At 42.8% G+C, this 126,847-nt stretch overlaps 9 protein-coding genes across 19 annotated transcripts; 1 reads left to right on the top strand and 8 right to left on the bottom strand.

The window, feature by feature from the left end:
• Positions 1–9,179: 9,179 nt before the first annotated feature.
• Positions 9,180–75,315, top strand: LOC107221130 (paired box protein Pax-6). 3 transcript variants are annotated; one of them, XM_015660026.2, is made up of 11 exons: positions 9,180–9,649; positions 10,118–10,600; positions 15,662–15,786; positions 33,617–33,782; positions 34,691–34,871; positions 49,151–49,338; positions 49,912–50,021; positions 70,053–70,312; positions 70,495–70,724; positions 71,362–71,663; positions 72,622–75,315. In XM_015660026.2, the coding sequence occupies exons 3-11, from the start codon at positions 15,774–15,776 to the stop codon at positions 72,714–72,716; spliced, it is 1,545 nt and encodes a 514-aa protein (XP_015515512.1). In that variant the 5' UTR covers positions 9,180–9,649; positions 10,118–10,600; positions 15,662–15,773; the 3' UTR covers positions 72,717–75,315. The 3 variants fall into 3 exon arrangements, 2 of the variants coding, with proteins under 2 accessions (XP_015515512.1, XP_046600051.1); XR_006905074.1 differs by lacking the exon at positions 9,180–9,649 and having other exon boundaries at positions 9,978–10,600; positions 71,362–71,767; positions 72,622–72,754; XM_046744095.1 differs by lacking the exons at positions 9,180–9,649; positions 10,118–10,600 and adding an exon at positions 15,303–15,585.
• On the bottom strand, positions 57,826–59,959 carry LOC107221131 (alpha-protein kinase 1). The gene is made up of 3 exons (XM_015660027.2): positions 59,871–59,959; positions 59,123–59,722; positions 57,826–58,934 (listed from the first exon to the last, which is right to left on the bottom strand). Exons 1-3 carry the CDS (start codon positions 59,874–59,876, stop codon positions 58,449–58,451), a joined length of 1,092 nt encoding a protein of 363 aa, XP_015515513.2. The 5' UTR covers positions 59,877–59,959; the 3' UTR covers positions 57,826–58,448.
• Positions 75,316–75,583: 268 nt separating the features above from the next.
• Positions 75,584–89,509, bottom strand: LOC107221125. 3 transcript variants are annotated; one of them, XM_046744094.1, is made up of 6 exons: positions 89,386–89,509; positions 88,975–89,074; positions 88,266–88,385; positions 87,954–88,131; positions 87,158–87,298; positions 75,584–77,643 (listed from the first exon to the last, which is right to left on the bottom strand). In XM_046744094.1, the coding sequence occupies exons 2-6, from the start codon at positions 89,032–89,034 to the stop codon at positions 76,637–76,639; spliced, it is 1,506 nt and encodes a 501-aa protein (XP_046600050.1). In that variant the 5' UTR covers positions 89,035–89,074; positions 89,386–89,509; the 3' UTR covers positions 75,584–76,636. The 3 variants fall into 3 exon arrangements, with proteins under 3 accessions (XP_046600050.1, XP_046600048.1, XP_015515503.2); XM_046744092.1 differs by having other exon boundaries at positions 88,975–89,034; positions 89,386–89,493; XM_015660017.2 differs by lacking the exon at positions 89,386–89,509 and adding an exon at positions 89,195–89,325.
• A 2,531-nt stretch (positions 89,510–92,040) lies between these two features.
• Positions 92,041–103,034, bottom strand: LOC107221128 (UHRF1-binding protein 1-like). 5 transcript variants are annotated; one of them, XM_046744091.1, is made up of 19 exons: positions 102,859–103,034; positions 101,988–102,189; positions 101,673–101,864; positions 101,363–101,588; positions 101,087–101,253; positions 100,871–101,030; positions 100,516–100,773; positions 100,130–100,372; positions 99,985–100,011; positions 99,216–99,308; positions 98,949–99,136; positions 98,593–98,830; positions 97,111–98,327; positions 96,810–96,944; positions 96,301–96,312; positions 94,976–95,341; positions 94,766–94,913; positions 94,344–94,357; positions 93,663–93,812 (listed from the first exon to the last, which is right to left on the bottom strand). In XM_046744091.1, the coding sequence occupies exons 1-19, from the start codon at positions 102,900–102,902 to the stop codon at positions 93,801–93,803; spliced, it is 3,942 nt and encodes a 1,313-aa protein (XP_046600047.1). In that variant the 5' UTR covers positions 102,903–103,034; the 3' UTR covers positions 93,663–93,800. The 5 variants fall into 5 exon arrangements, with proteins under 5 accessions (XP_046600044.1, XP_046600046.1, XP_046600045.1 ...); XM_046744088.1 differs by lacking the exon at positions 94,344–94,357 and having other exon boundaries at positions 92,041–93,812; positions 102,859–103,032; XM_046744090.1 differs by lacking the exons at positions 94,344–94,357; positions 101,988–102,189 and having other exon boundaries at positions 92,041–93,812; positions 102,859–103,032.
• A 1,047-nt stretch (positions 103,035–104,081) lies between these two features.
• LOC107221123 lies at positions 104,082–106,678 on the bottom strand. Its single transcript, XM_015660015.2, has 2 exons — positions 106,345–106,678; positions 104,082–106,104 (listed from the first exon to the last, which is right to left on the bottom strand). The coding sequence occupies exons 1-2, from the start codon at positions 106,380–106,382 to the stop codon at positions 104,841–104,843; spliced, it is 1,302 nt and encodes a 433-aa protein (XP_015515501.1). The 5' UTR covers positions 106,383–106,678; the 3' UTR covers positions 104,082–104,840.
• A 2,829-nt stretch (positions 106,679–109,507) lies between these two features.
• Positions 109,508–112,840, bottom strand: LOC107221148. The gene has a single exon (XM_015660045.2). The coding sequence runs from the start codon at positions 111,223–111,225 to the stop codon at positions 109,981–109,983; it is 1,245 nt and encodes a 414-aa protein (XP_015515531.2). The 5' UTR covers positions 111,226–112,840; the 3' UTR covers positions 109,508–109,980.
• A 226-nt stretch (positions 112,841–113,066) lies between these two features.
• LOC107221143 lies at positions 113,067–115,393 on the bottom strand. Its single transcript, XM_015660040.2, has one exon. It carries the CDS (start codon positions 114,958–114,960, stop codon positions 113,713–113,715), a length of 1,248 nt encoding a protein of 415 aa, XP_015515526.1. The 5' UTR covers positions 114,961–115,393; the 3' UTR covers positions 113,067–113,712.
• A 982-nt stretch (positions 115,394–116,375) lies between these two features.
• LOC107221094 lies at positions 116,376–118,546 on the bottom strand. The gene has a single exon (XM_015659972.2). The coding sequence runs from the start codon at positions 118,119–118,121 to the stop codon at positions 116,874–116,876; it is 1,248 nt and encodes a 415-aa protein (XP_015515458.2). The 5' UTR covers positions 118,122–118,546; the 3' UTR covers positions 116,376–116,873.
• A 630-nt stretch (positions 118,547–119,176) lies between these two features.
• Positions 119,177–122,371, bottom strand: LOC107221137 (glucosamine-6-phosphate isomerase). 3 transcript variants are annotated; one of them, XM_015660032.2, is made up of 8 exons: positions 122,331–122,371; positions 122,010–122,248; positions 121,390–121,455; positions 121,128–121,262; positions 120,718–121,002; positions 120,188–120,546; positions 119,869–119,950; positions 119,177–119,580 (listed from the first exon to the last, which is right to left on the bottom strand). In XM_015660032.2, exons 4-7 carry the CDS (start codon positions 121,249–121,251, stop codon positions 119,873–119,875), a joined length of 846 nt encoding a protein of 281 aa, XP_015515518.1. In that variant the 5' UTR covers positions 121,252–121,262; positions 121,390–121,455; positions 122,010–122,248; positions 122,331–122,371; the 3' UTR covers positions 119,177–119,580; positions 119,869–119,872. The 3 variants fall into 3 exon arrangements, with proteins under 3 accessions (XP_015515518.1, XP_046598921.1, XP_046598922.1); XM_046742965.1 differs by lacking the exons at positions 122,010–122,248; positions 122,331–122,371 and adding an exon at positions 121,675–121,920; XM_046742966.1 differs by lacking the exons at positions 119,869–119,950; positions 122,331–122,371 and having other exon boundaries at positions 122,010–122,321.
• Positions 122,372–126,847: the final 4,476 nt, after the last annotated feature.

Raw genomic sequence — 126,847 nt, forward strand, 5'->3', positions numbered from 1 at the left:
ATAAATCTGACAACGAACGACAAAAGTTTGGGCCCTATGCAGGGTGGGGGAGGGCGTGACCGTGTCCAACCCTGTTCCAGGCCGTTTCGCCAAAGCGATGAAGACGTCGCTACGCCGGCCATTCGTCGCGGCCCGATGACAACCGTTTCGGGGTATTTCGAAACGTTCGCTAAGTCACGAGTGCGAGGGCGAAACTGTCTGTTTGTTCAAAAACAAGCGCGTGCTCCCTCGAAGGGTTGAAACAAATTCGGGGTCCGCTCGCACTCCGCAGACCCAATCAACAACTCACCGACACTTATATATGGGTCTGCGCGTGTAAACCATTCGCCACCGCAGCCATGCACACCTATGAAAGGACGCGTGCCAATTACACGTTCTCTTGCTGCGGATCAGGAGTAGGTGGTATAAGTGGGTGTAGGTACGTGTGTTCTTTGGAAGGGTCTACAAACGCTGACTCATGGGTCACAGCTGACCATCGATCACCTGGTGATCATGCCGATCACTCGCTCCTATAATAACCCACCCCGAACTCAAACGAACCACGAAAAATTCCACGTCAACAGCTTCTGCGCTTTTTCTGATCGCTACGGATCAGTCACCTACGATCCTTCTTTGGTTCCGTTTGACGGCGAAGTTGTACAGATTCGTGCGGAAGAAGAATTAGTTCGACTTATCCGATGGTCGATCCTACCGTTCCAGTTTCAAATACGCATGATGAAGTATTCCGACTGCGATTGATTTGGGTGAAATGGAATGTCGAGTCTCGACGGTTTCTCGAGTATTCCATTTTATACAATCTTCGCTCGATCGCTTAAAACTTATCTCTAAAGTGGAAACTTTCACCATTGGATATCGGAAACCTCCGTAGGTTGTTTCAGACATGACCAACCTCGTTCCAACGGCAATTGATCCGATTTATAAAGTTAAAGAGAGCATTTGGTGAAAGCTACCTTGACCCGATGAATCGATGTCGATTGCGCTAGCGAATACCGCGATCGTCTCAACGGTTCCGAATAGTTGTCACCACCCAAGTGTAGCGTAACTCTAGCCGAGTATTCGACGTCCCGGAAAGCGAATGGAAGGATGTGTAGGTGTACGACGGGTAAAAATGTAACTTGGTACACAGTGTCCTAGGCTCGCCCCGAGCACCTGTCCGTCGCTCGTGGTATACTTTTTCAAATTCTCACACATATACCGAACGGCGAACTAGAGAGAGTTCGTGATACGGATACGAGTCAGACGGCAGTCAGTGTAACATGTAAGCATATACCTGACCCACGGTACTCCGTGTGTGGAACCTGTCCCCTTGTACAAGGCGTGTAATAAACCAGTCAAGGATAGAATGACCGCTTATTCGCAGGACATCGGAGCGTCGTTTTACCCAGTCCATGACAGCTGACGTACAGCTGGGAAATGGACCACCCTGAAGTCCCGGAGTGTCTTCGAGACGCGCTTAGTTCGGCGCAGCGTCATGGGAATTGATTGGGAATCCGGGTGCCAGGAGTTTTCGAGAAAAAAAAAAATTCATCGTTATCTTGAAACTCTGCACATGTGGCGTACGCGGCTGTTGGTCATGTACTTTTTCCACAGTAAGTACAGGCCACGAGAGATTATACTCGCGAAGGATAAGTACAAGGAATTTCGTTCAAGGGAAGTACGAGTCGAGTATTTGAATGAATCGCGGATCCTTTCGCGGTGAGATTATATTCCTAATCCTAAATTGAGAGTTTCACAACAATGACAATAAGAAAAAAAATCATTCCTCTTCCATCGCACGAAAAAAGCCGGATAACATTTCAATGGAAGAGTCGGTTGAGCCTCGAGTGTAAATACCAACGCAAGGGTCTCTCTCTCACTCTCTCTTGGTTTTCACCCCCGCACGTAAGACGGGGAAATCCTTGTATCCCTTCGCAATGGGATCGTATGGGGGTAGAAAAAAAAAAAAAGAAAGAAAAAATGGAGTGGCCGTGCACGTGAGATCCCAAGGATTATAAACTCGTCCGGAGGATGAGTGCACGGTGCAGGTTAGGACGGATCGAGGTCCTTGCGGTCGTGTGACTGCATCCCGCGGTCTTGCTCGTGGTCTTGATCGTGAGGCGTAAGCCGCAGCGTTATTATAGACACGTTCGACCGCTGTGCCTTTGAAGCTCTTTCAGCCGTGACAGCGGAGGGACAGCAACGGCGGGGAATCCGTCAAGCGAGAATGCGAGCGAGCGAGCGAGTGGACGGATGGATGGATGGATGCGAGTCTTTGAATGCGTACGATCCACCTCCGCACAAAATCGCGTTACTGAATTGGGTCCTTACACTTTCCTGCCCCTCGACTCCCTTCTGCCAGTGGTTTTTCCCCGTGTGAACGGATTAAGTATCCTACCAACCAGCATCCGATTCACATTCGTTATACAGCTTCGCGGTATCTCTTCTCCAGGTGAACACTCCCTGGGTGAACGGAGGAAAACTCGTGACGAGAATCGATGACTGAGGTGTCGAGCCACAGGTGAGGCGACACTTCAAAGCACTCGATGATATGCGTCGATGCGCTCAGTCCACGCAACCGCGTATAATACAGCCGCAACAATCCTGCCAATAAACAACGATCACAACCACGATGACAATCGGATCGGCTCATTTCTCTCCCGGAATAAAACCTAGATCTCAAGTGCTGGACTCTTCGCGCTTGTCCCCGTAGCTCGTTTCCCTGTGATTCTACGATCGAGGATTTTTACGGATCCAGCAAGCCGGCGTCCGTGTAACGAAATTTGTACAACGGTCGGTTCATTGACGAAGCGACTGATCACCGGAGCGGATCACACAGGGTGCCATTAATCACGCGTTTGACCCCCGAAGCAGGAATTTAGCGTGCCAGAGATGCATCGTCGCCTGGCACTGCGAGTTCTTTAGCGGCACATATGGCGAATATCCGATCACCAAAGAGACGAGCTTGCATATTTTCATCGGACGATTAGTGGGCCACACTTGACCCGGCTGACCCCGATGTTCCTGTCGAAGCATCCCCTGCGCGAAAGGTCGCAAGGCTTTGTGCATTGGACGCGTGGACTGCGACTCGACTGTTCGGCGCGTAGAACTAGCTTTATTACACTTTTTCACCCCCGGTCGAGGCTGAAAGGACACGCGGAACTTGTGAAAGGAAAGGGACGCCGGTGAACATGCAAAATTTCAATGGGATGCAACCAATGCTCGAATGTCCATGTGCGTGGTTTTGATTCTCTGTGTTCTCTCTTACAATTCCGTTTCCATTTGTTTCTTTTTGTTTTTATGCTTTTTCTCCCTCACCAATGGCTGCAACGCACACAATCTCAGCATTTGCAGATTATTCTCGAACGAGAAACTCCGCTCGGCCAGCTCGCGTGTAAATCCGTTTAATTACGGATAAATTAATTGCCGAATCCGTAGATAGACGTCAACGCGGCTCGGCGTCCGCTAACGGCCATCGCCGGACTTCTATGGCAGCACTCTTGCCCGCCCCATAAACACCATCAGAGTCACTCGTATCTAATGGCACGAAATTTTCAACGCCTACACCGCGATAGTGTATAGCTGATGCTGGACGCGGTAATAATTTACGACCTTATACTACATGGCGCGTCAGCGCTTCCTACGTCAGCACGCCTTCCACCCCCGCCCTCCTCGCACCCCTCTGTTAACTAGTAGTATGCATCAACGCTGCCTACCGACGACGCCTGTATATATATGTATATATATATATATATATACACATATATATATATATATATATGCATCCTACGTTATACGACAATCTACGAACAGGGCAGCATTTTCACTGGTTGAGAGGTAAATTATAAAGATTTGTTACAGTCACGTTGCTGGTATTATTTGCGGAGAAATTGCAGAGATTTTTTTTTTCCCCCCGGAATCACGATCAAGATCAGCAGATTTTTGGCCGCAACGGAAAGATCCAGAGATCACTGACTCTTAAGATCGTAGCCGATCGTCTCGTATAACGCCCTGTACATTGCTTACAACAAATTTTGATTACAATTTTTTTTTACAGATTTATCGATTGGTGAAGCAGAATCCCCACCCCCGTTAAAAAGGTCCGAGTCGATGAGATCCGGTGACTTTAGCATTAATCTTCTGCCTAAGTTGTAACGATCGAAGTCAGGAAAGGCTGCATCAATTTGTGCGAAAATTGCGATGAATTGTATAATCGTGAAAAAGTAGAATCCCGCTCTTCCGAGTCTCGTACGCGCGGCAATGTTGTCGGGCAGAGACCCGAAACGCTGTAGGGTTGAACCGGGCGACGAACAGGTAGGTTATATTCGTATCCTCGAGCGCGTATCCTCTCTCACGGTCCATTACTGCCAACTTTGATCACCGGGTCCGGTGGACGGCGAACTGTTATAACCAGTAACCACCACCGCCACGTCATCAAAGCATGAATTTCCCTCTATCTGCGGGGAGTTCTGCCTCCGGGATTTCCTCTCCGCAGTCTCTGTTTCGACATGACTACTTCGCCACAGGTCATCCCAAAATATATACCGTTATATATACGTCAACGGTTCATTCGCAGGCCGGCATCGGATATCATTCGGCCAAAATTCGAGTAACTCGATCATTCGAAATCACTCGCACACATCTCGCGTGATGTTGCTGCCAAAAGTTTAAAAGAATCTGTTTGACAATCGCCATCGAAATATCTGTAGTTTGCACAGTTCGATAGATCATGGATCCTTGATCATTCGTAGCACGCGATCGGAACTGGAGAAAGATTTCTGTACGTTCAGTTGTCCAGTTAGAAAAACCCCGGACCGGTTGCATTCCATCGAAAAAATAGTTGGCGCGAAGTATATAATTCCTCGAGGGAGACGCCTGTTGCATGCCGGGTGATCGGTGGTGGTTTTCTCGTGACGTCACCCCTTCACCAAAGGTACAATGCCGGAGCCGTGGGTGGGGGTTAAATAGGGGAAACGGAGGGGGGCGAATGGGTGTGCCGGGGTTAGGCGTGGCCTCCGAGTCGCCGCCCAGCATGGTTCACGTGGCGCAAAAAGCTCTGCATGACATTTAACGTGGTATAGGTGGTACGTACGTACAACGTACCTACGTGCATATGCCTGCCACATACAATACCATGTACGACACGTACCAAAAACGGTATCGAGAAGCCACGACCACGTGTCAAACAAACTTGGAATATTCGAGCTGTTCTTTCGGTGGATTATCGGTATTCTCAGAGTCGATGTTAAGTTTATCGTTACCTGCATAAGACTGGCCGAAACTACCAGACAGATAATTTTCATTCGCGTCAAGTGTCGCGTACTCAGCTGCTCGCTTGAGGAAAAGTCAAATTGGCGATCGCGTGAGAGGCGGCGACTATTCCGGCGGCGGTGGTGGTGGGGAGACTCGAAGAGATATGGAGGGGAAATGGGTGACGGGGAGGGGGGTAATCGACGTAAAAATTACACCACGCGCTAACGGGCTAACGGGCAGAGAGGAAATGGATTGTATACATACGACGCGGTTTTGTACCTTCAACTACGGGATGGCAAGGTGGTCGCGCCGATTACCATGCTCATCCGTGTTCCTCCGCGTCCCCCTCCCCCCTTTTTTCATGAAGTTGATGGTGATACTGGTTACACCGTCATCCCATGCATCAGATACGTTTTATCCCTCCGTGACATGCTCTTCGTCTACGTTCTTTGGTCACATTTTTATTTAACCATTTTTATTTAACCTTCGTCAGCCTCAAGTGCCTCAAGTACGTACAGTAGAACATCGAACATGTGATATTCTTATTTGAAAATTTTATTAGGCAAGATCTAGGGTTCAGAGTCTGTGGACTGAATTGATCCCAATGAGATACTGATGTTCGCAACGTCCGACTACGCCAATATTTTTACACGTAAATAATTATATGTACGCTTGGTAAAATTTTCCACTCAACAAATTCCGCCGATTCTCCACACGTGAGTATTAACGCGCAGGTGTTTTTCACCGTCTTGACAAAGTGTTCCCCTTACACGAACGCGGAGGCATAAGGAATAGGCATGTAATACAGTGTGCTGAGAAGTACGTGAAAACGGTAGAATTCGGTCTATATTTGGACGATACATCGTTACAAAATTTCTGACAATATTTGCTCCCGATAAGCCGCATTGACTATTGAGTATATGTACTCGTATGTAGTTTTATATATTCGGTAACATTGTCAGGACAACTGTAAAAATAAAAACAATAAAGACTCCAGTGGCGCCCAATCGTCTAATTATACGATTTCACCTGACTTCCGTTCCCGAACATTTCGCGTGCTAACCCAGCTTAATTTGCTTACTTTGTGTCGCAAAAATATATTTCGAGATGAGAAAAAATTGAATGAAAAAATTAATCTCTAATTTTCTCCAACTCTTGTACGTTACAATTCAAGTAAAACCTGAAAACAGAAATCAGCCGTCGAATATTACGAGAGGCGACACGATAGTTGTCGTCGACTTGTCAAGGAGTTGTCATTCCTGACCGAGCTGAATCCACAAAAGCATGTGCGTCAAACCTTTATAGGTGTACCTTTATAGGTGTAACGTTGGTATTTGACCGGAGTTTAACACGGTCTTGTGTGAACACGTTGTGTGCTCAAGTGGCCACCTTCAAGGTATCCGTGCACGAAATGTTTTATCATACTAAACGTTCGACGCGCGTTAAAGGTATGTAAGGAGAGTTATTTGTTATGTACAAGCGAAGCGTACTGCAAAATATTACAACGGTTTACATTTACAGTCAACGACTCCGTGAAAATGAAAAAAATAACAACCCTGGAGGTTATATTATTTGCACCTATCAGGCATGAATAATTATTAATAAGATAAGAAAAATTTGGATACACTGATATTGACTAGGCATCAAATCCACGTATCAGACGTAAGTTATATACAAATGTCAGCGAGGATTATTAGGTAGAAAAGTTGGTAGCTAACATTTACGCGAGATCAGGGGTGGGTGAGGTGTTCGTGTATTACAAGTTAGTGAAACGTGGAATAAGAAGACGCAGCGACGATGGGTATTCTTCAGGTACATCGAACCCTGGGCGTTTATCTATCTTCAAAGATTATATATATATATATAGTGATACAAGACGAGGGGAGGAGAACAACTTGACCTTGGCTGATTCACGCGTAGCTGAGCTAACGCAAAATCGAATCGCGTTACTTCCACCCCCTGGATTTCCTAAAGCCGGGTTTACACGGTTTATACTTCAGCCGCTGCAGTACATTACGTACCGAGTATAGGATACATGTAAAATAGTTTGCGACGCGTACGAAGAGATCATTGGCCAAATCCCACCCGGCGCTACGTCGCGTGTTAAATATAGCCCTTTTAAGCGCGATTATACATCGCGGGGTGGATAACGATTAGACACGTGAACAAGTGTGACCGTGCAGGAGTAATTTACCAAAATTTCCAAGCGAAACCTATACCTACGTGTGAATACCACGCTCGACGGGTTACAGCGATGTGTACAATGTAAATCCAAGTGAACAAGCTTGACTTAACGTCGATTGTGTAAACCAAAGTTACACACAGAGCCAACTTGAGCCGATGAAAAAAACACACGGACGAGAGAAAAAGAGAACAAGAGTAAGAATTAAGTGGGAAGAGGAGAAGAAAAATGATAAATAAAAAACTTTACCGACGAACGCGCAAGGTGTTGGGCAAACATCTGGGTGTCAATTGCGCGATATAATCATAGACATACGCTCGCATCTATGACATGTATACCGTCATTTCCGCAGACGTTGTTGATTTTTAAAATCGATCAAATATGCCCGTTTCGTTGTATTCCTGGTAAGTATATCTTGCCCCTGTACAATACCATCACCGTCGGAACAACTCGACGGTGTCGAACCGGCTCGACGCGGTACCTCCGAAGCGAAGCGTAAGGGATGAGTGCAGGGATACACGGGGATACGTAGAAAGGGAGGATAGAAGAGAGGAGCCGAGGCAAAAACGGAGAAAGGGCGACGAGCTCGAAGCGAGGGGTTGCAGGCGAGCAGCGCCGAGCTCGAGCCACCCTCCGAAGCTCCGCGTCGAACGAGCCGCGAGCGAGTGACTCACCCCCAGCGCACTCTAGCGTTCATAACGCGAACTGCCAGCCACCCCTCGTCGACTCGACTCCCGGCACCCCCTCCCCCGAAACACATTTTGCACTCGCGGGAGGCGCGGCGACCTCCTGGGGGGGAAAATGCCAATTATATTTTAATATATCTTCTAGTCCGGCGTAAGAAACCCGTGCACAGCTTCTGCTCGTCCCCGTTTCTGCGGGAAACTTCGAAAACTCCTCGTATAATATAACTGCGGACGATTCGCATCCCCCTGAACTCGTTGGGTATATTTTTTATTATGTCAAAAATTTGAATTGCGTCTAGTTTTCGATAACAATACGGATGTAACGTTACGACGCGTGTTGTCATTATACTTACACGTTGAAATGATCTGGTAACGTTAGGTACTGTTTTACGCAAAGCAAATGATGATCCGTGAGTTTCAACGATCGATGTAAATGTATATCGATTCTTTACACATCGCGTTTCAGTAACCGTACGATAATAATCTACACAATCATACACATGTTCAGATACGTTAAACATCGGGCAATTCGACGATGCTTGCGAGGAATAATTTCTTACGCGTTGTAATACATAAACGAGCGCATGCGCCTTGCACCCCTGATCGAGCTGCACCATATATACGTTTACGTACGCACACAGGCACGCGTGCGCGCAGTCATATTCGTACGTATATATACGCATACATGAACGTACACACATATACGCGTAAGTACGGACAAAGTTGGGGAGCGTCGGTGCCCCCTCCGCAGCCGGTGGGTATTCCGCATCGCTGAGCATTTCCACCATTCAGAATCGATGATGTCACGTGAGAGGGGTTAGGCATCCCTGCAAGGGATCCTCGCGATCGGTGGCAGGGGTTGAAGCCGGCGCTGCGATTGGTCGAGGGAGCGTCGCCCCATCCCTTCGTTCCGAAAGAGGGTGGCCCGCAGCCCCTTTCCGCGCCCCGCAGGACGTCGAGTCAGTCTGAGCGCGCGGCTGTACGTTTCGAAGGACAAGGAGCCGAGCGCTTGCTGCGCTCTGCGCTCGCAGATAGAGCGGCGGAGGCCTCGGAGGTGCGAGCGACGCCGACTCCCCCCAACGCCCTCTCCCCTCCTCCCCACCCTTCGCCGCCCCGACGACCGCCGACGTCCCACCTCCTCGACGAAAGCGAGCCCCAGCCCCAGCCCCCCGGCACCGGCGTAAAACTCGAAAGCTTTCGCGAGCTCTCAAACCCCAAAGAACATCGCGCGCGCCCAAAGACCGAGCACCTACCTATAACGTGGAAAGAGCGGCGAGCCGGACTAGAACATTGCGAACCGCGTCACATCCACTCACGCCGCGAGCGCACGCGGTACGTTGCGTTTAAATCGCTCCGTCTCGGCCGCCAGTTTTTTAATCCCCGCTAAAAAGTATAAAAACAAAAGTCACCGTTTCAGTTTTATTATAAATTAATTAACCGATTCGTTACGTTGCGTTCGTTGTGCGGTATTTACTGTTTCTGTATGTAATTCCCTGTGTGCATGTATTACACGTATGCAGGCTGCGGTTGAAAAGTATTATACGTCGATACCGTATGTGTATTATTTGTATATCGTGCAGCGCATGGTTCACAAAATGTGCACGTGTAGGTTATGTTATGTATGTACGCATTTGACGATTTGATTATACCGAACGTGCCTCGATGATTTCCGAAACTACCGTATGAATCGCACACTTTATTATATATTATACACGTATGCGTAAATTTGCTCACAAAGTATACGTAAAAAAATCAACCTAGACGAGTGTCGGTATTTGTTATAAAATATATATATATATATATATATATATATACATATATTTATATATATGTAACATATTATACATACAAGCGCGGTGTAAATTTTTTTTTTTTTTTTTTATAATTCAAATTCTATAACGAACATGAGAAATTGTTGTAACTCGCCGACTACAGCTGATGTGATTTAGTCATACCTTACGTACAGTGATCGTAATGAAAAAATTTTTGCTCTATCGTCAAATGTTTTTCTTCGCGTCAGTGAAAAGTAAATAGATAAATAAGAAGAAGAATAAGAAGAAGAAAAAACAGACTTATTCTTTAGATTATTCAAGTTCGTTTTTGTACCAACACAGTGAACCTGCGCGACATGTAAACGCATACATGTACGCAAGTTTCCCTGCAGTGACAATAATCATTTATCTCTCAAAAGTGAATCTCGTCTTTCGCGTTAAACTGGTAAACGAACCATGGACTTATGCACCGAATTGTACACATAATATCTATCATATTCACGGGATGAAAAATTGTTCATCAAAATAAGTGTAAAAGGAAAAGAAATCAAGAAGAAAAAAAAAAAAAAAAAATTACAACTAAATTACGAGCAAAAGAAATTAAATTTCACGCAGCACGAAGTCGTCGTACAAGCCCTTCGTAACTAATATTACACACGTACATAACCGCAGTGGTGTTCGAAAGCAGTGGAACAAGGAGTTAATCGCCGTCCGACGGGAGAAGTAAATTGGTACGTACCTATTACGGGTTAATTAAAAATTACGCCTCAAAGTATGTGCCCAGACTAAAATTGGTCAGTCCGTCGCTTAACTCATTCTCAATGCACCCCCGAAATACGAGAAAATATATCCACGTGACGGAGTTTAGAATCGATTATACATACGCATTACTAATTCTGCACCTGTCACAAATAGACACCTATTATATTACATCCGTTAATTTTTCCACAATCAATTTTTAATCCAACACGGCTCCGTTAAATATGTTTTTGCAGTATGGGTAAAAAAAGAAAAATCACCCCTAAAGTAGTGAAAACGAATTACGCAACTTGGCGTGAACTCGCGACGCGAAGCGGAGTGAATCAGCTAACGTGGCAAGGAGAGTCAGACGGTATGTGATCAGACGGCGAGGCCCATCGAGTGTGCGAGTGAAGAAGCGCGCGAGGGTCCAAGCACGCGTCTGTTTATCTCTGCAAGTCTGTAGCCGAAACGAGCTTTTTCATTTTTACTCGCGAATACAGAGATAAATCGGCTCGCTGAGTACGTGAGAGGATCGGTAGGGGGGTTCGGAATCAGGGAGAAGAGGCCAATCGAGCCGTAAACAGATTTGACGCGCGTACAATCAGCCGACGCATGGGACGTGATTCCGAGTTTCGGGGTGAAGGGTGGTGCCGCAGAGATATCTATTGTGGGCGAGAAACGATTTGCAACACAAAAGGAGGCGACCTTCTCCGCCTCCGTTGAGAGAGAGAGAGAGAGTGAGAGAGAAGGGAAAGAGAGAAAAGAGGCAAAGGAAAGGGAAAGAGATATCGGAGACACGCGGAGAGAAAGGAAAGAGAGCTGGGAGCGTATCGAATCAACGAGCGACGCTAACGGGGAAGAATCGGAAAAAATATCAACGAGGGTTCATCGCCGTAAGTTAATAACGCGTAAAAGTCCGCACGTTAATATACAATCCGCCGATTATTCCGAATCCCCGCAATCAGCTCATTGTGCCGTCGGGTACATTATACATATTTCGTTTTCAGCAAAGTCTAGTCAATAACGTCAACAATACGCGGCACTAACGACTCCGGGACAGCCGAATACGTCCGTACGAACATTGTTGAGGGTATAAAAGCTGCGTGTATTCGCTTATTTATAAATGCGTGATCGCGTGAGTTATTTCGGCAGACACCTGCAGCGTCGTCGAGGCAAAAGGTGCCGCGTGAAATCGGCCTGAATGATCGTCAAGAGAGTCTGAATGTGCATTCCCGCCGCTGACGAACAATGGCGACAAGGTCCTTGAGCTAAGTGTACAATATGCGAGGCGCGAGCCGAAAATTATATTCTAGATTTTGTTCACGGTTCTTGATCCGTTCTGAGGACCTGTTTTTTATTTCTTTATTTTATTTTTTTTTCATTTTTATTCTTTTCGACGTGCAAAAATTATTATTTTCCTGCTTATTCTTATTCTGTGTTTCGGAATGAACAAACGAACAAACGAACAAACAAACAAACAAACAAACAAGCGAGCGAGCGAGCGAGCGAACGAACAGAAGTGAGCATCGAACGTCGACGAGACCGTGATATACAAAGCTTTTCTATAATTGCGCTTAACGGCTTAACGCCTCCGGAGGCAGCCGAGCTTTTTGTACTTCGAATTATCCTTAAGACCGGATTGCAGTGTGCGAAGGGAATAATGGGGGAGGGGGAGGCGGACGGACGCGGACTTTTTGCGAAGAGCCCGAGATCTCGAGAGCTTTTATTTAATCAGGACCGTGACGACGAGATTTAAATCTACCGAATGACTCACCGTTACTTGGCGTGGAATATACGTATAAGCATACATACACGCGTCCTGAAAAGTAACGAACGAGCTGCGAAGAATTACCCCTACAGCGTTTATTCCCGCCTGCATTATATAGAAACGAATATCGAGATAGAGGAAATTAAATTGTGTACGTATATGTATATACATACACATATATATGCCTAAACGTGTCGTATCGTCATACATGTTAAACGCGTTAACGTACAAATAACACGGTATAAGGTATTACACGTATAATGAGTTTTATTCCAAGCCCTGCGTCACAACGTAATTCACACTGCTTATAAAAATAAAAAAAACCGACGACACGCGGTACAAGTTGTCAGATACGCGAACGGTATTATGCAAGTTTTTCCGCCAACGCTCCACCCTACGGTAAAAAGGCAGAACGACGCCAGCTTTTTACATTCTTCGTATAAGCCCGCGTACGTACAAGCTGATACAATATTAATTGACAGTAAACTACGCAAGAACTCTCGTCGGGTTTGGTTCATACTCTCAAGGATAGAGGATACAATTAGCATGTATAATCATTAGCATTGGTAGGGGAGGTTGTCATTGAAGCACGCAACGCGCTTACAGCCTCAGGTGTCATTCAGTTATATTCTTATCTTTTTTTTTTTTTTGTTAATTAGGTTTTTTTTTCTCATACAATTTTGCGCTTCTATGACGTTAATTATGATCTTTGTTACTTGTTGTCAGTCGCGTTTATCCTTATATATCTATTTATTCCCCCCCCCCCGCAATGTTTTAAAATCCGCTTATATGCAGACACGTTTCGCAACAAGATAAATTTGCGCGCTTAATACCCCGACTGTGTAAACTGTAATTATACTTGCAGGCATGAGGAGAAATCTAATTATTTTACAAGCTTCAAATGTTCACATTCATAAGTATTCGTTCAAGCGTTGAATCAATATATCGTAAATTCGATGCAAAATACACGCGTAATTATGCACTTGTTATTCCTACGTAAATTGTTAATTTTCTTTTAAATACGGAGGTAATAATAATAACAATAACAATAATAATATATTATTTACATAGAATTAAATAAAATAACGTTAGATTTGACATAAAAATCTCCAATTAAAATATACCCATGCTCCGAACTGTTACTGAAAAAATATCTACCCATGTCATGCAAAAAATATGCGTGTATTGCAGTTGAAAATAAGATTCACCTTCTAGATTCGTCCATGTCTTGTGCAGCAGCTTATTAATTCCAGCAATCACCCACGTATCGTACGGAAATCCGTGGCTCTCGAGTACTCGGTGTATACACAAGCTGATGATGCCCGTAAACGGACCGGAAATAGTGCGGGAAACGAGTCTTGCAGGGCATCCGATAATCCGTCCGTCGTGCCCGGCCCGATCGAGTGCAGTCGTCCAGATTCGTCGTCGAAAGGGTTGTAAGACGAAGAGTAGCTGCAGGTATCGAGCCGTACGCTTCAGGGCTTCTTCGTCGCAGCAACCGATCCGCGGACAGCGGCATTACACGTGTCACAATTTTCCTCCCTGAATAATCAATCATCGCATACATAATTACGCTCAATCTCGCTAAATTATTATACACCCAAAAACTGCAGGATCGTTAGATTTGTACAGAGAATTTGAACGTTTAATACGAAAAAAATTAACGGAGCCTACAGCCGTCGCTGAGAGACCAATTTCCATCGGGTTCAATTCCATGTTTCGAGTACCTGCAAACGTTGGTATAAGGGTAGGTATGTATGACTGGTAGAAAGGTGTACCTTGCAACCCGCAACATGTACGTACGTATAATACGTATATCGAGAAAGTCGAGTGTTGCAATTATCGCTCTCCGCGTTGCAGCGGTGCACTCCCAGTGCAGAAGATGCAGTGGTGAGCTATAGCTATGCACCGCATGAATGTGAGTGTGTGTGTGTGTGTTTGTGCACAGAGGTGCAGAGTAAAGCTCGGGAAATCTATAAACGTCCCGATGGTGCTGCTACAGCCTGCTTCACGCACGGCACGACGACTCGACGTCCTCGTGCACGTATGCAGCCTCTCAAAGTGCCGTTGGCAAAGTGCGATAATTAGTGCCCCGATGACGGTGGCAGGTATACAGTCCTCCCATCCTCCCTCGCCCGTGATCCTGCATCACCGACGAACTCGGAGTAAACTAAATGCGGAAGCCCGGTATCCGTGTAACACCTGCAAGCACGTCTCGAAAAAGTAGTAATATCGAAGGAAAGTAGAATGTCGATAAGAGGGTGAGAGTGATTCACCTCGTTCTCTCCAAGCTTACTGACGATTGCATTTTTTGCTATTCGGTATTGAAAAGCGAAATCGATCTCGATCAACTGTGAGAAGTTGAAACGATATTTCGATTACTGTTGTCTAAGCTCGCTACTTTTCGTAAAATCATTTGACGATTCTTTACTCTGATCCCGACGAGTTCACCGAAGCATTAAAATAGCGAGTAAACGTATCTGGTATAAGCGTAGTCGTCGATAGAGTGTTAAGGTCCACCAGCTGGGCCAACTGTGACAATTGTGACGCGTTTAGGTATCAAGGATATATGTATCTGTATATATATATACACGCGCGTACAGTTTCGGATCGTCGATCGTGTGTCGGTGAGTAATGGAAACGCGAAGGCGTTGCGGGATGAACGCACACATGATACACCTCGTTACCCAATTGTACAATTGTACAATTGCACAATCAGGCGGAGTTGGGTAAACAGGACCGAACACACACACAGACACACACACATATACGCACGCGAATGCTTTACTAATTAAAATAGCGGTCGGATGTTGCACCTCGCGAACGCGTGTATAATAACGACAACGATATACCTGCATCTCGACAGCTGGAACAAGCTCACCGCGTACCGAGTTCGAACGTTTGTATCGAGCTAACAAGTAGAACAGCCAGAGTACGACGACTGGTCGACTGATTTGTTTGTACATACGTACTCGTAAATTGAAGCAAAACGTCTTCATGCTTCCTACACACATGCGTTTCGAAAGTTCAAATTTCTTGTAATCCTGAACGAGCAGAAATCACAGTGCAAAACGATGAGCAAAATTATTCCCGTCGAAAAAGAAATTTTCAATCCGTTCAGGTGAATTTTAATCGAATCGAGAGTACGATAAGACAGAAGGATACAAAAAGGGCAGAGTAAATTGTACTCGGAACGTTCAAGCCGAGGTAATTCAATACCGTCGTCTGCGTCTCCCTTGTTTCTTGCCACTTGACTCAAGATCGGTTTAATTTCTGTTGACAGAGACCCGGAGGCTTCGAAAGGCCCGAAGATTCTGCCTTCCCAGCAGCTGGGGGCTGCGGTCGCTCCATGGCCGGGCGCCACCGGCCTCCTAGCCTCGGTGACAGCTGACGACATGGCTCACAAAGGTAAGAAGAATTGCGTTTCGACGGACCTCAAACGTATTCTGAATTTTTCTTTCCCTCTCATGAAAAATAACGCGTCAAATCGAGAGTGACGCAGAGGAAAAACGAAACGTCAGAGATAGCAAGAGCGATTTTTGCCAGTCGGCTGATGATAATTTATCGGCAATAACCGTACAAACACCGTCAAGATTAGCGTTTCGGTTTTACGACGAAAGTAAGTCGCGGACAGATGTTTTAGTCGCGGCGCATGTACCTCGTATTATATACCGTTGACAGTTTGTCCTGCACCCTGTCCATACGGGTTTTATCATAATCGGCGTGAGTTGTATATGTGGATGAAGGGGGAACGGTCGAACCATCGTCGTAATCGAACGTCAGATTGGAAAATGATATACGACATCGTACGATATACCGTACCATCTATATATAAGGTATCTGCAGAGGGACGAAGAAGCCGACCTGCAAAGGAACGCCGTCGGATCGAATAAGAAGATTGCGCGGAGGACCGAGGGAGAGAAAAAGTATAACTCGAGCGGTTATTTGTTTTCCTAGGGATTGCCGTCGGCCGGTTCGACCGCCCCTTCCCACCAAAGGGAATATAAATCTACGCCAGCAGCCTTTCGGCCCATCGAGTGGAAGTCCAGTCGCCGTTTAGGTCCGCTGCAATGCGTTACACAATTAACGGAAAGAACGTTAACTCGAAGGGTTCCGTCGTTCCTCGAATCCGCGTTACAAAAGTCGAATATCCTCAGCGGGCAAAACGCGATTCAAAGTATCGAAGCGGCACGCTGCGGAGCGAACGGGGCGTTTAACCCCATTAGCCCTGAATGGAGAGGAGAGGAGAGTCGTCTCTTCCTCTTAGCGGCGACTTCCAGGGTGACTCGAGACTCGGGGGTGTTTCGGGGACGCCCCGTGTACCATCGGAGGGTGACTCTCCGCGTCTGGCAGCTCTCCTCTAAAACGTCCCCCCATCCACCCCTCCGCCGTTTCATCCTTCCTTCCTTCCTTCCTTCCTTCCTCTCGGCTCCTCCGCACCGCCACGTTAAGAAGACGACCGGCAGCCCGCCCGCACCCCCGGTCAACTTGGTATTGATTTCCGCGTTTCTCTCACACGGTGACGGAGAGAGTCTTCGAGGAACTCGTCGTCGAGACGGGACCACGGGTACCGGGTTCAGACATCCTGGAGGACCTTGCTAAGAAAGCCTCCGAGACCCCCGAGTTCACCGCTCATGGTTCGCCAGTCCTGAAATCATCCGCAAAGGTTATTGTTGACGTTTACTGAACCCTAAAAATTTACCTGACAATACTCGACTCTCGACCATTTGATCAATCACTCGGACAAGCGACCCTCTCTGTCTCGACGTTCTTCGTGCTGAGGTCCTTGGTCACCGCCTTTTCTAGATACCACGGAATTCCATGAATTCGAACATGGTCGTAAAGTAGACTCACTGCGATCCGGTCGTACACGTCAAGCTCGAGATCTATATGAATGTCCTGCGTGTGTTTAAATTGAGGAAAAAGTTTCGAGTCGTAGAAAAGCATCGAGCAGCCCAGGAACAATAATATCACAAAAAATACGATACCTACAGTGGTTGTCGAACAATTACCAAAGCTGGAGAACTTTTCGATGTTCGAAGCATCCTCGGTGCGTGCACTCGAGTACCCGAAAGCCGTGACGGGCTCAACCTGTTGGCGTTTGGAACTCTCCTCCACGGTGGAGAATGAAGAAGAGAAGAGAAGAGAAGAGAAGAGAAGAAGCGGGCGAGCCAATCAGAGGGCAACGAATGCCTAATGGCTCGGTCTCGGTGTTTGCGCTCGAGTTAACGCCGCCACGAATCCTTCGAGTTGGCGCTCAGCCGGCCCGCCAAGAGCCAACCGGGGAGCTCGAGCCCAACCACCGGATCGAGTTTCACACCTCGCCGAGTCCCGGGACAAAGCCGATGACAAGGAGGCACCCACACCGCGGGTATCCTATCTGCAGCCCTCGTCGCATCTTTACTCATCTTGACGGCGGTCAACCACAGCTTGCACAGAGAACCAGAGACACCCGGGTTCGGGGATATGCCGTCAACGAAGGCTTTGCTAACGGCTCCGAGGAGTTTTCCAGATCTGCTGAAATCGAGAAACAGATACCTATAAATAAAAGCAGGTTGGAAGCGATACATACGCTCAGGCATCGTCATTGTTACCGGATCTCGTAATACCGAGGAAGAAGTCGCGCATATCGGTCGATTAAGGACGATGGTGACAAAGTGCCGGTACCGCAAAACTATGGATGGATGAATAATTTATTCCAAAGCGTTAAATGACGCTCGTCAGAAGAGTGACGTCGGCTGTCAGCTAAGCCATCAGAGACGCGAAGAAGAGCGACGCGGAGGATGAGAATGTGGTGGAATAAGGAAGGGTAAGGAAGGAGCCCCCGAGCATTGATCGCTTTTCTGAATTCCAAGTGGATATGCGAGGCGCTTGTACAAGTACGAGTATAATACACAGAGAGGGTCGAAATTCTCTGTCTCGTATATTCGCGAAAAGTGTGCCGGCAAAGCGTCGAGTCGCGTACCGCGCCTGTTTTCTCACAGTAGAGGGAAAAACCGACCGACGATATCTATCCTGCAGGCATCGTGCATGTCTTACTTGTAGGTGTACGCGTAGGTAAAAGTATTTGTATAACCAACAGGCACACATTCGCAGGCCTATCACGCTCCGCTGCAAAAACATATCTTCTTCCGCCCCTCCGTTCCATGCAAAAGAGCAGAAGAACGAGAAAAGGTAAAAGCTCGAGAGCAAGAGGCGAGCCAACCTCTTTTGATCTCTACAGCCTACCTCGCGAGATTCTCCAACCCATCCATCTCTCCTCCGGACGCGCTACATTCAATTAATTTATGCCGGTTCTCTGGAAGGTGAAAATATATTATTCGCATCGTTGTACGCCCTCCAGTTTCTTTTCCTTTGTCTGTCGCGGTAAAAAAAATATCCGACTCCTAATTTTTTAGGAAAAATAAATTAGAGCTAGTGTACAATAACGTGACAAAAGTTTTCACGTTTTTTACTTTTTCAACTTTCGGCTTCTCGATCACTCGATCAAAACAATTTCAAATTGACAAATCTCGGTATTCGCAAAAACTCTACGAATATGACGATGAGCGTGGTAGTTTAAAAAACACGAAATATTTGTGATCCGCACTTAGCGATCGCGTAAGCCGAAACGGTTTTGCCAACTTTTGTAAGCTTAAAATTCATAACAATGAATTATTCAGTTTGATAATTTCTGAACAACGTCTTCGTGTTTCAGAAGCAAAAGATTCGCCGAATCGAACAGAGACGAACATGTTAATCCGACAGTGTTACGCTTACCATCGATATTGCGTACATGTACATATAACGGGTGTTTTTATCGCGCCCAGTTTTATAGCCAACTTTATCCAAACAACCGAAATCTTTCGCGTGCCCGTATAATTGTTAATTAAATAGGCATCCACCGAGAGGACCGTCGTCGAAACGGTGTTGAAGCGCAGGTAAACGAAGCGTGTGTCTGTCCGTGATGGCGAATTTATCACGCGGCAGCTAGCAGCTACCCGCAGCAAGAAGAGCAGACTGAGTGCCGTGGCGAAGTCTTCAAAGGAGCGTGAGAGAGAGTGTCTGATCCACCTGCACGCGTGCCAAGAACCCTGAAGCACTGACAATGAGCTGTTTACCCCGGTAGCTCAAGCCGGAGGAGCTTTCTCTCAGAGCTCTGACTCCCTCTCGGTTCTCCAATTAAACTTTTACCCGGCACGCTCGAGGAGCCCGCAAGGCCGGAGGGCGGAGGACGTGAGGGAGCTTTTTCACCCCCGCCCGCCATCTTCTTTCGAGCTCGGTTAGCTCGGCGCTCTTCCCTGCTCTCTGACATGTTTAACGAAGCTCTCCTCGCCTTCGACCACCGCACGGCACGCGCCCACCCCCGGATCTCCTTTTCTCCCTTTTTCTTTCTTTCTTTCTCTTTTACTCGCGTTCTCCAGCCAAGTGTCCGAGGACGTGTCCTGCCTCGGTAAAAGACGGTCTCGGGACACGGAGATGCGGGGGACTCCGTAACTCGCATCCGCGTCAATTCGACTGTAAAATTTAGCTCTTCAAACAGAATCGGCACCCCGCTGGCGAGTTGGATCCCTCGGGACTACGCCTACGTATATAGAAGGCCGTCGATTTCCTTCCGAGGGACAACTCGGACCCTACAAGCAAGAATACCGAACCCTTCACCGTGTTGTAGAGAAATTTTTACTCCGCGAAAAGATGAGGTAACGCAAAAACTGATTTAGCTGACGCTTATTCGTTTGTTTTTTTTTTATTTTTTTTTCTCTCTGGTTTCCAAGTTGTATCAAACGTTGAAAAAATCAACAACATTCGGTCGTAATTACGTTACATACATCCAAAAAAAAATTGTTAAAAAAAAATTCCCTGAACGTTCCTTCAAGTTTTTGATTTCACAAATCTCCTCGTAATTTACAAACTTTCGTTATAATTTACACATCGTGTCGATCCGTTGGTTGATCCTTTACTTTACCCGTAAATATTACAAGAGCCAAAATTCACGTGTAATTTCTGCAGTCTGCGCAGTATCTGTACGATGTTGCAAAGACCATTTATCTGAGCGGTCGTTGTTCGGAAACAGCAGGAGGGGGGGGGAAGAGGGGAGGATGCTGCCCGCAATGTGGAACCTGGCTGTTTCCGGTCGGTATACAAGACGAAACAGGCGCGAAAAGAGAGATACGACCGGTGGAGGGTTTATTGCGAATGAGAGAAAGGAGCCGCAAGGGTGTGAAAGCGTATACCTATAACACGCGGCAACTGATTAGCACAAGAAGACAAGTGGACGTCGTAATAGCGTCGCGGAAATAATGCCGAGTGGCAATTTAATGCATTTTAACGGGCTCGAGCGTCACGCAGGCGAATCGGAAAGGACCTTTCGTCGGGCCTTTCGCCACCGCTGATTTAAGGCCCCCCCCCGGTTGCGACGTAAAAAGAGGAATTAGATTGCGGCCACGACGCAGCACGGCTATCCCGTCTCGTACGGGATTTTGTCGCCGTTGATTATAGGGCGAAATACAACCTTCGGGAGTTCGCGTCCTGCTCGAGTGATCGCGTAAAAATTTGACGAAACATTCCGCGTATACGCGAGAAGATCTATTATTACGATAATAATAATAGCAACAAGAAGGTGTCGGCGAACATTGAACAGTCAGTCATTTGTTTGATGTACGCAAGAAAGGCGGGGGTGCAGCCATCTTTCATTCGGGTATATATAGTACTTATATAAGGGCGGGCCGCGAGGGTGGAACGAGATGTGCAAAAAACCGTTACGAAGTCGTGGCAAGAAGTTTACTCGAGAGGCGTCTTTGCAGCGACGTGACGGCAAAAAGCTAGACGCCATCTTTCCCCTTTGTCTCCCGGAATACGAAATGATAATAACTTATTGTGGCGAACAGTTGTTACTTCATTACTCGAATACTCGCCCTGCAAGCTCAGACTTATTATTCGTCGGCATGAATGTAGCCAATATTATGTATTATTCTATTTATAAGGCTGAGTACGTAAAAAAAATTTTATACAGAGCTTGCACGGCGAAAGATGACGATAAGAATATATCATACGACTTCCGTATCGTTGCCATTAAATTATTTCTTGCAATCTAAAAACTTGTCCATCGATCGATGTTTAAGCAAGTAAAAACACGAGCACTCATTTTCGCGTATAGAATAACGATGAAAAACATGCTGCAGGTATTTTTGTGAAATGATCAGGCACGGTTTAAACAAATGCAATTTTTCCTTCACTAGTCTGTAAATTTACATGTTATTGTTTCTGCCGAGCAGCATAAATTCGCTGGAGTCAATTAAAAATTATTCTGCAAATTCGTCTTACTTTACGTACCTATTACAGTTGTTGGTAAGACAAAAAAAAAAAAGAAAGAAAGAAAAAATTCTATGATGTGAAATTTATCACGTTTCGAGTCATTTTCCCGCGCAAATATTTCTCTAGCACCGCAGTCGAGCCGCGCGCGTGCGAATGAAATAGGAAAAAAGGTATGGAAAAATGAGAAAAGGGAGGGAAAAAAACATGTCATCTGGGCTAAATAAATATTTTGACAAAGTAAGGGAGAGCCTTGGCCTGCTTTCACAGCCTCCGTTTTGCCCAACGTATCCGTACGTTGTATAATAATAATAAAGCGCACACATGTAGCCTGTGTACAACAGGGTACATATATTCTTACTTAGTTTAGATCCGGGCCCTACAGTGGTCCCAGAGTCTCTAGGTTTAGGGCTATAGCTATGCGCTGTGGGTACGCAGCAACTGTCGGCCTAATTCCCCCTAAATGTTTCCGGAGATTACATCAGTTGTTCATTGTACACTCTCCGCTTATACACATGTTCGAAGGGCGAGGAGAGGAGAGGAGAGGAGAGGAGAATACAAACGTGTCGTTTTCTCTCTCTATTTGCGCGCATGCTTCCTCGCAATCGCGATAGGTTCACTCAAACTCCGATGTCTACTGATATAAAGCACCTAGTGTACCTAATACGAGTTATTTTTACCTAGAAAAATGCGTGAGACACACCAGTTGGTTGCATAGAAATAGAACGCGTAAATGATTTTGTTCCATTATCCTAAATAGTAGCGTTTACTTATTTTTCAAATTGCCATTTTGTTTTGGAGAGAGAATACACAGCCAAATATTGAATTATTGTTTTCTTTTCCTGCGTACAAAGCTTAGATTTGACTGTGGGTTTATAGAAATTTGATGATTTGAAGCGAAATATTTGTGACTTACGTATTCAAAGTGCGATTGGGTCAAAGAAACCGTATCCAAATTAAAACGAGGCTCTATTTAACCGTGTTTAATTTTCTGGAAAAAATTAGTAGCCTCGAGAATCTTGAACGAGAGATTTTGCGAAATGATAACGTGACCTGACGTAAAAATATTCAGTTCGATATAAGTGAGTAATTGCGAGAAAGTGTTATTTTTGAAATATTGATTCAATTTAGAAAAATATGCATCTGCTTTTACAATTGCTCAAACCCAGAGCTGAAATCGAACGTGAAGTTACAAAGTCAAACACCGAAAAAAATCACACGAAAAAACTCCAGTATAGACACATATTATACATGTGAGATTGCGGGAAAGAAATTTACACAATTTAGTCTAGGATCTAACTAAAGCGAGCTCATCGTACGTGTATTGCGTTCTCTTATAACAATCTCTGACAAACAAAACCGTGCACCCTCTCCGATTTTTTTTTTTTTTTTTTTTCATAGTTCCCACTGCTTTATCTTCATCTTCATTTCTACAGGTTTGTTTTTCATTTTATTTTCTACCATAAGATTCTTTCCACCTCTTTCTCTCTCTCTCTCTGTCTTTACTCTCTCACCAGGACATTACCACCGTGCGGAGATGGAATATACCATACTCTCGCAGAGAGACGTTATACACAGACACACACACACACTCGGTCCAAGATTTACCCGGACTATATCTTGAAAAGCCCTCTCAAGAGGCACTTGAACGAACGACCGCCCCCGCACAATGGTTGTGCGCGAGCGCACACCTGCCGCCTCTTCTCGTAGGCTGCGGGATCCATGGGTCGCTATGGGAAGAGAGAAAGAGAAAAGGAGAAAAAGATTTAGAGAGAGATAGAGAGAGAGAGAAAGAGAGAGGTAGCGGATATTCGTAGCCGTCCCCATAAAGCTGACCCATATTCTCATCTTCGTAACAAGGCCAAATAAGCTGTGACACTTCTGATGGGATTACGGTCCTCCGTCCGGAAAAAGTGGGAAGAGGGCCAATTACCTTGTCGAAAGTCACAACTCCGCCTGCCTGCCAGACTGCCGCTGTGCAGCGAACGCTCTGAAGAACCGTTTATGTATACACCTACCTACCTACCTAACTACCTATACCTATAGACACACCCTTGCCGCAGGCCTTCGGCCTCACCTCAACTTGCCATCCAGGATTTTTCCCTCTTTTCCTAACTCGCCCCACTTTTCACTTCACTTTTCATGCGGTTTGTTATATTTTCCTGAGGAATTTGCCATTTGTATAAAGGAGATGAACGTTTGATCTGCAACGCGATCGATTGAGCGGAGCTACGATTGAACAGTTTCGAAAGACAATATTTTCCGACGATCTGACTTGACGCGTGCAATCAAGTCGTACCTATTGCCGAACGCTGTCTCATCGACGCGATAATTTTTATAAACCTACGAATTTACATGCAGGAAAATTGCGAGAATCAGTAGTGCGCGGATATAAGTTAGGAGAATCCCAAAATCGTACCGTATACGTAAAGTTTTAAAAAATTATTACTCTACTCAGTTCGTAAATGTCTTCTCTACGAATAGCCAAAGATGAATAAAACATTTTTCAGCTCATCTGCTGATCGCAAAAACGTATTACGCAAAATCAATTAAAAAAAACTCGGGCTTTATTTACAAAAAAAGCGAAAAAATTCAGTCTCATTGTCAACGTATTTGCACGAATTTTATTTAGAAAGCAAATAATCAGGATCAATAATGTAATTTTTCTGAAACGATAAAAGAACAGAATGTTCTTAACATAAATCTGCGGCTTTTAATTAAATTATCTGGTTTCTTCCGATATCAAGGATAGATTTTTACGTCGCAAATCTAGCCCATTCAACCGGAGTTATATTTTTCAAACGAACGCGTTATAACCAACTTTTCCATGCCGCATAATTCGTCGTAAAGGGCAGAGAGGCTTCTCAACCCGCGCTTAACAATATTCCCACATGTTGATCTCGTTCCGATATGATCCTAATTACGAGCTGGTTTTCCGGGTTCCCCGGTCTCCCGGGGATCGGTTCCCATGGGACAATCCGAGGCACGGCGACGTGGTCGGCGAACCACAATAGCCATACCTATGTTATGCGCGTGAAGCTGGTGCGGATATTCGTGGAGGCTGCATTGTGCTCGCACAGCGCACGTCGATCGCGAGTGATTGTGATCCTTATTAAGAGCGAACGGGGCAGCCTGGACCGCCTGCAGGGGTTGCAGGAGCGACGCGGAAGCCGAAATTCCCCTGCGAGGCGGACGATCGGCGGGGTGGGGTGGGAGGGGGGAGCTTCTCGGATTCCTGCGTTTTACAAAAATATCGGAAAACCCACCGTGCGCAGGGTGTCTCGACCCCGAGCCGGCTTAAGGATGAACCGGGCGCGTCGTCTGAACCAAAAGTTAGGAAAAGAGAAAAGTTATTGCACGCGGCGTATCTGTAGTCGGGATGTTGTTTCGTTCCCGGTTTTTCGAATATATTTTCTCACTTCTCGTAAGGTAAGTTTACCAGTTATTGACGCGTTTAGAACAAATTATGAACCATTTTAGTTTTCCAAAATTATAAATCGATATCGCAAATTGTGAAACTCTCGATGATTGAATGACTAAAACTAATTGCCGGACGGTTGGACGCTACAAATTTATTTTTTCATAATTTAAGAACTGAGCATCGTATAGATACAAACAAAAAAGGTCGATAACTGGTACACTTACATTAACTCTTGATTCAGGCTGTTCGGCCGATTCGTCTTTAATCTCCCGTACACGCAAGCTGCACCTTGCATTTCCGTTCAGCACAGTAGCAGCGTCGAGACTAGAAGGCCAGTTTTTATACGGCTCGCTTTGACGAGTAAAATAAGGGAGGGGGGCAAGAACCCCACGTCACACTCACAAAAGTAAAATAAACAATACAAAAAAAAAAATATCGCTACTCACCCTCGAGGATCGCATCTCGAAAGTCCGTTCGTGAAAATCACAGGCACAGACACTGCACTTTTAAGACTATATTTGAATTTACGTAACAGTTAAAACGCCGAGTGGTTATATGCGAATTAAACGCAGGATTTATTATCCTGCGAAGCGCGGATTGATTCTGAACGATGTTGACGACGCGACGTCGCAGCGCTGACTGATTACGTCTTAATTTTGACCTCGCACAATCGACGTTCGCATCATGTCAACACGGACGCTCGCTCTGTTTACATCCGACGGTTATCACGGACCGCTTAGAAGGAACTGGCCGAGCTTTTCGGAACCTCAATTCCTGTCGGTTTCGTTGATATTATCCGAATCTTGGTCGCATGCAACCTCCTTGGATGCGGCAATAACTGCGATGCGCTTCGTTCATCCCGTTACTGCAACTCGAGTGCATTCCGAGGAATTCCATGAGCGGTTTTACTTGTGCTGTAAAATATCTTAGTATACATTACATCAATATTCTGTGCGTCTGTTAGTTGTGGTACAATTTTTCAACAACTTGACCGATCGAGGTCATATTCGTACGATATATTTTTATTGTCGAGAAGATGTTTCACAGCTATGCGGAGATTAATTTTTTTCAACCGGGGGATTAGATCAGGTTCGGTTATAGATTATATCGTTAAATTTCGACGCAGGCGAATCCACGATGATCAGCTGTTATATTGTACAAATTCATGACGCAATTTTGGGACGAAGGATCTGCTCTGGTCGCATTTTTTACCGCCCGACGAAATCAACTTGGCAGACATGGCCCACTCAAAATCGCTCATCTCTCTAGTCCGTCAGGGAGTTTCCTTATCGAAAATCGCGCCGCACGCGGACTCGGAGAGTTTTCGGAGGCACCTCGTGGCCGGGATACCTGGTAGCGGATCCTTTCGTCGTAGAATCGGCTCTGACATGTCCGTTGGCGTGGAATAACGCGTTTACGAGAGGTCTTTGTCCGTACGGCGCTCCGAACTCGTTTCGGAGGCTCGAGGAGCGCCTCTTGCTCGGAAGATCATACCGGCCGACGGACAAACGAGACGAGGAGAATTTCCCGGGTGTTTCTTAAGCGGCGGCGTAACAAGCGGTAGCCGGTAGTAATTGGATAATCGTCCGTCTTCGAGGCCCCCGGTTAGCTGTAATAAGGGATGATTTTTAAGGTAAGGTATTACAGATGCCTGCACATTGCACCCGACCCCCGAAAAATACTTCCCGTCTACCGATCGCACGCTCAATTTACCCGGTTCCTGAAAATTAGCGCCGCTACATTCGACTTGGATGCGCTTTTCAAAGCTCGATATTACAAACGCGTGCAGTGTGGTAACGCGGATCGAAAAGTAGAAAAATCCTGTGCATGTCCTACAAGTTATAACCGCGGGCGATACGGGGCGGGAATTTCTCGCTATGCGGGGATGAGAATTTAACATTGGGGCAAGCGAACCGAGAGGAGACGGAAAATTGTGCAGGAAAAACGTCGACGGTCTGAAGTGCAGCGTCTCTGCAGCCGCGATTCAACCGCCCGTCGTAAGTTCGCTGCTACGTTATGCACCGCATCCCCAACCCTTCACCCCCTCCCGCCACCCTTCTTCACCCACTTCCCGTATTTGTTACCGCCGTATGCCCTCGCCGCTCGTTTCACAATGTTCTCAACCATTAGCCGAATTGCAAACCTGCAACTTCTCGTCGCACGTCGCCTCCGGCACGAGACAGTTTATCGAGTGATTGTCGCAGGGATGTATGTAGGTTCATACACATATATACATATATATATACATATATACACACACACGTATACATATACCTGCCTATAAAGGCCGCGTTCAGAAAAGTCAGGATAAAAAAATGTGAACCGGCGCGCGACTTTGTACGGGCGGTTTTGAGCCGTGTTTTTTTAAGAGGCATTCGACGATCGGATCTCGCTCTCTCTCTCTCTCTCGGTCTGTAGTATTTTCAGAAAATGCTGAAATCAAGGAAGCAGCTAACGGAGCGGAGATACCTACGGATTTTTCAGACGGGTAGGGGGGGGGTTAAATCGAATGAAAAGTCCTTCTCTTATACGCGGTACGTGGCAAAGTGGCTAGGATCGAGAGTTCGAAAAAAGCAGGGAGTGAAAAAAAATATGTATTGCGAGTATGGGGGGGAAAAAAAAAAAAAAAAAACGGTGAAAAGGTTGCCATTAATAACTTTAATAACCGTCGAATATTTTGAAGAACTTGAAATACATTGGGTGTTGCGAGAAGAAAAAAAGAAAAGAAATATTGGCGTGTAAGGTATTATATGTATTGAGAATCGGGCGCCGGGTCAAAGCGGCTTCTTTTCCCTGTGTTGTACCCGTGCACGGATGATGGGGTGTCTATAGAAGTAAAGGCGGAGGGGAGGGGGAATAACAAAACGCAACAAATATTTCGGCAAATAGTAGAAATAGAGGATATTTCTCTGCGCGTTCGTCGGCATTGTCAGCAGCCCGCTGTCAGAATATCTCCGGACTACGAGGTCGGCACTGCGGAGGATCGCAGGAGGAAAGTTAGGGAGGCCTCGGATTTTCGAAAACATGTCCGCAACAATGAGGGTATGATTATTATACAAATTTTTTTCTTCCCCATTCTTCCCCTCTCTTCCTATATATCCCATCTCGCCGCCCTTCCATAACGCCGGTTTATATACCTGCGGACGGTCAGCGAGACCGGACCCTCGTCACGTCGTCCACAGGAGCATCTCAATATAGGACGCGAGACATAGACTCGAGTCTCTCCAGGTCGAGTCCTCGTCTCTACTGACCCTTCGTTCACGAGGTGAAGTCTCCCCCGTTTCACGGATATATTTTTTCCCTCAAACGCCGCACCGACAGCTCCTCCTACTTCTGATCCAGGATTCCCGGATACGAATCCAACACCTGGTCACCCCGTAACGATCCCGCAGCTATTTAACGCTCCTTTTTCTCGCAATTTTCACTCTCCCGAGATACTTCGGCCTCTTGTTCCATCTTTCGAGCGAACGTTTCGAAATTGAGAGGATAAGTGTATCCGTATAATTTCGGAAGCTTATTATAATACCATGAGATTTATAGAGTTTCTCCTTGTCACGTAGACCTAACTCAAGTTCACCGCAAGTATTCTCGGTCCTGTCGTAAAAATCGATCCAACGTCAGCGCAGGCTAGATTCGTTCGATAAAAAAAAGCTCCTACTATTATACTCGATAAGAATACGAGATCGTGATCTGATTAATGCGGACGTGAAAAACACAAAGGTATGTGTATAATGTATATATATATATATATATATATATCGGGAGAATAAATAGTCTGAAGAGAGAGAGAGAGAGAGAAAGGAAATAAAGGGATCCGAACGGAGCAATTTTCCTTTTCATCGTTTGAAATTTGTCAAACAGCAGAAGCGGAGCGTTATGGTCTCGGGCATATCGAAGAGGGTCGACGCGTTACGGGAGGGCGCAAAGTTGTCAGGGGCGAGGCGGAGGGAAGGCGTTGAGGCGTCTCAGGTCGGGTACCAATTTTCAAACGCGGCACGTCGCGAACGCGTTATTGAAGGCCGCCGAGCGGGTATTGAGCGCTGAGTATCCGAATGATCGGTGTGTTCCTGGGAGAATAGGGTGTATGGGGTGGGACTCTCGGCAGGGTACGCGGTAAATGGCTCCTCCGGAATTCATTCATCGGCCGGAAACTCCACTTCTGAAGGGTATGCATAGGTATGTACGTGTGTACGCACCTACCGATCGAGACGAGACGCTAACCACCTACAACACAAGCACACGACGACTCCGATGCGGAGTGCTTACGATATCTATGTGGGTATACATATAGCGCAAGTTCTGCGGAGGTGAAAGCTCACAATCGGACAACCGCCCGGGATGTCGTTTCAATCGATGCAACTGTGTTTACCGTACTTAGAAACTCGCCGGGTTTCCTACTTTATATATTATATACTGGGACTTTTGCCCCGCTTTTTACTCCACCGCTTACACGTATGGGTGCGACAAAGGAACGCGGTGTGCATTCTGCGACCTGCGACGACACGGCTAATTTTGTCAGGCTGAAGAGCCTCTCTTGTGACGATGATGCCTCCTGATATTTCCGACTTCTTCGGGATCTCTCAATTCCCTTTCAGTACAACTCGAGCTATGCCTGCGTTTCTTGAATACCATTGTTGAACGCACAATGTATATATACATACATATACTCTCACAGCAAATGTAGATAATATTGCACTCGTTCATATGTGGTGTATTAGGTTTGCAATGGTTTTTTGACCATCCAGAAGAAAGAAGTCATTGACAGGTTTAAACCCAGTTATTGATCCTTTTATTTTCCAACATTATAAATTGATGGCATTGATTGCAAATTTATCGATGACTAAAACCAATTGCTAGAGGGTTAGAAACGACGAATTTATTTTTTTCGTAATTATAGAATTAAAGATCAAACAAATACAACCAAAAAATTCGATAATTCGGACAGGGTCAATAACTGGTACACTTACCTTAACGAATAAGCGAATAGGAAGACTATATTATATTTCAATACATATTCGATTACACGATAGACATTCGAATCGTGCATAACGAAAAATTATCCACTCCACTGCGTATCTCGAAATTTGTATAACATCATCGCACGATTCCTAATATATAAAAATTGAGCTCTTTAGCTGGTGGATGATACGTTATAACAGAAAGGAGAGGAGAGACGAGAAGATAACAAGAGCAAAATGGGGAGGAATGGTTTACGCGTATGCGTTATCCACGGGAGAAACGGTGACAAGTAAAAGTGAAGAACTCGGAACGCGACGGGACGCGATATGTCCGGGGGGTAGGGGTGGATAAAAATGTGTGCGCGAGGGTGAGAAAAAAAAAAAAAGAAGAGAAAGACGAAGTAAAAGAAAAAAAAGAAAAAGTGGAATACATAAAGAAAGAGAGACTGGGGAAAAAAATATACAAAAAGGGAAGAAAAAGATTCTTTCGTCAAGGGGTGAAAAGGGGATGATGGATGTGCTGCGTCAGTCGCTACGTCAGCGAACCTCTGTCGCGTGTCTGTAAAGCACCGTATGTATCCACCTCCGGCTTCTTCTTATTCTTCTTTCCGTCTTCACCCTCCCCCTCCCCCTCCCGCCCTTCTTCCGCATATCGCATATAATACATATCATCGCGCCTTTCAGCGGCGTCAAAACTCCCCGAACCATTTTCCAAAACGCTTCTGGATCGATCGAACGGTTTCCATATTTTTATCCCCCCAATTTTTTCTTCCAAAATAGGAGAAGTTTCCAAAAAAAAACAGAAAAACAGGCAAACATAATTACCGAGCTTCGCTACTGCTTGCCTGAGGATGCAAAAAGGTTTAATCAGTCTTTTCCTGTAAATTCGGCTAAACTAAGGCGTAAAAATTTTGAGATAAAAAAAAAAGCAAGGTTCCCCTCTCGCGTGATCCGCTCCTGCAGAAGGCGGAAGAGCCGAGGGACGGACGCAGCAGCATTTGCGAGGCTAATGAAGTCGTAATGGTCGTTCATGACGGGCGCATACATACACGCGTATTATACACACGGAGTACGGGTGTAAACCCGAGTGAAAAAGGGCTCTGGGTGGTGAATTAGGGCTGCGGAATAGCCAGTCAGTCTCCTGCACACATTTTCACAGCGTACGTATAAGGTACTTGTGTAAGGTAGGGTCGCGGGGCTGATATTAAATGCAAACGTTACAATATCAAAACAACTCTAACGCACGTAACGCGCGCGTCAGAATGCCCACTTGAAGACACCCCTCGGATGCAGCAGAGCACCGAGCGCTAAATAGCCTGGTATATACCGTATACATAGGTATATGTTTCTCTCGCTTCGATTCGTTCCTTCTCATTTCAACCTAGAGCCGAGCCTCCTAGGGCGGCCGATCCCCCCTTTCGAAAGCGTTAGCTTTTCTACCGCGTGCGTTATACGTGATAGACACAATGGAACCGACATACCGATCGGAAAACACGATTCGTATTCGTAGGTATACCGTATCTGCGAGTTTTTCCTCTACCCCACGATTCACCCCGACATTTTCTCTACGTGTTTACGCGTCGTAATAACAATAATTAATTACATTATCCCGCATTCACACTTGCAGGTGATGGTGGTAACGTACAGTAATGGCTGTCTTCTTTGACTCCTCGTCTCGCGATTTTACGGTACAATTTTCGTACGCGTGAAATCGAATACACGGATTTCAACGAATTCCTTAATCAACGTACCGAAATACCGATCTTAATTATTCAGCACGTGCTACAAAGGACGTAAGTAAGGACGGACAAGAAAATGTCGACGTTCAGTTAGATGAATATTTTTGTATCAGGGTGTGTATGTGTAAGGTGTAAAGTATAACGCAGTGCGAGGTCGTTTTTTACACGCTCAACTTATCGCGTATGCGAATAGACTATACATGTATATATACAGTATATGTATAAGCTGTTGACGCAGGATAATTCCAGTAAGTACGAAAAGCGACAGATTTCCCAAGAGTTAATGGAGCGTGTATCGGGCATTTATTGCGACGCGAGTGATTACCATAATTTTTCCATATTTCCGTGCAAAGTTTATTGCGTGACACACACAGAGCATCGAAGCCGTGATTATTCGTCTGTCGCGGGACGTCAGACGTCCTCTCCCATCTGCTCGGCAGCACCCCCCCGACGCCTCAAGGATGACTAGGCAATTTGCGAAAAGCTCATTGCGAGACCACCAGGATCACTCGAGTATCGGCGCGAAGGTCGCGACCTGGCGAAGATGCAGAGGAAGAAAAAGATCGAGCGCAAGTTCATATCGTGCGACTGTTTTCCGAACAATGATACGAAGCCTGGTGGGAAGAGTGCGTTTGAGAAATCGAGGTGCCGGTGCTCCACCCCCAAGCTTCGAGGAACGGCGTCCCGACGCACACAGAGACGGCAGCGCCCTTACACCGAGTGGTAAAACCGGGAAAAGAACGACTCGGAGTGACACCGGCAGAATAGGCGTGGCCGCTCAGCCGCGATCTTATACACCGAATAAAAGAGACTCCCTTTTGAATAATATAAGGACTGCGAAGTCGTCGAGGACGACGGCCACGAAGCCTGATACAGCCGCCTTGAATGAACCGCCCGGCAAGGAGCCGCTCGAATCTCTCTCGAATGGCTTGTGCGCCTCGCCGCCGTGGCTGGCTTGTCAAGGACACAATGAACCGAGGTTATCTATTACAGGGACCACGCTGCTCGCTCCCTGTCCCCCCGCCTCCGAGCCTCTCGCTCTCCTCGCCTCTCCTGCCGCTGCGCAGAAACTGATTTAGCGATTTTTTGCCAACTTTTCTTTCAATCGAAAAGGAACTTATCACTTTTCTTTTCATGGAGTACGAGATCGCCATTCTTCATTCCTCGTTTTTGCCGGCCGCAAGCTTCACTCGAGCAAAGCATCGGCGAAGGCGAGATTTAGCCGTCCGTATTATTCGGTCCTCGATTCGAAGCTCGAACACCTTTCCCGACGAGAAACGAACGTTGTCGAACGAGAACAACGATGCCACGATGATATTTTTTTTAAGGATCCGTTAATCCCAGATAGCGTTGAATCAAACGCCGAATAGGATTGATCGATACAACGGAGCTAAGTGATTTGACTTTGAGCAATGGTGAAACGAAGATTTCGTAGTTATACTAGAAACCACTGATCGGAAACAGCGGTAAGAATAACAAGACAAGCTTACAGTTTTTACGGCAAAATCACTGATCAAACGGCCAAAATAAAAACGAAAATAATTCATCGTTAACAATCGTGGCTGTAACTTCGGTCGAAATACACTCAACGATCAGCCATGTGCCGGCATGGTTTGATGATGGAGGATAAGCGTCCTTGTAATGGACGATTCGATCAGCGAATATTTTGTACACAGTCTGTTCGTCCCTCGACTTGCTCTCTTCGAGTCTCTCCATCTAATTCTAAGTTTGCTTTCTCCGTATACTTCCTAATTTGTACTTACGGATGACCACCCTCGTGTAACGAAACATGGTTCCATCTATCTATCTATCCCAATGTCTTGTTACAGGACACAGCGGGGTCAACCAGCTAGGAGGAGTCTTTGTCGGAGGTCGACCTCTACCGGACTCAACGAGGCAAAAGATTGTCGAATTGGCGCATTCGGGTGCGAGGCCGTGTGACATCTCGCGAATACTTCAAGTGAGCAACGGATGCGTCTCAAAGATCCTTGGCAGGTTGGTTGAAATACTGCACACACGCACGCACGCACACACACACACACACAATCGAATAACCACGCGCTGCGCTAAAAATCGACATAATTATAATTTAGAAAAAGGCTTCTGATTTTTCACTCTCTCTTCTTCTTCTTCTTCTTCTTCTTTTTCTTTTCTTTTTTTTTTTCCTCCTTTACTAATCAACGGAGCATAGGCAATGGAATGTACGCATCTTTAACCGCGATATTTTTCGTCAAAGAAACTCCCCTCTTTTTACCCGTCAGTTTTGCGGGTTCGCCGATGCGACTGTAATTAGGTTTTCCGCTTGACCTTGTCGATGCGGAGACAAGCTGCTCTCGCCTTTTCCAACTTGTGTAGGTACCAGCTCGAGTATTTTTTTCCACGAAGCTGTGAGAGTTCGAGGTGAAAAATAGAGAGGAAAAACCGTTCCGACTGTAACGATATGAGAAAAAAAAAAAAAAAAAAAACACCAAAATAGCAGAAAAAATGAAAATCTTCGGCGTACACGCGAAAATCTTGATACCTTCATCGTTCGCTTCGTCCTCGTTAACTCCGACCTCGAAACCGTTGGCCACAACCTGGCTCAGCACTGCCACGAAGTCACGGCCCGGGTTAATCCACCGGTATCAAGTAGATTAGCTCTGTTCGTAGTCGGACAAACGATTCCGCCCGTGGTTCCGAGATTCGGGGAGTTCGGAGGTCGGAGGCTGGTTATATCCGCGAGGTCGAAGAGGAGATAATCCTGTGCCGTGGAAAATCAGTAGACAAAGTAAATTAAAAGGAGGGGAAAAAGACGAAGAGAAAGTTACGGGGAATTCGGGAGCAACGCGCGTTATACGCGCGCACTAGATTCACAGACTCTATCTCCGTCTACTAAATTGTACCGAAAATTCTTATTGTTGCAGGTACTATGAGACGGGCTCGATAAGACCGCGTGCAATCGGCGGTAGTAAACCGCGAGTGGCCACCGCTGAAGTTGTCAGCAAGATTTCCCTCTACAAGCGGGAGTGTCCCTCGATTTTCGCGTGGGAAATCAGGGACCGTTTGCTCCAGGAAGGCGTCTGTACCAACGACAATATACCCAGCGTGAGTACGATTGCGTTGTTCGAACAATACCGCGCGTCGGCGTCGAGGAAACGCCGATAAGGGGGTGAAATTTTTTCGTCGGCGAACCTTGACGCCTTGGCGAATCCGCGTTTCGTTGAAGTTATTCACGTGTGAGACAACCTCTCCGACGTGACGTCCCGCTCGAAGGGGGAAGGTAAAAATTGATCCTGCCTCCGGTCGCGTCTCAAGGTCTGTCGTAGGCTCGGAACGTTAACGGCGAGGCGGCGGCTGCCGGCGGGTGATGAGAAAGGCGAAGAGAGAGCGGATCCGGACGGAGGAGAGACCAAGAGAGAATGAAGGCAGAGGAGGGCTGCGAGAAGAATAAAAGTGTCCGTGACTCGCGAACCGGCCGTTGCCATGGTTATTTGCATGCGTCCAATAAACGGTGGCTAAGGGGCTCTCGCCCGCTCCCTTCCGCCATGATGGCGTGGGTGGCGATGGGGTGAAGGACGGGCGAACGGGGCGAAGAAAGAGGGTCGCTAAACTCCCCCTGCAGCCGCCCTCCCGTAATGGCTTCGAAGGAGCTCCGAGGAGCGAGGAGTTAAAAAACGGAGGAAGCGCGGCGCGGGGTGTTCCAGAGGGAGGGATGGTCGCGAGGTTTCTATCCGTTGGAATCTAGATTACGGGAATACGAGGTTGTACCTACGAGAGATGCGAGACGAAGGGGGGGGATCAAGTAGCAAAAAAACTCACGCTGTGCACCGGTTACAATTAACGACGAAGTATAAATTCCTTTTGACGTAGTTTCGAAACCGTTGTTACGAGCACGGTTCTGGCTCAGGTCTGGAAGTTCGACCCGAATGTCACAGGCGATTTCGCAAAATACATCTTATTTTCGATTAATATACCGATATCGGGTTTCCTCGCGATCGTTGGCCTCCAGGCTGTAATGATCCGCTAAGTATACGCGAGCCGGCCTCTTGAGTTGCCTAAGAAGCCGCTAGATTACACGATATACAATTCTTTGTCCAAAGCTGAAATTCACCTTAACGTCAATATTGTTGAGAAATAATATCGTTACGTAGAAGAGTTACGTACGTCGGGCTTTCTAGTTCGCGGTAACGAGACCGATCCTTCAATTCATTCGGATTCTTATTTTTTTTGGCCTTTTTTTTTTATAATTATTCGAAAATTCTCCCCCTATCTTTCTCTCTCTCCGTCACTTTATACACAGTCGATTTTTTTCCTGATGGAAAAAACCACGAAGGAAGTGGCTGATTGGAGATAATCGTGAATTCGGTCTGATAGCGAATCTGCACACGTGAATAGGTACGGGGTTCAAGTCGAGGGGTTCCTGCGGGATGCGATATTAAATATAAAATTTTATAAGAGGCTGCGGTGGGCGGAGGGGGGAAAAACGGGGGGTGACAAGGTGGTAAAAACAGCGAAAAATCAGGGGAGAGAATCTGGGTAACTCGGGGTAGGTATAAGGTATACAGGAGGACCGGCACCTGCAGCGTTGCTGCTGCTGCTGCTGCTGCTGCTGCTGCGAAGCGTATCCAATTTGATGGCATTACAATAACGGGGGTAATGTCTGAGAATAATGAAATTTCCCCCAATCACGAGGACTCGCTCGGAATACGTTTCCCGAGCGCTCACCTCATCCTTCTCCTTTCCTTTCTTCCTCTCTCCCTTTCTCCCTTCGTCTCTCCCCCCTCCCTCCCTCCCTCTCACTCTCTCTCTCTCTCTCTCTCTCTCTCTCTCTGGCTTCCGGCACTATTCCCGAAGCCTCCATTGTCTACGCGACATGATCGCAGAGTGTGTACAGATCGCTTTGGAATTATCTCGATTAGCCGATCTATTTCTAAATCGAGTTTTAGTCCTCCATATACACGGAAAAAAATGTAATGCAGATTTTACATCACCTAAATGTACACGAATTATGGTATATCCACGTATAAGCATAACGTAACTCTTACCGTTGGTTCCTTGACTCTTATTATCGGATTTGTAACTCTTGCCACAAATTGCTGCAACACCAAAAAATGTAAAATCTACAATATATTTCTTTCCCTGTAACTTCTGACGTATTTCATCTCGCGCATATCTTACCGCCTTTCTCAATTTTTACGTTCCAACGACTGCAGCATATACAGCTGGAAACAGGCATGCGTACAGTGTTTTCCAATCAGTTCTGAGACTCACCCCGAAATTCGTTTATTTCTCCGCACCCTTCAACCTCTCGATCGTGCCTTTTCTTCTCGTCGTACTTCTCGCCCCGCATAAGCTGCGCGCTCCTTCCACTGTATCATCACGCAATTTTCTAGCGAAAATTTGAATCCAGTGACGCGGGCAGATCGCTCGCGCCGGGTGTTGCCGCCGGCATCGGGAAAGCGGGGCGGCACGGCGGGGTTACGTTCGTCCAGCTCGGCGTTCTGGTACCCGGATTTGAATCTGGCACCAGGCGGTGGAGCCGAACCGTTATTGGTTTAACCGCGTCACTGATTCTGGCTTAAATCCAGCGGCTCTCATTCCTTTTTCCGTGCCCAAACTCCCGTCGACACTTCGCCAGGCAAATCCCGCGGTATTATTATATAATATCCAGATGTTTGAAGGCGGACTGCTGCATTTGAAGAAAAAAGAAACAGGCGGAGATAAATTTAGCAGCGCCAAGTGTGTCCGTAATTCGATATACCTGTACATTCCTCTTATATATACTTCTGTATTACTGTATTTAGAAAATATGGTCACGGTATAAATATATTAAATATTTAAAAGAAAACTTATTTCATTCGACTCTAACGTCGTACCTATAATAGGTATAACACTTTACACACAGCTATGTAATTATTTTCGCAGAGATGCGTTATCGGCGAAAAAAAGACGTTTAATATTACCCGCTTGTCATTTTCTACGAGAATATTATCGATTTAGAAGAGCGAAGCAAAAAAAAAAAAAAAAAAAAGGTTTCAAAATTGAAATACGAGTATAACGACGCTTTTCCAACGGTGTAAGTTTGATCGACGATTTCCGAACGTTTAAACCGCGTTCCGGTACAAATTCCAGGGAGCACCGCTGTTCGGGAAGATTACAGTTGTCCAAGCGAACCTCGGCGTGCAGGCGTGATGTTTCATGTCAATAATGTCCCGGGACACCGGCGAGGGGAAGCTGGGGGGGAGGGGGAGCGGAACGCGGGTTCCGCGTGGGCGGCATTTCGACGCGGCGTGGACACTGCGTAAATTAATCGTCTCCCGACACCCCCGGCAAACCCGTCCCCGTCCTCTTCCTCTTCCTCTTCCTCTTCCTCGCGAATTGTTTAACTGAGTGGGATCCGTGCGTGCCGCGGGACTGCGTTACGAGGTCCTCGGCCGGGCCGCGTTCCGCACCCTCGAACAACTGCGGAGGCATGTAACGCACGCCCTCGGCTCGTGTTCTACACGTTCGAGATTGTCGCCAGTGTCCGGTACCCGGGTAAGCGATGGGTGAAGGGGTGAAGGGACGAAGGACGGCAAAAACGATTTAAACGGTTTGACGCGCCCCGCGCGATTCGACCGCAACTCCGATTCCTCCGACAGTGCTGCCTACGTTTTACGCCGCGCTCCTCCGTGATGTATTAGCAATAGGGATGAAACTCGCCGGACCGTCCGAATCGAAAGTTCGGAGAGGAGAGAAAAGTGGTTGAAAAATGTTTAGATCTGCGATAATGACGGTGAAAGCGAATCGAAACACATCGACTGTTACGTGTAGGTAATAGATATGGATTCGAACAAATGCGAATGACACGAGCTGCAATAATAAGGTTAAACGCGTAACTTGAGAAACGATTTTTTGTAATTAGAACGTTCGGAGTGATTGAATTCTCGTGTTTTTCAGCCGATTCTAACGATTTTAGACACAGATCTCCAGAGATTGCTTGAAATTTTTTTTTATACAAATCTGTAAGTTGTCACCAGACTGGATAAGAAATATATATTTGTACAAGTACGGTACAACAGATTTTTGTCAATATATTGTTTTACATATTTCCGCCTTACGTGTGTTCCTGCAACGTTATGCAGACAATTTGTGAGGACATTGTCGGCAAGCGAAATAAGTCAAAAAACATCAAAATCGGATCAAAGACACGGAAGTTGAATAATTTTGGACGTTCTAATTATAAAACCTCTCGACAAATTGTCGATATCTAAGCTTGCGTTTTGGGAATCCTCTCAGATTAATTTCTCTAGCGTAAAACAGAGATGTTGTTTCCATAGTTCGTATTACGATTCGCTGTATCATTCGTGCAGCTGATACCATAGTATATTTTCCGAACAGTTTTTCCTCTCTTCCCAACTTTTGATTCGGACGGTCCCCGGCCGATTCATCCTTAACTACACTACACGTACATTCGCATCGCGGTTTATCTCGACACCGTCCGAACCCCGAGTTGTTTGTCCCGCGCTATACGTTCAATTACGTATTCCGTCCGCGTGCTCCAGGGGCGTCAAACACACTCGCAGTATAATCGTGGGATTAGATTCAATTCTTGTCAAACGATAGAACGATTAAACCTCTTTTATCATTCGTTTCTTTTTTCCGCTCTCGAAAGAAACACTTGCATTTGTAACGTTTCTCTCCCTCGCAGACGCCCGCAACGGAACAGTTGCACACTTTAACAATCGTCGTTTCCACGCAGGTGTGGAGAACTATCGAAGGTGAAAGTCGGCGTTTGCAACGGCGAAGTGGGAAAATAATAAAGCGCAAGTCTCGAGCGTATTTCTTGACCGCAAAAGTGGGACGAGACGCGTCGTTCGAGTATCATAAATCAGGGGAAAGGGGCGTATAGCCCCCTATATACGCTATACCTGGTCTACTACGACTCGTTGCCTTAGAGACAAAGAGAGATTTTCTCGCTCGCGGATATATCTGAGCAACCGAATATATTTAGCGGGGCTCGATTTGTGAGGGTGAGTTTCGGGGTGACAAAGCTCGGCCGGGAAAAAATACATAATGCAGAAGCCGGACGTCTACGCGCGACACCCTCTGACTCGGACCAAGTCACCGAGAAGCGCAGAGAGAGAGAGAGAGAGAGAGAGAGAGAGAGAAAGAGAGTCAACGCGGAAGGCAGAGCCGAGAGAAGAGAAGAGTTGATACTCTCTCCCTCTCTCCCCCTCGAAACCCGCGAAGCTCCCTCGTCGATCGTTCTTCGTATCGTAACGGGGGTGCATTGATTTACGCAGGGTGAAACCGTTCGCTGTTTTGCCATAAGAAAAAATCCTACCACCTTCCCCTCATACGGCACAGAGGACGATTCACTCTACTCGCGTGGAGAGTTTGCGCCGTTTTCAACCGTACGTTTGAACCGGATATCCGACATTTTTTAAATTATCATTTTTTTTATTTTTTTTTTAGACACCAACTTCAGACTTTTTATCGTAAGATTCGCATCTCCGAGAGCTTTGTCACAGTGAATAATTACCAGATCTGAGAACGGACGTAAAATGCAGGAAGGAACGAATGAACCGTATAATCCAATGGAATTAGTTAGAGCGTAAAATTTTCGAACCCTTAGTCCGCAGGGATTTCCAAATCGAGAATAATCGCCGCAGGTTCTCTCTTAACATTTATCTGGCACCTTGGGGCCGTTCTTAAACGTTTCTGTGATGTAAAAATTTTTTTTACCATCTTGAAATTAAAAATTATTGTTGCTGTTTTTTCTACCTTGTAAAAGAGACTTGAGTGAATACCCAAAAAAAAAAATAAAAAATAAAAATCAAGTCAGAATATAAAATTGCTTCGGTGCATGACCCCAAGGTGCCAGCTAAAGGTTAAGAAACCAAACCACTTCGACAATACCGATGCCAAAAAAGCTCGTTTTTTCACCGATCGAAAGTTTCGCGCAATATCGGTGTATACGATAATAATATGAAATAATTACAGGATAAACAAATGAAGAAGCAAGGTAAAATTCCAGGATCCGATCGCCACATAAAAGAAGAACGCTCGAGCGATTAAACGGTCGAATATGTAAGAAACGGTGATAGACGAAGGGAGACAGGCGGTACATCGTACAAAAACGGGCGGGTGGCTCGCCGTCCGAGAATCGAAACCTGCGGAGGACTCGAGGGCCGAAAGATCTCCCGGAACGATAAACCGCGTTGTTATCCACACGCGGAGGCAAGATGGCGAGCTGCTGTCCGAGCGGGTAACGTCAAAGTCGCTCGAAAGCACTTCGAGCGGGCTGCAACCCTACACCGGTCATCGGGTTCACGGTGCGTGTATGGTTACGCACACGCGGAGCCGACGCGACGGGGCCCGACGGGGCCCGACGTCAGAAAAATGGGTCCGGGGCCCGGTGCGGACTCTCCGAGTTGGACGGCTCATTGTCAGCGGCTCGTTTAACGCGATTTCACCGAGCCGAAGGGACACCCGCGATCCACTTTACCTCTCTTATTATTATTGTTATTATTTTTGTCGTTGTTGTCGTTGTTGTTGTTATTATTTTTTTAACCAACTATCGGACGTATCGACTTACGCCCCACGTCGCTGCAGCCTTTTCTGACCCACGCAACGCCGCTAAAGTTTCTCTCCGTGATCAAGCCCGAGCTGCTTTGCCCCTCCTCTCTTATCTAGTAGCTACCATCTCAATTCGTTTCTGAGAACTCCGGTTCACGCAGACCGATTCCTCGAAGTTTCACGAGACATCGCATTATTTTCTCACCTCCTGATGTTGATCGTTTTACCGATTATGTAAGCAATATATGTACTCTTCATCTTTAATTTCTCAAAAATGATCCGATGAAAATCGTTCGGGTTTAAATCAAGTTACGCGGATCGTCAGAATTATACCGTGATGCGAATTCGCGTGTGTGCAATCTCGAAGGGTTGACAGTTTGTTCTGCAATTAAAAAAAAAAAAAAACATCGTACCGCCCCAGCGTCGCGTCCGTATCGTCCATATCACAGCAACTCAGCTTTCGAAAGCTCGAGCCCCCGTCAAGTATCGGTTTTGCCGACCTATAGCTGGTAGATAAAGAAGCGGACGGTGCAGAAAAGCGTAAGTGCGAGTGAGCGTGTCGGATGAGTTGAGTGTACCAGTTATTGACCCTGTCCCAATTGCTGACCTTTTTTCATTGTACCTGTTCGATCGTTGGTTACAAAATTACCAAAAAATAAATTCGTAGTGTCTAACCTTCCAGGAATTGGCATTGTTCGTCGAGAAATTCACAGTTTTCGCCGTCAATTTATAATTTTGGAAAATAAAAGGGTCAATAATTGGCACGCTTACCTTACGGAATCGGAGGAAGACCTTTGTTACGAAATATTTTTCGCTTTTCTATCAATCCACGCCGCGAACCCGACGTAGGTGGACTTGAATTGTGCAGCGGCAGCCATTCAGCCAGCGAGGCAATATCGCGCGACGCGTGGCGCGTTTCCCCCGCTTTTTACTTCCCCGGCTTGACCCCCTGGGGTGCTTTCGTTAAATACTCTTAGCGATGTTCCCCCGTCTATGCAAGTGTGCGTTCGGAGGGTACGTAGCCGTAGGATAACCGAGAGTGAGAGAGCCAGCTGGCAACGGATTTAAATCCGCGATTATACACCCCCGGCATCGTATCTCCTCGCCCTTTCACCGCTCTCTATCTCCCTCGCTCTGTGTTTAAATTGCGAATACCGCGCGTTCCTCGCGTTCTATTTAAATCTAATTTGTATCCCGTGAAGTTCGGTTCAACCAGTGGTGAACGACTCTTTACCAGCAGCTATGCCGGCACGAGGTTTACGTTTCGCGGTCACTGCGGAACCGGCATCGCGATGATCTTGAAACACTTTTCATTTTTTTGTTTCTAGTATTTCACCCGTGCCCTCTCGATTTTTTTTTTATACTCACTTTTGGCCGCTACCAAAGCGGCTGCGTTTCTCCGTCGCGACGAAACAGGAACTTCGTTATTACGACGCCTTACTTTATACATATAATAAAACGATATCTCTCCCGGGTGCAATTTACACATGAAGTGGCGGCGAGGGTGAATTAAGAGCCTATAATGTAACTGCTGGGGTGACAAAGTTCAGGTTATAATGAACACGAAGACAATAAAGTACAGTTATATAGATAAATGGAAGTTGAAAATATGATTACATCGAAATGAGAGTAATCGAATATATGTTGAAACTCCTTGAATTACAGAAAAAATAAAGTGAACAAAATAAAGAATAAACGAATATCGAAACAGTCTGAAAAAACACCACCACAAGTTAATATTGCAGGGGGAGAATAGAATAGGACGAAACTCACGTCGTATCGTTCGCTACAATCCTACACGCGGATCGTGGCGGGAAGAGAAATGGCGGGGTGAGATTGAGTCGTCGTCGTCGTCCGGGTCGCGGTCTGCAGCCGATGCCCGAATTTTTAACCCGGATGGATTTCCCACGCCGAGGCCAAGTCCTGGCGATACTTCACTCGAGCGTCACGAGCCGGGGTGACACGCGGGTCGGTTGCAGGAGCGGCGGCGAGAGGGAAGCTTTGCAAGTCGCGTGCCGCGTGCTTCGGATCCGCGTAACGAGTGTAATTGCCGGTGATTACCGGAAAATTGCCATTTTGCCCTCTCCCTCCCCTCTAATTCATCGACTTTTTTCCCGCAAATTTGTGCACGTCGTTGAGGTCCTCCGTCCAACGCAAGTTTCAATTTGATGATCGGAATTGGAAAAAACGAACCTGCGGGAATTAAGGTGGATTGGATTTGAGAAAAATTACGAAGGTTCTTGGACCGAAATTGATAATTTTACACAGTTTTATCTCACAAACTGTTGCGTTCTTGAGCTACGAAAATGTCTTGAGGGATTTAGAAATAGAAAATAATGGAATGGTAGAGAAAAGTTTGGATATCGATGATTTGCTTTGCGTCGCTTCGAAATTTAAAAAAATTCAGTACGATCGTTTGATCACTGAAGCAGAATTTATTCTTTTTTACCAGCATTCGATTCGATACTGCTATTAATTTATTGATCGTAATTATCAACAACATCGGCGAAATGTAGAATCTACTATTTTACGATACAAGAATGATATAATAAGATAAGCGAATTACAGTGAATTTGTAGGAAAAAGTCTTCCGAATAAAACGAGTCGTGATATCGAACGAATCTATCAGACTTTCAACAAACGAATCCTCGATATCTACAGTACTACTCTACGACTTAAATATCTTCAACCATTTTCCATTATCCCTAGAAATTTTCGTAGCTTACGAGGAACTGCGCCAAGTGTAGGACTATCTCAATTGACGTCCAACCCGCCTCCTGTATAAAAGAACAATTACCTGCGCACAGAAAGCCCGATTCAATAAACTCAAAAGCGGCCAACCCACCGCTTGATCCGGCGACTGAAATTGGCCGCAGAAAATTACAGTTTACATGGTAAAGGTTTTGCGAGGTGAGCAATATACAGCGGTGGCTAAAAATTCGGGGGGTTTTTGATTATTTGGTTAGGCGATGGGGTGCCGATCACCTAGCCTGCAATTTCCTCGGGCGCTTACCGCGGGTAGTCGAAATCGTTGTCGAGGTCGGGATCGGGGGCTGGCTAATGACAGGTTGCAGACCCGAAACCCGGGATCCCGGTGCCTGCAAGCCTGCGAGTCGAGGGCGAGACACGTGCTCCTGCTATCATTCGCACCCCCATTGCGATCTGATTCCGATCGAGAACGATTCCGTCCCGTTCCCGTTCTCCCGCACGCCGCGTCGTTCGTCAAGGGCTTTATAAGCCGTGACCGTGATCGTAATTCGCGATTCGTTATGCCACCTCACCCTCCGTTCAAATCCTCTCTCGTTCTCTCTCGATTTCTTTCCCGCACGATTCCTCCCATCCCTGGATTATGTCATATTTAAACGCGTGCCGCGTGTTATCCACGCCTCCGCGAGTTGAATAAATTTCAAGAAACACGTCCGAGTCTCTCGCGAAGTTTCGAAGTTGCGATCGTATTTCTTGTACAGCGCGCATCGTCTGAATAGTTTATCATTTTTATCGCGCGAACAACGACGACGAAGGACACGGATTTTAGCCTATAGTCCAGAGACCAAGAAAAACGAGAAAAAGCAAGTAACGACACGGCTGAAAAGTTGACGAAAAAAAAAAAAAAGAAAAAAAACATCGTAGCAATTACTCCCGAAGCGCGCGTCATCGTCGTGACTGCAGAAACAGCGTGGATCAACGGAGAATTGCACGGAGTGTACGAGTCGGAACTCGGCTGAGATTACACGCAATACGTGTGAGGAATGGAATGGGGCTGCAGATACACCGCGGCTGGGGGATGCTGCTGCTTATCCGATCCCCGCGCGGCAACCGGAAGTCGGTGAATGGCGAGCCCTTACGCCGTGCATGCGCCCCGTCACAGCGCGTGTTTCCGCCCGCCTCTTCCTCCGGGCTTTCTGCTATTACCCCGGCAGAGCGGGGAGAGAGAGACAATATTATGACGTCTCTATCCGGCTCTCCGGCTCTCCGACGCCCCTATCGCTGCTTTTCCTTTTGCCACTTCGCACTTACCACTTCACGCTTCATGCTAATTTTATTGATCGAGCCTACGAGGCCCTGGAGACACCGGGGTGCGGGTACCGCGACTTATTATTCGCAGCCAAAACGCGGGGCGACGAGGAGGCTGATACGCTTTTCATTTGCTGCAGCGCGACTGAACGCAGCGCTGATATTCGAGGACGGACGTTTCGGAGAAACTTGCGGAAATCGGTAAACGCGTGCAGCTTCGGAATTCACTTTTTCTCTGTAACGTTGAAGCTTAACTTTGTAACAAAGTTGAACGGCTACGTGTATGTGGAAGAAAGATCTCCTGGAAAGCTTGGCGAAAGCTCGAGGTTCGCAAGCGTGTTATCTTTGCGTATCACCGCGATTCCGGCGAGTTTAAACTTCGCTTTACGCCCTCTGAACCCAGAGTTCAGGATTCGAGATTTGGCTTGACGTGAAATGTAAACAGTCAACGGTAAAGGCTCGCTAACTGTCCTCACGAGTTAACCCTTCGAGTTACACGTTATTGTGTGATGTGTATAATAAGATTCTTTTGTTTTTTGGAGTCGCTGATTACGAATATGAAATCAGGTTGAAAAAAAATCAAGACGGTGGATCCAATATTGTGGACGAAAATTTCAAACGTGATCGAATACGGTCAAAAAACTCTATGCAAAGGTCTTCGGAGTCGCTGATCGGATTCGCCCTACTGAATTTTCAAAATCTGATTTCAGATTCGTAATCGACGACTCCGAAAACTTATAATTTATGTAAAACATGTATAAGTGTGAAGGGGTAACTTTCTCGAAAATGAATTATTCCTTCAATTTTCACGATATTTTCAATCAATTTGTTTCTAACAATAATAATTTACGTTATAACGCAACAATTACTCTCGAGAATTGAAAACCTATTAGTATGCTATCGCAAATGTTGAAAATAGAAACAAAAATGTTTTCACAGTTCTCTAAACATGCAAAAAATGGATGTAAAATAGGTGGTAAGAATACTTACCACTCTGACTCGAAGGGTTGAGGAGCGTCGCCGCAGCACGAGTTCCGGCCCAGCTTGACATGTAATTCCACGCACAGCTGAGGGATCCTTGCGGCTAGCGGTGTTTACAATTTCCTCATCATTCACGGGCATTGAGGTGATCCAATTGCGCGACAAAGCGTCGGATCCGGCGGCACAGGGGCGGCAATAAAGCGGCAATGAATCGCGACGATCGCTTCGATTCAATTCGTGAATCCCAAGTGCCGGGGCAGCGCAAACACACGAAAGACTCTAGAGTCCGGAGTCTAGGGTCTGAGCCAAGGCAGCCGGATCGGCGCGCTAGAGCGACCTAATGGGATGAAAAAAGGCGGAAAGGAGAAAAAAAGGAACGAACTGACGTGGATCTCGACTCGGCGAGTGACGTCGAGTGCCGCGCGTGCATTCGTTCGTTCTTTCGTTTGTCACCCGGTGATTGACGGCAGTGACAAATAAGCCCTTTGTACAGGGACTCTGGCTGCCGCTCCCTTCGTCCCTGTTCCTGCCATTCTCGCACACATACCTGCACTTTCGGTTCCTGCGCGTGGTCCAGCTTTCCCTAATTGTCCGCATGCCCGTATTTATATCGACGCGTAGAGAGGGACGCGGTTCGGTTCGTTGAACAGCTACGCAAAGTATAGTGTCAAAACACTCGAAGACTCCCCGGATCGTCTCAAGTGATTTCGAGTTGTGGTAAAAGTCTCTTCGATTCCTGTAACCGATAATACACGTGGTTTCAATGATTATTCTATTCGAAATTGGATAGGTTGAAATTACCGTAAGTGCAGTGGGCATCCGTTATTTGGTGGCGTGACGCAAAATACATGAACATATCAAATAAATTAAAAGAAAAAAAAAAAAAATGAAATTTGACAATTCTATATTTTTGCTTCTTTGCTTCGACCCAATTTCCACGATTCGACTATTCAACGTTTATACATATTTCTATGAAATGGACATTCGCGTTTTTCGAAATCCGGTATTGCGACCCTTCTGTTCTCTAATCCTTATACACTATTAGCTACGCCCATGAATTTACTCCCATCGAGTTTTATAATTCTGACAAAAGGTGCGTTGTACAGAAACATCGAGGCGCGAGTAGCGGCATAAAAAATATCTAGAACCTAGGAATAATTCGAATTCGATTTTCCGTACCGCACTCACAGCACGAGCCGGATGTTGCGGATACCGAGAGGGTGAAAACGTGGCCGGGGTTCAGGGCTGTCGAGTCGCATCAACGCCGTGGGCCGGTGACACCGCGACGCCTCGGCGTCGGGTCGTCGGGGCGCCGGGACGCCAGGACAGCGTCGTCAAGGAGCCCTCGAGAGCCGCGACGCAGGCGGAGCCGAAGGATAACGCGGCTTGCCGTCTCTCCTGACCAATTTTAGATGTAATCCAGAGCTTGTCTGACTCCCGGACACCTGGGGGGTCAATCACGTGACGCTGCAGAATCCTGACCGCGGAGACTGCGCCTAGGAAAAATAAGGAAAAAGGATTAGAAGGAAATAATAGGACGAGTAGAGGACGGATCGGGGAAGATGAAACTTTTCAAACTATCAGACGCGGAAATAAGGAGCCGAAGGAACGCGGAAGCGCTTAGCTCTCGAGCTTTTAGAATTATTTCCTACGTAGAACCGCGTCTCGCGATTCGTGTGAATTACCGATCAGAGACGCGGCTGTGCACGAGCAGCAGCTTCACGCGGTGAATGCTCACCTAACGAAAAGTACTTTGGAAGTGGAAAGATTTGATCCCTTAATGCCGGAGTGACAATTTCTCTTCGATTTTTTTTCTTCAATTTTTCATCAGATCTTGATCAAATCTGTGCACAGAAAAGAAACATTCGCAGATTGGAAAGATTGTCTCTCTTTTTTTCTCTCGTCTCGAAAATCTAAAACCCTGTAGCAATTAGTCGGTTATGATTCTTTTGGAAGAAGAAAAAAATATATTTTTGCAATCGTTCGAATATTGTATAAAAATACTGTAAAATTTAAGTCTACAAAACGTAAAATTTTATACTCTGGCATGCAGTTTGCCTCACTCGTATTTTACACGTCAGTTCCAATTCCGTAATAACAAATAAAGTTAAGAATAAACTCACCGACCGAAAACAAATTTTTCTCCGAAAACCGCGATATTGTCGAAACGCGTAGTATCTGTACATATAACAGGTATACTAAGTAAATTGCCTCGAAACCGGGAAAACTCTTTTTCACCGATATTAAAACGTACCAACACACGACGGCACCTGGCGAAGGGTTTTATTACCTTGGTACATACGCAATTTGCAATATACACGGAGTGACGCGAGAAGATTTGAGCCGCAGGCCGTCGCAGTCTGCCGTGGAGTGTGAGATGTACGCTGTGAGAATATGCATTGGCTTGAAAATCCCCGCAAGTCCCCGACGTACTGCGACAGGAAATGCAGTGTATCCGTAAAAGTCCCCTGGTGCGGTTCGACGGCTGCAATATGTGCCTGCGAATAAAGCGAAAGAGTCACCGAATCCCCCCCAGCAAAGCGAGAATAACGTGTTTCTTTTTAATTACCATACGCGTTGCGTTTCATCCACGCGTGCTAATGCCCGTAATAAACCCCAGGAGGCGTTTATCAATCGGCAAACATCGTCCCAAGGTTGGCGTCTCAGCGAATAAGGCTGAGTGCCTGCGGGGCATGTAACGATTTCAACTTCCCACTAATTTTTTTAAAAATTTTTTATTTACTCAACAATAATAAAATAATAATAAAATTATGTATAATGAAATTAGATCTAATCCTCATTTTTTCTCCTCTCCCGCTCCGCTACAGGTATCGTCTATCAACAGAGTGCTGAGGAACCTCGCTGCCCAGAAGGAACAGACCCAGCAACACCAGCAGCAGCAGCAGAGCGTCGGCGTCGGCGTTGGCGTGGGAGCCGGAAGTCCCGCCGAAAGCGTCTACGACAAGCTCAGGCTACTAAACGGCCAGGCGACCGGCTGGCCGAGACCTAATCCTTGGTAAGTAGTCACGGTACCGGTAGCGTCAGACGGGCGAAACAGCTTTCAACGGTTCGCACAGTTCCACGTTGATTGATTCGATTTTCAAAATTGTTCAAATTCCATCGCAAAGTTCCTCCGTCTACCTAAAAAAAAAAAGGGCACTTGATTACTCGGGACGAAATGACTGCGGTAAAAGTACCTCCGTCAATTATTGCTTCGGGCATTGTTATTTCGCAGAAATATTTCTCGAATTTCATCATCAGTACATCCAATACATCCCCCTGCACTGCATCGAATCGTAAAAATCACGCATTTAATCGTCAATTTCGTACATTTTCATTTAATTCAATGAAATTAATTTTTCAAAACCGCGATACTTTATCATTGGCATATGCAATTATAGCAACTATTTAAAGATTATCAAATCGTTTCCGATTTGTCGTTCAAACTTTACGAAGTAATTATTTTCCAAGGTCTTTTTTTCTCCACAGTGCAAATGTCCAGTAATTGTTTCCGAAGTAATCGAATGCGCTGAAAAAAAAAAAAAAAAAAATATTTAGACCTCGCGATCTTCAAGTCCATCGATTTCAGGTACCCTTCCGGTCCCGGGAGTCCGTTTCCGTCCTTGCAGCCGAGCCTGAGTCCAAGTCACTGTTCAGCGCTGCCGCCAGACACGGCGGACATTCTGCACGCGAAAAAGGGTGAGTGCGGATTATACAAATCATTTTGCGGATAGAACGGATTGATTTCAATTGAACAATGACCGAAGGTGCAAGGGGTATAACGTGCTGCACGATTCGTCGGGTGAAAAGTGTGGAATAATTTCTACTACGCGTGGGTGTGCGTGCCGTGTAGTCGGGCGCGTGCACATGGCGGAGCTTTTGGAATATAATTGTAATTTGGTGGGCACGGCGACCGCGTTTCCCCAGTTTCCCGTTCCCTTTGCCGGTGCTGGGGCACATCAAACGCGGAACTCCTTTGGGGGGAATTTTTTTTCCCCCTCCTCCTTTCTCTCTCTCTCTCTCTCCTTCTCTCTCTATCCCGCAGCAACGAACCGGGGGAGGGGGGGTCTGTCACGGACAGTGGCGGTGGTTATTAACGCGCGGTTAGCCACCGCGCTTCATCCCCACGCGTTCAGAACCAGAGAGGCCGAACGCAATCCCGAAAATCGTGGTCAAAATTAATACTGGAATCGAGGTGATAACGCGCGATAAATTCGTGCCCCCGTATAAACGGTGGCGATTTGACCCGAAGAATTTTTTTTTTTTTTGTTTTTGTGTTATCGCGAATTCTAGTGCAAATGTTCAGAGCTTTATGTTCGAAACGACGTTAGGTAAATAATACAGAGTTTAGCGATGCGGAGAAAAGCCCTGCGCGTAGATTCGAATGAAACTTCCGCCCGTCTGCATCCGACGAGGGAATATCGCCTGGAGGTTGAGGGGGCGAGTAAAGTGGTATGGGGGCAATCAAATATGGCAACAGTTTCGACCGCTCAGAAGCACGTGAGCCCTCGGGGGGGGATTTATCAGCGGTGTTTGAGATCGGGTGCGGCGGCGCGGTGAGCGGGATCGTTTTATAGGATAACCAGAAGCCGGTGTTCCGCAGCTTTGCCGTAGGAGTTTGCGAATTCGGGGTGGGTGGCGTACCCGCTGCACACTCGGAAAGCTCGAGTGCCCGGGGCGTCGAGTCGTCGTCGCCGTCGTCGTCGTTGTTGTTTCGGGGTCAAAGAAACCCCGGCGAAACAGATTATCCCGCAATCATAGCCGCGGCTATACCGATAACTTTGAACGTTTGTTTGCCCTTTGACGTTGGCGAACTGCATCGCAACGCTGCATCGCAGTTGGGAAACGCACGGATCGCAATCTTCGCTTCTATTTTATTAATCCCAGCTGGTATCGCACGCGCGTAGACGCAACGTGCCTCGGTGGATCGCAATCAAGATTGCCGTTACCCTCTGGCATTGCGATGCATCGCGTCGAGACGGAAGGCACCGGCCTTAACCGGAGTGCAGGAACTGGACCGAGAAGACGAAACAGAAGAAGAAGAATAATATGGCTGACAATGGAGGCGCGTTGTCGGAGGGTGCAGCGGGAACAGCGAAATTTTTCTCGGCCTGCGGAGGAGAAAGGGGAAAGTTTCCGTTGTGCGATCATAACGGCGAACGCGAGGCGTACTTTTTCGTACCTACATCAACGAGATGTGCTCAACTATTGTTTTCCACCTTCGAGACTCCGGCGGAATGTCTGTGCTGCAACGACGAAAAATAAAACAAAAAGAAACTTATTCCTAGGTCGCGGAAGCCGGAGTCTCGATGACGCGGTGGACGCATCCGGTCGACTTCTCATCATTCCCGCGAACATTCGTCTGTCGATACGAACATGCGGCTTCAGCCTCGGATAAGAATGGAAACAAAAGACTGACGCCCTTGTTCGTAAACACCGACACGTCCTGCCTGTTCCGACTGCTGTTTTAATTATTTCTGATGAAAATGCGACGGGAGATCTCGCGAAAGGGTCGTCGATGACGGTCTCAGTCTACGTGCAACGATACGCGACGATGGATTTTTTCAACGGTTTCACTCGACTCTCGATCGATGATACCTATATACCTACTGGTTTTTCGATGTTAATCTCAATGGAGAATCGAAATTTCCGAGACATTCGATGAAAGCGATGGACAGCTACGGAATTCGAACCTCTGCAATAAGTGCGAAGCCAAAGAACGCCAGCGAAACTTGTACGTATAAGCCGGGGAATAAATTATCGAGTCGATTGTTCGACGCATACCGGATCTATGAATTAGCCGCGCTTCAAGAACGCGTTGACAAACCAGACAGACGTGTGCGGAGGTGAAGGTGGGCGCGGAGATCTTATCGGTATACATACTCGATAGAGTCCGGTTGTGGACACAGACGCTGTGATAAAAACGTATAACCTCATAGACAAAGAGAAGGCGAAGCGAATCGACGGAGCGAGGGCCCGACTGGCCCAACTGGCCGGAGGTAGAACGGACCCCCGACTAGCGGTGGGTAACCCGAGACGTGGCGGTAGGTCGGAAGATTGAGGCCCGAGATAAATGTTAACGCGCGACGATCGCCGAGTGACGGGGTGACCGACGATGACGACGACGACGAGTGACGCGAACCGACGGCCCACCGACCCGCGAATCAGGGGAGAAACGGAGAACATCGAACGGGGACCGGGGAAAAAATTGAAGAAAAAATAAAAGGAACCAAGAAAAAGATATCGAAGAACGGCGAGCCGAGAGGAACAAGATCCACTCGATCGATGCGTCGTGGGAGCCGGCCGAGCGTCCGATAAACTGGAACTGCTCGCCGAGGGTTTTGCGGGTATTATTTTACACCTCTGCGTCGTCGGCGAAAGAATTAACCTCCTGTGACGATCGGAGAGTCGTATAAGGATCAAGCCGCGTGAGAGACGAAGATCCGAGTGATATCGTTGGTGTAAACAGTTCCTTTACGCGTTACACGGTAACTTCGCACTGCGTAACTCGCAGGATCGATGAATCAGTCGTGCGATTAGATTGTCGAGGAGGGGACTCGAGCAAGCCTCTCGGCATCTTTTATGACGTTTGCAAGGCAGGCGCGGTGTGGATCGAAGATTCGATCGGCGAATATGGCAGCGAATATGCATCCTCGCGTGTGGAACGAGCGGATAGGCAAAGAATAATGGCGGAAAAAGCGTCGAGTCATTGTCAATGAAACCTTGAACCTTCGTTCGGATGTCCAAAGCGTTACGCGTACAGTAAAGGTACGCGTGACTAGCTACTCTCGAAGCTGATTGTGAGTTACGGTGTTTGACAGGCTTACATACTATTAGAAGTAATTCCGTGGGTGTGATGCGTATCGATTGGCATTACCAAGCGAATAAGCAGCCCGTTCACCCTTCGCCCTGCAGCGGTAAATCGCAGGGTGACGGGGACGGGGATAAGTATGAGAAAAGACACCGCACCCTAAACCTGCGGCGAAACTCTTTGTCGCGTATCGCCCCATAGCGTCGCAAAACAGCTATCCGTTATAGGTAAGCGGAATGATCCGTGATAGGTGGCACGTCGAAGCGGAAGCAAAACGCCTCGAGGACGCGAGGCGTCGTATTTTTATACATATATACACGCATACATAATATTCATACGCGAACGGATCAGCAAAGCGGAACGAATTTGCAAAAAAAAAAGAAATAACATCATTGCTTTTGCCACTCGGTGAATTTAATTGAAACTACAAAGGTGGAAGGCTGCGAAACGGGCCGCGCCGAATGCGGTCGCATTCTTGGCCGCACATTGAACACAACGTGATGGTTTTAAAGAGCCGGATTATTCCGACCCGCCCCCGACATCCACCCATTCCCGTGAATCCCTCCGCCGGGAGTGCCGAATGCCAAATCCCTCATTGGCGGTTTTCCCGAATTTCAGCCTCAAATAAACGCCCGCGGTGCCAGACTCTGATGCTGACCGCAAAGCGCGAACGCCGAGCTTTGAAGTTTGCGTTGCGCGTTTTGTTTCCACGGATTTCCCGAATTCGTTGAAATTTCTCCACCACGCACGCCCTGCAGGAATTCGACTTGTGTACGTTCCGATTGTACGCACGGCCTATCGCGGCGGTTTTCAACTCCGTTCGAGAAAATTAACCGATCGAGATTTCTCCTGCTGTCGGAGAAAACTTTTCACTTGTTTGACAAGAATAGTGGGCATTTTTTTTTTTTACAAAGTTACCTAACGCCGCAGAATGATATACAAAATGTAACTGACTTATTTTGACGCGTCGATAATCCTATCTCTAGTGAAATAATGAGTTGTAGTAAAATCAGCGCGACCAAATCATTGGTACAGGTAAAAACTTGATACCGAGGTTTTTCATAACACCTCGAAATTTTTGTAAAAATCAAATAACACTAGCCTCAGTTTTTTGACGAGTCTGCTACGTAGATCTGATTTTGCAATTGCAACGAAATCCTTCGACTCGTGTTAATACCAAACTTTTTCGTAGAAACTACTAAAATACTTCTGTTTCAGGCGTAAAATAATTCAGGTAATTATTATATCGATCTCTTAAACTCACTCATGACGGCGTTGCTTTGTCCGTCAAAACCGAACACTTTAGTGAACTAACAACGAGTAAGAACATTTGAAAAAAATACTGATTTTCGGAACGCTCTGTGAGGACTGTAAAAGTTTAGTACACTGTCCGGAATTGCGAATACCGTAACTTTCGTCAAATCCCTCTCAAGTTTCCTCCTCGGGCTTTTGACTGCAACAACCCCGCACCGCATCAACGCAAGTATATTTCTCACGCGACGTAATTCCCGAAGAGACCCTTGCACACCTACCAAAGTCGTAGGTATGCGTGTAGATGTATAAAAAGGACTCCCACGATCGGACCGTTGATTAAGACGGTACGAGCGGAGCTCTGTTGGCCTGCGAAACTCATTGTTCGACTTTGGCGAGCGTATATTGTATTCTCCGTACACACGGATGCGACTGCGTATAGTTGCACGCGTATGATATCGACGAGTTATTTGCGCGTACGACGTGTAGGTAGGCATGCGATTGTGCTCCGCGTATAACAGGCGGCACACAGAGTCGTCCGTTCGCCCCGTGGATGCGAATAAGGCCCGATGGCTTCTGCCTTCGCTCGACGGGCTACAACAGAGCTTGAGCAAGGAAGGGGTAAAGAGGGCAAATTGAGAACAAAAGGCTACCGTGAAAGCAGGTGCCTCGCCAAAGGCAGAGTTCGACGTATGCGTCAGCGGGAGGCCCCCAATCACACCGACAACAGCAAAGACTCGCTAGCGAGGGCATCGAGCAGCTTCCGGAATTCGATCCTCTTCCGATCCTTCCTCTCCCGGTCTCCTTGAACTTGAACACTCGCGAACAAGTTGGGAAAACCTGCACTGGATCAGACGAATAATACGTGTAATTGTGAAAACTTGAGCCTGATACGGGAAAGAAGTTCCTTGAAAAAGCGCGAAGACTTGACTTGAACCAGAAACCACTCGAACCCTTCGCTGGAAGCTTCGAAAGCCCTTGCCGAGGTGTGTGAGTGCGTTATACCTGTAAACGGAGTTTGAAACGGCGGTGACTTTGGCCGCGGGATAACTTCTCGGCTCTCTGTGTGCGTCGACGCTTTTCCCACACACCGCGGGGACTCCCGCTATTTTCTTAATCTCAGAGCCAGCCCCTTTCGGAGAGGAGACAAACGAGGCAAACAACCGAAAACAACAGGAGATCGCGTCCCCGTTCCTGCTCCAGGGGTCCTCCAGCCTGCAGGATTGACTCCTGCCGCACCGACTCTCAACGCTCCTGACGCCGAGCCGCGGCGACAGATGTCGAATCGAGGGAAAGATCGTTGCACTGTTCGTTTTTTCTCTTTTATTTATTTTTCTCGTCGCTGCGAAAGAGCTCCGGTATTACCGCATTTGCGTATTGCTGGGGTACAGAGAATGGGGAATTACTTTTCCGCCTGAACGTTTTCAATTTCTTATAATTACACACGGATTGAAATCTGAAAAATTAATCGATTCACTTCGGAGCGTATCATGTAAATTTTCATACTTTACCTCCTGTGCGGTGTGATATTCGTTCAAGTTCGAAAAATACTCATACGCGACGTATAAATTTCAATTTACGAATCGACCGCTCGAATCGTTATCGCGTTTATTCCCGATACTTACTATGCACGTTAAAAACTCCGTCGTAGCCAATTATAGTATAAAAACCATCGAAGGGCGGTATTTTCAATACGACGAGAAAACAGAAGAGTGAAAAAACGTTGTGTTTACGGATTATGCACAGTCGAGAGGATAAAAATGAAATTTGATTTCGTTTAATACGATATTATGTATAGGCGCAGAAAGAAGGATCGATATACCCGTATTATACCTACGGACAGATTATACTCTTTATCCAGGATAGATATAAGTGATGCGAAGTAAGTGGGGTGGGAGATATTTTGTTGAAATTATTAATTAAATTGATGCGAAAAAATATAGTCGCTATCTGCTGCCCTCTGCGGAAGCTAACTTCCGGAAAAAATTAATATCCTCAGGGATATGGTGCGGCAGGAGTTTCAGTCGCGAGAGTGATGGAGAGAGAAGGAGAGAAAATGGGAGAGGTGATTGTAAAAGTCTGCTTCTGGCTTTGCATCTAGAGCTCAGGGTATGAATTTTGAAATTTAACTATCTGTTACAGCAGCTAGAAATTTGTTATACATTTCCTTCGAGTGCACTGAAATAATCAACTTTGAGATTTTTACCGCAAAACAAGACAAAAAAACAACAAAAAACACCTATTTTACTTCGATATTTTTTTATCAACGGATTACAGAGTCGAGATGACCGAATCCGAAAGTATTGAAAACAAGCAGAAAAAAACAACTTTTTCGCGATACTCTTCATCACCGTGAAAAAGAAAGAGTTTGTCGGTCTGTCCGACAAAATCGACATGAATTGGCAGCCAAATGAAAAAGTTTTGAGAGAAAAATTGGAAAAGAAAAATAATTATATCTGAACTGGGAAAAATATAATTGTTTATTAAAAAAAAAAATAATAAGGAAGAAAAATATATGTTCGTCGATAAAACGTTGAATATAGATTTATTTCCGGTAAAATCAGAAGTTCAAATTAAACGGGACATGGCAATTTTTCACGCCCATCATTTGATTGTAAAATCCTGTAAGTTTCAAATTTTCTCATCGAGCCGTTTCCGAGATAATCGCGAGAGTTTGCCGGACAGACCGAAGTTGTATTAAAAATCAATTTTTCGGATTCTAGAGGTTCGAAAATGTCGAAATTCGTATAAATTAGAAAAAGTGATTCTCGACCGAAACCGATACCCTTCCCCGTACCACCAACGGTGACGAAAAGTAGAAAATGAATTACAGCCACGTGACTGTAATAAATAAATACTTGTTCAGGTTTAGATCGAAGAAAAGAAATGTAAAAATTTGGCAAATTATCGTTCGACGAAATCGCTGTATCGAATAAATTGCGGGGATACAGGTTCCTTTTTTTCTTTTGTGAGCTCGAGCATCTCGCTGTTACTGATTTAAACGGGGATGTAAGGGGGTATAAGGATGAGGCCGGGAGGGAGGAAGGTTAGGAGGCAACTTATGAAACGCCTGCGAATCCTCGCTGCCTTCGCGCCGGATGAGCGCGATATTAAATTTCTGGAATTTTGCGGTGCGGTAGCCGCGCGCGCGCGTCTACGTGCCAGCGGGTCCCCCTTTCGACCCCCGAAGGAACCCTGCGGGTTCCCTATATGTCTACACGTACCCGGGCACATATATTTCTACATATGTATAAGCCTGCGCCATGCGTCCGTACCTTGAGAGCATGTAAAAGGACGCCATCGCTCCGTTGTTCCGCACGCGACTCTACCAAGCTGCCGAGGAAAAATTTGTCAAAACTCGGCCTATGGGCGAAGCTTTCGGGAGTTTGGATACCGGGAATTTATATACGAGGGTCTGTTGCGATTTAAAAAACCGTTACATTGTTTTTTACATTTATTGTACCCTTTCATTTTGCTTCTTATTTCTCATAAGTTAGACGAAGTTATAGACATATATTTATATATACACGTGTGTATATATGTATATTGGGGATATTTTGTAAGATTTTCATTTAAGTAAGACATATATTCGAGATTACGGATACACGGATAAGAGGATATAATATAAGAGAGAAGAGCGCGGCGAGTTAACGGAGTGAACGCTTGCTTTTTTTAAACAATTTTTAAACTGTCGAGTCGCTGATAAGTTCGTGAAGTGTATAGTGCAGGTTTTAAGGCCGAGCGTCGGAAGACAGCGAGCGGTATGAAAACCGGTAATTTTTACCGTATTCACGGGGATTCTGCGTCGATAGATTCAAGTCGCTGCTCAAAGAGAAACAGAAACTGAAGAAATCGAGACTGACAAAATTCAAGTTACTTTCAGGGTGCGTTATAGCGTTCAAGATCATTGCAAAGTGAAATCTTAAGTACTAAAAATCGAACCAAGACATAAAGCTGTACCACAGAAAATTAAAAATTTCTTCGCATCGAAACTCGCGTAAATTGTAAAAAATCATCCCCTTGAGCATCGAAAAATGTGAGGAGGATGGGATTCAATTACCGTATTAGAAGCTGAGAAGATACCGAGTCTCGGGGTTCGGGGCTTTGTAGTTTGCGGAATATCTGGAGTCTCGGGAGAGTGGAACAACGGGCGAGGGTACGCCGTAAGAGTACCGAAGAAGGGTGGCGGCGAGTGGAGGCGACGGTGCCGCCTCTTCCTGGAGCTCGATCTTCGCCGGTGCCGACGCCGAATCCGCCGCGGGTGAAACGGGGGTGTAGCGGAGGCTTGCGGGGGCGATTTGCAGCTCCTGGAGCGGCGAGTAGGAGTAGATCGGTCCCCGCAGGGGCTCGACGTTCTCGGCCTGAATCCTGGCGAAGTATTTCATCGCCTCGAGGTCCTGGCGGCTGACGTACTGGATGCGCTGCAGACGACCGTCGGGCAGAGCCACGTAGTACTGACCCTTCTGGCGATCCTGCTGCTGCGCCTCGACCTGCTGCTCGTCCAAGTCACCCTCCTCGTCCAGCTCGTTGACGGAGTTGACGGGCTCGACCTGACGGAAATCAGAAAAAAAAAACTTGATCTAAGACGCCGTTCTTCCTCCCGGTTTCACGGGTGATCATCGCTCATTTCGTGTTCTCAATCTTACATAATACGCGGTCGGTACTTCTCCGGTAACAACCGATGAAAAGAAAAAGACCGAGTCAGGCACCTGAAGCAAAATCGAGAAAAATAACTCACCTCGGAGTCTGTCTGCGGTGCTGAGGTCGTCGTGGCGTCTTCGATTTCGGTTGTGGTCGACGGTTCCTCCGTGGTCGTCGTCCATGGGGCACCGTATTCCTGGTCGGGACGCGGGGGCTGGAATTGTTCCTGGGGTTCGGGAGGGCCGTACTGAGTGTTGCGAGGTTGGGACACCGGGGCCAGGTATTGACGTTGCTGGTCCTGGTTCTGGGCGGCCGCGAATTGCTGCTGCTGTTGCTGCTGTTGTTGCTCTTGACGACTCTGGAACCGCGGCGAGTTTACCGGGAATCTCTGTTGCTGCTGATTTCCCTGCACCCTCGAACCCTGAGTGTCGTACTGCTGCTGCTGATCGGTGGAAATAGGACTTCCAAACGACTTCGGGGGCCCGTAAGAGTCCTCGAGCTGCCTCTGGGGTAGCTCGAAGGATGGACCAGCCGGCTTCCATCCCGAGGGTGGATACGGCGCGTCCGCCTCCGCTTGAGCCGGAGTTTCCACCTCTTGGCGGGCGAAGTAGTACCTCCTCTGCTGCTGATTCTGACCACGATAAGCCGGGGGCTCGGCCACGGCCAGAGCCACCAAAACGCTCAGAACTACGAAAACCTGGAAGAAGATTTGGGGTGGATAGAGTGAGTGGTCGTGGAAAAACTACGGTGCTCTTCGATTCGAACGAGAGGGTAACTCCGGCGTGGATTTGGAAGGAAAACGGGAAGAGGGAATTGATCGAGAATGTAGACGCTTGGTATACTACCTTCATGGTGCGCTGTGTCGGAAACTGGTACGAGGTGCCTTGTAGTGTTCGGGCAGAAGACTGATTTGTACGGCATCGCGTGTCGTTTTATACCCAACCGAGAGGCGCGCGATCTGCATCGTTAAACGGGCCGAGACGTACGCAGCGAGTCCTCCTTCGGGATGCCGGGCTCTCAACGATGACCAACCACACGCTGTCCGGTGACATTGGCCTCCTAAAGAGGCACGATATGCGACGACGATGAATCCCCAACGTTGGCCAACGCCGCGGCTAGTCGTCATCCTCCGTTCTCGATCTCATCTTTATTCATCGCATAAAGAGGGGAAAAAAAAGAATCATCGGTGCCAACAATAAACGATTGTGAATAATCATCGGGCGAAGGAGAAGCACCGATACAAACATTTGTGCAAAAGGGGGAGGAATGGTACTGTTAGCGTCTTCGAGTTTCCTTTTCGTGTGTTCTAAATACAGAAATGAGATAAGTTCGCCTTCGTAGTTCGCCTAACGAGGATGGAAACGTTACACGTAGAACGAGTGCCGATTTTATCGGCGCACTGCACGCGATTCAAATCCGATCCAACAGACTCGGTCTTCGGATTCGACTCACGTCCATCCTTGGCGCGTGACGCTTTGCACAAGTGAATATAATTCTGCTGGACTCAATCCACGCGGACAGCATCCAATGAAAGTGATCAAGGCGCACCGCGACATGACTATAGAAAAAACTCGGCCCTCGGGTTAACGAAATTTATTTGCGGGTCCGAAGATCAGCAATAGCGATTGCTGATCAGGGCCGAATGACAGCCCTCAAAATTCAAGCAGATTCCTTTTGCCAATTGGGTATGTGCGATGATATAGCTTTCTTGATCACGTCGCATCGTTGTCGCGTTTATTGCAATAACTCGCCACTCACATACAGAGTATCTTCTTCTTTCGATATACTCATTTTGTTACGCACAGTTATTTTTTCTCTAGTCATAATTGGGATGAACACTGGATCTGGGATGAAAATTATCGAATCAACCTTCTTACAGTTTCCTACAAAACAGTCGTCTCAGAGGATTACGCGATTGATTCGAATTCCCATTGCGTACAACCTCTGCTTGTATACATACAGTGTACTACGGTGGAACAGTTATCCATCCATGTTCCGGTTACAAGTAGAATTTTCAAAATTAGCCTGTGTGGTTTGAAAAAATATCCTCTCGAGGAAAAATGCACGTGAAAAGTGAACAACGTGACTTAAGACCTGCAAAAAGAAAGAAAATTTTCAACTCCTAATTATTCGGTACGACAAATTTTCGAGCAATATTCTATCGCTTGAATATAATAAATCCGTGGTAAAATTTTCGCAAAATACCTGCAAGACCGTGATATTGTACATTTAAGTTGGCTTTGTCTGCCGCACGTACATATCGACATAATATACGCACATAATACGTTAGTAGGAATTGTGGCGAAACCTGGGGATCGAGTCGAGAGTGAGAGAGTGAGAGAGTGAGAGAGAGAAAGAGAGGGTGAAGGAAGGGGAGAAGGGGGGCGAGATACCGCGCGTACAAGCGCTGCAAAGCAAATTACTCACAGTTAAACGACTCCATTTCAATATCGGGTCCTGCCAGGGACAAAAGAAGGGTGAGATGCCTCTCCCTTCTGTCGCAGGCATCGCCGAGCCCGAGTAGCTGCTGGCTGCTGGCTGCTGGTTGCTCGAACCCACGGGATACGGCCCTGCAGTTCGCACCGCGTTGCCTGCACGCACGTATACAGGATACCCACCAATCTCGATTCCGACAACAATCCCTCTGCAGAGCGCGTGTGCGCGTCAACACCCTACAAAGTCATCCGACGGGACCGGGTTCCAACTTCGGCAAAACATCGCGTAGATACTGCGAGTCATTCGCAGAACACCGACGATCGCTTTATTCAAGGGAACCGTCGTCGTGAGTTCACTTTGACGAAACGGAAAAATCATCGAGACTTTACGATCCTAGGAACTTCTAACGGTGACAGTCATTTTCCTGCCTAACTGTAATTTACTGATTTTTGTCGTGCCGATGCCAAACCGAGTGTGACAATGCTTGGACCTTGATTCCGATACCTGATTTCTTACTTCTCGTGATTCGAGGGATTGTAACGTTGCACCAAACAAATATTACGACAAGGATTACCGAACCTGCATTTCCTAAATTATGAAACGTCGTTCTACGCCGATCCAACTCCGTATAACGGGAGATGGTAGAAACGGTATTTGTTCACAAAAATTCCAGATCACGCTGAAGGATAACTGCAGTTTCGAAGCGTTCAAATTTCATAGATCAGCATCGTCGCCGGCATATAACAGGTATGCATGCGCGGGCGCGTGGAGTTGGAAAGAGACAAGAACGCAGAGAGTCGAGCCTGTCTTGGTATAATTGAATACCCAGAGGTATGTTTTGCGCCCGGGGGGCTCTTGTGCGGGTTCTCCGCTCCGGGCTTCGCACCCCATGCCTGCCTAGTGGCGTCTACAAACCGGATTAATTGTCTATGAAGGGGGAAGGAGGGGGGGGGGGGGGGGGGCAAGCGGGCGGTTGGGGGCAGCTTGGACAACAGAAAGGACAATGAACTACATTCCTCGATTCGCTTGGCGATTAACCCTGAAACGTGTAACGTACCGCGCGCGGGTAGCTTGCATATAAATGTGGAAAAAACCGAGCCTATGCGACAGAGCAACAGTTACGTAATTTACGAGGTGAGGAAGAGACGATCGGCATTCAGCAGCCACTCGCTGGTACATGAATAATCGACAATTACAGTCCTCGTGCAGAGCCTTGCGCAAGTGAATTTATACGTATTATATGGTCGATTCGTCGAGTGGAAAACATCGGGTGTAACGACTACCATTGAGCAACGACGCTCGAGACTATCGCTGGTATTGTTTTCCAATTTCTTTTCCAAGGCCCTTCGCTCCGCCGGGGGGAAAAGGGCGCGGACTTGAAGACATGTTTGAAACGTTGAACGTAGCCCAGAAACTACAACGCGCGTGACAAAACTGCAAAGAAATCGGTCAGAAACGTATAAACGTTAAAGATCGAAAGCGTTGTACGCACATACTTATAAGTATAGAGAGTGCACGCTCACGCCGTAATGTAGCCGCAATGAAATTATCATCCCGTTTCGCCCAAGGACCACCCCTGGCAGCTCGGCTTTCCCGCGGGATAAACGGGGCCAACAAACTGTTTAACAACTAGTTGCTCCTGCGGACTCCCCGAGGACTTGTTCAGCGCTATATCTACCTCGCCGCGAGTTCAACAGCGGCAAACTAGCCGAGCTCTCCCACCCCTGCACGTATAAACCGCATGTACGAATGTCTGCCGCGATATAGAGAGTCCGGCCTAATAGCTGCGGGAACGGAGTCTGCGTGCACGGAGTACCAACTCCCTAAGGACTTTACGTCGGGGAGAGTCTGGCGCGTGGGAAATACCGCGTAAGAGGGTGCAAATTTGTGTACGAGTAAAAGACAACATGGCGCTGAGCGGACCCGTCTCGCATATTTGCAGGTGAATTTAGGCTGCGAGAAGGAATACGCGGTTGAATTTAACGATCCAACGTATTCCTCTCGTGTGAACAAACGGTGTGGGTACAGGGTACGTGTGTAAGGGTTGAGGGATGACGATGCAGGAGAAAAGTTAGCTTGGGTATTTCCCACCCCCGCGCAGGCAGTCAATGTTTGCCAGTTTAACCAACCGTGAGCGTGGCTGCCAAGTTTGCTCGGGATATTAGCGCGCGTTGGCAGTCAGGTTCGACTTGAAACTTCTACTCCGGAGGAACTTTTCGAAACCTCTTTTCCCGCGCTTAATCACTCTTCAGAATAAAGTTCTCCCCTTTTCCCCTCTCGAAGAACCTGCACCAGCCTGCGGTCGCGGAACTTCCGTAAAGTTGCTAAAATTTTCTCGCCGACTGTTCTTTTTCCGTTTAAACACGGATAAAACCGCGGCAAAGCCTCGATTAAAACGCCCGATGTACCCGCGTAACGCAACTTTCTTCTTCCGTTATGGATTCCTATCACAATATATCAGTTTTCAGACCTGCTTACGGCTTATATAATGTGCTCGTGCATATAGACGCTTGGATTATTCCGGGCACTTGACGCGCCGCCGGGTCGAAGGGAGCGACGGTATTCGGAGTATCAATAAACCATATTTTCCCTCCCCCGGAGCTTTCCCTCTCGTCTAACCTTCGCCGCAGCTATTACCGAAGATCGCTAATCGGGTTAGCGGAATAGGATGCTGCAGGAGCGAGAGAGACGGAGTTTAGTTTGACGAGTGGGAAGAGGAGGAGCAGCGGCTACGCGATACCCGGGATGGAAAAGGGAAAAGGGAGCCGACGCGGCCTGCGTATTGGAAACTCTATTAGAATCGCGGCGGCGAATACAGACGAGGAGCCGCTCCTGCTGGCTGTGCCGACATTGTACATGCACCTCTTTCGTACACGCGTGTATTCGCGTACGGAAAAGGTATATAGTATATAACATATACATATATACCGAAAAGGGGGTTATTACGTGATTCGTTTGTAACTCCCTTCGCCCCCGTTTTCCCAACGTGCGCGTTCCCCGGCTCCTCATCGCAAGGACTCCCAATCCTCTTTGCCAACAAACGCTCGAGCGAGTTTCGCGCTGCAAATCTACTTAGTCTCGAAACTCGATCAAATTTAGCCGTTACTATATCGGGACTCCTACCCCGCCGCTCCCCCGCCCCTTTCAGCGACGATTCTTAATGTGCCCGATTCAATTTTCACGAGGACAAGAAGAAGGATTGATAAATATCTATCGCGGGAACGGCGAGACGACGATGACGATGAGAAGCGCCGACGGAACACGGAGGCGACAAGTCGGAAAGTGCAGAGCGGTTTTATAGCCGGCGTGTAGACTTAATTTCGCCTGCCTCTCGCCTCGACTTAACCGTTATATTAATAATGCGGTTGCAGCAAAGGGCGCGGGGCGATGTTTCTCCGTCAGCTTTGCTGCATACATCCGCTAAGTAACAAGACCTGCACACTTTACCTTTCTCGCCGATTCTACCAATTATTCACGGCTTCTCGAGCATCCGCGCACGCGATGTACTTTTCAACCGAACATTATTATTCAACAGCAGAATCCAACAACTTGTAGCGCGAAGTTATGACGCGCAAGGTGCAGGGATCCCGTTCCTCCTTTCAACTTCCACAATAGATGAGGATTGAGGACTGTGTGTAAAATGTACATTACAAAGCGGGGAGAGCCGGCGATCTAGATTTCGAGTGGTCTGAACGGACAATGCGCGGCGGAACACGCACAATGAAATCTAGAGACTCGAGCACCTATCTGTCGGATATTACGCATTATCAGATGAGATCGACGCTGCGGGAAAATCGAGCTCCGGGAACGGGATGACGGACACATCGCGATCAGTGCCTCGGTGAATTATCTACGTAGAATTTACTTACGCGTCAGTCTGTGTATATGTGTATATATTACATATATACGTAATATTACACATGCTGTATACATTTTACGTTACATTCAACCAGCATGTGTGTATAACAGAACTCGCGGCTTAATCCTGTTCAGCCCGACGCCTAATCCCTGGGGATAAATTTATATCAGATCTCCCCACCCTCGAATTTAAGATTACGAACAGCCCTCAGATGTATAGCGTAGACAGGTTCAGCTGTGGATTGTGCGATGCTCGCTCCTGACGCTATAATACATGCAAATTCGTGATTGTAATTGGTACGTCAGCCAGTCGTTGTTCAAACAATTAGACGCGATTACACATACCTAGTATTATAGAATTCATAGCGATTGTAGGAATTTCATGCTCATATAACAAGCAGTAGCACGTTGAATTTATTTAAATAACGTACTTGGTATTATTTCCCACAATATCAATATATATCCGTGAATAAAAATGACAACGACGATACATAAATACCTCCAGATCCGGCGATATTTGGCCCCCCTAAGACGAGCCGACGGTGGGAGGGGGATGGGATGTCGCCTCGAATGAATGGCCGTTACTAACAGCTTGAATGGCCGCTCGGTGTCATCCGGGGTGTCTTCTGGTTGAGCTGGGAATTATAATTCGCCAGAGGGGCTTGCAGCGGCGCGGCGGCGCGCTCATTGTGCCACGGCTAATATCAATGGCCAAGGGTGTTGCAGCGGAACGTTGTCCTCGGCGACGGGCGCCTATCCCGTCTCCCGGATTCACGGATGCAGTCAGTTCTGGTCTCCCTCTCCGGGTGTAAAAAGCCAGGGAAAAATCCGCCGCATCCCCTAATGGCCGCCACCCCATTTAGCGGCGTGCAGCGCGAGGTAGACAGGCTATGTAGGTAGAGATGCGGGTAAGAACCCGTGTTACGGGCACACCTTGCGTCACGTGCATTATATCGCGCGCAACTCGCAATACAAACGCTCCAGCGTTATGCCGTATGCGGCGTGAAACTGGGAGACCCCCGGCTGACATCTGTATAATCATCGTTGCCCTTGCCCGAGCAGGACCGTTTTAGGGACGTTTTAGGGGCGTCGATTGTCGAAGAAAGCCCATCAGTCGCGGTGCGCGGGGTTCAATGTCGAGTGGTTCCGCTCCTCTGCCGATCACAAAAAGAGTCCTCGAACTGTTTATTAGTTTGCTGCGCTGACACTTGGAGTCCCCGAATTGCTGAAACTATTTTTTTACTCGTTTGATTTTTTTTTTTTTTTATTCCAATTTTTCCCCGCAAACAGTGCTCGAAAATAAAAAACATTTTGCACAGTTTAGTATCTACTTCAGACGCACGATGCGGTTTATAATTTGCCACGAATCGTTAGGGTTCGTTAAAAACGATTCCATTCCGTTGTCGGGCGTTCTTTTTGGAGCCCTGTAAGTGATCGTTGGATCATTTTATTTTTGAATATCGGTAGATTTAAATTTTCAAAACCCCGTTCAACGATGAGTTGACGTTTCAAACCTTGTGCCTAGTTTGGTTACAAGTTTGGGCTTCTGAAAAAGTTTGTCTGAAGTCAGGCATACCAGATCCAATAGAGGATGAATCCCATCTGTGCACACATGTGTAATTTAAACGCGTTGACGTACCAACTGTAGGTAATATTCAACTTGGCGCGAGCGCTTAGAAACGGGAGAGCTGGGAATGGCGCACGAGAGGCACTCGATCTTATGCCGCACGACGTATTATGTCGGTTTACATAACGCATTGTGAACTTGATTGTGTTATATTATATTATAAAATCATCGAGGTATAAGAGTCGAGTGTCGGCGGCCACCTGCTAGGCCACGTATACGAGTGCCGTACGTCGTTGCAACGGAGTAAAAAGCTCCGAGGCACGCGTCCGCCGTACAACTGATACTCTTCCGGCGTGACATTATAGCTGAACACCGAAGTACGTATAGGCACGACAATTGAAACAGGGTTTCTTTGACGCGTCGCTGCCTCCGCACACACGTGCTCCGTGCGCATGAGAAGACTATAGGAAATCGTTCGAGCCGCAACAATGCGTAAAAATGGCATTATTCCCGTTCCGTTGTGCAATTGTTTCCTGGGCTACAATTGAAACAATGAAAATTCAAGTTTTAACGTTTAGTCAAGTCCCATTTCGCTTCGAACACAAATGCGATAGCTCAGCTTGTACAGCCTTTCGAGCTATTGGACCGATTATACCAAGCGCGACGCTCACGAGACGCGAACTTTTCAATGCGCGGCTTCGATCATCTCGACGAGTTCGAGTTGCAAAGCTCCGACCAAACGGCCCTCGATACCAGCCGCGTGTGTCGCGCAATTGTCCTCGTCGCATTCGCGTGTAATCTGTAAAGAATAATCGCGTGTCGCGCGAACACGGAATTCGACTCCATTCGGTGCGTCTGCGCTTTCTATAAATACAATTGTTCAGGGCTCTTCGGTATAAATGCTAACTTTGAAACGGTCTCTTCAAACGCTCGCTTTTCGCTCCGCCATCGCGACTCGCGGTCGAAGATCATGGACCGAAATCCAGCCTCTCTATTCCCACTCCAGCCGGTATCTCTCGCGCCGTTGGTCTCCGGAGGCATGACGGAAAACCTGATTCAGGCTCGACGGAATCTCTTCGCGTGCGCAAAATGGCCACTCGTATCTCCGAATCTGGCTACGCGTTTGTAAAATCTGGCATCTCGAATCGTAAGAGTTGAATTTTCCTCGTGGAATTATCGCGGCGAGTCAGTAGAAAACGACTCTCTCAAGTAACCGGATTCAAGATGTGTCCGAAACACGGCGAGAGACGACGAAAATTGCACCGAGTATGATCTTTCACCGTGTCGTAATAGACAGCGGTTCAATTGGTTCTTGAGACGTGCAGCCATCAACTCGTTAACCCGACTTCCGGCGGTGTTGCTCTCGAGAACCGGAAACGCGGTTGCAGCGTACCTCATTACAGAACTCCATACAACGTACGGTCGTAAAGTGAGAGTTGCGTTCAAACGTGGATATGTCGGATATGTGTTGAACGATTGTCGTCGTCCCCACAGACGCATGCACGAAGACTCGACGGAAACAGCCAGGCGTCGTGGTACAAAGCGACAAGGCGCGGGAGCAAAGTTAACCGCAAAGTTCTCGTAAACCGAGTTTATCAAGTTTATTGCCGACTTCGCGGGGGTTTCGAGCCGCGAAAGCGTGATTCCGACTCTGCTTGTAGGTACCCATATACCTCCCTACCTACCCTACGTTCGCATATGTACAAACGTACCTGCTTGTAACTTCGAACGTTGCCTCGAGTCTCCCCAAAACTCACCTCAAACTCGATTGTGTTTACAACGCCTACACGCACTTCTCTGTCTACCTCGATGTATTATAACACAGCCCGTAGTCAAACTCGGTGAAACTGCTGCACCCTCTGCCTAGAAACCCGTAATCTCGAAACAACAGACGCGGAATTAAGAAATCGAGGTGTAACTGCGTGAACATCGTCATGTGTGTGATCCGAATATGTTTCAATCGAGCGAATGAATGCGGCGCGTGTAATATTGGAAGAATTTAATATCCCACAGCCTTTGCTCCGTCGAAATCTGAGAAAGTGGATCGAGCCCCCTCTCGTTTTTGACTGCTCGAGGTGTAACGGCAAAGGGGTGGCTGCTGCCTCGCCTCCCGCCATGCCGAAGGTAGATAGATACTGACTCTTGGCAGGGGTTGGCATATATTGGATCGCCCGACGACGATAGAACGCCTCTCCCTCACTGTGCCAGGGGGGGTTGTTATCAGGTTTCCATTAGCGCAAAGGGATGAACACCGAACACTGCAGGCATTGCGCGCAGGGCTATCCTTGTCGGAGGGTGAGAGAGGGACAGCCAGTGGCGTCGGGACGTTCGGCGTCTTATCGCACCTCCTATACCCTGGTCCCCTACCTTCCTTCCCCAACAACGACGCCTCGACGCCGCGACGCGCTCACCCAGAAACCAACGATAAGACTCGCCCGGCGACGCCTGCCTGCCTGCTTGCAGCCTAAGTGCCTACGCCTTTCTGCCGGCCTACTGTTACTGTATGCGATTTCGCATAACCGTCTAGATACGAGTCTCAATCGCTGCGAGAAAATTTGCAAATTGTACACTCGCGAAACGCGCCTAGAGAGCAAAAATTTATCGAAACAAGTAGACAGGTCGTAGTGTTCTTTGGCGAAGCGCTATATTTTATAAACGAAAGTGATCAAAAATCGTTTTGAATTATGTATTCTATTTGGTATCGCAGACTAGGCGCCAAACAAAGTCTCGCGATATTTTTGTAGAATTACCTTTCAGCTTTAATCGCGGGGTGCCGATTCGTTGTTAACACGTCATTAAGTTCTCGGTCACTTGGCCGGGTGGCCGAGTGGAAGAAAAATCCTGCGTCACGGGACTTGGAAATTATTATACCGTAATATTTATTATTCAAAGGTATAATCGTAACCTCGCGTATCTCGTTCTCACAATCCGTGAAACTTAGTAAGCTCAGCGTTTTGTCATCGCGTAACAAGGAATACCGATGCACAGCGTGGACGTGCTACGTAACATAGTCCACAGTGACACACGTGGGTGTAACTTTCAATCACGGTGCTGTAATAGCCAAGGCTCGTAGTAGCGTTACGTCCTCGTGGCACATTGACACGTCCTCTGGGAGTACCCTTCGGCACATTCGGTGACGCCCCGGGTATCCCGGTCTTAATTACAGTGGCGGAATTGGAGGGCGGTGCTCACTCGGACGAGACAAACAGCGGCGGAGACAACAGCAACGCCGGTAGCATCTCGGGGGGTGGAGAGGACGACCAGGCCCGTCTTCGGCTGAAGAGGAAGCTCCAGAGGAATCGGACGAGCTTCAGCAACGAGCAGATCGACGCCCTCGAGAAGGAATTCGAGCGAACTCACTACCCGGACGTCTTCGCCAGGGAACGACTCGCGGCGAAAATCGGCCTGCCCGAGGCTCGCATCCAGGTGAGTCCCATCAAATCGTTCGCAAAATCCACGCCGAGTCCGTCTGCTTGATGGATGAAAATCGGGAGGGGTGGAGAACGACGCGTGAAAGATGGCGAACTCTCCACCTCAGTCTCTGCGTGCGGCGTTTCGTGCTCGTATAGCAATTGATCTCTGTCAATCTGTCTGGTCCACTAACTCAGGTGTGGTTTTCCAATCGACGGGCAAAGTGGAGGCGCGAGGAGAAGCTGCGCACTCAGCGGAGGGACAACCCGCAGCAATCCCACACCGGAGGCGTCGGTCTGGTCAGTGGTCACCCGACGCCCCCGCCGCCCCCGCCACCTCACGCACCCCCCTCGCCGCCCAGGATCCATCACGGATTCGCACCGACCGGCGTATATCCGGGGATTCCCAGCATGCCGGATTCCTACAGGTAAATATCGCCGTGCCAGAAATTATTGGTATCAGTTATGTGATACGAGGGGTAGAGGTAAGGTGAAGTATCTCGTTCGGAGTTACAAGTGAAAAAGTGGTTGAACGAGTCATCGGAATGGTGCTCATAAACAACAGAAGGGTCACAATCCGATCGGCGCTTAGCAATCAGAGTTCAATCGGGTTCATCGTGATTGGCGCTTTGTGGAACTTTTACTGCAGCAACGCCACCTTGATTTTCCCTCTAATTTACGAACACTTTTTACACACGGAGATTTTCCTTCTTACCTCTACCCTCCCCAGCAGGGATGGGCATATTTGCACTTTTCAAATTGAAAGTACAGATAAGTAAACAATTACTTAGTATGGTTCAAATTATCAATTACCCGGTACAGATGGATTCCGTATTGAACAATGCAATAAGTACTAAGTACTGATGTAATTACTCAGGGTAATTTAAGAACAAACGTACCTAAAGGCTGTCCATCCCTGCTCCATATTACACATATAATTATAAGTTCTTCGCGTCTCAAAGTCGAAGTTCACGGTCATTATAAAAAAAAATATTGCCGTTTATCGAACTTGTCGAGCCGATGTTCAAAAGATCAAATTCTGAGCCACCCCCTTCACTCTTCCAGCCCCATGACGTCGATGCCGAGTTTCGCGATGTCCTCGCCGAGTCAGCAGAGCCAGCACACGGGCCCCGGGATGACCGGCGGCGGCGGAATGGGCCCGATGGGCATGAGCGTCGGGATGACGGTGGGCCCGAGTCCCGGGGCCTGTCTTCAGCAACGGGACAACGGTTACTCCTGCGGCGTTGCACGTCCGCCAAGCTACGAGCCCCTTCACCTGGGCTACGGGGCGAGGCCGACCTGCAGCCCTACGCAGCCCTATCACACCGCGGGCCTGAATCAGTACAACCAGAATACCAGCTCGACCGGTGAGTGTCTACCACACTCGCTGCACTCCCTTCATTCGCTGCTCGCTCTCTAGCCACAGGAGAGCTGGATCTACCACGGATCCGTCGGGACGTACTATTGAGCGGTAATGATTTGACTGATTGATTCATTCGTTAAGGTCCCCTTATCCTGCGAGCGGAATTCATGTGTATAATTATGACGTCACACTTTGCTACACAAACATTGCGGCTCGACTATAGCAGCATATGAACACCGCGCTGATGTCGTGACGCTCGCCTGTAATCTGTCTTTGAGGTATACGACATCAGGTGAAGCACGTTTCTGCTAGATTGTTAAAGTCGAGCCGATCGAGTGGTTATACGAGTTTCAATTGTCCGATAACAAACGTTACCCTCAGGCTCGGCCAGTCAGGCCTGTTATAAGGCAATTTCTGAATTTCCATGATCTTTGCAAAGTCTTCGACTCAGCGCGTAGGTATAGGTACACCGTGATACCATCTCTAGACTCGCTTAGTCTTACTTTCAGCATAGCCGAGCGAGTCCGTAATAATCATACCGATTCAAGATACCCTGATACAAAGAAACTCTTCCAACTATATAAGATTAACTTCCAAATCCACGGTGTATCATACTCATTTCTACATACTCATACACAAGTATACATATTGTTATTAACGAATTTTTCTTATATCACGAGACGATTTGCGTAAGATTGCATTATATCAGCACGATAAATTGCACCAAATAAGTAATACAAACAATAAGCATCAAACTCACGGAAATTCCATAATTAATCGTACCTCCAAAGATCGTCAAACTCTCACCTACATTGCAGTATCAGATTACGCATCAACAAGAAACGTCCACTCTTTGAATATCACACCACCGATGCACCGGCTGCAACAAGAAAATCTTATATTACAACAACCCGACGCGACAATCGGTCGTCTAACGATCTTGGCGTATTCTCACCTTCCAGGTCTGATCTCGCCTGGAGTTAGCGTGCCGATCGCGGTACCGGGTCAGCCGGCACCGGATATGACCGCCCAGTACTGGTCTCCGAGACTTCAGTGACCGTGGTGGGCTTCGACGTCGACTTCCGGCCCTTAGGCGAGACGAGGCCCCGCCCCAATGCCACGCTGCCATTCCTACCTCCACAGCCCCATCCCACCTACGGATCAGATCGTCGAGGGACGAGAAGAAGCTCTGCTGAAGTAATCTCGCGGTGATCTCGAGTTCCGACACCTTCGGAAAGAAGAAGAGAAGATCGGGGAAAATCGGGAACTAGAAGATGCAATCATAATATCACCACGCTCAACTCTCCAGTCACGCTCGACTCGCTCAAATTCTACTCTTCCACGCTCTCTCCTCCCTCTCTCTCTCTCTCTCTCTCTCTATTTCTTTCTATTTTCATGTCTATTTTTCTATTATCTCACTCTGTAACTCCCGTCACTTTCACTTTCACTCTCCGCTTAGGGATATATGAAATATGTATATATATACATTAAACCATAGTTATATTATAATTAAACACATACCTCTGTAAGACAGAGCTCAAACTTCTCGGTATGTCTTATTATTATTATTATTATTATTATTATTATTATTATCATCGTCATTATTATTACTCGGACACAATACCCAGAAAGTATACATACATTTACGAACATTTTCATGCCAAGTGGCTGACATTGTTCAACGTCAAGCTTTTGTGATTTCCTTTTAACTTTTCATACATGTTTTTTGTGGTCCGCTAAGTACGGAGGCGTATTTCGACGTAACTTTAGCTTCAGTTTAATGATACGCAGTGATATGGACGACTTAATTATTGAAGAAAATTGTGAAATACTCTGCGCAAGGATTTATAAATTTTTGAACACCATTCTCACTATCAACCGCATAACTTATTTTCATGGAAAAAATTGTAATTGTAATCCATGGGGAAAATGGAAAAAAGGAAGATGACTGCGCACGATAATCGTTACAATTTTTATCGAAACTCGAGTTGTTTGTATCATGATTACTTTGACAATATCGAACGGGGGACGAAATTATCGAATTTCACAGAAAATGGTATGGGAAGTTTACACGGATTCGAAAGCCACTCGGTCGAAAAGCCCTGCTTGTACGTATAGCACAGTACTTAAGTAGATAGAATGGTATTTTTGGCCCCAGCGGCACACGTTGGTACAAATCCTGATGTTATTATTATTTTCATTATTAACATTATTATACGACTATTATAATTAATCTCTGTATCGCCACGCATTATTACCGCAAATCTCAACTATACGTTTATTAGCGTAATAATCGGTTTATTATTGTAGCGAGCACTCCCGTTATTATATTTTTACTGTCATTGCACGATGACGTGCCGACGCACGATCGTTAAATTGCCATGATATATATATATATATTGACTATATACGTGAAAAACGTGTCTTCTTTCATCAATACCGAAACCGAAATTGATTTTAACATTGAATTTTAAACTTTACCGATTATTATTATATACACGATCCGTTAATTCTATATTTAGTCATGAAAGAAGGCGAACAGGTTTAAAGAGAAAAAAAAATCATTCAGCTGAGTACACAAAATAATCGGGTAAAGTGTGAAATTTAACACAACTAAACATCATTATTATTATAATAATAATATTCTACGACCGACGACCGGTTATACCGGTGATTTACAGCTTGATCGGTAAACATAATACAGAGCTTGCAATAAATTGTTAGCATCGCGCTGTTCGTATGCCATTCGCCTGATTAATTACGTCGTACATTTTAACATCCGCACATGTAACAATTGCCAAAAAAAAAAAAACAAAAAAACATATACCGTTGAACATGTACAATGGCATTCGTCTTCTCCCCCACATAAATAGATAATTATTATTTCATAAAGTTATTTATACAGCCAATACGAAATACGGGAGTCCCTGAAAAGGATATTCACGCGTTGCGTGTAAAGCAACTACACATACAAATATACACAAGTGCGCATCGCAGTCAGCATTCCGATTAGCGACATCTTTGTATCATATTTATATAGAGAAAAGAAAAAAATAAGCGGAAAGAAACTAATCAAATGTGGAATTTAAAAAAAAAAAAAAATTTTTTCAACATCGGCGCAATTATTGGGAAGGAGGGAAAGAAGTAGGGGAGAAATTGGGAATTTTCAATCCGTAAGTTATCGGTATCAAAATACCTAGCCGCGTATACATATATAAATATATATTATTGATAAGGAAGATATTATTATTATTATTATTATTGTTTATAAACTTACCTAAATAAAAGTCGGGCTATACAGCTATAACTGCAGCTGCGGGAGTTTCTTGCGGGCAGTGCAGTATCAAGTTACACAACAAATATTATATACATAAGTGAAATGATTAATTACCATGATTATGATTCTTATTATTGCTATTATTATGGTTATATATTATTATTATTATTATTATTATTATGGTTATTATTACGATTATTAAGTGTACTTACCAAGTAACCGGTAATTTATATTCGATGCAAGAAAACCCGAATGTGATTTCTCTTTATAGGCCAGGTATGTCAAACGTATGAATTAAAAAGCAAGCAAAAAAAAAAAAAGTATTTAAAAACAAAATAGTATATTAAAATAAAATAGTGTGTGCATTTAATTAACATTATATAAATCTGTCGTCTTTGCATTCTATTAATTCCTTAACCCTATCTATTTTTATATCACATTTCTTCAAATTTCTTTTACTCCTTGCGGTGAAAATTGAACATTTTTCCTGCTGAAAACAAGATTTTGTAATAAGCGTTAATGTTTGTTAAAACGAAAACAAAACTTACTTACCTGTGATAAATTTCAATCGTACACCCCTAGTTAACGGTATAAACAATTGAGTAAAATGAAAAGATTTGGAAATTCAAGAAACGTGACAATTGATATGGTTTTTAGTAAATATAATAATCTTATATTTTCTCGTATAATATATGCGATGTATATATATATGTATATACGTACGTACTAAATACAGTATATATATATATGGCAATACGTTACTATATCCAAGCAACGTAAAGGACTCATTTTTTATCTTATGATTTTTAATAAAACGTTATGAATTTAATGAATTTTGCGTGTGTGTGAGAGTGTTAGATAAATCGCGTGAGAGTTTGTAAATTCTATCAAAGTTTCGCGTTTTTAAATATCATGCATTTATCCGTACGTGTACTTGATGAATAATATCGAACGATTCAATTTAATTGAATTGTCAACTTATACTTTACTCTTCTTTTTTTGCCTAATTTCCGAACTATCCGATAAATATAGGTATGGTATACGTATATTATTAGCAAATAGAGAAGAAGAAAAAAGAAGAAATAATAATTGAAACAAGAGCGCGATGGCTCCGAATATAGCAACGTTTCCAACAGATTGTCGAGTCTTACTTTTTCTTTCTCTTTGCATTGGGTAAATTGGTGAGTGAGCCGTACACTACATTTACAAATGTATAATATAATAACAAAACTTACAGGTTTAATATTACGCGTCACATGTGTAACGATATTGTATCACGATATCATACACGGACAAATGAGTCAAATGAAACAACACAAAGTCTCGACGCACATGTGAGTTTGAACGACAAGTAAAGAACAGAAGGCAGCAATAAGAGAAAAAAAAAAAATAATACAAAAATAGACGAATATGATTACACCATTATTCTTCAACGATAAAAAAAAAAAAAGAAAACAACAAACAAAAAGAAAACAACAAACAAAAAGAAAAAAAAAAAACAAACAACCAAAGTATTGGTTTCGACAACGGACTTGAGAGACGAAATTTTCCCCAATCTCTCTTCTTTCTTCTCTCTCAGTTTCTCATGACCTTATCAGATTTCCGATTTGTGTAAGTCAAGAGGGATATTTGTACAATACACCGGTACCTAGGCAGGGACACAGATTACTCTCGTCCAACATTTTCTAAACGATGGGAAGTCAATCGTTGAGCAGCTCGTCTATGTCTTGTAAAATATCCTCAGCCCCGGCAGCTGATACGGATTGATCGACGGCGGAGTTAACGTCCATCATCAAATAATCGTCCTCCGAAATACTGCGTAAAACCGAATTCCTCGGTGCTGAATTTCCGTTAAAAAGTCCCTCCTCCGGGACAGAAATGCCATTTTGGTCCCCCAGCCGGGTCGCGGCGGCGTGATCCTCCACCTCCTCTTCCTCCTCCTCCTCATCCTCCTCCTCGTCCTCGTTCATTTTGATCTGATTCCTTTCGTTCCTCGCCGAAAGGGAAGGCCTGGACGCGACGAGGGTAAGTCGATCAGGAACGACGGCAGCATCCTGGCTGCTGTCGCTGCTCGTCATTTCCGGTTGCTCCTGGATAATTTCACCGGAATTATATCGGGTTACTTTTCTCCTAGACGACGACGTTTCCATCGGCGTCGTCCGGTTCGCCCGACGAAGTCTGACCGGCGGCGCCGTCGCCGTCACGGCTGTCCTCGGCCCCCGGTTTGCAGGGTCGGATTTCTCAGTCTCCGAATCGCTGCAGCAGTTACGATCGTTCGTTTTCCCCGCTGTTCGAGACTCGGCGGAGGACGAGGCGTCGTCCGCGAGGCGAGGAACCTTCGTTCCCGACGGGATATCCGCCGGCGACGAGGGCGCCATCCTCCGCCTCCGTTTCCGTATCTCGTCGAGAGACAGGACCTGGAAGTCCAAGTTCGTCTTGAGGCTCGAAGATCTGGCGGTCAGGCGGTTAGCCAACCTGTTGCGAAGGTTCCGTTCGAGGGTTGACGAGCCGACTCCTCCGCCTCCGCCTCCGGCCCCGATCTCGACCATCGGGACGTTGCAATCACCGGCGGTTTCTTCGGTTGTGTAATTGTAGTAAGCCGCACTCTCCGCCTGGATTCTTTCAAGTTTGATCTCTTCGAGGGTCTTAACGTGTAGCATTCGCAATTGCGGCTTTGTTGGCGACGGTACGCTTTCATTGTCTGACTCTGCAAGAACACACCAAGAAAACGGGGGCTGAATTATTATGCGTCGTGCTGATGATTGTTATTTTTTTTTCTTTTTTTTTTATATATACATCATCGTCTTTAAAAAAAAATATGTATATACATACAAATGTGTCTTTCGATTATAACACCACAAGGAGACCCGGCGACTGTTTGTTACATTTTTTTTTTTTTTCTCTCTTGCTTTTCCGTCCCGTTTTGTACGCGTTTGAAGTATTTTCTATTCACATTATACTCGAATGCCGATCGATTAGGTGCGATCGATTTAACGATAAGAATTGAAAATTCTTATCGAAATGGATCTGGCATTGAATTTAAATTGTATTATAGAAAAGCCGAGAGACAGGCAAATTGCGTATTCCAGAATTCCATTTCATATTACTTCGTCAATGTATTCTCCGTTGCCTCATGCTTGTACAATGAATATACTTTATATATCCGATGTATATAAATGTTTTTACAATTGATCAACTGTTTGGATGATCTGATTTAGTACGGTTTTATAGCGTCTCTCTGTCATATATACATATATCTGTGTCATACCCGGTAGGAACAGCTATTATTTTCTTTTGTGCATTCTTGCAGTTTCTTGGCAAATGACTCGTTTTATTCTTATATCCTTTTCACTTCCTTCTTTCTATTCCCCTTTTCTTTCTCCTCGCTCTCTATCTCTCTTTCTCTCTCTTTCTCTCTTTCTTTCTCTCTCTCTCGCTCTCTCGCTCTCTCGCTCTCTCGCTCTCTGGCTCTCACTCTCACTCGCTCGCTCTCTTTCTCTCTGGCTTTCTTTCACGGCTCCTCTATTCGTTTCACCGTCTCTTTCCATCCCGGAAATCTCCACAGTACAAGATATATGGTAAATTCAAATTTTCTTCAATAACATCACACGTTCCAACAAACATTATTCGTTCAAAGATGAAATCAACTTGAAACGATATTTCGGAGAACGCAAAAAATAAAAAGTTTGGAAAAAAAAGGGAAGATGGAAAGAATGAAACAGTAATAATCCAACACTTCACAAAGAACCGAGGTGCATTATCGATACTTGTACTTATTTTATCCATTGATCACTGATAATCGTTCACCAATCACTAAACCACTGACCACTAACCACTGACCACGAAGAAAAAGCGATGAACCACGACAAGAGAAGGTCCCAAGGTCTTCTTGGGCACCGTCCAAAGCCACGGGGAATCCCCGTTTCTTCCGGCAGAGCGTGAATTTTCTTTCGTGGGCAACGTAAAATGTCTTTCGGAGATATCAAGAAGTTGTTAAGAGTTTCTGGCTGATAGCTGTGAGAAAAGCGATGCGGTTTTTTTTTTGTTGTTTTTTTTTTTTTATAGGCATTGCATTTACCTTGACTTCCAAATTGTTTTACTTTTCTTTTCAATTTTTTATTTTTTGGTTCTTGCTTTCATTGCGTGTATCCAAAGAATGTGCGACTCCCATAGATGCATGAACGTTGACTAGAGAATCAGGGTTGTTAAACCCTGATCTGAAACACAACTCGTTACTTGTATGATATTTATAACATACATAATACATCTATATCTGTATTTAAGATATATATGCGTATAGTATATAATAATTATAATTACGTACGCACGCAATTATATGCGTATAAAGTATATCTTATACTGTGAGACGCATATATATGTACGTGAAAGAAACTGAATACACTTGCGGCATGTCGTATAAATGTGATACACAAGTATAATAGTAATAATATGACGAGAATATATGAGTAAACGATAAAATAAAAAAAAAATAAAAAAATAATTAAATAAATAAACGATTACTAAGTAGAAAGAAAAAAAAAACATAAACAAATATTAATATTCTCCGAGGTATCAAGTTTTATTGAAATCCAAATATAGTTTTTCAATTAAAAGTATCAATTTCATTGCTTACATCAATCATATATTATATAATAATAATGTTTCGTGTTACTTTATTATCTCTTAGCAGAAGTAGTAAGTTGAAATCGATCTAATAGCAACTGCATTCGCCAATATTACAATATTTATGATCGTTTCTCACTTATAGTTTATATTCATTATTATTAATTAATCAATTAATTTTTTACTCCGTGTTGTTTTTTTTTTTTTTCTTTTAATTCAATGATGTATTCTTAATTACTGACTCGCCTCGACTTCTGTAAACGTATCTTTTTTTTGTTTTATCAGTTGCTTCTAACTTTCCGAAGCTACTTTTCCAACTCTGTTTCTTCTCTCATGCTCGCGGTCATTCTTCGTTTTCTCTCCCGCTCCCTCCCCCCCCTCCCGCCCTCCCTCCCACCCTTCCTCTCTCTCTCTCTCTCTCTCTCTCTCTCTCTCTCTCTCTCTCTCTCTCTCTCTCTCTCTCTCTCTCTCTCTCTCTCTCTCTCTCTCTCTCTCTCTCTCTCTCTCTCTCTCTCTCTCTCTCTCTCTCTCTCTCTCTCTCTCTCTCTCTCTCTCTCTCTCTCTCTCTCTCTCTCTTTCTCTCTCTTTCTCTCTCTCTCTGACTCTCTTGCTATCTTGCTATCGGTTCTTTGTCTCTCTTCTTGTTCTTTTACATAGGTGTAACTGTCATTGTTGATATTAATCAATTAATCAATCAATTATTACCAAAAACACAAAAACGCTAATTATATAGAAAATGATAGCTTTCTCACCGGGTAAAAAGCAAATACAATTGATAATACCAGAGTTGTACAATGCTTTTGATGTACACTTGTATAACATCGCTAACAGTCACATAGATAGTGAATTAAAAAATTTATAAACCAACACTAGATCATATAGAATGAAACAAAAAATTAAATAAATAAAATTAAATGGGAAGAAAGAAATATCGAAAACCATTATATCAGGAAGAAAATCATTACAACGTGTCGTCGAACCCAAAATGACGACACTGTAGAATGAGCAAGAAAATAAAAATTTTTAGGGAAAAACAAATGAGAATGACGCTACACGTATTTAGAGAATCGAAAGAAGAAAAAAAAAAAATAAATAATGACAAGTAATATGGAATAGATACAAATAGTACAAACAATAACAACAAATGCCAACGATTTTGAAAGCAGAAAATAAACTGGAACAAAAAAAGTCTTTATATTATCTAACTACAGGCCTAGATTTGTCATGGTAGCATTAATAACCCTTTCGTTCGTCGCAGTCATCAAAAGGCAGAACAAAAAACGAAAAAAGAAAAACAAAAAAAAAAAGAAACAAATTGATAGCTGAATTTACATACTCTAAATTTTTGTTTTTCAAGTCATCGTTAACTGAAATCAAACTATTGGATTGACATTGCCTAGACATAGAATCGGGTTAATGCTACTGGCAGCCATATTTTTATCTCTCTTGTTTCTTTTTGAATCTTTTTTTTTTTCTCTCTATTTTTATATGCGATAAATTGCGTTTGAAATATACAAGATCTTTTTGCAATACGATAAGATTACTAACTACAGTTTGCAAACTACGTATTGCATTTTGCGAGCTACCTGGGATGTTACGTGTTAAAATTCTAGCAGATTATAAAGCATGTCTAATTATTCTTTATCGGAGTATTTACACTCTCAGCTGAGTGAAATCAAATAATGTGGAAGATAAATTGTTTGTTGTTTTTGTTTTTTAACAGGTCCAGATCGTCACGATGTTTACCAAAACGTTTGCTGACAAAAATAATAGAAAAATTACAAAATGAAAAAACTTCAATTCATACAAATGTTTCAAGAGATCGTCGAATAGCATCGAGTCATTGAAAATATGACAGTAAGTTACAACTTGTAAATTCTTCGAATATGTTTGGCGCTTCCAAAGAAAAAGAGAAGAAAAAAAAAAAGAAAAATACGCTATAACCTTTCAACACGTAATCATTCCTGCGTGCCTCGCAATGAACCAACCAAGCAATCTGATAAGCCGCAAAATGCTTCGATAATCGTATAGTTATACAATATATGTTATATTTATGTACAGAAATTCGACCAACTATGATTCCTTTTTTTTTTTTTTTATATCATCTCCATCACTTCTCTTCGATTGGTTAATGTTTTAAATACCTATTATGGTTACTCGTTATTATATTCAATAATATGTATAATACAAGCTTCTGTTTACGTACGTAGATTTATCTGAAACACGCAAGTGACAGACACGTGCGTATTAATAAATCATTATGTATCGTACATACACACATACTTATGATAACTACGTACGTATGCATAGGTATGTATTCTACAGTTATGCTGATAGGGCATTATTAAATACAACACCTGCATCATCACACGATTCGCTTCACTACCTACTACCATCTTTTTCATTTCCAATATGAATTATTTCAAAAGATAGAATCGCACGATTCGAATACAACGAATAAGTTCAATTTCTTCAATCAAATCTGGTCATTTAACTGCAGGTAGCTCGATATTATTTGATTCAATTCGATTCGATGCGACTCTATCTACTGTCTGAATTTTTCTCAGATTCATTCCAGGATATTCACAATGCGTTTTTCACAACAACACAACGCGTAATCACGTTACGAAAATGAAATGTTAAAGTTTAAAGATTGAATAATTATGATAAGAGACTATGGATAATAATAAATGTGTTGTTAATGTTTCTCAGTGATTATCCTGGTTGCATCGCTTTAGTAATAATCAATATTGATTTATTCGTATTTTGTTTCTTCTTTGTTATATAAATATTATTAATAATTAAATATAATATTTCGTTATGCTTAATACGCCTCGCATTTAAGATGATTACTTTACCTATGTGGTGTTGTAAGATTGTGTCTGCGAAAATGTCTTTGTATGAATGTATCTCCGTTGCGTATGGTTTTCTTAAATTCTATGCGTGTGCATACATGTGTTTGAGTGTGTACGCTATCTGTATATGCATATAAACACATAATGTATGTATATACATATGCATAGTAGTTGGCCATTTCCTTTCAGGCTAATCTAGTTCTGTCATTACTTTATTTCTTTTTTTTTTTTTTTTTTTAATATACTTATGGTTTTTTTCCGTTTTTTCTGTTAGTTTTCCTTTTCTTTCAAATTTTCTTTTCATTACTTATTTCGTATTATAGGTGTTCTGACCTGAGGTGCTGACTCCGAATTAAAAATTTCGAATTCATATTCACCTGAGCTTGTTTACTATGTAACGTTACAAGCGTTATACTCTCATTGGAGGCATAACAATACTAATGTTATTGTATAACGATGATGAATACAAAGCTCAAGAATCAACAACGCTGGTATTGATTTACCAGTATACCGCAGAACGCTATTTTTGTATCGTAAGAGAAAAGAAAAACTTTTCTTTTTTGTTAATTTTCTTCGCTATAATCTATACTTCATTCCGCAACTACTGAATATAATCAATATTTATTTCTCATTTACGCAACAGAAAGCAATGAGGAAAAAGTTAATTGAAATGGGCAAAGATCGTTTTTTTCTTTCTTTTAACCAACTAAATGAAATGCAATTAAACGCAATTTTATAAAAAATGAAAATGCTTAACGCGATTCACGCCCAAAACCTGATTATTGATTGTTGCATAGCCTAAAACATTTCTGATCTTCAATTGCTTACAGCGTAAATAAAATTTTCCAAATATATACTGTGAACAATAATAATAATAATAATAATAATAATAATAATGTCCATAATATTATTAATAATAATAATATATAACAGAAATATTCGAATAAATATAAACATAAATCGGCGTTCGAATTTACAGATTCTTATATAATTACCTATCTCGACTATTTCCAATTTTCCACTAACACATGTCTGTATGCATATATATATATATATATATATATATCGCGATGCCGCATGCCTTTTTCCGGTATCTACCTGCCTGTCAAACTCGCAAAACGTATTGCATCAGAAATTTCATATTAAAAGTTCAATAATTTCAAATTAATATTTATAGTTGACTATTTTCTTTTCATTCTTGCTTTCTTTTCTTTTTGTTTATCATTCATTTATTATCTACTAAAGCCTAAAAACGTTGTAAATTCTACTTCTCACCGAGTTTTAACGACTACACATTTATAGAATCGTTTATGCTCGTACCTTTTTCAATTACAATTCTATAATTACAATTTGGTTTTTGTTCACTTGTTTTGTTTTTTTTTTAAATTTTTTTTTTTTTTTGTTATTTTTTTTCCATCATTTTATATCATCATATACGGGAGATATATGATATATCTACGAATACATAGAGAAAAACTTTCGCAATGCCGCACACAAAAATTTAGCTCGTATCGATCCCAAGCCGGAGTATAGAATTTGTCAAAAGCCAAAACATATGAAGGCATTTATTTGTATATAAATATACACACACAAGCGCGTATACGCAGCTATATATGTGTATGCGTATACATATGATACTGTGCATATAAAGACACACATATATCGACGCATAGAGATATGTATATGTGTATATATATATACATATATGAAAGAGGCTGGGGTCTAGTAAATATTTGTTCTCAAACAACTTGAAACATGGTTGGACAGTTCGCCGTTGTTCAACATGCTTAGAAGAAACGACATTGCGACCTAAATAATTAGAGTGATATTGACAGGTGTGATGTTCTGATCGCACGCATGTGCAGGCTTGAAACTCGACCAATCAGAGTGATAAAACCAGAATGGTTCTTGAATAGATATTTTTTTTTGACGAAGAATTAATTAAAAATGACCAGTTTTATTATGCTTTGTAGCAAAGACGGTGAGCGATTAGAAATCGATCGAGTCTCAAGCATTCTAAAAAATTTAAATAAACGTTTGTTTAATGCCTTCTTCTTCTTTCCTTTAGTGCATTACTTAAACTATGACGACAACGGTTGTCGGCTACACATCAAGCGGTCTATATTATATCTATACTTGTCCATAGAACATCTAGTTTTTGTTTTCATTCGTTCTTTACCCCCTGAATATGAAATGATTTTTGCATTGCTTTGGTAGAAACAAAAATCTGACTAACTGGGAAGAATGATTTTCGACATTTTATCCCACGTACCATGTTCCTATGATAATGCAGCCGCAATATTTGCGCGTGATGTTTAATTAATCTATCCCATCGATCTTGCAAATACGAAGAATGAATAGTAAGCTTGATAATCTACTTTAATTGATAAAGACCTAATTTAGTTTGCCCTTGGTGGTTATCAACCACTGAACGAGAGTACGGCTTTAACTTCGATATAGATGCATGCAAGAAGAGGGTACGACAAGTTTTGACCGTCAAATTCCAACATTTAGGTAGTTTGGAAACAATATAGGACAAAGTTTCGCCTTAAGCAAAGATGATGAAAAAATTCCAAAAGAGCATGCAGCTTCACAATTTTAGCTGTGAAATGAAGGATCTAGACGAAGTTGCAAGTTAAAGAGTCTCTCTCTTTGACCCCTTATTTTCCTTTTACAATTAATTAAACTTATCGTAATAACAGAATAAAGTTCTAAAAACAATCGAACTAATATAACATAATTCAAAGAAAATCAGCTACCGAATATTTCGTAGGTTTCTTCATAATGTTTGAAACACAGAACGAATACAATAAAATGGAGAAAAAAAAAATTTCGAACTCAAGATCAAGTTGGTTATCAAGAACGGAACTATTTCCAACAGATCTTATAAAATATGAAAATGGAAGAAACGAGATATGAAAAAAAACACAAAAAAAAAAATGTATAAATATTGCCAATAGACGGAGCCATGGAAAATAGAAGATAAAAAAACTCTCGATTTATGGATTTTAGGAGAAAAAAAAATATGTATCGAACGTTTTTCGTATTAAACGTATAAGCCAAATTTACACGTCTAAGTACCGGACATCGAGTAAATTTCACATATAATGGCTCTCCAAAAAATGCTACACGATTTCAGAGTTCAATTATTCTTCCTGACAACACAGACTCGAACCGACGTGCATGTAATAATTAGTTACCACCGCATGTGTGTAACAATTTTAATGATTGTTCTTTTTCTCTTATTTTGCTTTTGCCAAATCATTCATCTTCATTCTTTAATAAATTTCTATCTTCACCCTATGTAACATCTGTGTCATGCATGGTACACATCGCTCTGACCACAGACTTTCTACGTGAATACTTTCAGTTATTACTCATAAAGCTAATAAAACCGATTTAGCTGCGGAAAGCTGCGTGTGACAGTTGATACGATTGAATAATTATGTACCATAATATTTTAATGCGCATTCTAGTTCTGCAATGTTTGGTTATTAGTTGCCAGTAATATGAATGTGAATATGAATAACAATATTAATAATAATAATAATTAACGTTATATACATCTTCTTAATAATGAAACTGAACGTACGGTTTAAAACAATTGAAACGCAGGACACTAAAAAAGGAAAAGAAAAAATTGATTCGTATCTATAGAATTCTTAAAATTTACCACTATGTCCACTCCACTAATACAACATCCAACGCCATTTTTCTTCCTATTACTTTATGCTATCAGCATCTTTTCATCAAGTAATCAACGAATTAAAAAGATACGAACATTTCGCCCCTTACTTTCGACTTGGTTGTTATTTAAATTGATATTCAAATCATATTCTTTTGAAAGTAGAAACAGGAAACTACAGGCTACAGGTAATTGTTTTCTCAATAATTTTTACCATTTAGAGATCACGTTACATTTCCAACAAATAAGGATAACAATTAGGAACGCTGTCTCAACTCTAAAAAGAGTATTTGCCTGCAGAGGTGGAAAGACAAAATTGAAAAAAAATAAGTAAATTTAGTGCAACGGTGCTCTCATAGATATCTACCGCTGCTTTATCTGCGCAACCAAGTACCAGTAACATCGTTTTTAACGAGTAACCATTACCTCAAACTCCGCCCTCAAAAGACAATATGATATTTGCAGTTCAATGTGAATAATTTCCAACCGCTCAGCTCGTGAATTATATAGTAACATTTAAAACCTTCCATATGACGCAAAGCCTAGGAAGGGAAACGGAAACCTTGGTGTTTGCGTTTGTGTTTGTGTCTGTGTTGGTGTTTGAATTTGCGTTGGTGCTTGCGTCTGATGCTGCTGCGACTGTTGCAGGCGAAGAGACGAAGTATACGGAGGCCGCTGGAGTAGCGACGACGTGGTGGCGTTTTGCAAGGATGCAAATGACTGTCCTTGATTATACGAACGCAGATTTGAGCGACGAGCAAAAGACAAAACACGAGGAGGACATCCTCCCTGTGCCTGAGCGGCAGAACCTCGCGGGATGTTAAAATTTCCCCCAACGTTGGTCGAGCTGTTTTGAATATTCAGCACATTGGCAGGTAGTCCTGGGATCCCAGGGATCCCAAGGGAGTTTGAAAGGCTTGGTAGAGTTGGTAAATTCGACAGGGTTGACAGATTTGACAGATTTATATTAGCTTGTAGATTATGCGGTAGGGAGAGGGCGCGTGGCGCGAGGTAGTGTACGTCGAAAGATGGGCGGGGGGGCTAGTAAAGCCGCATACCTTCCTCGAAGTTGACGACAAGAGGGTCGACAGCCGGACTGCCAATGAAGCTTCCAGCTTCGCTGCCTCCGCGGCCTTGATCAGATTCAGTGCTGCTTCCATCGAGCGTAGTGCGTGGATCCGAATCGTACTTGCCATCATCTGTTGGATACAGAAAGTATTAATAACAGTGGAAAAATGAGTTTTGTGTACACATTTCTTTTACCAACTACTTAAGTTTTGACCTGTCGTAGCTGTTACAAATACCCACTTCATTTTTAATAAAAATAATACTATTACATTTCACAAAGCTGCAAATTCTGATTTGCATCAATAGAGTGTTGTTTAATGTCACACCTCACGCACATTCAGATTACCAATTAGTTGTGAACGAACTGTTAACATGTTTATGACAGCCTCACAGTGTCCAGTTGGATCGAGACTAATAATTCCACGACAGTTACACAGAAATTTCAGATTGACAGGTAAAAATAACAAACTACTTCTTTAGATCATGTTCAACAGCACAAGAAAAAAAATGCACTATACGGTCGGATGCATAAGTTAAAGTTTATTTATCACAAAGTTGAAGGTAACTTTTTCAAATTCTATGATGGACATATAAATTGAGGCTCACGTTACAATAAAACTGAGACACGGGAATCAAATTTCCTGATATTGCCAGGTATTTTTATTTATTTTTGAGGAATCTCCATAATAATTCGAGAATTCGAGAATTTCCATTATGACTGGACACAGTGAGTATATTACTCAGATAAATTAATTGGAAATCGATTTGGGCTGATAATTTGTATACCCTGACGGTTGGACCATTCTTGATTAACAGGCTTTGCAGTCAGCTCATTGTTTCTGCCAGGATTAATTGGCTCGGCTGTTGCTGGGCCGCGAGCATTCTTGTGCATGAAACAGCAATGAGGTTTTCTACATCCACCCGGTTGCGTCTCCCAGTAGCATGCAATCGATTTGCGATTTTTCTGGAACAAAATTTCGCTTTTGATTAAGCTTACAGGCTTGATAATTGTGCAAAGTCCTTGATACTACAAGGCATCAAGAAATTAGGCAAAAAAATACTGAAAACCTATTATAAAATTTGTGCGATCATTGATACCTTAAGTTCCATGTGTCTGAAGTTGCAATGCTCGTTGAGACAGTTCCCCGATTGCCAGTACGAGCACATCGTCTCACAACCCAAGGCAGAGGGCTCATGTCTAAATGCACAAGCATCACCCTGAGGGAGTAGAAACAGGTACCATTTTGAACAAATATTTATGTAAAATTGGCAAGTATGTGACTTCATAATTTGGATTGCTGTAAACTAGCTATTAATTATAACTGATGGTAGTGACTAGAAGTAAAAAGCGAAAGAACTGACCGAGGCTCAGTCAAAGTGGAGTTGGATTGAAGAAAATCTAAATTTAGCTTGAGTGTCTGAATAAAAATCAGAACAAGAGTGCAAAACGGGAAAATCTCGTCAATATCTTTAATAAAATAGAGGAGAATAATATTTCCGGATGGAAAAAATTAAGGACAAGTGTAAATGGCGGAGGAATTTAAAAGCAAAAATTTAAACATCAGATAATACCAATTTCAACAAATATTTCGTACGCGACGAAAGTATTCCGGCGTTTACTCTCTCGTTACAAGTGAAAGGGGATCAAGAGCGAAACATACGACATGGCTACAACATGGCCGACCTAACCTTACAATTCGTTTGGCTCACGCAATATGGAATCGCGCGTGTCAAAAACGTCAGGGTACGATAGCTCGTAGAATGATAAAGGAGATAATAATTGTTGCCGTTATTAATTAAATATTACCTTTAAACATGTCGAATAGTAGAAAAAGTAGCAGTCGGTATTTTTTTGACTGTGCTCCATCTGCAAGAATTGGTAAAAAGATGAGTGGTCGTGTTCCTTGCTGTAAAAGAGAAGAAAAATGATAAAATATGCGGAAACTTTTGTGGCTTTCCACCCCGGTATTATCCTGCGAACTGCCGAACGTTACGTTTGGTATTGATATATGTGATGAAAAAGTTACCATTTCGTCCTAAACATGATCGTGATTTTCAACTCTCCGTGCTTCGCTTCGGAACGGTCAAATTTATACTGGAAATTCGTACCGAATTTCGTGGGGTAAACGAACGAAAAACTCATTGCAAACGATAGGGGATAGTTTGAGGACAATTTTTTATTACCAATATTATGAATATGTCATATTTATCTACTTACGTCCAGTCGTGATGCGTCGGGTGATGTCTTCTTTTTTTGCTTCTCTCTGCCCTCTCGCCTTGCCTGAGAATATCCGTCTGGCGTCTGCGTTCACGAAGATACACGAACTCGGACGGCGAAGAACCGAATTGACGTTCGCGAAGTTTCGCCAAGCCGAGGCCGCGTTGTTGGGAAGACTGAAAGAATTTCGACGCGGGAACTTTTGAAACGAGTGTAAGCTGCGTAACTTGTCGCCTGGCTCCCATATGAATTTTTATCATGCGTATAATAGGTATGTACATGTGTATTATTAATGTATTTTGAATACAATTAACGCAATGCGACAGGTTCGATTTCACCCCTCAAAAATAAAATGGTCATAAATGCGTGAGCAATTATGCGTGAGGTATTGAATTACCGATATTTCCTGTCGACTTGATCAATTAATCAAACATGCACGATTATTAATAATTGCCTGATATACTGTAATGAACCGGTAAAAGAGATTGTTCGTTGTACACCTACAATGAGACGTGAAAATGTATTTTTTTTTTAAAATGCAGTCAACAGATTTTACTCACAACTTTATTCAGTATGTTATAACGCTCATATATCTTCGCACAATTGATATGCTTACGAAAAACAAACAAAAAGTTATCACAATATGGACAAGAAGAAGAATAAATAGTCCACAGCCTATAAAACATGGCGTATAGGTAGTTATCATGTATATATTATATAAAAAAAATAACGTACAGAATTTCTATGTAATTAGTCTTATAAATAAAACATAGATACAAATTTTCTCATCTAAGAAGTGCTGCGTAATAAGGAATCAATTGTGTAAAATTAAATGCGCTTGATAACAACCGTTTCGCTTTTCCAAATGATAAATTGTCTACAAAGCGTATGTTTCAAATTTTAACAATTTGTACAATTATCGATAATAATAAAATACTAATTGTCAACTGTGATGCTTTAAATAATAATCACTGCTTTAGCAGCATCGCTTAGCTGCGCTTTATCTCTTTACCACCCCATCTCAAATTCTCTTCTACTTTCAACAATCATGGTAAAACGACTTATTGCGGCAAATGGAAAAAAAGTAGAATACAAATGAACCGTACAGAGAGTATCTGGGTTGGATTTTAATGTGCTCAAATCATTTTATCCTAAAAAATTCTTATATATAAATATTTGGTTGCTCGTGAAACTAATAAAGGGAAGGTACCTCATACAGGAAAGCCGAATAATTTTCCTTAGCATTTGAAACTGAAAAGTATTTAGAATGATTTATAAAACACACAAAAGATCAAAAGAGTTCACAATAGGAAGTAATACTATAGTACTGTATGTACAAGACAAATAAAGCGATAGTCTTTTCAAGATAATTAAAAACTTTGTGTTATCTGATATTAACTCTTTTTTAATTGATATCTTCAATCTCTCTCCACTGCCTTCAACACAACCATAACTGAAAGTAATTGCAGGCCTAAAAATATTATAATCACAAAATTCCAATGTCTTTGGCAAAACAAGAATATCAGTACGAATACAGTACAAATTTGTTACGTAAGAAAATATTACACTTATACATACCTATAAAACCATTTTATTAGATTGAATATAAAAATCCAAGTACGGGTAACGAATTTAGAAAAGGGCCTTTAAGTTGTACGATGTAAAAAAAAAAGTGATCATTTGTAAGAAGATATGTGATATCGGCCTAGATTTAGGATACGAAATATGAATATTTAAGCATATTTTATGATATAGATAATATTTGAAGAAAAATCGTACTAGAGTTTAATCGGAAGTATTCTCTTAACTAATGGTTATTAATTTTTTTTTTTTATAACAATTTTTTCTCCCTGATAAATCTACGCCCCGTTGTGCCTACTCAGTCGATGTAGAAGTAAACTTCTAAAAAATGAGTTTAGAAAACCGATTACCTAAATAGGTTTTAAAACATTTTTAAAAACAACCCGACAAATACCTTGCATTCACATACATATTATTCCCGTATTCAAAAATAACACACTGTGTCAGTTAAGTATTCAGTTTTTAGTTTATGATATGAAGGAAAAGTCCCTAAAATATTCATTATAAAAAAGAATTCACCGCCACTGCAATTCGACAGAAGATCTATAGTCCTTGCACGATACTCGTTATCCACTATCAGTTCGTCGTAAAACTTACCGCGTGCATATTCTAGCAACACAAATGTAAAACTGTAACTGCAATGGTTTGCTAAAATATTAAAAAATGTTAAAATAGCCAGGACATAATGATCTGATGTAGAAGTTAACTTTTAACAATGAAATGTCTCAACTTATAAGCCACGTCACTGATCATGGCCGAACAATACGTTGTTATATGTAATGAAATTTAAATGCAATAAGACAAAGCAAGTAAATATGTCACATCACTTCTCTGTAATGGCAGTAGCCCACTTGTTCAAGTTACAAACAAGATGATGTCACCAAAGGCATGTTTGAAGTTACCTCTAATGTTTCACAAATATACTGGAGTTTTTAGAGGTAAAATGGTGAACATGTTTAATTTCTATTATTCTTAAAGTTTTTCATATGATGATCTACGCTCATACAGGTATAATCTATTCTTAAATCATTCTTTTATATACAGTTAGTGGATTCAATTCACGCTTTACAACAGCCCAATTCCAATAGCTAATAGTTAAGGAAATAAAGTCAACACGAGTAACCCCAAAATGATTACACATATTTTTTTGTTTTTTTTTTCCTGTCTACGCTCTGGATGCAACTCAAATTTCTCAATAAATGTTAGCTAAATATATCCTATTTTTTTTCTTTTAAATATATTTTTTATACACTATATCCTTTGAATATATTCTGTAAAAAAGGAGTAGATCCAATGTATGTACGAAAATGTTATATCTCAACACACATCTCTGGAATTCTTATATCCAACATGCACAATCTGCAAATGAAATTTTCATATATTGTTCAACTAGTACGTCTTGGCTTGTTATTCTCAATTTCTCCACGAAGTTATTCAACAAGTAAATATATTGATAGAAATCACTATTGCGCTTAATTGCCGCTTTTCAGTTTCCTATAACACAGAATTCAACAACAATTATATATTATTTAGCAATGCACAACCCAAACACGCTGTTAACATTAAAAGGTGAAAGATCTACCTTGTAGTCACTAACTTAGTAATTATAGCATGTAGAAGATAGATACTAACTAATTCTGATTGTATTTAAGAAAGATTCAGTTTTCAGATCCTGAAAATACCAATGGCTGAAGTGCAATACCGATTTTGGCATGTCTCAAAAGCAAAAAGATCAATTATTGGTAGTAAGAACTTCTAAATTGAATTTGAGACTAGCAGGATTATCATCTTTGCTCGAAAATAAATAATAGCACCCTTAGACAAGGTGTGTAATGCAACAGATGCTTTTTTACATTGATCACCTAATGGGAAAAAGTCAATTGCAAAATAGGAACGGGACGGCTGAGAAATTATAGGATAGAATTATCGAAGTCGATTGATTATTTGCTGTTGCGCCTTAATTTTGATTGCTTATCGTTACACTTACTTATAAAACTACGTACATGTATGTTTATATTTACACGAAAAATTCAATTGTAATATCATCAACAAATGTTGCAAGCATTATGTACGCAATATTGAAAAATAATATTCTACCTGTTATTTTTTTTCTTCTTTGCTAATATCATCTAAATACAGGGACCACATGGTCACTCGTCATTGCAATGTCAATTATTGGTTTAAAAAGTAACGAGAGGACCATCTTTCGTTTGTACTTTTCATTTTTCCTTGATTCAAATGTACACCCATTCAATATTAATGAACTCTTTTATTTTATTTTAAAGCCGGATGATATTCTCAATATCGGAAAAGCACATGGTATTTTAGGATACGCGGAGTTGAATCTTTTTTAATCTACAGTTACCAAACGTCAGTGGTCAGCTGCATATTGTGCGACTTGGCAAATGATGAACTATCTAATCGTTACGATTTATCAGCACTGCAGCACTTGGAACAGTCAAAGCAGCCGGTGTGCTATCTTTTGATGGACCAGGATGTTCTGTTACTGTTTCCAGCTGTTCCTTGGTCGAGTTGACTTTGGAGATCCCTCACTGTTTCTTGAAGACGTCTTTTTTCTTCCAGCAAAACGCTGACGTCTTCTTGGGCAGCATTCAGACATGAACGCAAAACTTCTGATTCTTCTTTGGTACGACGCAATTTGGAATTTTCTGCGGATAAGCGCTCGAACGTAGCCAGTCTACGCTTCAATTCTTCATTATCAGACTTAAGTTGTTGGGTGAATTGCCGCAAACTGGTCAACTCCGATTCGGTTTCTATCTCTTTGGCGCTTTGAATATTCCCATTCGATATCGTAGCTGCCGAGCTGCTTTCCACTAGAGTACCAACTGTTGGATGGAATGTCCGGTTTATAACGAAAAGCAACTAATAGCTACAAAAAACACACTGACCCAGCACAGCTATTATACTAAAGTCTCGTATGCCATGCTTGCTCTATCACTGCTTTTTAAAACAATTTCGTGCTAGAGAATATTTTTCAGTGAATTTCTTCAAGTCCTGTGCAATAATAGTTAAATTCTCCTTCGATTTAGAAAATAAGTTTGAAATTTTGACAGCTATCCAAAAGCTGATGAAAGTCCTCGGCAAATAGCTAGAGTATCGCGATTTTAACTGTTGTATTATCGTTCAATCTGCACTAATTTTTTGCTGCCATTCGATCCCAGATGACCGAAAAACAAGGACTTTATTATTATTGCTAAATTTCGCAAAAGGTGATGACATAAAACAACATGCACTAGAATATTCAGATAGCAGCAAAAGTTTGAATACGACCCAACAATGCTGCTGAATTTGTGCCGAAGAAAGCTCTACATCTAAATAGCTATAAATTGCTAAATGTGTGTTTTTCCAATGCTCACATTCGAGAGGCCTTCTGAGTGCACAGGACAATAATGCAACATTTATTACCAATAACTGCAAATGAAAATGCCACTTGATATGGCGAATATGGCAGAGAAGATCACTATTTGTCATAGTTCGCATGGTTACAATAATATATACATATCAGTTTCAGAGGTTCCAAAATTAACTTACTTTTACACTATTACATGTAATACATAAACAATGTGAAAACACGTATAAATACTGTTTCAACATAAAACCACGACGTAAATGAGAGCTAAGATTTAGAATTGAATTGAAATTAAGAGTGAATGCTACCTTCACACCTTGTTTAAGAAAAGTTTTAGTAATTACTGGACCGTCATTACCACTATATGCTCAAGGGCTTTCACGACAAGTAGACACTAATGAAAATTCAAAGTCTTTTCTCTCAACTTACCAATAGGTTCAATATGGAAGACTCCACTGATGTCCCGCGAGATTCTCAGTCTAGAGATATCCAAATCTATTGGAATCGGTCCAGGTGATGTTATGTTATTTGGTGGACGATCTTCGTTTAGATGCAACGAGATATTTTCCAAGTATATCTGAGTAACGTAAAAAGGAAATCCTTAGTATTTGGCAAGCTAAAACCAAGTGGTCAATTTACCTGCATGGATATTGGCTTTGGTATAACTTCGTCCTCTGCCAAATCAGTCAGGCCAGTAACTGAGCTCATGGATAACGTCAGTGGAACATCCGCCACTTTAACTTCTAATCTATCTTCGAACAATGCCATCACGTTTGCTTTGTCCTGCATATCTATATTGTCACTAGATACTTGAGGTTCCAAAGGTGCATTTCGATCCTTTGAGGATCGCCTGCTGCTTCCGCTGGTACTTTGACCGGCTCGTGAAAGTCTGCGATAGTCTTCTTTATTTTTCAAACCGTGTTCCAATCGAACTTTTATACGTGATCTACAGTCAGAGTCACAGGGTAATTCAATCCATCCCCGAGACCGAGAGCTGAACTTGGTCTGTTTGATAAAATACATTAATAGCAGAACTACCGGAATATCCTTTGAAGTAGGTAAAATTACGCTACCAAGTCCTAGTTTCTTAAAAACCTCAAAAACCTTATCGTATCGCGCGTATAATTCAAATAATTCTTTATCAGAGCTGATTATAGCAGTCCTTGACAAGATTTCAAAATACTTCAGTAATTGATGATTTTAAAAAATTTACAAACAAGCATATTATTTATCTTACGACAATTACATACAAGGTACAATACACTAAATGGGGGGAGATTAAACAAACGATGTTTCCTTTGTATGTATGTACATTGTAGGTAAATCAATCTCTGCAAATTCGTATTCAACAACTTGAGACAAATTTAAAAAGTAAGGGAAACCCATGCAAATTATTATTCGCCTCTGCAATGTTATTTGCTCAGCCAGGGAACTGACATGCAATTATTATACAAGCTATATAGCCCATATGTGGTGTGAGTTTGCGGAATAAGCTTGTGCCTCTTGTTGTAATGAGCACTACTATGGTTACATGCCAATCCATGAAGCATGCCGACCTAACGATTACTATGGGCCATTTTTAACAATAATTGTGATAATTTTGATTCTCTACTAATTATCAGTGTCAACTGAAATATTTAAATATGATACGGATAACAATGAACTTCCGAAAAGTCGTTAATGAACCTTTGAAATTAAATAGATTTTCTAACACTGTAAAGCACTTCTTCGATGCCTAAGACGTATAACTGAGGCTTTCTTTTGCGTTATAATTATAGCAAAAGTATGAGATAAGTGAATAGTGATTATTAGATCAGTGAGTCGTTATCAGTTTGCGGTGGACTACCATGTACAATAGACTCCTGATTCTAATTAAGATATATTAATCTGTAAAACCGTTCTACCACATGCAATATTGCTTATATGCTTAAGGTAGGTAAAAATATAAAATGATTTGCCAATACCTTTCTCTTGGCCTGCCACAAGTGCCACACAAAAACATTCACAAGAGAGGGAGAGACGCGGGAGAAGGCATGCAAAAAAGTCAAGAGACAAAAATTTGTATAAATATATATGTATGGTCTTATAAATTAGTATTAGTTTGATTTGACGCAAACATTACCACATAACTACTTTGAAAATTATTTCAAAATGCAACGGTATATCATGTAGGAACGGATACACCAATGCATGCACTCGACTAAACGAATCTTCCAATTCAGACTCATTTTTCGGAATTATCACACAATTTGTAGTCAAAGCAGTTATGTAGTTCCGAAGTAGATGTAGAATGAATGTTATTTGAACAAGCTCGAGTATAAAAAGTTGTTTGGCTAGTGACATGTACCTTCCCATTGCGTTAGTTTGTAAAGCTCTTAGTATAAGAGAATTTATTTTTGTAAATAACTGGAAAAAAACTGTACCTGTTTTATAACGGTTTAATTGCAATTATAATTACAAGAAATAGTCTCACCTGAAATTCATCCCATGGTATCGACGGGCATTCCTCGCTACCTACATTCAACACTTGAACTTTGATTGCCGACGCGAAACCAGATGACTGCTGGATAAATTCTACTTTTGAAAGTTTGAACGTGGCAATGGAGACCTGTGTAAATCACAATTATATCTTTGTGAGAATGTGTAATTTTTTATAAAAAGCAATAAGTACCGAAGCTCAAAGAGACATCTATGCAATATCGAACACAGTGCAGGAAATTGGGTGAAAAACATAACTCTGATACAATGTAGCACGAATAGAAAATGTAATTTACCAGATCTCTTCTTCTGCATACACTATCCATGGAACGTTCACTCTGCGTATCCGGAGTTTCCTCTACGACTTCACTTGCTTCTTCAACGGTAGTGATTCGAATTGTATTGTCCACGGCAAACGCCGCGTCGAGCCTTTCCTGTTCCTCTAAGCTAACAACAACATAGTTTTCACTATCCGAACTGACATCACTTCGCATTGAAACTGTGTCGCTACTTCCATCTTCTGGTGAAGGTTTCAGGGCAGAATCAATTGAAGTCATTAAATTGCTGAATCCTTTTTTCATCGATGAGAATCCAGCATTAAAATTATTTGGCATAAATGGTGGGGTAGAAGCGATTAGTATGGGTTTAGGCAGTGGCTGTTCGGTCTGCGCCTCGGTTTTCCGACGATCGTGAACTCGGAAACTCGTAGCTATTGGTTGGGCTTCAATTGATATAAGTTGTTGTTCAATGGGTACGGAATGAGGCTTGATAGATTCAGTACCATTTTGTTTAAAGGTAACTACAGGTTGCGTGACAATATCAGTTCGTGGAAAGTCCATGGATAAAGATGAGGAGACTTCGCTTTGCGGAGTTTCCACATCATTCGACGTGTTCATTCGTTTAGCGCTAAAATCCACTCTATGATTCACAGCGCTATTCTGCCACGGACCAGATCCGCCGAGATCATCCGCTATACTGGATGAGTCGGGAACAACGGATTCCAAATCTCCCCCAGAGTTTTCTTTTCCAGGTGTTTGTGACGGCATTACGAAAGTAACCTCTAGTTGCGGTATCAGCGCGCCAATAACTAACGATCCTCCCGACTCTACTTTTAATATCTTATTTGAATCGACTGCTAAAAACGTTGCCATTTCGGACACAATCTCAGCCAGTCTCAACAGGAACAGGTATTGATAATGATTAATTTGTACGCTAACTAAATTGCTGATATAAGCAAGTCCATGAATATCTGCAGTGGGAGGAGCTTCAACATCAGGTGACGATTTCACTTTCATGTGTAACCAAAGCGTAAGAGGAAACGCATCCAGGAATGGAACTGCCCGATTCTGACCAACGGCTCTAGCACCAAGAAAATCACCCCAAACTGGCTCCAAGTGACAACACCAAACGTCTTTAGCTTCGATCCAGAGGAGCTCTCTGCTGAGCTGACGAACCATTTCATTAATGGAATTACTACTGAAATTCTGAGGTGGATTCCTGATGCCATCCGTACCTAAACCAAATAATGGAGGATCTTAGCTCTGATATGAAATAGCATTGATAATATAAACACGAATGCACAATATTCTGTCTAAGGAATATTGTTTGAAAGATTACGGCCCATTTCAGATTGTCGTTTTCTTCCAATTCTTTTTGCACTCGACTTAGCAGACCATCCAGACAATTTTTAAGACAGATAAATGAGAATTTAAATTTTCTAAGACACCCAAGCAAAAATTTACAATCATCATATTCCCAATTTGAATAACTGATAGTACCTGCACAGTGACGAAGGAATTTGTCGGTAACTACATGGTAGTCTCCGGGTTGACTAGGAAATTCAGCACCAAAAAACATTTGACCCATTTGAAAAGCATTCAGGCACTGGGCCAAATCTGCTCTGGAAGAACGCTCAGTCGATCTTACGTTCGTAATAGATGCTCTGGATGTTTGGATATGAAGAGACTTAGGACGATCTCTTTGATTTGGGTGGTCTTGTTGACTTTCAAATATAACCTATTCATATGTTTATTCACATTTTAATTGCATACTTGTGTGCAAACGAATTATTCTATGTGAATTGTCACATTGTGAATTGTCACATTATGAATTCATTTCACTTTCAAATACTCACCCTGGGAAGGATTGCTTCTATTTTAACGTCAAAGTACATCAAGTTGGGTGAAGCAGGAGGAGCTTCTTCGCTTCTGTTTATCAGAGAATGATGTAGATTTAAAGCAAACGAGTTGAACCACAAACAGGAAGAAGTATCAAAGTTAATTTGAACAGGATTAAGTTGTACGTAAAATTTCGGTGGTGGCACTGGAAAAAATGCAAATTAAAGTATATCATTCCATTGTTTGTGCAAACTGTAAATTCAAAATTGCACATGATGACCTACGTGGAAATGGTATGTCTCCTGGATAGTAGTAGTAGGTGAATTCCGCATGTAGAATAGTCACGTCCTCCGGAAAGCAAAATCGGTCTCGATCCCCTAATATAAAATAAAACTATAAGGAGATCAGTGTTCACAAAATTTCTACAAGTCCCAATGACATGCTACTGAGAAATACTTTATAATGATGATTTTCAGTTGAATTCGTTCAATCAACACACGTTCGTATACGTACACATATAGAAAATGTCCTGAAAATTCTTTATTCGATTTATGTTGCTGTGTTCAACGACAGACGCCTGGAAGTTCACACAAACTATTGTAGACCTAAAACAATGACTACTGCTCTAAATTCTCAGATATTTATCATCAAGACAAGAATTTCTATCCATTGTATGATTTATACATCACACTTGCGTTGAAGAGCAACTGAAAACAGGACATCTACATAGACAATGTTTTTTGAGTTTCAGAAAAAGTTATTTCATTATCTTTCAACGGGCAATACTGATGAATGTTTTTATCTAAGTGTTTCGTAATCAGCACTTTCTAAACACTCCACAAACATTAAAGGCTACCAGACAATCGTCAACATAAAACCATACTTATTACGTGTATATACTTATAATCAAAGGTGGCTAATGACTTTATTAAGATAACTTTGTACATTTCTATTATCTACTTGGGCCACTCTCTCATTATTCGTCAACATATAATAAAAATGGTAACCACTACATTTATGAACAAGCATAAGACAGCTATTTTTCAATTATACCTGCAGTATGCCTCTTCCTTGTTTGAGCTACGTATACCCAACGAAAAATATTATCAACGAAATCGTCGGAACAATAAATAGAAAATACCAAATAAATAAGTATATACTATTCTTATGTTCTTTGAAAATTGTCAAGATATATTACCTGCGATGAATTCTTTTGGCACAGGTTTCCGAGCAGACGTTGTCACCTTATAAAGCGTAAAATCGTCTATTCTAATGATCACACAAGTTGTCATAAGCTTGGCCAATTGTTCCAGCACATAATTTTTCACTGGATTACCACTGGGTTGATTCAAAGTCTTTTTTTGTTCCTGGACACTGGCAGATTGCGATTGTTGTTGGGCACTTTTTTCAAGATTATCCGAACTGCCCTTAGCGGAGTTACCTGTTTGTAGATCAGTAATTGAAATTTTTAAAAACCACATATAAGTATTTAAAAAAATGCATGATCTCATCAGAGTAAGACAAACTGATTTTTCCTTTATAAAGCCTTTATAAAAAATTATCTATACCTATTTTGTTATCTACCTGTAACATTGGCTTGACTCCTAGTCAGAGGTGAATGCTGCGTCCTTGTCGAGTCAATGAGATCCATAAACTGGCTGCGAAAGGCATTTAAAGACTGCTGCAGCCACTGGCTGTGCGGCGTTGCCCCTTCCCTGTACTTGGCCCAATGTTTCCTGTCCGCCATAGCCAGATGATACGGATAATAATCGATTTGAAACTTGACCAAAGATACTTGGAGTGCACCACCATCGCTGAGCTCTGGATATGAAGATCTGCCAGCTGTGAACATTGAAATAAAAAAATTATGTAGTTTCATCATGATCCAGAGAGGAAGAGAATTAGCCGTTGAAACATGAAATTATGCATCAAAACTTACGCCCTGGATCGTCGCATAAATGTAAGTCAATTCTCTGAGATAGAAAGTGATAGGAGGTTTCGACAACGTCAAATCTTGTGAAAAGTCTAGATATTGCAGTATGGGCTTGAGTCTTTGTCCTGGATTGCTGAGAAATTTGTGCTTGATACTCTGGCAAAACCTGTAAACAGGAGAAGTTTTTCAATTGGCCAAATAATAAATAGACATGTACTGTACCTCTAGCTTTCTAGCAGCTTTCGTCTTTCTCTCCAACACAGTAGCCTTTTCAACAAGTCCACCAAGAGAATCAAGAAAGTGGAGCGCCGCTTTCAATTGGGAATCCGTTAAAACCCACAAAAGATCATCAAGTATAACAACCAGCCTACATCCCATTACAAAACAATCTGTAATACACATTCATTGTTATGAACAATTTCTGAAATATGCTTAGAAGAATTATCTCCATCTCTTATAAACAACTGAAAGTAAGGATTTTATTCCTGATCTGCTCACCAGATATTCTCTTTTTAATAGTTATTCGACACCTAGCTTGATTGGTAAGCAGCCGCAGTGGTGTTAGTTCTTTATCTTTAGTACTACAAGCCTCTATCCTAACAGTCTGCCATTCCAGTTCCTTAAATATGAGTAATTGTCCTCTATCAGGATCTTTCAGGCGTGTCATTCTGAGATCGCATCGCTGCCACTCTGGAGATTTAGACTCCACCATGATACGAGACATCTGTATAAGATTCGGTCGGTTACCATAGGACAAAAATATGATGCCAAGCAAAGAAACTGATAGATATCATCGAAAAGTTAGTACCTGAACAGAGGCAATAAACGCTGGGCTTTTGAAAGTGACAGAAACTGTATTAACAGCAACAGTCATTCCATCGATCACCTTGTGAATAAAGGAATACTTTGCAGGTCCTGCATAGGAAGATAATCCTTGAGGCGTTGACATGCTCCTCAAGTCCTCGCATGTCTCTACTTCGATATGAACCTCGTCCAAGCTCTATAATGAAACCAAATTTCAAATTCTCATTCTGTCTGAACATAGTTTTGCCTTCCATGAGAAATTCAAATAGTTTCTGCCACGCGTAAGAGGAGAAAACAAAGGGCGAAGGTAATCCCTTACCAAGAATATAGGAACACTTTTGAGCTTGGTCCATTGTATTCTAAAAGTGACTCTATTGCACCAGGCGCTTGTGAGTCGCAACCAAGAAGGCAGCTCCAGTAGGTCTGTTAGTACAATTTCATCGAGTTCCAAGTTAGTGAGTTCTCCCTCACCCTTGAACGTGCTCAGATTAATTTTATCGGCGGATAAATTCTTGGTGAACCTTTGTAAAATAATGATAATAATTATAGATTATAGGATAAGAACTTTGGATGAGTTTTTTTTTTTTTTTACTCAATTTCAGGGATAAAAGTTCACCAGTAATCATCAGGGATCTGAATTTTTCTGGGAATTGATACAAGTTATCGCATTGTCAAAAATAGATCTGTATTCTTGACCTGCTCTGATATTTCCGTAATCATATACGTGATAAAACGACAATTAAGATACATGTAATGAGATTAAAAACGCATGAATGCTGAATCAAAATGCATTCGATCTTGTAGGTTTATTAAATAAGTATCACAATCTAATCGCGGGCATAAATATAATCAAAAGGACAAAGAGTGTTTTGACAGGCTGCAACGTAAGAAAAGATCGGTAGACGTGATCGAACTGCAATTAACGTAATGACGATAAGATTGCGTCGGACAAGGGATGAGATATTTTCGAAATTCAACCTGTTCTTTATTAATGGAAATAGTATTCGCACATTTGACGTTGAAAGTCTCTAAAATAGATGTGAAATATGCCATGCGACATATGTACGTGATTATTCTCTGCTCATGTCATGGGCGGTGCGCAATATTAAAACTTGGTGACTAGAAAATATCCAAGAACATGCAGACGCAGGGGTGAATTTGTCGGATAGGAAGGAAAACAGCCAACATACCTCGACAGGTGTTTCAACAACTGGTTTTTAATTATTGACACCATTTTCGAATGGGTATTAGTAAAATTTTTCAGGATCAGTGCATTTTCACATGGTTAGATTTCGACCATTTGTAACACAGCCGACATATTTCCACGACCACCACGACGACTATCGCGCCATGCGTCACCTGACAGCCCTGCCCGCAAGATTACGGAGGTTGCGCACTCTGCCAAAAGCGCCAGAAGTCTGCGCGATCGTCGGACCCGCGACGTCATCGCGCTGCCTGTTGGGTTGCCGTTTTACCCTCATCAGGCGCAGCAGTGCGCACAGAATATTGTTTCAATCTACTTATGCACCGCACTTGGCGAATTCGATTTTGATTAACCATAGATACATCGGCTGCCGACTGAGTAATTCTACTTCAACGTATTTACCTTCGTGTAATGAGGATTGAAATCGTAAGGGCGTATTTTTTCCTTCCCATTTCGGTCATGCCGGAATTGGTCAAAATTCATACAATCTGTTGGTTGTCGTATCGAATTTTTATGTACCGTAGTAATTTGTTTAAATCTTCGTACCAGACAAAGTCTTTCTTTAGTACATAAATAGTGCTTCTCAAAAAAGGGTAAGGGGAGGGAGGAGGGGGGCAGGAAGACAAATAAACGTGATTCACTTTACGCTTGAATTATGTAAGAACAATCTATAAGTGCAAATATACGCGCACGATAAGGACCTCTAATTATAGGTAATCCAGGGTACACATGCACTCCGATGTCGCCCCGACGAAACTCGAAGCTGCTCACATAAGATCGGTTTTTATGGTGTGCATCCGCCTAATGTCCCGGTATGCCACTTTCAGATATAGTAGATTAATTAGAAGGATGCGTATCTTTGGTACTTCAAATCAGGTAATTAGCTTATTTCAATTTGTAGGCCTGGCTATATTGTGCATACCTTATCAGCAAGTGGCTATACGATATATTTCAACATCACTACTCTACCCGCAGGCTCAAATTGAGATGAAAAAATGTATATTACGAAAATGCTTTCGTAAAATCGTGCTCACTTATTCCGATGTATTAATACGTCGAAATTCTTGTATTTAAGGCTAGCGTTTGACGATAAATATTATCTCAGGTAAAGGAAATACCATTCCTCAGACTTATACAAAATGCAGTTGCGTAAATAAAATAAATTCTTACGATCATAATAAAGAAGAATGGGCAGAAATAAATGGCATGTGGCTGTTTGCTGAAAGCTGCTTTTACACTCAGACGAAATTTATTCAAGCATACCGTACCAAGTACCAGTTCTGGATTTTCATCGCAAGTAAAGATAGTCTTACACTCTGCGTATGCAAGGGATAGCATTTTCTTCACAATTAGACACTGCGTTAATCGGCGAACAAATTTTTACGCATATAAAAAAACTGGTTTTCAGATTAACTAATACTTTTCCGGGATGTAATTAAATTCCGACCGGAGAAATTCACCATTTTATTGCAACCGTATACTGAAATGATTACGATATCTTAATCTCGAGACCTAAGTAGAATAATTTCGTATGCAGATCGCAATGCCGAAGTACGTTTATTTTTTTCATCATCTTTTTTTCACGTTTCAAACCCAACATTTTCTACTGAAATTTTCGATTCTATCAAAACGTTACCTAACTTGTCTTAACATTATTACGCACGCTTGATATCCAAGTATTTGAAAAGTTCAATGTGTAAGTTACGCGAATCACTAAAATTCGCACAACTTGATTGAAATAAAAAAAAAAATAAAAAAAAACTCTACAAAGACAATTAAATCAAAAGATTCTTAACATCGTTAAAACGTACTTTTAGATAATCCACGTATGCCTTATAGATCGATATTGGTGACACAAGTAGCACGACAAGACTGAGTTGCTGGATTGCAGTTTTTTGAGTATGAAATAACATGATCTGCATGTAGAATGAAACTGGCGATTAGAATAGAGTAAAAACAAATACAGTTTCATATCCAGTCTCTTTCCAAGAAACTTTGAAACATGATCGTCAGCCTTTGCCTGTACGCTTCGAAATCAAGGTTGTCAAAATAGTCGACAGATTGTATTTCAGGACCGTTCCCCTCGATTGCAGCCTCAGCCTCCGGCAACAGAATGATTTTAACCATCAAGCAGCAGTGAAGGGCCTCGGCGCCAACCCATTCTTTGCACTCGGCCAAGAAGTGGCTTCTCCCGAAGTTACCAACGTCACAGTTAAGCTCCTCCAGGGTTCTGACAAGCCGATCATGGTACATGTTCACCAGGTGATCAAAGTGGCATATCAAAACGTTTTCCGCGGTGCTGGCGATTAGGAAATAGAGAAGATCCCTCACTGGACTGAGATGGCTGTAAGTCTGAAAATCGATGAACTTCACCGCCTCGACGTTACCTTCGCTGTCGTTACGGAACAACATGTTGTTAATCGAGAAGTCGGTGTGGCATATGGTCCCAAACTGATTAGTCGGTGGCGTGTTGATAGTATTGACGCCGGTGTCCAAAGCATTGGCTATCCGAGCGTAAAACGGATTGAGCCTCTCGTTCTCCATGACCATGTTCTTGCAATTTTTAGCCGCACGAACTATGGAGGTCCACGGATGGCTGAAGGTAACCGCCTTCTTCACGAACTTGGCAAATACTTCGGGTTTCTTTTTTCTCAAGGCGATCCCGAGGCCGTGAAAGGTCGCCAAAGTGCGGACCGTCATCTCCGATTGAGCCCGATCCAAGCCCTTCCACCTGTTCCCACATTTGTAACCAGCTGCGACGAGGTTTTCCAGGAGTATGACGGCGTCGTCGTCGGCGGCCTTGGTCTTCAGATCATCGGGTATCCTGGCGCCGAAGAACCTGGGAAAGTGGTTGAATACCTTGGATTTCGGGATTCCGTTCTCCAGCTGAAGCATCTGATACGCCGGCAGTATCTCTTCGTAGGCGGCGACTTCCTTCGGGAACGTTACGGCGCTGTTGAAAACGTCCTGGAAGAACTCGCTCGGCAGCATCTTCGCGACGACGTTCACCACCTTCGGCGTGGCGAACTTGTTCCTCCGTACCGTCACCTTCACAGCGAGCAGCACGCTGCCGTAGTTCGAACCCGGGGGTGTCAACATCTTTGCCTCAAAGTCGTCCACCATTACATTTTCACCGTAGTCTCGTTCGAACAGGCTTTTTATGACTTTCCTCAATCGCTCGGCCGAGTTTCTCACGATTTCCTTCGCCGCGATCCACTCGTCATTGTCTTGTCTGAATAAGTAAGGATCAGTGACTAAACGCTGCCAAGAAAGTCTGACGGCAGTTAAAAAAGCACAGGATGGTTTTCTCTATGCCAGGTGACCAGCGAAAATATTCATTTCAAATGATATTGGAAAATAAAGAACGATCGAATCATTAGTCAGTGCGATCAACACATTACTGAAATTATTTCAGAAACAGGAGGAGAATCGCAACTAGGCTAAATAATAATAATAACTGATGATGAATTACTCGCTCTCCTGATGTGTCTGCACCCTTTCGACTCCCATCGTAAAAAATTCAGCGTCGTCTAATCCAATTACTCTGCACTTGAACCGGCCAATTATAGATTCCTGCGTAATTTACAATGGCTATGCAGTTATTCCAATCCCAGATATCTTAAGATACAGTCGACCTTGCCTCGAAGGTATCAAATTATCGGGTGCAATGGCCGTTGCACGTAATTCTTATACACTCCAATAAATTATAGACGTGGTGATGAGAATTCTTGGACAGTTCCAAGTGGCGTTGCACAGACCTGCCGACTGACAATCAGGCAATTGTAAAATTCGGCTTAGTCTCCTATATATGCACTAGTGAGGCTCACCCGACACGAGTGACTTTAGTCGGATTTTCTTTATCTTCCGCATAGAACAGTGCCGTATTTTGGGATGCAAAAAAATGAGCCTCAGTCATTGTTTCTGCGTTCCAGTCTTTGTCGAGCATATGAATGTTGAATAATTTGCCAGATTATCATCTTGACCCGTTCACTTGAAACTGAAAATATTGACTCGGAACGTCTTTATTTGAATGAATAAACACTTTTTGGGCAATTTTGACATGTTTCGGAAATTGAGTATTTTGTTCAAAATTTGCGATTTCCTCGCAATGTGAGAATAGTTCTACAAAATGAACATTGGCTATAGATTTGTCAGAAAACTTGATCACTGTTTTATACATTTAATAATTATTTAAAATGCAGTATATCTCGAGAAAACAAAAAATTAAGATTGTACACTGTAGTGTACAAAAAAGAGAACTGGTTAATCGACAGAAAAATGTGCAATCTTTATGGCCTTAACAATTGTGATTCTGATGACTCTGATTTGTTTAAACAGCAATTCTTGGTCAAAAGGTTGCAGAGATATTTTTCTCTCGTGCGGTGGAGAATTTCGGATTTTTTTGTTTTCCACATTTCAGAACTATTAGGACTGCAAGTGTCTGTCAGATATTGTTAACGAATTCAACTGAGATTATATAATATTTCTGACTGTTGATACGATTTTGGCTGGTTTTGATTTTTATTCTCAGAAAGGATTTGAACTTCCAGTCCATGAATTTTTTCAAAAGCTATTTAGGTCAATTCGGATGAAAATTAATATTATCCGCGTATTTCCGTTCAGAAACAGCCTATAATTGTTACGAACGAAACAGCAGCTGTAATTCCATAGAAAAGCTCACAATCAGTCAAAATCCGTGGAATATATTCTATGCCCACAGTTTTATGTGAAAGCCAATGATTTCGCTTGATCATATACCGATGTGGAGAAAAAAATTTCGACCGTGGAAACGGCTGTGTAATGTAAATTATTAGAAAAAAATCTTGACAAAAAAAGTAATCCAATTTGTCGAGAAAATTTTAACGATATAAAAAAAAATCACTTATTCAAGGGAGAAAAGGATCCGAAAATTCTTGGTACTACGCTGAGATATGAAGATTATCACATGTAAATGTTGGATAACGCCAGTATATTGTATTATTATCACTGCCTGCATTTTATCTTCACTTATCGCCATCCACATAACGACAATACTTGATCTACGTACGTACAGGTGAGCGATTTTAGCAACTGCAGGTCCAAGAGTACAGCTGTTGAATTTAAAAATTGCAAAAATTTCATTCGTTTGCTGTCACTCGGTCGATCGTCTTGATTTCAATATAAATATTCACGGGAGCGTAATACAGTGCAACGTGAAAAATGTCTTAACAGTCATTGTATAACTCAGTTAATGCGTGTACTGCATGTAAGAATAGCAAAAAGAAAATGAAATAAATATTATTCCCACCAGAAGGTAAAAATTTTGTTAAAATTCCGTAATGTCGTTAATCGAAGCTCAGTAAACGGTCCCTTTCGACTGTACTGTACTTGTACTGTATGAGGAATTTTGATTGAGGATTTTGAATTTTGTACGAGGCAAAGGTGAAACTGCATAGGTATAACCAATCAATCAAATCGCTGTACATATTTCGTGTTTAACTTGTGAATGACGTCAACGTACTTCTAGGCAATAAATAAAAAGCACGAATGCTTGTTACGAGCAGAGTTCCGAGATGAAGACTATGAAATTGAAATCTGACCACATTATTCAGTGAAAATAACGCGAAGAATACTTGTGGAATTATAATATACGATGTAGAGAATCGAGCTACGAATATATAAGTAGGTACGATTGTAATTGTATGGTTTGAGTTTGAAATTTGTGATTTCAGGGCCTGGAATAAGATTTACAGTTGATTATAATTTTAATTTCTTCATTTTGTTATTATATCTTTATGTACTTTCAATATCAGTAAGCGAATGAAGCCGCATACGATTACATCGTGATACAGATTTATACTGCAGTCGTAATTTTATGTACCCGGCGAAATTTATTGCGACTTTGTGACACGCAAAAAATCTAATACGGACTTCGTTCGCAGGCGACAAACCTAACGGACCTTGAATTTATCTGCCAAACTGCAAATCGTCTCAGGACGTACATCACCAAGGCTGCTGCCTTTTGTGCATTATCTTTATTCTTTCGGGTTGATATGTTTTGGCTTTACAGATATCATATCTCTCGAACTTATGGTCGGCGGGAAATCGTGAAATTAAACAATTAATTAACAAACAATCTTAAGGCTTGGCTAAGTCCAATCTCGGGACGTACAACGGCACGTGAACGATATTGAAATGATCCAAGATCTTAACTGAGCTGTGCTTTTTTTTCTGACTGGTAAGTCAACTGAAATTTCTTTCGCGTCCATAACTTTTTTTTTCCCTCAAGTAATCTCGTCACGTACCAATGCAATTCTCACGGAATTAATCATAATGTTCGACCAGCCGCTCATTTTCGATTAAATTTGGAAAAAAACACTCTTATGCATTTTAATTTGACGCAGAAACAAAGAAACGGCATGAGTTCTACGAATTTCTTATTAATATTTCGTGAACCCTTTGGGAGTCGATGATTTCTGAGTAATAGGTTCTAAAGAGGTCATGAAAATCGTCGATATCGAGAAATAAAACTTTATTTCTGTCGTCTGTACGTGTCACTTATTTTGACTACTCTGCAAGCCTACGCATCACCAACGTTGATTCAGACGACGATAGACCCATTCTACTACATTTAGTGAATAAAATACAGAGCCATATAAATTTGTAAACATCATTCGGCGAAAAGTTTATTTACATAATATCTCATAGGTATGTTGTATAGTCTCAGATCTATATAACTATAAGCATTAGACATCGAGAACAGTAGTGATAACAAATCACGATTACATTAAAAAGTCTTAAAGGATAAATAAACAGTATGTGAAACTTTAAGAGATAAACATCTCGCTGAGAGCTGCACGGAACCTTAGAAATTATGTTCACACTGATAAAACAACGCACAGCGCAGAACTGCGTACTTGTAATAATTTATGACGATTTTCCATTTTCGAGTCGTCAACGGAACAAGAGCTTTATTCCATGCTTTACCTCCTTATTGAACGCTCAATGGTCCTTCACGCCGTCAGACGTTGAATGGTCCGCAAGACTTACGTGGCTTGAGTGCCAGTAAAATTTTCTAACGATTAATCAGAGACCTGTTCATACCTCAATGCAACAACAGTCCGACAATTTATATCCAATTCTCATTAACGTATTTTAAAGTAATCTCGGTTAATCGTCTGCGAAACTCATCGGTAGGCTCAACTTGGAGCACTATTTCCGGATTAGCGGTGCTGGGGTCATTCTTAGCATCCGCACAGATAATTCTTGCCATGAACATGCAGTGAAAGAACTCTAAACTAGCAGCAGCGGCGAACTGAGCGTCGAAAGAATGCCTGGGGAACAAATTAACGTCACAGTCGAGCCTCGCCAGATGAGAGAGGAACTTCTCGTAGTAAAAATCAGCGAGTTCTTCCATGTGCAGAGAGACAACTTCCGACTGGCAGCTCGAGATGACGAAGAACACGAGGTCCCGCATCGGGTTGAGGTACATGTACGTCTGAAAGTCGACGAACTTAACGCTCTCCGGTTTGCCGTTAGCGTCAACGCGGAACATCAAGTTGTTCGTCCAGAGGTCGGTGTGAACTATCGCACCCCAAGGTTCCTCCGGTGTCATGTTCCAAATATCGGAAACAGGTCGTGAAAGGGCTTTCTCGATCCTGGGCAGGTGTGGATGCAAAACTGGAACATCCTTGACGATATTAATCAGGTACGTAATGAACTCCATGAACATCTCCGCCTCGAAGTTGCGGAGCTTAGCGTTCTCCTTAAGCTCTTCAAAGACGTCCGGCTTTTTCAACTTCACCGCGATACTCACGGCGTGGAACCGAGCCAGCTCTTCGATTGCGAATTTCGCATGCGGCAGATCAACGCCGACCATTCTGTCCAGGCACGCGTAGTTCTTGGCCTTGAGGTTCTCCATCAGGATCACCGCATCGTGATCGAACGTGTCCTCCGTCTCATTCAGCGACAGTCTTCCACCGTAGAAATTTGGAAGTATGTCGAGTACTTCTGATTCGGGGATGCCGCATTCGCGTTCCAAGGCTTGGTAGGCCGGTCCGATTACCTTGAACATGTTCATCTCCTTCCGGAAGGTGAACGGACTGTCGAAGATCATCTTCTGGAACTCAGTCGGCGGTGTCATCTTTGCGATTAGCGACAGCTCCTCAGGTTCCGAGCTTTGCCCGTCGCGTCTAACGACGGCTTCGACGCCCAGCATCGAACTTCCATAATTCTCTCCCGGAGGCACAAGGTTACACGTTGTAAAACTGTCAACGATCAGACTGTCTCCAAATTTTTTCCGCAAAAGAACGTCGAGATCACGCAATTCGACTTCGATTCTTCCCTCTGGAAACTTCACTTCTGCATCACCCATGACGGTAACGTATCACGCACGAATGACAACGACGTCTAAGGTCTGCCGTCAAAAAGCGAAGTGACGACTAATTTTGTTAACGAAGGATGTTCTCATATTTATTGCACAAGTCCCCTCTGTAAACCACACTGTTGTATGACGTACCGGTAGATAAAAAATACTCTTGATGGTGTACACTAGTTGGCAAACATGTCGGGGTATGAAAATTCTACGTTTACATCCACCGCTAATTTACAAACAAGCGGTATGTATGTTTGATACGTTTTCGCAAATCATTCCAGCTCATCACACGACAAACAAAGGGTTTTTCTCACCTCTTCAAATAACATCAACTTCTATTCTCGAACATCACAAATGCTACCAGAAATGATTTACAGTTCAGATTACGCAACCGTTAGACACAATTCTTACACCGTCATGCTCATGCAACAACATGAATTTCTTATACCAAGTAATTTGTACTCAATTATTATGTAATTACCAAAACTGCAACGTAATGCTTCTGTGGGATTATAAATATATATATATGGATAATCTTTTTATCCTATCTATTATAATCTATTTACTTCGAACTCATTCCTTATGAACGGAAATGCAGTCATGCTTATAAATTACCAAAGCTCTTTTATTTTTCAATTCATATTCCCTCAATAAACGCGATTACCAGAAATATAAAAACTTCATCAAATTTTTAAAACCACAGTACCGCAAATCCCATAGTTTACTGGCTACTACAGGCAAGTAGCAGTTTTTCGTAAAGCTAGAATTCGAATTCACCTCGCCCAGATAATGGCCATTATACGGACAGGTGAAATTATAACGCAAGCTTTGGCAAGATAGGACGAATTTGATCTTCGTGTTCAGCAAGCCGATAACTGGACAGAGCAAATACGCGTACTTCACCTGCTCTGCATATCAAAAATTTTTGTTTTCACGCAAGCAAATACTCTGCAGCTATACAGATTATACCTGCGGAGATACCGGGACGTTTGGTAGGTGAAAAACGATTGAAAGACAACATGGATCCGCCTGTTTATAGGCAAATCGCGTTACACGTTGAGCTTTAAAAATACTCCTGTGAATTGTTTTAGAGATTGTACAACCGCCGTTTGAAATGATTGAAAGATGATTGTACGTAGAAAACAACGTTGAACGAACAACCAATTTTATATTTTTGTGTTTTACTTACAGCTAAGAATTTATTCCAGGATATGGTTGTAGACCTGTGTTATCCATCACATAATAGTTAAATTTTTTACTCGCTGGCCAAGTCGTAACTTGTGCGAGTAAGAGATTGTTAGATTATTGTATACAAGCTTTGTTTTTCTTTTACTATAACAGTAGTCCTATTTCATGCGGATATTGCGTAATAAAGTAGTTCTGCGAGTACACGCGCTACATTATACGTTTTATCTTTAAACTTACCTCGTATATAAAACGGATTGTGAGAGACATGCTGAATTACACGTGAAAATAATTCATAATTTTTTACTGGGTCTAAGGTTTAAATTCACACTCGTGCATTACGGAGTTCTTATCTACCGTACGAGTGCGTCTCGAGGAAAAGCTCCTGCAGTCATTATAATTGCGAGCACAGTTTATTTGTGCGTATAATAAGTCACATGTAAGGGACAATTCGACAACCACCTACTGCGCGAAATAGTAAAAATAAACCGTGTGCAACGTGCGTTGTTGTGAAGAAAAAAAAAAAAAGAAACAGTTCCACCGTACAGTCAAAAATCGACGAGGAATCTGAATAAACATGCGGTTAACGTCACGATTACTAATCGAAATTATTACTTAAGGAAACATCAACAAGATCTGTTTAATTAACACCCTCGTTGGAAATGCTCATCAGGTATGAATTCGAGGAAAGACAGTTGATTATTACAAGTGGTAGACATTTAATAAATACAATTATTGCATTTATAAAAAAATATAAAAATGTTTGTAATTATAACACGAATACTGTGCTGATACATATATTTGCTACCATGATATATGTTAAAAATATATCCTCCACATTCCTGACACAGTGAAGGACGAAAACTATTTTCATTATATCTCGTTTAGTTTGTCTGCGTTTCGTCAATATCTCTCAGTTTCAACGTTATTTACAGCATGTTTGTATTCCTTATTACTCGGTGATTTATACATATAAGGCATGTTGTGGTGCCGTTTGTTTAAATCCACGGAAAAGTTGTATCCTTGGTATTCATATTTCGTTTTGTACGGAAAGAAGTAACTGAAACTGTAAGATAGTAATCTATTTCAGGAACGTAATAAAATGTAAAGGAATCATCACGTATAACAAGCAAAAATATAATCAAACAGGTGCCAGCAAATGTTATAATACTGCATTCGAATGACTGATAGAAAAAAAAAGACCGGAGTCTTGTTTCAAAGGTCAACCGATTAGATCGTCAACGAATGCAATATTCTTTTTAGCCGCCAAGTCTAATGGGTGTTGATACCAATAACAATAGCTTATATCCACTTTTCTTTGGCAAATTTCAAGGTGATCTCGGCCATTCGTTTGCCACACTCGTCCGTAATCTTAGTGCCGAACACATCCTTGAAATCTGCAGCACTGGGGTTTTTTTCAGTATCTGCAGTGACAATTTTGGTCATAAACAAGCAATGCAGATACTCAATTTTTCCGGCTTCCTCGAGCTGTTCATCGAAAGCCTCCCTGGAGAAGGATGTCACGTCACATTCCAATCTCGCCAGATGAGATATAAACTTTTTGTAGTACAAATCGACGAGATCACGCATCCGCGTATCCTGAACTTCTTTCTCGCAGCTTGTAATTATGAAGAATACGAGATCCCGCATCGGGTTTAGGTAGAGATAATTCTGAAAGTCAACGAACTTAACGTCTTCCGGATTGCCATTCGCATCATCTCGAAACATAACGTTGTTCACCCAGAGATCCATATGGGCTATTGCACCCCAGGGCTCGACCGGTTCCTTGAGCCAATCCAGATCGACTTTTGCATTAAGCAGCGCTTTTTCGGCCTTACCAATTTCCGGAAGGACATCGGAAGCCTTCTTCAAGGCCGTCAACATCGATTTTATTATATCGTCAAATCCGTCGTTCTTTATTGTCATCGACTTGGCATGCGCTCTGAACATTTTGAACAATTCTGGTTTTTTCAACTTCATGGCAACACCCACGGCGTGAAACCGCGCCAGTGCTTCAACGAGAAATTTCGCATGCGGCAGATCAACGCCGACCATTCTGTCCAGGCAGGCGTAGTTCTTGGCCTTGAGGTTCTCCATCAGGATCACCGCATCGTGATCGAACGTGTCCTCCGTCTCATTCAGCGACAGTCTTCCACCGTAGAAATTTGGAAGTATGTCGAGTACTTCTGATTCGGGGATGCCGCATTCGCGTTCCAAGGCTTGGTAGGCCGGTCCGATTACCTTGAACATGGAAATCTCCTTGCGGAAGGTGAACGGACTGTCGAACATCATCATCTGGAACTCAGTCGGCGGTATCATTTTAGCGACAAGGGACAATTTCTCCTGTTCCGAGCCCGGCCCATCGCGTCTGACAATCGCTTCGACCTTAAGCATCGAGCTTCCATAGTTTTCTCCTGGCGGGATGAGACTGCTCGTTGTAAAATGGTCGACGGTTAAACTATCCCCGAATTTTTTCCGTAAAAGAACGTCAAGGTCGCGCAAAACGACATCGATTTTCCCCTGCGAAAGCTGTGCCAATTCATCCTTCATCGTTTACTCAAGTTAAAGTGGAACAAATAACCAGAAGTAATATCAGTCTATCTACGTTCAGGCGTCCTTGTAATTATCAAATCAATTGAGATGCTCGGTTCGACCAACTATCGCACGTATCCACTTGTCATCCTGCCAATGTGTATCACGTGATTGTATAATCAACTTAGTTGTGTCCGCCTGATGTAATTATCTACGTAAACTTCCGATGCGCGTGCGCGTGACTTAGCCCCGTTACTTTCCAACTATACACAATGTTGTTACCTTTAATTAACAATCGAGGCTTGTTTGGCAAAAACTGATTATCTTTTGAAATCACCACGTTCCTATCTACATTGAATTCGCGAATATTATTATCCAATGCGAAAAGCTTAACGTTCTCGAGAGCGTCAGACGTCACTAAGCCGCACACTAGCCGCGTCTAAATCCAACACCACGCTTCCAATTTATCCGGCTATTTTTCTCCTCCCACTCTCAACGTTCGACGACCTTGCAAGTTCCCTCTCTTCTCGTCACTCGTTTATTGTACAATACAATATCGACTGTTTTATGAACATCAGAATGATAGATTAGAATATTAATTTTCAGGAATAAATACGGAAAGTTGCGAGCGAAACGGTCACCTGGCAATTTTCAAATGGCTGAAAAACTTGGAAAATCCAGACCACTTGTATACAAAAAAAAAAAATATACCACCCACAGATCATATTATTCACACTCAAAATTCAAATATTGTCCTGACGCATTATTCCAGGATATGCCGGTAAGTCATTCTCGTGCATATATAGTTCTAACCCGGAAGTACCAAGTATTCGTTATAAAACCAAGGACAAGTAGATCATACACCCTCAATTCGTTTCTGCAAAAAAGCATCAAGATCACCAAACAATATTCATTCTAAGTAGGTTTTCGCAAATCATTTCAGCTCCTCTCACAACACGTCAACAGTTTCCCTCATATTATACTTTTTTGAATAATATCAACTTCTGGTACCTAACGAATGCCACTTTAAATTACTTACAGAACAGATTGTGCAACAATGAGACACATTTGTTACACGATAATGCTCTTGCACTCATTAATTTCTTATGCCAAGGAATTTATACGTAGTTTTCAGGTAATTAACCATGAATATAACATGAGGCTCTGATCTTATTCGCCCCAGAATGTGGTTGTACCTATTTCACAGTCACTCCTCATAAATTGAAATTCAAGATTATACTTTACATTACACTGCTGGTTGATGTTTTATTCCCTGTTAAATCCCTGTACTTGACTTGATAAATTTCACTAGCACGGATACGAAACCTTTACCAAATTTTCTGTAATCGCAAAATATCTCGTTTGCTGGCCAAGTTGCAGCGAGCTGACTTGTTAATTTGGGAAAAGTAAAAGCTTCTCAGATAACCGTCCGAAGTTTATATTTTATTGGACATAAAATATGCACAGGCGTAAAATTTCTTACAAATATTGTGTGATAAAATAGATTTACGGGAATACATGAAATTTTTCTCCAACACCAATCGATCTAAGTATGAGAAATATTATGTGCACCAGTACTGCATAAAAGAATTGATATATTATGTTCCGTAGCTAGTCAAGGGTGAATCAAAAATGTAGCTTCAAGAGATTAGGCTACTTAAAAATCTCGACAAAATTATAAAAACGGTTTATCAGTGCAAAGTTCAACATTAATAAACCAAACAGATGGTATACAATTTTGCAATTCTTTCTTTAGATTCTTCAGTAAAATGATGATCAGATGCACGTAATCCTCGCTCTGCGGATTTCACCACGAGATCATTAACCACGTGAGCTGAAAGCTAATATATTGTCTGTGAAGCTGAAGGTTCGATAAATTTTCTCCAATCTCTAAATGCAGCTATTCCAATTTTCGCAACGATAATAATAGCTCACAACCAATTTTTTCCAACAAACTGGATCGTGATCTCGGTCATTCGTTTCCCACACTCATCAGTAATCTCATTGCTGAACAATTGCTCAGGACTACTCATGTTAAGGTCTTTCCGAGTATCTGCATTTACAACTCTGGTCATAAACATGCAGTGCGGATACTCGACTTTGGCGGCGGCCTCGAACTGCTCATCGAAAGACTCCCTGGAGAACAACGCCACGTCACATTCTAATCTCACAAGATGAGATACGAACTTTTCATAGTAAAAATCAACCAGTTCGCCCATGTGAATATCCTGTACGTTCTTCTCGCAACTCGAGACGATGAAAAATACGAGATCCATCATCGGATTGAGATAGAGATAATTCTGAAAGTCAACGAACTTGACGTCTTCGGGATTGCCATCCGCATCGTCACGGAACATGACGTTGTTTACCCAGAGGTCTGTATGAGCTATCGTACCCCAAGGCTCGTCTGGTTCCTTGGTCCATGCCTCCGTGTCAAAAGTACGCAACGCCTTTTCAATCCTGTCGAGATGTGGGACTAGAAGAGAAGTCTTCTTCAAAATAGCCAATACCGATTCAGTCTCATCCTCATCAGGCATTTCTTCGTCGCATTCCACCGACTTTGCACGCTCTTTGAGAACCTTGAACAAGTCCGGTTTTTTCAACTTCATGGCGACACCCAAGGCGTGAAATCGCGCCAGGGCTTCAACGAGAAATTTCGAATGAGCCAAGTCAACGCCGACCATTCTGTCCAGGCAGGCGTAGTTCTTCATCTTGAGATTCTCCATCAGGATCACCGCATCGTGATCGAACGTGTCCTCCGTCTCATTCAGCGACAGTCTTGCACCGTAGAAATTTGGCAGTATGTCGAAAACTTCGGATTCGGGGATGCCGGATTCGCGTTCCAAGGCTTGGTAGGCCGGTCCGATGACCTTGAACATGGAAATCTCCTTGCGGAAGGTGAACGGACTGTCGAACATCTTCTTCTGGAACTCCGTCGGCGGCACCATTTTAGCAACAAGGGACAATTTCTCCTGCTCCGAGCCCGGCCCACCGCGTCTGATAATCGCCTCAACCTTAAACATCGAGCTTCCATAGTTTTCTCCTGGAGGAACTAGACTACTCGTTGTAAAACTGTCGACAACGAGGTCATCCCCGAATTTTTTCCGTAGAAGAGCGTCGAGATCACGTAGGACGACATCGATTTTCTCGTGGCAAAGTTTCGCTACTTCATCAGTCATCGCTAGTTCATACGATCAACAGTGAGCGCAGGGTTTCGGCGAAGCTGAGAAAATTGAGTAGCAATAATCTCCGTCCCTGTCCAGATTCTGTTATTTATCAATAAAATGCCCACTGTGAGCTAATATGGATGGTTCAAAACGAAGTTCCACCTGTTTATACACACTGGTATCCACGTGCTCACGCAACGCGTGAAGTATCAGCAACTTACACACGTGAATATGAACTCACAGTGTAGGTACCCGAGAGTAATTCCACGTTGCTGTTCTACTGACGCGTAATTAACGTGATTTCTGCGATAAGTCATTCCCTACCGCTGATTGTGAAAAATTTCCATCTAACAGTGGAATCACAAAAACTTTCCGCAGAAAGGCAGGGTACGTTGTACGGGTTGATGGTCGCACGTAGCTGGCCGCATTGCGCATTCGCAACTTACACTGTGCTGCAACTTCGTTCGCGGTATGTTCTTTCTCTTTTCCCCCTCCTGTAGCTCCAGTTGTCCGCTGCTTTTTTCACAAGTTTCACTTTGCCTCTTTACCGCAAGTCGCTTATGACTGTTGGAGGATATTGACGCGTCGTTAGCTTGTGGTTTTCTCATTCTTCTACTCACTAAAAACTGGGACTTGAATATAGACATGGGCAGAAGGAGAAAGGGGTGGAGACAAAGCTGTTGTGGCGGAAACTTTCCAAGGATTGAAATTTTTTGCAAATCTCATATTTTAATTCCAGAAGAACACATAACCGCGTACAAAATGTTAACATTAAAATAGTTACTATACATTATATATCATTATAATATAGTATGATTCAATAAAGACAACGAAAAATTATACGTTGCTTATATATATATAAGCTTATATAACTGATAAAAATCTGAAAATATAATATAATTTCTTATATATTCACAGGTATGTATTTTTTATACCTGATCATACTGGTATTGCTCATTATACACAGTAGGTATAATTACTTCTTTTTTCTGTTCATTGTTTTCACAAAAGCGAGGACTGAATCTAATGGTAATAGTTGATAATAAAAAAATTTTGCGAGTAACATGGCAGGTATGAGGCTTTTTTATTTGAAGAAAATAGTTATATTGAGCACGATATACTGCCGATATAGAACTATAGAAGTACTGAGAATTGTATACTTTTCAGAGTTTCAGTGAAAATGATCAATTTCTTACAAACAAACGGCCAATTTCTATCCCATCTTCGAAACTTGTTATAAACTACTGCCATAGATTCGACTCACAGTCTCGTTATCCGTAACAATTTGTTGAGTTTTCGCTAGCTGGATCAGAGGCAAGAATCGGTATATCTTCAATACCGTACATATTTAAAAGAGATGTCGTGGTCAGTCTATTTTTTTCATTGCCAAGACGGTCGGAATATCAGATTTTTTTCATTCAGGTAATATGGAGGCCTCCTCTACCAACTTACTGTGAATGCCCCACAAATTCTGAAATAATAAAAACAAATATACCGTTAAAATCAAAAGCTTAGGAATTACCATTCCACTCAACGTGGAACGAACAACACAAATTTCAAACTAGCTTCTGCAACATATCTTGATATAAATTTTGACTGATAGATGAAAAACACTAATGACCAGTGATCGTTAACAGTGCCCTGAGGTGGCGTTGCCTTGAATATCGACAATTGCAAATTACTTACATTTTTCAAAAAGTGTTTATCTATTACAGGATTGTTTGTTGATCGTTAAATTATTATAGATATAAGTCACTACCGTTTTAGACATCGTTCAAAGATCGGCGAGGGAACACAGCTCCATCCTCTTCGATCAATTTGCGATGAACCGCGCTCAGAGCCTAAACAATATGGTGCCAGTTACAAGGACTACTTCAATAAGCGTAAAAACACACCAAATGAAAATAGCTCTGAAGAAATGCTCGTAAAAGCGTCATCCGGCATTAGAAAGAGATTATTCAATGGATTTATTCCAAAGTCAAATTGTCTCAACAAATGAAATTGTTAATCCCAGTGCAGATTTACGAACAGGTAGAAAAAAAATTGACCCTCATATTATGAGGAAGCATGACTTTTACCTTAAAATATTTCACAGTCTTAACCCGAAGCTCTAAGGTCGCATCTTCGTCGCAAATAATTAGGGTACGAGGATGCTGTTGAAAAGCCGATACTGTCCACATGTGATTAACGCCTTCTTCTATGGCTTTGTAGAGAGCAAACGCTTTGTGAGATCCGGTAATAACAATCATCACTTCAACGGCATCCATGACAGTACCAACTCCGACTGTTAACGCCTGCTTTGGAACTTTGTTTATGTCGTTACCAAAAAACCTAGCATTTGCCTCTAGAGTATCCTGAGCAAGAGTCTTTACTCTGGTTCTAGATACCAAGGATGATCCAGGCTCGTTGAACGCAATATGTCCGTCAGGACCAATACCTGAGTTGAATTGTACAGAAAAACCATAAATGTATTGAATTAATGGTTACTGTTACGGAATAAAAACAAAGTCGTAAGTTTTCATTTTGCATATGGGAAATCAACTTTTCGAAATAGTCAAATACAAAGGTGGAAGGAAGGAATCTATAAGATGATAAAGTGGATTTTTACCTCCGATAAAAAGTTCAATGCCTCCAGCTTCCTTGATTTTTCTCTCATACTCCTCGCATTCGGCTACCAAGTCTGGCGCATTGCCATCTAATATGTGTGCATTTTTAGGATCGATGTCTATGTGCTTGAAGAAATTGTTGTACATGTAATAATGATAAGACTCAGGATGATCTCTGGGTAAATCGACGTACTCGTCCATGTTAAAAGTTTTGACATACTTGAAAGATATTTTTCCAGCCTTGTAATACTCTATCAATTTTTTGTACATACCAAGCGGTGTGCCCCCTGAAAAGCAAGCATAGTTTTTATTCAAAAAGTTATTAAAATCAAATACTTACAAACAATGAACCGTTCTATTCTTTTTATAATCAGACTTTCATAAAAATCACACTTCGTTAACTCTGACATACCTGTGGGCAATCCCATTACAAAATACTTATTCTCATTAGGATTAAAGTCTTTGATTCTTTTCATGACATATTTAGCCGACCACTCGGCCACGTAGTCAACTGTGTCACAGATTACCAAACGCATTTTTAGCAGTTCTGAAAAATTTGAAGAAGATAAAGTATTTTAATCTACATTATTATTCAGAATAAAAATTTGCTTTTTATTTGTCATTTACACTCTGTTTAAAAAAGGAATATTTAAAAATTCGTTTTCCACACATACCGTTTATAAGGCAGCTGTAAAATCTTCAACAAAATTGAAATTGACTTCGTTGTCCTCTAGTCTCGACTGCAGTATGCAATGAAAAAGTCAATCTGTTAATCGTGTTTTGAAACTGACATAAACGTCAGTGTGAAATGGAGAGATGAAAAGTAGGTTGTTATAAGTAGATAAAAACATGTTATTGACCGCTTATCTTGGCTGTGGCTGATAAGAAACATGCAGGCATATTAATAATGTACAACCAGTACGATTTGAAAAAGATTGCAGTGAATATTTTACACTTACTATTTAATAACAAGCTATAATAATCAGCAGTTTTGCAGGTTCGGAATAATATTTGCAAGAATTCTAACCGTTTACTGCTTCCAGCTGCACATTAAAACCACTCTGGACGGAAAAAAGACTAAGAAAGACATTTTTATGCTTATTTCGGAGGTCAATAACCGATGACCTGCACGGAATGTGTCAGCTGGAATTGAATCGTTATTCAAGCGTTTCATAGCGAAATTATCACGTTCTACAATTTATACGATAATGTGATTTAGCATATAAGTGCGATAGATGCTAGGAAGGTAACTTAGAATTTAGATTAGGCGTAAAATGTGGTGAATGTATCAAACCTTTGTTGGAAGTGACAAGTAACCTGCAAGTCGCGGCTCTCAGAACAATAATAATCAACCGGTGTGGATCAGCTGACTAGTTATTTGTAGGACGCATTCGAAAGTCAGTTTCGTGAGGAACCGAAAGATTGGTAACTTTCAATAATGAATCATTCAATCACGTTGAACGTATGGCTGTTGTTCAATGGGTAAAAGTTCCGACTGTTCTAAGTTTAGCGTGATAAGTCTTAAGCTGAGCACTGTAAATTTTGATAACTATTATTGAATGTAAATAGACAAATAGTGAATCATTTCGAACAGAGATAAGCCTAGAGAACTCACGCTCGCATTTTTCGCGTCCCCAATTTCGTAGCGCTCTCTGACACGAAATAAATTTGTGGAACTAATGTTCAACATAACTGGATGGTAAGACTCATTTCGGTTACAGATCCCGACTCTGTCGTACTTACCGTCACGTAAGCAGTGAGTAATAGAGAAAATGATTATTACTGTAACGAAGGGCAACTACTGTAGTGGTCGAAACAAATGAAATCAAATGTATAAAAAATGATTCACAAGCTTTGTACATTGGTTAAATAAATTTACACAACTACAACCTAAACTACGAAAATAAAAACAAATCATGGTTATTAAGATATTTATTGAAATTGGGTAACTTACATATGCTCGTTTCCACACCACCGCAAGAGGTAGAGCATCCGGCGCGTTTTTTTTTAACGTGGTATCCCCAGAAGGCCTATTCCACAGAGAAAATTTGTAAGATCGATCTTACGTTTGTCGAAAATTTTTAGATGAATTTTTCTAGCCCGTCATTTTTGAGAAATTATTTTTGCCGATTAATTTGTATTCGTGAATATAAGACGATAAGGCAGTCAGATAAAAATCAAAGAACCTCCACGACATAAATACGAAAGGGATGCATTTCCTGCAGTAAATTACAAAGCGAACGCGATTCATGAAAAAGTATCCATAAAACAGACTATCGGCAAGTAAAAACAAGAAAACAGACCGAAACCACACCAATGGCAAATAATGAAATATAGATTTGTCAGTGGAGCCAATAAAACTCAGTGACCTAAAACAAATGGGAATACAATATGATTAGTAACATACTGAAACAGGTCAAAAAGCGATTAGTTTCGGTAGCAAAGATCATAATTAGCGGTAAAAAGGGGAGAAAATGATTAGCTGAAACAGAAAAAAGGTTTGATTAGCTGAAACAGAGAAAAGGTTCGGTGAGCTGAAACAGACAAAAGTTTGATTATCTGAAACAGACAAAAAGGATTGATTAACTCAAACAGACACAAAGTTGAATTAGCTGAAACAGAAAAAACGTTTGACTAGCTGAAATAGACAAAACATTTGATTAGCTGAAATAGACAAAACATTTGATTAGCTAAAACAGAAAAAAGTTTTGATTAGCTGAAACACACAAACATCTGATTAGCTGAAACAGAAAAAAGGTTTGATTAGCTGAAACAGACAAAGGTTTGATTAGCTGAAACAGACAAAGGTTTGATTAGCTGAAACAGACAAAGGTTTGATTAGCTGAAACAGACAAAAAAATTGGATTAGCTGAAACAGGCAAAGGTTTGATTAGCTGAAACAGACAAAAAATTGGATTAGCTGAAACAGGCAAAGGTTTGATTAGCTGAAACAGACAAAAAATTGGATTAGCTGAAACAGACAAAAGGTTTGGAGACGGCTAATTTTTTGGACAAATCTGTTACGTTGGCAATGTAGATTCAGCCCGCAACGTTACTACCGGCTTGTCGCTACGGACTGTCACTGTGAATGAATCTGCATTGGCAACGCGATTTTTCTTCCGCGCGGTGAGCGCCGACTTGCAAGTGCCGCACTTTCTCTCAGTATCAAAAGGTATCAAGTCAACGCGCAAAAGGCGCGGTCAAATATGAAGACTTCATTGTTCGTAACAAAATCGGGTCAAGAGTCAGTCTCAATAGATAAAGAGTGCTTCACTTTTTCACATACCATTTATGAAATGGACGCGCAAAAGGCGCGTCTAATTCCCGTGATTAATCTACGCGCAAAAAGGCGCGTCTGGGACCCGTGATTAATCTATGCGCAAAAAGGCGCGACCGATTAAGCTGTGAAAAAACTTTAATTATCTAAGACTTGTCGTAAAATTCTGTAGAAACCCAATCCACATCTGCGTCTTTTTGAATCCGACACATTGCGATGCGGATTGTTGTTCTCAGATGTGAATCAAATGCGGGAGGGAGGTTGGGGTGAAAAAGCTCATGCATTAGGGTGTGGCGTGACGGTCGGTGGTCCTCTTCGACGCGACGTCTTCGAGCTCAGTATCTCTCCCCATCTAGCGTACCACGGAACGCGATAGATGATCCAGAGATACATTTTGCCCATTCAGACGATCACAGAGATCAATTCAATAAGAGAATTATTGGGAATGACTGGATAATTAAATTGAATAATGACTGAAAGCTGATTGTAGAGCATTAAGAAATGGAAAATTAAACCTCATTAAAATTCAAAGGCTTACAAATAATCTGGAGATTTTTATAGTCTTCCATGTATTTTAGAAGGATAATCTCTCTGATCGTTTGACGCTGTGGATTACAAAAGTTAGTAACATCGCGGCAGATCGCGACCTTCCTACCCTCACCTGATTCCCAACGGAACCACCCAACGAAAATGTTGAAACGATAGACACACACACACAAGCATAAACCCCGCGACGGTTCCCAAAACGTCCTCCTACCTACCCGGTTACCTATATTCGATCTATACGATTCTCCATTCTTTCCAACACAAATCATTCTTTTTCATTTGCGCCGTGGTCACTGTGACTTACTTTTTCGTTGATTACCTGTGGAGAGCAAAACGTTTTTGTACCATAGTCAGCCAGTTATTGTAAGATGATACTAAGAGGAGAGACGTTCAAGAAATGATAATACTCTATTCCAGTAGATGTAATTTGAGACGCAGATTTCAATCAAATGATTGTAAAATGTACATTCCATAAGCTTTTGTTAATTTCACCTACAGCGACGCTGTGAAATAGCAGTCATACCTTAACCGACTGGAGTCTGGCTCATCTTACACACAATGGGTAGGAAGAAATGGACAATCTACCCTATTATTGTAGGTATGTATTACTTTAATTATTACTGGCGGACTATCGGCACATAAACTTTTTGTAAAATGGATTAGAAACATCCTGTATGCTAATCAGCATTTTTCTAAGCGAACTAAACCTGCAATTGATAAGTACTTGCTCGTTGTTAAAAAATTCAAAATGATTCAAGATTTAAGCTACAATTTGATTATGTTACGATATACCAGATTTTAAATTCAATTGATTAAGCAATTCTGTGAATATGATTATAATATAGAATCGTTGGAATATGTTTAAACCTCAGGTGAATCCACCACTTAAACGACATCATTTGTAAATTAAAATGTAGATTATTACATCAGTAGCTAAACACAATTCGTTCTCGCGTATGCCGAGTAAGTCATGGTTACCTGTCGCGATGCTCATTCCACTTTTGACAACGTGCAGAATTTTTATCTTTAAGTAAGCTACGGTCAAATAAATTCCAAAAAATAACTTGACTGAAAGTTGCCATCGTTGCCATCGCAAATGAGCCTATCCATGCAGCTAAGAAATCGAAGTTTTGTATAAGAATTGTTACCGCCACGCCACGTGACAGAGGAAACCCAGGGAAATACCCATAACCTAAACACATGCAAACTCACCAACGTAGCCAAGTAATGGAGAAGTCACTTGGATGTCTCTGCTTGACTCTGTAAAAAACAAAAAAAGAAACTCGAATTAATTTAGCACACTGGATTTTCAGTTCTCAAATTAATTATTACTGCTGTATACTTCCACATTTATTCACCGCATGATGCACAAGGACAAAAATTCAGCTTCAAATTACTACATTGAATTATCAAAAAATTGTATAAAACAAGTATTCTTACCTCCTCTGGGTTGCTCCGCACTTGACAAATAGTAGTTCTCGTAGCATCTCAGGTTGAATGGTAAAGCGATGCACTTTTACACTGCAATAAAAATATAACAGAATATTACTCGCACAATATACTTGGATCCAATTTCGTGTTACGACAGACTGTCTAATAGGGTAAAAACATTCTCAATAATTATTCAGTGATTTCTGATGTATTAACAGTTGAACTAAAGAAATTATTAATAGAAAGCTGATAAAATTGCACAATTATTAAATAAATGCATGAAATCAGTCAGCAGCTGAAATCATTTATGATCAAAAGCGATATTGTAATTAAAAATCATTCGATTTCTCACCTTCTTATTTTGTTCACTGTAGTGGTTGGTGTGGTTTTCACTTTGTTCTCAGAGATTGACTGATAGGGTTAGTTTTTTCAGATCATTACTAAATGCGGTCAATAGTGCTGCAGTGTAGTCTGTCCCTGTAAACAGCTGAAATAACAACATTTTATTAGTATTTTATTTTAAAAATCAATATAGGCGACATTGAAAATTTCATAAAATATAATCAAAGACTGTGTAGTAATAAATTTCATGTAACTGATACGTTTCTCAAATCGAAAGAAGCGTGATGGTATAATCAAGAATAATCTCAAATGTGTACCTGTTTTTTATTCATCGATAGCGTTGTGACCTATTCAGTTTCTGCATTGTTCTCTAATATATATCGATAGGTCCACTCAATTCAGATATTTGTTAACCTCGATCAATCTTGCTGCAATTAATTTCTGTAATCAAGTAAAACACCACATTTTGTTAATAATTCATATTCAAAATCCACATACTTGGTGTTGAGCGCATGCAGTTTTAGTCTTTTACGTTA

This window comes from Neodiprion lecontei, chromosome 6, assembly GCF_021901455.1.
Source record: "Neodiprion lecontei isolate iyNeoLeco1 chromosome 6, iyNeoLeco1.1, whole genome shotgun sequence".
Taxonomy (NCBI): Eukaryota; Metazoa; Arthropoda; class Insecta; order Hymenoptera; family Diprionidae; genus Neodiprion; species Neodiprion lecontei.

Bases quoted from the DNA above. Each gene is read 5' to 3' on its own strand.
- LOC107221143 (XM_015660040.2), bottom strand. From the start codon at position 114,960: ATGAAGGATGAATTGGCACAGCTTTCGCAGGGGAAAATCGATGTCGTT.
- LOC107221130 (XM_015660026.2), top strand. The intron at 50,022-70,052 runs GTGAGTGCGGAT...TCTTAATTACAG, and splicing joins CATTCTGCACGCGAAAAAGG to TGGCGGAATTGGAGGGCGGT. The intron at 70,725-71,361 runs GTAAATATCGCC...TCACTCTTCCAG, and splicing joins AGCATGCCGGATTCCTACAG to CCCCATGACGTCGATGCCGA.
- LOC107221094 (XM_015659972.2), bottom strand. From the start codon at position 118,121: ATGACTGATGAAGTAGCGAAACTTTGCCACGAGAAAATCGATGTCGTC.
- LOC107221148 (XM_015660045.2), bottom strand. From the start codon at position 111,225: ATGGGTGATGCAGAAGTGAAGTTTCCAGAGGGAAGAATCGAAGTCGAA.
- LOC107221137 (XM_015660032.2), bottom strand. From the start codon at position 121,251: ATGCGTTTGGTAATCTGTGACACAGTTGACTACGTGGCCGAGTGGTCG. The intron at 120,547-120,717 runs GTAAAAATCCAC...AATTCAACTCAG, and splicing joins CATTGAACTTTTTATCGGAG to GTATTGGTCCTGACGGACAT. The intron at 119,951-120,187 runs GTAAAAGTCATG...CATATTGTTTAG, and splicing joins AGACTGTGAAATATTTTAAG to GCTCTGAGCGCGGTTCATCG.
- LOC107221125 (XM_015660017.2), bottom strand. From the start codon at position 89,310: ATGAGTTTTTCGTTCGTTTACCCCACGAAATTCGGTACGAATTTCCAG. The intron at 87,299-87,953 runs GTATACAAATTA...TGTATCCAACAG, and splicing joins AGAATGGTCCAACCGTCAGG to ATGATGGCAAGTACGATTCG. The intron at 77,644-87,157 runs GTATGCGGCTTT...GTGTTCTTGCAG, and splicing joins TGTCGTCAACTTCGAGGAAG to AGTCAGACAATGAAAGCGTA.
- LOC107221123 (XM_015660015.2), bottom strand. From the start codon at position 106,382: ATGGGAGTCGAAAGGGTGCAGACACATCAGGAGAGCGA. The intron at 106,105-106,344 runs GTAATTCATCAT...TTACTTATTCAG, and splicing joins CAGACACATCAGGAGAGCGA to ACAAGACAATGACGAGTGGA.
- LOC107221128 (XM_046744088.1), bottom strand. From the start codon at position 102,902: ATGGTGTCAATAATTAAAAACCAGTTGTTGAAACACCTGTCGAG. The intron at 99,137-99,215 runs GTAGGTCATCAT...CATTTTTTCCAG, and splicing joins AGGAGACATACCATTTCCAC to TGCCACCACCGAAATTTTAC. The intron at 96,945-97,110 runs GTAAATTACATT...TGATTTACACAG, and splicing joins TATGCAGAAGAAGAGATCTG to GTCTCCATTGCCACGTTCAA.
- LOC107221131 (XM_015660027.2), bottom strand. The intron at 58,935-59,122 runs GTGAGTTATTTT...GATTTCCGTCAG, and splicing joins CACCGCAGACAGACTCCGAG to GTCGAGCCCGTCAACTCCGT.